Source organism: Pseudophryne corroboree, chromosome 6 (genome assembly GCF_028390025.1).
Source record: "Pseudophryne corroboree isolate aPseCor3 chromosome 6, aPseCor3.hap2, whole genome shotgun sequence".
Lineage (NCBI taxonomy): Eukaryota > Metazoa > Chordata > Amphibia > Anura > Myobatrachidae > Pseudophryne > Pseudophryne corroboree.
The window spans coordinates 806116919-806261097 of record NC_086449.1 but is presented as its reverse complement, the minus strand read 5'-3'; the positions used below and the strand labels follow the sequence as shown (position 1 = coordinate 806261097).

The following is a 144179-nucleotide window of genomic DNA, read 5'->3' as shown; positions in this document are numbered from 1 at the left end:
ATTGCGAATCTTTCGTTCGCAATTTTGATAAGCTAAGATTCACTCCCAGTAGGCGGCGGCTTAGTGTGTGCAAAGCTGCTAAAAGCAGCTTGCGAGCGAACAACTCGGAATGACCCCCAATGTGGAAAAAATTTAGAAAATTGTTCGGATTGACCGTCGACTTAGCATACGAATGATAGCAAAAAATGGCAAACACTGACAAAGAAACTGTTAGGCAAGTTTTGTGTCAAAATATTATCATGACAAAGGTTTGTGCTAAGATGGTTCCAAGGCTTCTCACTGCCGAGCAGATAGAAAATGGAAAGCGAGTCGTACAAACATTTTGGAACAAATTCAAGTGGAGTAACATTTTTTCGATAAAATTATTACCTGTGATGAAACACAGGTAGTCCAGTACAACTACAATCCTGAGACAAAACGCCAGTCCATGCACAGGAAAACACCAAAGCAAATCCAAATTCAAAGCCCTGTTAATTGTTTTCTTTGATGTCAAGGGTGTTATTTTGGGAGGTGGTTTCATCCTCCATCAGGATAACGCACCGGCCAACACAGCTCTCGCTGTGAAGCAGTTTTTAGCCGAGAAACAGATTGCAGTGCTAGAATACTCTCCATACTCACCAGACATAGCGCCGTGTGACCTCTTTCTTTTCCCTAAAGTCAAATCTATTCTCAAGGGAACTCATTTTCCATCAGTTACTGAGGTAAAGAAGAAAATGACGGAGCTGTGAGACAGCTGATAGATAATGAGCAACAGTGTGGCATTGACCAATGGAAAAGAAGAATGCAGCGGTGTGCAAATGCAGGATGGGAGCACATAGGGGTAAATTTACTAAGATGGGAGTTCTATTTAAGATGGGATGTTGCCAATAGCAACCAATCAGATTCTACTTCTCATTTATCTGGCACCTTCTAAAAGGTAATATCTTATTGGTTGCTATGGGCAACATCCCATCTTAAATAGAACTCCCATCTTAGTAAATTTACCCCACAGACGGGGAACAAAGTTAAAATGTTCTTAATATAATTAATTGTAAACTAGGTGCTTCATCGCGCCCTACGGGCGCTCTTCACACCGTCGCAAGGGGCTACGCCCCCTTAACCCTTGCATGCCTTTCTGGGGTTTAATATTTGTATTATATGGAGTATTACCTGCATTCCTTTGTTAGTGGTTAAATATTGCACAATGAAAGGGCGTGCGATGGTGAAGGAGGCGCAGCCCCTTGCGACGGCGTGAACAGCACCTGCAGGGCACGATGTACAGAATGTAGCGGGTGCGGGGGGGACTGCGGATGGTGTCTGTAGATGCTGCGGGTGGAGGGGAGGCAGAAGTGGGGGTGGGGCCCGGATGGGGAAGGTTCGGGAGGTGCTGCGCGTGGGGGAGGGGCAGAGGAGTGGGGGATGCAGATGGGGGAGGGGTCCGGAGGCACTGAAGGTGGGGGAGGGGCAGGGGTGCCACGGGTGGGAGAGGGGCAGGTGTGGGGATGTTGTGGATGGATGAAGGGTTCCGGAGGTGCTGTGGGATGGGAAGGGACGGGAGTGCCGGGGGTGGGGTAGGGGACCGCAGGCACCATGGGTAGGGTAGGGGCAGGTACGGGTGTTGCGGCGGATGGGAAAGGAGGCCCGGAGGTGCTGCAGGTGGTGGAGGGGCAGGTGCGGGGGTGCCATTGGTGGGGGAGGGGTGGGTGAGGGGGGGACCGCTGATGGAGGAGGGTGTCTGCAGATGCTGCGGGTGGAGGGGGGCAGGTGTGGGGGGAGACATATAAGGGGGGTGAATGGTGGAAGGGGCCTGGAGGTGCTGTGGGTGGTGAAGGGGTGGAGGAGTGGGAGCCACGGGTGGTGTAGGGGGTCTGGAGGCACAGCATGTGGGGGAGGGGTGGAGTGCCGCATGTGGTGGAGGGGAAGGTGCGGAGGTGTGGTGCATTGGGGAGAGGTCTGGAGGCGCTGCGGGTACTGTATATGCCATAAAAGGTAGTTGGAGGGTATGCAGTAACAGGGCCAGTACAGGGTTGACGGGACAGGACAGGGATGACAGGGTCAGAACAGGGGTGACGGTGCCAGGACAGGGGTGACGGGGCCAGGACAGAAATGATAGGGACAGGATAAGGGTGACAGGGCCAGGATAAGGGTGAAAGGGCCAGGATAAGGGTGGCAGGGCAAGGCCAGGGGTGACAGGGACATGACAGAACACAGGGCACGGGAGAGATTGGTATTAGGGACAAAACAGTGGTGACAGACAGATGTGTCTTACCGGAGTCACTGCTGCTGGCTGCTGCTGTTCCACTCCAACCTGTTGGGATCTGCTGCTGCTGGAGACTTGGCATGGCTGACTCTCTCAGGCTGGATTCCTGCTTCCTCTGCCCGTCCGCATCCCTCCCCCCCTCCTCAGTCACACACCGCAGACCTCGCGCAGCTGCCGGGCACTGTGGTAAGGTGAGACTGGAAATGACTGGTTAGCCCCCAGGAGATGCTGCGGCTGGAGGGAGGAGGGGGTCATAGCATGCACGTGGCGCGGACCTCACGGCTTCCGGGCACTGTGGTAAGGGGAGACTGGGAGTGACTGGTTAGCTCCCAGGAGACGCTGCGGCTGGAGGGAGGAGGGGGTCGGAGCCTGCAAGCAGCTCGGATTTCTGCAGCGCTACCCGCCGGCTAAAGTGTGTGAATGAGCTGGGCGCACCTCACTGCGGGTGGCAGCGCTGCAGCTAGCGGTGGGGTTGCTGGGGCTGGAGATAACAGAGGCAGTACGGAACCTGCACAGCGGCAGGTGCCCCACAAAACTGCAGCTAAGAAGCGTGGAGTGTGCCAGAAAGTGACGCTCCTCCGCGCCAGAGAGACCCTGCTGAGTATGCCGATGTGGGGGGTCAAGCACACAGTGAGCCGGTGCCCGTCTGTCTGTACGGCATACCCCCTCACACACCCCCATACCTCCCAACTGTCCCGATTTTCGCGGGACAGTCACATTTTTGGGGGTCTGTCCCGCTGTCCCACCCGCGGGTCGCAGTGTCCGGCGGTGGGGGGGGGGGGCAGTTGGAAAGCTCCTGTACTCGCTGTTCTGCTTAGCAGAGCAGCGGTGAATAGTGGAGACAGAGGGAGAGGGGGCATCAGGGGGTACGGATTAAGGGGGGGTTCCAGCAGCAGAGCCGGATTAAGGGGGGGCAGGGGGTACGTACCGTTGGCCCCACAGTTTTAGGGGGCCCCCCGGCTGGAGTAGCTCTGTTCCAGCTCAGAAGCTCCCCCCCCCCCCCCGTCCTGCCAGCAACAGCGGCAGCATTTGTGCTACAGTCAGCACACGCTGCTGCGTATTGGCAGGTCTGTGGTGTTGCAGGGAGGCAGCAGTCTCCGTGCTTTCTTCTCCCTGTGCGGGTGTGTAGGGGGGAGCGACCACCTCCTCTGGATTTAGCCCTAGCTGAGGGGCCAAAATCCCATCAAAAAAATAAAAATAAAAATCGAAATTTGCATAAGGGGGCATGGCCACGCGGCCGCGATTAGGCCACGCCCCAAACCCACAGCAGGCACAGCAATGAGATAGGGCTCCCCTGTCACAAGTGCCCTGGGCCCCCTGGACTCATAATCAGCCCCTGGGAGCATGCCAGCAGCTCACAGAGCGCTGGGCATGCTCCCTCACTGACGAAAACGGGGCCCTCCCGTGAAGCCACGCCCCCTTTTTGCCGAGTGTGTTTCCCTCCTTCTGTCTGGATAAAGCTCCTGCAGAAAGCTGGGAGGTCTGCACCCCTGCCTGTGCCATGCCCAATGCCCATGCTATCTGCTTCTGCTCCTAGTCTCCTGTAGATTTGGCCAGATCTCTGTGACTCATTTGACTAACTCCGCCCAGTGTTGTAACTCCGCCCAGCGTTAGCAAATGAATCACAAGGTCACAGAATAGGGCTATTATATAGGAGATTATAGCATCAGTCTCGTTATTTAATAGCCACGGCCCGCATTCTAAGTATGGTTATTGGGAAAAACAAATGCAATTGAATAACCCCCTAAGTGTCAATCATCCTACCTGGGTATGTATGAAGGTGTGGCAGCACGGGTGGCTGATGTCATGATTCACACTAAATCGCATCACTGTAGCCCCTCCCCCACTTTGCATTGCATAATGACGAGACCAGGCCTTCCTACCCCACCCCACCAATCTATACCATGCTCTCCACAGTGCAAACCGGGTGCCCCCTCCCATCGTGTTTAAATGTAGAATGCTGACACAGTTAAATTGCCTTAAATAACAATGCTACTTGTTCTGCATTTCCTGATTGACATCACACTGTTGACATTCTGACAGTCGACGGAACAAACTGCCTTCTGGAATGTTGACAGCGGCACAGATTATTCCAGCCTGCGGACGCAAGTTTGAAGTGGGATCACCAAGCCGACTTGTAGATATTCCGGGCATTCTAACATTAAGCACAGCACAGGGTACACTATTGACATGAGCCTCCTGTGATCCCTGGAAGACTGCGGTATGGAATGAGCCTCCAGCATCCAGATTAATTTTATTTTGCAAAAGGAAGAATCTACCAGATGCTCGATGTATCCTGCATAGAGGGCGGCTGCTGCAGATAAGGAGCTTACAGAGCTTACAAACTGGCAGATAACTCCTTATGGAAGATGACATTTATTTATTTATTTATTAACAGCTCCGTTATAGCGCCTGCATATTGGGGGTCATTCCGAGTTGTTCGCTCGTTGCCGATTTTCGCAACGGAGCGATTAAGGCAAAAATGCGCATGCGCATGGTTCGCAGTGCGCATGCGGTTAGTATTTTAACACAACATTTAGTAGATTTACTCACGGCTTAACGAAGATTTTTCATCGTTCTGGTGATCGGAGTGTGATTGACAGGAAGTGGGTGTTTCTGGGCGGAAACTGGCCGTTTTCTGGGAGTGTGCGGAAAAACGCAGGCGTGTCAGGGAAAAACGCGGGAGTGTCTGGAGAAACGGGGGAGTGGCTGGGCGTGTGTGTGACGTCAAACCAGGAACGAAACTGACTGAACTGATCGCTATTTGTGTTTAAGTCTCGAGCTACTCAGAAACTGCTAAGAAATTTCTATTTGCAATTCTGCTAATCTTTCGTTCGCTATTCTGCTAAACTAAGATACACTCCCAGAGGGCGGCGGCTTAGCGTGTGCAATGCTGCTAAAAGCAGCTAGCGAGCGAACAACTCAGAATCACCCCCATTGCCGGAAGAGCCGCGTTACCCCCGTTTTTTAATACATGTTTTGGGGATTATCATTGATACTTTTTGTATTTGGTTTTCATTTTCTGTACTAAAATGATCGAGGACTCCTGATATGGGTGGTCTTCAGTATGCCGGCTGTCGGGATCCCGGCGCACAGTATACCGGTGCCGGAATCCCGACAGCCGCCATACCGACACTTATTCTCCCTCGTGGGGGTCCACGACCCCCCTGGAGGGAGAATAAAATAGCGTGGAGCGCGTAGCGCGCCACCATGCCCGCAGCGTGGCGAGCGCAGCGAGCCCGCAAGGGACTAATTTGCGCTCACCACACTGTTGGTATGCCGGCGGTCGGGCTCCCGGCGCCGGTATGCTGGTCGCCGGGAGCCCGACCGCCGGCATACCATACTACACCCCGTGATATAGGTGACTGGCTGAGATAGTGATATACTTCTTAATGTTCTTTATACTTCCCTTATGGAAAAGCAGCACAGTATCCTGTACTCCAACCGCTGGCATTCCTTCATCTCTACAATTCTGAAATCAGGGCCGCACGGTGCCAATCATTAACGGTCACGCTGACCTTTCAGTCCCGATCTGGCCCACTGTTCCCATACAATTGTATGCGGACCAAAATTAATAAAGTTCCGAAAATACGACATTTTCGGAGCTTGACAGCAGGAACCTTCGCTATCTTCAGATGGCGCTATTACCCAGCTCCCCTCTCCTTCCTATAGGTACAGGTTGCACAAAAGTATCCGTCCGGATCCCTACCATTAGTCAGCTGCCTAAGGGCGCCGAGCACTAGTGGGCACCGCTGAGTACACCAACCCTCCCCCCCCCCGAAACAGGTTCACCTGTCAGTGAGACCTTATGTGGAGTCAGCAGTAGTGGGGGACACCCCTATGGCATCTAACCAGTGCAGGGAGGTGAGCCTTGGGGCAGCCCAGCTGCTCGGGGGGTGCTGGGCACGCCCCCAAAATGAGGAAAATAGGCGACATGCTGTGAGGCCATGCCCTCCTAGCAGAGGTCACACTCCATTCAGTGGAGGTCACACACCCTTTTTCGCGAGGGTCCCGGGTTACACTCATCAATTGTTGGGAGGTATGATTGGGGCACGGATGTGTGGTAAAATGTATTGGGGGCTCAGTTGTGCAGCAAATAAAGAATTTGGGGCTCATATGTATGTCATATGTTAAAAACACAGCAGTGTAAATTCCTGGCGCAAAAAGTTATCAGCCCAATCTAGATCTTCAGCGGATCCGTCCAAATAACAGATCAAAACAATAATCAATAGAAAAACAATGAGAGGATAGATCAAAGGCGATAACACAGTGAATACATTTTGATATACATCACATGTTATGGTGTCCTTTTGGATAATCACTCTTTCAGTTGTCTCATAATATCCAGATGTCAAACATGAAAAAAAGAGAGATGGTACATATACATAGGTGGTATTGCTTTAAACACTAATTGAACAGCCTATAAGTGTCCAGAAAAAGGAAGCCTAAAGTGCCGGACCCAATTTGATAGTAGATGAGGATAGTATCTCGCCACGGCTCCACCGATATTCGTGGACGCACCGAAACTCACATCAATATAGATAAGAACAGGTATATAAAGGTATCTTTTAATGCTGTATCCAACGTGATATAAGACAGAAAGAGAGCTACTCCAGATGACGTACCCCACTCACTTGGGAGGGTGATTGTTCCCACGTATAAAGGTATCTTTCAAACCAGGATCAGGAATGGCCTCCACAGTAATTCAAAAGGTTTTATTAAAAGTTCATAAAACAGCAATCTGATATTTTTCTATATGGTTTCCACTCTCTGGTTTGTACAAAACATGCAGGTCAGAAGTAATCGACAAAAAACTGTTGTAATCCGGTTTTACACCAGTACTGTCATGTTAGACATACTCCAAAAGTGGTGTCCCATAAAAAGAACAAAATAATTAAAATAATGATGAAAACTCACTACCTGGTTTCACCAACGACGTTTCGACCTCCTGGGTCTTTTTCAATCATTAACGGTCACGCTGACCTTTCAGTCCCGATCTGGCCCACTGTTCCCATACAATTGTATGCGGACCAAAATTAATCAAGTTCCGAAAATACGACATTTTCGGAGCTTGACAGCAGGAACCTTCGCTATCTTCAGATGGCGCTATTACCCAGCTCCCCGCTCCTTCCTATAGGTACAGGTTGCACAAAAGTATCCGTTCGGATCCCTACCATTAGGCAGCTGCCTAAGGGCGCCGAGCACTAGTGGGCACCGCTGAGTACACCAACCCTCCCCCCGAAACAGGTTCACCTGTCAGTGAGACCTTATGTGGAGTCAGCAGTAGTGGGAGTCACCCCTATGGCATCTAACCAGTGCAGGGAGGTGAGCCTTGGGGCAGCCCAGCTGCTCGGGGGGTGCTGGGCACGCCCCCAAAATGAGGAAAATAGGCGACATGTTGTGAGGCCATGCCCTCCTAGCAGAGGTCACACTCCATTCAGTGGAGGTCACACACCCTTTTTCGCGAGGGTCCCGGGTTACACTCATCAATTGTTGGGAGGTATGATTGGGGCACGGATGTGTGGTAAAATGTATTGGGGCCTCAGTTGTGCAGCAAATAAAGAATTTGGGGCTCATATGTATGTCATATGTATTGGGGCATTGTGTGGCATAATTATGTTTTAGAGGCACAGATGTGTGGCATATTATGAATTGGGGGCAGAGTTTTGAGGCACATATTGTAACTTGTGGACACTGATGGGTGGAATATTATGAATTGGAGGCACAGCTATATGGCATACAATACATTTGTGGTAGAGCTGTGTGTGGCATGTTATGTATTGGGGCACAGATGTGTGGCATATTATGTATTGGGGCACAGATGTGTGGCATATTATGTATTGGGGCACAGATGTGTGGCATATTATGTATTGGAGGCACAGATGTGTGGCATGTTATGTATTGGGGCACAGATGTGTGGCATATTATGTATTGGAGGCACAGATTTGTGGCATGTTATGTATTGGGGCACAGATGTGTGGCATATTATGTATTGAGGGCACAGATGTGTGGCATGTTATGTATTGGGGGCACAGATGTGTGGCATATTATGTATTGGGGGCACAGATGTGTGGCATATTATGTATTGGGGGCACAGATGTGTGGCATATTATGTATTGGGGGCACAGATGTGTGGCATATTATGTATTGGGGGCACAGATGCGTGGCATATTATGTATTGGGGGCACAGATGCGTGGCATATTATGTATTGGGGGCACAGATGCGTGGCATATTATGAATTGGAGGGAGCAGGGGTGGTAGAGGAAATGTTGCCTAGGGCGCCCAGAAACCTTGCGCCTCCCCTGAGCACCTGTGTCCCTATGTGCCTGTCTTCATGCTTCTGCACTAGTTCTGTGATGTCATGACGTCACATGGCGTGGTGGCAGGGTGCGCAGGAGGTACCGGCCCTGCTGTGGCACTATTACAATGCACATTGCACTCTTGCTCTGCATGAATAGCACTCATTGCCGTAGGTAGGATTCTGGGAAACGCAATCCCCTCATTACACATTACTGCTTCTCTGATGTACTGTATACTGTACCAGTGAGTGATTTACAAGAAGAGCATTTCCCAGACAGACAACTATTTCCCCCCTTTGCTTGGGGATTTGTACCATGTCTAACAAGCTCTGAGTTCCCAGTAAAACATCTCTGATATTGAGAGCAGCTATATTTCACCTGTGCTGAGTGTTCTATAGAGAAATGTTAGCGCTCCAAGCACAGAACTATTAAAGGATGATCTTATTTCTTCCTCCTCTACTGCATGTCTCTGTCACTGGGTGCTGCCACTATGCTCTGTCACTGTGTGCTGCACTGCTACTCTGCTCTGTCACTGTGTGCTGCACTGCTACTCTGCTCTGTCACTGTGTGCTGCTACTCTGCTCTGTCACTGTGTGCTGCTACTCTGCTCTGTCACTGTGTGCTGCTACTCTGCTCTGTCACTGTGTGCTACTCTGCTCTGTCACTGTGTACTGCTCTGCTCTGTCTCTGTGCTGCTAGTCTGCTCTGTCACTGTGTACTGCGCTGCCAGTCTGCTCTGTCACTGTGTGCTGCTAGTCTGCTCTGTCACTGTGTGCTGCTCTGCTCTGTTACTGTGTGCTACTATGCTCTGCTCTATCACTGTGTGCTGCTCTGCCCTGTCACTGTGTGCTGCTAGTCTGCTCTGTCAGTGTGTGCTGCTACTCTGTTCTGTCACTGTGTGCTGCTACTCTGCTCTGTCACAGTGTGCTACTCTGCTCTGTCACTGTGTGCTACTCTGCTCTGTCACTGTGTACTGCTCTGCTCTGTCTCTGTGTGCTGCTAGTCTGCTCTGTCACTGTGTACTGCGCTGCCAGTCTGCTCTGTCACTGTGTGCTGCTCTGCTCTGTTACTGTGTGCTACTATGCTCTGCTCTATCACTGTGTGCTGCTCTGCTCTGTCACTGTGTGCTGCTAGTCTGCTCTGTCAGTGTGTGTTGCTACTCTGCTGTCACTGTGTGTTGCTACTCTGCACATCTCTGTCACTGTGTGCTGCTCTGCTCTGTCACTGTGTGCTGCTACTCTGCTCTGTCACTGTTTGCTGCTCTGCTCTGTCACTGTGTGCTGCTCTGTTCTGTCACTGTGTGCTGCTAGTCTGCTCTGTCAGTGTGTGCTCCTCTGACACTCTGCTCTGTCACTGAGTAATGTCACTCTGCTCTGTCACTGTGTGCTGTGCTGCTAGTCTGTTCTGTCTCTGTGTGATGCTAGTTTGCTGTCATTCTGTGCTGCACTGCTACTCTTCTCTGTCACTGGGTGCTGCGCTGCTAATCTGCTCTGTCTCTGTGTGCTGCTAGTCTGCTCTGTCCGTATGTGCTGCACTGCTACTCGTTTCTGTCACTGTGTGCTGCGTGCTAATCTGCTCTGTCACTGTGTGCTGCGCTGTTAGTCTGCGCTGCTACAGAAGGGGAAGCAGGGACTGCACAGTAGCAAATATAAAAGAAAACAGAGTGGCCATCTAATGGGCCACCCACCACCAGGTCAAAACAGGAAGCTGAGCTTTTGGTGTGCTCCAAGGATGCGCAGGGCAGCTCTGCAGCAGATTTGCAGTCACCCTGCAAGCCAGCTACAGGTGCCAAGGGGCAGTGATGGTGCCACCCCTCTGCATTGCGCCCTAAGCGATAGGCGCAAAACAAATTTGCACAAAAATTTGGGGCGATTTCGCAGCTAAGATACCGCCCTTAATTGGGGACGTGCCATGAGGCCACACATTCTTTCCTTGAGGCCACACCCCTTTTTGCCGCGAGCAGGAGGTCACATGAAAAATGTTGGTAGTATGCAATAGCGTAATGATGTGCCACGTGCCTTAATGATGTAATATGAATATGAACAGATACATGGGAACACACAGAGTACATTAGCAACGTAGTGTTGTCGCTCCCAGTTATTTTATTTAGGTGAATAAGACGGACGTTTTGTACAACAAGAAGCTTGGCGCCGATGATGCACGGGACCTGGCACACCGAATAGCAGCTTTTAGGCGCGACTGAAGCCACTGTAAAAAAGGACTCTTCTGTATATAGTAGTTTAGTTTCAGTGGCATTCTAAGAGCACCTAAATCTTGCTTACAGACACTCCTGCTCCTCCTGTAGCCGGAACAGGGTGCACCGGACCATCGGATAATGGCCCATAGCAGAGACGGATCTGTGTGACAATGAAGCAGAACGTAAACAGCAGTAAGATGGTGCAAGAACAGCAACGCTCTGACACCTGTACAATATCTCACAATGGGCCAGATGTACTAAGCTTGAAAAGTGATAAATATCACTGTGATAAAGCACCAGCCAATCGGCTCCTAACTGTCATTTTTCAAACACAGCCTGTGACATGGCAGTTAGGAGCCGATTGGCTGGTGCTTTATCACAGTGATATTTATCACTTTTCAGGCTTAGTACATCTCCCCCAATCAATGCAGTATTGACCGGTTCTGCAAGATAAGAGTGTCCATCAATTAGAATCAAATAGCAGAATACTGCGTCGCTGTTTGCCCAGTGACAGAAAGACACAATGATATAACATACAGCGCCGGGTCTTACTATTGGCGTTATACAGTAAAAGCCTGTGGTGCTGAAGAGATAAAAGCGCAGTACTAGCCACTGGATAAAGAATAGGCTACGCTATCGTGGTATAAGTGCTATTGAGAAGTAGGAGCACTGCTGTATCTGCTTGGGGGGATTGCCTAAGTGTTGGGGGCCCGAAATGTCTCATGGCGTGGCACCCCCGTTTTGTAAGCGCATTCTAAGCAAGCTTAGACTTACTCAGATGGGGGGAAGACTTTGACCAAACACCCTTTTGCACCACTGGGGGGGGGTGAGGCCACTATGATGCGAAACACACCATTTTGTCTCCACCTCCTCTTCTTACAGCCGTGACTCGCATGATTATACCATGATGGGGGCGGGGTTTAACATACACTACAGCTGTACCTTTTTGGCCGGTACAGTACCGTTTTTTTATGGACTGTACCGGCCAAAAAGGGCTTTGTACCGATTTTTTACTCACTAAATCTCCATAGAAAGTATAGGAAAGGGGACATTACCTAATTTGTATCGGTTTTCGAGGGTACAATGTTAGAGGGTATGGTTTAATAGCAGAAAGCACCCAGCCCCGCGCCCTTAGTGGTCAGCTGCAGATCCTCTCCAGGCATCTCCTGGGCAAGTGTGCCAAACTCTCAGTCTGGGGGACAGAGCATCCCAAAATATCCTTAAAGTGCTGAGTGACTGGTGCCCTCCCCTTGGGTTTTTGCTCGCACATACAGCAAAACCCATGCAATTCGAGACCGGAGACATGTGCAAAGGGTGTTTTAGCAAATGAGGAGGCCCCTGTGCAAGTTCCTGCGTGATCCTCTCCACCTAGAAAAATGGCGGCACCATAATTCCAGTGACTTTGGCGGGTACAAATGAGAACAGTGGAGGTGTAATCGTATCCATACACTCCGCCAACCCCCCTGCACTGTTCCACAACCAAGGGCACCTGAGCAATTTACAGAGTGACGGAGAGTAGGCCTAGTTCTCCAGAGGCATTTCGGCCCAGTACCCGGGTCTGCCTTATGTCACGGTGGCCCTTCATAGTACTCCAGACACCAATTCCAATCACCACCGTGGTCATGCACCCAACCCCATGACCATGCACCTTGAGGGAAGGGAAGGAGAGTTAATCATCCCCCTATTGGCCCACGCAAGTCCTCACTGACAACTCCTTGAATTCACCCATGGCCGCCCCCACTCAAGACTGTCCACATGTCACTAGAAAGCCAGATATAATTACTTGTGTTTTCCTTTTTCCATGGCGGCTGCTGCAATTTACTGCTAAGCGATAGAACCATTTTTTTGGAGAGGGGAGTTGCCCAACTCGCCCTCTCCAGTGAAAGCCCCCCGCCTCCAACTTTAAATAACTGTCCTGCAAGGGAGTAGGGCCCATTTCTACCACCCCTCCTTTGTTGAGAATGGTACGATCTTCTGTCTTCTGAAAGTCTGAATGACAGAAACACGTTTCCTTGTAACTGGAATCCTGTCTGCAGCAGACGGAACGTGTTGCGCTGCTGCGTGTAATTTTTTTGCCACTTCTGGCAAGCGGTTGATTGCGATGCAACACATTGTGAGCCCATCTGGTGGTATAAGGGTCAGTGTGCACGGTATATGGGGATCTTTGCGTAATACACAGATTGGTGACTGGGAAACATATGTTGGTGTTATACCGACTCAGCAATAAAGGGCAAGAGAGGAAAAGATGGTTCTATTTTGAAGTGTAACATATTGTAGTGTGATGTGCGGCAGGCTGGATCCATCAGACAGGTGTAAAACTGGCATCAATGTGTATCGTAGGCAGTATTCCAATGTTTCATTGTCTCTCTCTTATCACTGGAATGATCAAGGAAACAAGTGAGGTAGATTAAAAAAAATGCTACATGTTGTTTCCTAACACAGGAAACGCAGGCGACATCATCGGCCCTAAAAATGGCGATGACATGCCTGCGTTTCCTGCGTTCCCTCCCCCCACCCCCCCAACGCTGCGTCGCTATCCCCGGGTGGCGGTCTGTGAAATTAGGAGTCGTGGAAGTACCTATTATTAAAGTATACATTGCGGGCATTTGTAAGGTGCACCCATTGACTACACAAACTGAAGGCGGACAATTTGTGGGCTGAAGCCATATTCATGAGTATCAAAACACAAGACATTAGGGAAGATAGGATGCATTCTCCTGAATACTGTCTTGCAACAGTTGCCATTTTGTCCCCAGGTGCCTTGGTGATGTCACTTGCTTCTAGTGAAATGATTGGTCGCATTCACAAGAGTAGTTTACAACATGGATGCTTCCACTATATGTAGAGGACTGGTATATTTTAGGCAGCCAGTCTTCACACCGCCCTGGTTGTGGTAAATGTGATGTGAAAAATCAGCCAGGAAATGCCTCCAGAATTCTTGGTATTTACTGACGTGGTGGTGACACTGTTTTGGGTTCATGAATCATATTGAAATGTATGCAGAGTCAAAAATAAATATAAATAATCCCATGTCTCCATGGAAACTAGGGTTACTATGGTAATTGCTTGAATTTTTTTTTCTTTACAGCATTTTCCATATTTGTCATATTTAGGAGAAGATGGGGAACAAGGTGAGCGCTCAACAGCAGGACAGGATGATTCTCAGAAGTGGCCAGTTCCGGTGATACAGACTACAAGTCTGATTTTATGTCAGGCCATCCTGTAGGGTGGGCCTGATTCGTAGGTGTGCGCAAATCTGATTTTATCACAATTGAGCGATTATCGGTGGTCTGTCGCTACTCATATGCTGCCATCGCCCTGCATCAGCGGACGCAGTAATCATATATTCGCAAAGTGATTGGCAGTAAGGGACTGTTTGTGGAAGGTAATAGGGGGAGTTGTGGCAAAAATGTAAGCGCGTTGTGAACTTGTGACCACTTTTTGTGGTGTGCTCCAGCTTGCGTCTGAGATCCTGTACACAGCTGCAATGGCTCCGATGTCTTACTTCCTGTGGCCGTGCTGCGTGACGTTATGGCTCCTCAGATGTTTGATAATTGACTGATCTGCGATCGGCGCTGCGTCCTTGTACACAAACACTGTAATTTACAAAGCTGCAGGTGGGCGTCTGAATACAAATCCCGGTGGTGCAAAAATTTTTCACACAGTTGCTTTGTACAAAAGAGGCAGCTGCGAATGAATTTGCGCACATCTTTGAGCCAGGCCCGGTATTTGTAAATTTGTACGGGTGTGGATCAATGGATTGACAATGTTATGGCCGACAGTCATTAGGTCAACACCAAATGGTCGACACTCGACAGGTACACAGGGTCGACAGGTGAAAAGTTAACAGTGCTAAAGTTTGAAAGGCAGAAAAGGTCGATACGTTAAAAAATTCAACATGATAATGGTCGACACATTTTTGGTTTTCTAGTTTCTTTGGACCAAAGCTTGTATATTTCATGTTATGCGACTACCATTAGAGTAAATAAGATTTTACTCACCGGTAAATCTATTTCTCGTAGTCCGTAGTGGATGCTGGGAACTCCGTAAGGACCATGGGGAATAGCGGCTCCGCAGGAGACTGGGCACAACTAAAGAAAGCTTTAGGACTACCTGGTGTGCACTGGCTCCTCCCACTATGACCCTCCTCCAGACCTCAGTTAGGATACTGTGCCCGGAAGAGCTGACACAATAAGGAAGGATTTTGAATCCCGGGTAATAGGCCCTACACACTGGCCGATTTTTTGAAAGATATGAACGATCTCGTTCATAAATGAACGAGAACTCGTTCATATCTTTCATGTGGAGACTCCAGCGATGAACGATGCGCGGCCCCGCGCTCGTTCATCGCTGGTCTCCCGTCGGCTGTGCATGCAGGCCAATATGGACGATCTCGTCCATATTTGCCTGCACTTCAATGCAGCCGCGTGACGGGGGGAGTGAAGAAACTTCACTCCCCCCGTCACTGCCCCCCCCCCGCCGCCGGGTCGCTCGTCGGCCGTATCGGCCGTCGGGCACCTCGGCGGCGCATCGTAAAATGTGTAGGGCCCTTAAGACTCATACCAGCCACACCAATCACACCGTATAACTCGTGATACTATACCCAGTTAACAGTATGAAACATAACTGAGCCTCTCAACAGATGGCTCATAACAATAACCCGTTAGTTAGGCAATAACTATATACAAGTATTGCAGACAATCCGCACTTGGGATGGGCGCCCAGCATCCACTACGGACTACGAGAAATAGATTTACCGGTGAGTAAAATCTTATTTTCTCTGACGTCTTAGTGGATGCTGGGAACTCCGTAAGGACCATGGGGATTATACCAAAGCTCCCAAACGGGCGGGAGAGTGCGGATGACTCTGCAGCACCGAATGAGAGAACTCAAGGTCCTCCTCAGCCAGGGTATCAAATTTGTAGAATTTAGCAAACGTATTTGCCCCTGACCAAGTAGCAGCTCGGCAAAGTTGTAAAGCCGAGACCCCTCGGGCAGCCGCCCAAGATGAGCCCACCTTCCTCGTGGAGTGGGCTTTTACTGGTTTAGGATGCGTCAGTCCAGCCGCAGAATGCGCCAGCTGAATTGTGCTACAAATCCAGCGAGCAATAGTCTGCTTAGAAGCAGGAGCACCCAGTTTGTTGGATGCATACAGGATAAATAGCGATTCAGTTTTCCTGACTCCAGCCGTCCTGGAAACATATATTTTCAGGGCCCGGACTACGTCCAGTAACTTGGAATCCTCCAAGTCCCTAGTAGCCGCAGGCACCACAATAGGTTGGTTCAAGTGAAAAGCTGATACCACCTTAGGGAGAAACTGAGGAAGAGTCCTCAATTCTGCCCTATCCATATGGAAAATCAGATAAGGGCTTTTATATGACAAAGCCGCCAATTCTGATACACGCCTGGCCAAAGCCAAGGCCAATAACATGACCACTTTCCACGTGAGATATTTCAGATCCACGGTTTTTAGTGGCTCAAACCAATGTGATTTTAGGAAACTCAACACCACGTTGAGATCCCAAGGTGCCACTGGAGGCACAAAAGGGGGCTGAATATGCAGCACTCCCTTTACAAATGTCTGAACTTCAGGTAGTGAAGCCAGTTCTTTCAGGAAGAAAATGGACAGAGACGAAATCTGGACCTTAATGGAACCCAATTTTAGGCCCATAGTCACTCCTGACTGTAGGAAGTGCAGAAATCGACCCAGCTGAAATTCTTCTGTTGGGGCCTTCCTGGCCTCACACCCCGCAACATATTTTCGCCAAATACGGTGATAATGGTTTGCGGTTACTTCTTTCCTGGCTTTTATCAGCGTAGGAACGACTTCCTCCGGAATGCCCTTTTCCTTTAGGATCCGGTATTCAACCGCCATGCCGTCAAACGCAGCCGCGGTAAGTCTTGGAACAGACAGGGCCCCTGCTGTAGCAGATCCTGTCTGAGCGGTAGAGGCCATGGGTCCTCTGATATCATTTCTTGCAGTTCTGGGTACCAAGCTCTTCTTGGCCAATCCGGAACCACGAGTATCGTTCTTACTCCTCGTTTTCTTATTATTCTCAGTACCTTTGGTATGAGAGGCAGAGGAGGGAACACATAAACCGATTGGTACACCCACGGTGTCACTAGAGCGTCCACAGCTATCGCCTGAGGGTCCCTTGACCTGGCGCAATATCTAGTTTTTTGTTTAGGCGGGACGCCATCATGTCCACCTGTGGCCTTTCCCAACGGTTTACCATCAGTTGGAAGACTTCTGGATGAAGTCCCCACTCTCCCGGGTGTAGGTCGTGTCTGCTGAGGAAGTCTGCTTCCCAGTTGTCCACTCCCGGAATGAACACTGCTGACAGTGCTAAGACGTGATTTTCCGCCCATCGGAGAATCCTTGTGGCTTCTGCCATCGCCATCCTGCTTCTCGTGCCGCCCTGTCGGTTTACATGGGCGACTGCCGTGATGTTGTCTGATTGGATCAGTACCGGCTGGTTTTGAAGCAGGGGCCTTGCCTGACTTAGGGCATTGTAAATGGCCCTCAGTTCCAGAATATTTATGTGTAGGGACGACTCCTGACTTGACCAAAGTCCTTGGAAGTTTCTTTCCTGTGTGACTGCTCCCCAGCCTCGAAGACTGGCATCCGTTGTCACCAGGACCCAGTCCTGTATGCCGAATCTGCGGCCCTCTTGAAGATGAGCACTCTGCAGCCACCACAGTAGAGATACCCTGGTCCTTGGAGACAGGGTTACCAGCCGATGCATCTGAAGATGCGATCCTGACCACTTGTCCAAGAGGTCCCACTGAAAAGTTCTTGCATGGAACCTGCCGAATGGAATTGTTTCGAAGGAAGCTACCATTTTTCCCAGGACTCGTGTGCAGTGATGCACCGATACCTGTTTTGGTTTCAGGAGGTCTCTGACTAGAGAGGACAGCTCCTTGGCTTTCTCCAGCGGGAGAAACACTTTTTTCTGTACTGTGTCCAAAACCATCCCCAGGAACAGTAGGCGTGTGGTAGGAACCAGCTGTGACTTTGGAATGTTTAGAATCCATCCGTGCTGTTGTAGCACTTCCCGAGATAGTGCTACCCCCACCAACAACTGCTCCCTGGACCTCGCCTTTATAAGGAGATCGTCCAATTACGGGATAATTAAAATTCCCTTTTTTCGAAGGAGTATCATCATTTCTGCCATTACCTTGGTAAACACCCTCGGTGCTGTGGACAGCCCAAACGGCAGTGTCTGGAATTGGTAATGGCAATCCTGTACCACAAATCTGAGGTGCTCCTGGTGAGGATGGTAAATGGGGACATGCAGGTAAGCATCCTTGATGTCCAGGGATACCATGTAATCCCCCTCGTCCAGGCTCGCAATAACCGCCCTGAGCGATTCCATCTTGAACTTGAATCTTTTGATATATGTGTTCAAGGATTTTAAATTTAAGATGGGTCTCACCGAACCGTCCGGTTTTGGTACCACAAACATTGTGGAATAGTAACCCTTTCCTTGTTGAAGGAGGGGTACCTTGACAATCACTTGCTGTGAATACAGTTTTTGGATAGCCACCAACACTGCCTCCCTGGCAGAGGGAGTTGCTGGTAAGGCAGATTTTAGGAAACGGCGGGGGGGGAGACGCCTCGAATTCCAGCCTGTACCCCTGAGATACTACTTGAAGGATCCAGGGATCCACCTGTGAGAGAGCCCACTGTGCGCTGAAATTTCTGAGACGGGCCCCCACCGTACCCGGGTCCACCTGTGAAGCCCCAGCGTCATGCTGTGGACTTACCGGACGCTGTGCCTTTTTGAATCGGCATCACCTGACCACTGCCGAGTCCATAACCCCCTTCTGGCGGCAATGGACATTGCGTTTATTTTTTATGCCAGCCGGCAAATATCCCTCTGTGCATCACGCATGTATAAGACAGCGTCTTTTATATGCTCTATTGTCAGCAAAATATTGTCCCTATCCAGAGTATCAATATTATCCGACAGGGAATCTGACCACGCAGCAGCAGCACTGCACATCCATGCCGATGCAATCGCTGGTCGCAATATAATGCCCGTGTGTGTATATATATAGCTTTTAGGGTAGCCTCCTGCTTTCTCTCAGCAGGTTCCTTTAGGGCGGCCGTATCCGGAGACGGTAGTGCCACCTTTTTTGATAAACGTGTAAGCGCTTTATCTACCCTAGGGGGTGTTTCCCAACGTGACGTATCCTCTGGCGGGAAAGGGTACGCTGCCAATAACCGTTTAGAAATTATAAATTTCTTATCGGGGGAAGTCCACGCTTCCTCACACACCTCATTTAATTCCTCAGATGCAGGAAAAACTACTGGTAGTTTTTTCTCACCAAACATAATACCCTTTTTCGTGGTACCTGGGGTACTATCAGAAATGTGTAATACATTTTTAATTGCCTCAATCATGTAACGGGTGGCCCTATTGGAAGGTACACTAGTCTCATCGTCGTCGACACTGGAGTCGGTATCCGTGTCAACATCTGTGTCTGCCATCTGAGGTAGCGGGCGTTTTAAAGCCCCTGATGACATTTGAGACGCTTGGACAGGCACAAGCTGAGTAGCCGGCTGTCCTATGTCGTCAAACCTTTTATGTAAGGAGCTGACACTGTCACGTAATTCCTTCCATAAGTCCATCCACACAGGTGTCGACCCCGCAGGGGGTGACATCACATTCACAGGCATTTGCTCTGCCTCCACATCATTATCCTCATCATACATGTCGACACAGCAGTACCGACACACAGCACACACACAGGGAATGCTCTGACAGAGGACAGGACCCCACAAAGCCCTTTGGGGAGACAGAGGGAGAGTATGCCAGCACACACCAGAGCGCTATATAACACAGGGATATCACTATACAGAGTGTTTTCCCCTATAGCTGCTTGTATTATATATACTGCGCCTAAATTTATTGCCCCTCCTCTCTTTTTTACCCTTTCTGTAGTGCAGGACTGCAGGGGAGAGCCAGGGAGCGATCCTTCCAGCGGAGCTGTGAGGGAAAATGGCGCCAGTGTGCTGAGGAAGATGGCTCCGCCCCTTTTTCGGTGGGCTTTCTCCCGCTGTTTGTGTAAATCTGGCAGGGGTAATTTACACCTATATAACCTCTAGGGCTATATATGGTGTCAGTTTTGCCAGCCAAGGTGTTAATATTGCTGCTCAGTGCGCCCCCCCCCCCCCAGTGCCCTGCACCCATCAGTGACCGGAGTGTGTGGTGTGCATGAGGACCAATGGCGCACAGCTGCAGTGCTGTGCGCTACCTTGGAGAAGACAGAAGTCTTCAGCCGCCGATTTTCCGGACACTTCTTGCTTCTGGCTCTGTAAGGGGGACGGCGGCGCGGCTCCGGGACCGGACGACGAGGTCAGGTCCTGTGTGCGATCCCTCTGGAGCTAATGGTGTCCAGTAGCCTAAGAAGCCCAAGCTACCACCAGTTAGGTAGGTTCGCTTCTTCTCCCCTTAGTCCCTCGTTGCAGTGAGCCTGTTGCCAGCAGGTCTCACTGTAAAATAAAAAACCTAAAATATACTTTCTTTCTAGGAGCTCAGGAGAGCCTCCTAGTGTGCATCCAGCTCGGCCGGGCACAGAAATCTAACTGAGGTCTGGAGGAGGGTCATAGTGGGAGGAGCCAGTGCACACCAGGTAGTCCTAAAGCTTTCTTTAGTTGTGCCCAGTCTCCTGCGGAGCCGCTATTCCCCATGGTCCTTACGGAGTTCCCAGCATCCACTAGGACGTCAGAGAAAACATGTGCGCTCACCACACGTTGGGCAAGATGCCCACGCGGATAGTAAATTGGCATCTGTGCAAAAAAATTCCCTCTTGTGTTGGAACTGCCGTCCTTTGCCATCATGCACTGCCAGTCTGTGGCCTGCAGGGCATCATGGGAGTTGGATTCTGGCAAACAGGTAAGCCACTGGTTGCACATCTCTGGTGTAAAAGGACACAATTACTAGGCAGGCGTGTTGTGTGCTCCCTCTAGTGTAAGAGATGAGAACTGCACTGAAGTATGATTTGATTAAACAAGATGGGTCATATTTATTATTACATGCAGCCCCCCCCCCCCCCCCCCATGAAAAATAAACATTCCTTATTGCCACAGTTCATGACAATACGGAATCAAAAAACACTGCTATGGGAAGCCCATAGATATTGGTAAATCCATCAGCTCAGTAGCCCCCATAGAAACCTACGGGAGCTCCGGTCAGGGCCATCTTAACGTAGAGGCACACAGGGCAGCTGCCCAGGGCTCCACAAGTGTAGAAGCCTTTGAGCATGGGCGGGTGGTGGTCACACAATCAGAGCGGCCATTCTCTACCTGCCTCCCAGCCCAAAGTCAGACAGTGAATGGCTGTCAGCACGTTGATTGGTGGGTGGCTGGAGCTACCCACCAATCAGGGTGCAGCATTCTCTACCTGGCTCCCAGCCCAAAGTCAGACAGTGAATGGTTGTCAGCATGTTGATTGGTGGATGGCTGGAGCTACCCATCAATCAGAGTGCAGCATTCTCTACCTGGCTCCCAGCTCAAAGTCAGACAGTGAATGGCTGTCAGCTTGTTGATTGGTGGATGGCTAGAGGTATCCACCAATCAGAGTGGACATGCATATGGACAGACAATGCAAGACCACAGGAGCAGTACTGTAAGTTTGTTTTTTTATAATTGGTTCCCGTGAATGGGTGTGTAGGGGCCCCAGTGCATTGCTTTGCCCAGGGCTTACTCTGCTGTTAAAACAGTTCTGGCTGCAGCTGCTGTTGGATTTGCAGTCCCTCCTTGTTATATCATGGGGATACTGAACAATTGTGTGCATTCCCCAAAACTGGGAGATATGATGTAAATATACTTTAATAAACAGACCCCTAAGGGGGAATGTATCAAGCCTTGGAGAGAGAAGTTGCGTAGAGCATAAAGTATTTTGGCACTCAAATACCTGACCCAACACGTTATTAATGCATTTATTTATTCTTTTATTTTTCACACTATTCATTATTCCCACAGGGCCGGAACCTGGAAGTAAAGTGACTGCGTTAGCTACAATATCACTTAATGGAATATTTCCAAATCATCAACGTAACATAACGTTCCTTATTGCCGTAACATGCAACCATACGGAACGTTACTTTTCATGGCTATCCTGCTTTTCTCCATAAATGTAATAAACATTATGCTTTATCTATTCCCACTATCTACTAAAAGCCGACAGAATTCCTACGTTTAACTATTCCAGAGAGAAAAACAAATGGTAATTCTCAGGTTTGCAACGCCCAATAATGCTGATTAAGAGACCCCTAACAGTAGATTAATTGAATCCCCTTAGAGGTTAGTGATCTTTATCTGATGTCATTAAGGGCCTAATTCACACCTGATCGCTAGCAGGCGATTTTTGCAGCGCTGCGATCAGATAGTTGCCGCCTACAGGGGGAGTGTATTTTTGCTGTGCAAGTGTGCGATTGCATGTGTAGCAGAGCTGTGCAAACAGATTTTATGCAGTCTCTGCGCAGCCCAGGACTTACTCAGCCGCTGCGATCACTTCAGCCTCTCAGGGACCGGAATTGACGTCAGGAACCCTCCCTGCAAACGCTTGGACACGCCTGCGTTTTTCCAGACACTCCCAGAAAACGGTCAGTTGACACCCACAAACGCCCTCTTCCTGTCGATCTCCTTGCGATCGCCCGTGCGAACGGATCCGCCGCAAAAACCCATCGCTGAGCGGCGATCCGCTTTGTACCCGTGCGTCGTGCCAGCGCATTGCGGTGCATACGCATACACAGTTTGGACCTGATCGCCCGCGGTGCAAAAATGTACAACAGCGATCAAGTCTGAATTACCCCCTAAGTCCGTTATTATGTCATTGTAAATCTCACACTTATAAGAAAACACACATACTGTATTCATTATTGATTAGTTTATTAAAGTTCACCATTGCCCTATTCGATTATACTTTAACCAAGGTGGGTGTAGGACCCATGTTTAATCATTATAACATCACAGTTCATTATTGTTACAAATTGTTCCACTGTTCCATTTAAATTAAGACTCTCGACGTAGGTAGCATCATCCAATGTAATATTTCTGCCTGTGTCATTTTGCTGATCGCAACATCAGATCGTTGCAAGTTCAAGGGAGAGAAGATAAGTTCCACAACCAAAACGGAAATTACAAGAACTCGATACATTTGCAGATTACTTGCATAGATACAGTATAACCATTGTTCTTGTATGCAACATAAATGCTACACACAGGTCAATACCAGCAACACTATATCAAGAGAGGGAACCCTTTTTATATTTGGGATGAGCCCCATAACACTAACCCCAGACCCAGGATAATGATGATATGTCCCTGCCTGGGGTGGCTGTGGTTTGGGAAGAGTTTACCCATGCTGGCTTCGGTGTTCCCATGATGCACTGGGATTTGCAGCCTTGAATATGCATGTAATTGATCAGATGGAGTTTTTTCAACTGTTCCACAAACTACTAAGGGCACGATGCAGAGATGGATGCAGCGGCCGCGTCCATCTGGTCTGCGCACGCAGGACGTTTTATTAATGGGTATGCCGCAACTCATGGGAACCTGTCCTTGCAGCACACACCCCTATCTCTGTGTGCTGGGAGGCAGAGCCTGTCTATGGTGGTCATTCCGAGTTGTTCGCTCGCTAGCAGTTTTAGCAGCCGTGCAAACGCTATGCCGCCGCCCACTGGGAGTGTATTTTAGCTTAGCAGAAGTGCGAGCGAAAGGATCGCAGAGCGGCGGCAAAGTTTGTGCAGTTTTAGAGTAGCTTCAGACCTACTCAGCGCTTGCAATCACTTCAGACTGTTCAGTTCCTGTTTTGACGTCACAAACACGCCCTGCGTTCGCCCAGCCATGCCTGCGTTTTTCCTGGCACGCCTGCATTTTTCCGAGCTTCGCTAGACCCTGTGTGAAACTACATCGTTCATTGTAATAGTACGTCGCGCGTGCGCATTGCGCCGCATACACATGCGCAGAAGTGCTGTTTTTTTGCCTCACCGCTGCACAGCGAACGAATGCAGCTAGCAATCAACTCAGAATGACCACCCATGTGACCTGTGCAGCCAAGCAGAGAGCTCAGCCAGCCTAGGTGTCTCTACGTGAATGGACCGGCCCAATATCAGGCCTTCAGATGGACAGTCCAGCCCTCACAGTTGCCGTTTTAAATTCATTGATCAAAGCCGCCCGGTGATGAGGGGAGGGGGCCTTTGAAAACCTGATGGTTAGTAGATCTTTGCCAGTGTGTTGGTATGAGGAGTAGAGGGCAGGATAGAGACTCACTAAGTGGTCTCTTTACTAAGCCTTGCATGGAGAAGATAGCGTGGGCACAGATAAAGTTCTGGCCAATCAGCTCCTAACTGCCATGTCACAGGCTGGGTTTGAAAAATGACAGTTAGGAGCTGATTGGCTGGTACTTTATCTCCGTTCTCTTTATCTTCCACCAAGGCTTAGTAAATAGACCCCTAAGGCAGTAAAAGCCAGCAATGATGTCAGGAGGGGTCGGAGGAGTAGGGAAATAGCAAACGAAGTGGGATTTTTGTGAGGGAGCAGTTTGTACTTGGTTGAAGGGGTCATACGGTATTTTGGATGGTCTCCAACATCCACGTGCTGCCGTTTACACCGCAGGCTGTGAGCCCCAGATCATCATGAGGCAGAAGGAGGTGTTGGAAGTTTTTGCCTAAAACCATGAGGTCCTCAATGTGTGACCCCCCCCCCCCAATAATTCTCACTGGTTAGATGGGTTAACAAAAATTCATGTTTCTTCTTCAAGTGATTTCATTCCTTTAAAAACAAGCGACATACTGTATATGTATAGACATCAGCATCACAGTTGGCGGTGCGGGGGCCTGAGGCGGTGTTTGTAATGGCGGTGGGTGGGTGGGGGGCTACATCTGAACCTGTCCCCCCTTCCCCCAGTGCGAGTGCAGCAATCCCCTTGCGGGCTCGGCGGTGACCTGCGGTCGCCACAGGTTCTATTTCCACTCTATGAGTGTCGTGGAGACCCACGAGTGGAAATAGTCCCTGTTGGTCGGCATGCCAACCTTTGGGATAGTGAGGGGGCGGGATGTTGGTGGAGGTCACATGAATACCATCCCATTGGGGTCTATGTACTAATTCTTGGAGAGAGAGAGAGTGTGGGAGGAGATAAAGTGCCAGCCAATCAGCTCCTAACTGCCATGTTACGGGCTGTGTTTGAAAAATGGCAGGAGCTGATTGGCTGGTGCTTTATCTCTGTCCTCTTTATCTCTCTCTCTGAGGCTTAGTACATAGACTCCACTGTGGCTAATTCAGTGATGTACCCACAGTGTTGGACTGGGGCATGAAGGGCCCTTCGGGGTGATGCTGTTGTAGGGGCCCATGTTTAAGGGTGTGGCCAGGCTCCACTGGGGCTAACCATTACAGAGTGCATGTTCTGTGCCCCATGGTAAATATATAACAATCCATATTCTTGTGAAGTATAATGTAACATATGTATAATGCATAATTCAATTGCACTAGGATAGAGTCTGGAACCTGATCCCTAGAGGAGGAGGAGGGCCCACAGGCAGTGGGGCCCACCGGTGGTTTCCCCTGTGGGCCAGTCCGACCCTGTGTACCCAAACCGATGGTTTACCTACATCTCAGATGTTTTCTAAACTGTGCAATGAGCAGATCGTGTCCTTTGTTGTCCCTGATAGACAGGCTGCGGCCATTTGGAGTCGCAGTGGGGGTGGCGATAGAGAATGTTCCAAAATAACAGGGGTATCTGCTCTATTTTCAAGACATTTCTAGGCCAGTGTCTACGTCCTCGAATGCAGCTTCAGCTGACCCTGCTGCACGGCCATCCTTCAGATGACAGATGTTCACCAGATACCTCCTGTGGTATGTAGCGATCTGAATCCATCGCTGAATCAAGCCCATTATATCTAGTTACAGCTTTAATTTATCGAGGATAAAAGTCAAGGCTGAATTTGTTTCCTGGATGGTTTCATTGTTTTACTATTGCCTCTTGTTTGGACAAAGGACACATATCAGTGTTTTCCTAATTCGGTCCTCATCCTCCCCCAAACTGTAAAGGTTTTAAGGTTATCCATGCTTGAGCACAGGTATCTACCTAAGCTGTGTTCAAGCATGCATATCCTTAAAACCTGGACCTTTGTAAGGGCATGGGGACCGAGTTTGGGAAACATTGTGTTCCAACGTTGCCATTCATCCCTAGCTCCGTAGCACCATAATAAGCTTTCCATTGGGTGAGATTGGTGTGGCGTGACCAAGCATTTCTCCCACAGCTCCAGAGGCTCTAAGCACACTCCATCTGTCCTCGCACGTCTCTATAATATGATTTTGTCAGGAATCCAGGACTCCTAGGGGGTTGGAGCTTTTCAGAGCATGGGCAGGGCCTCAGGCAAGTTAGACGGTGCTGGATTGGTGCTGGGTAATCTGGGGGAGGGATTTGTGCTGCTCATGGGAGGGTTACAATTTTGCACATTTAGCTGTTAGCTGGTATGCTTATTTAGGGCTCATTCACTTATAATGCCTATACCAACACCCCAGTCCCTGGGAAGTAGTATCAAGCCAAAATATGAATATAGTCAAATTATTCTCAACTATATGAAGCATTATTAATATTATTCTTCCATTAAATGTGCATCTCCTAATGCACACGCCAACTGTATTACTGGTATTTGTCTGATGCTGCTAAGAAACTCTTGGTTTCGTCTGTTTTCTAATTAGTTTTGTTAAATAATGACCTTGGGTGATATGGCATTAACACTCTAGTCTTTAGCAGAGGTAGACATCCATTCTTAAGTTGCTGCAGAACTACAAGTACTAGCATGCCCTGTCCACCAAAGCTTGACAGGGCACGCAGAGACTTGTAGTTCCACTACGGCCGGAGATCCACAGCTTGCCTGCCCGCTCTATAGTATGAGCACAATAAAAGGTATAATAAAAACACCCCAACACTCTTGTTACGCCCCGTTAAACCCCAGTGATATGACTAAAGGTATGCTAAGGGTCCTCAGTTCTGTTATTTACAGGTCTAGCAACAGGAACAGTAAATACCTTGTTCTTTAATGCACCTAACACAGTGTTATGGTTTAAAATATATCTTCCCCCCTCCACCAAATAAAACACTACAGTGTACAAAGTATGCCCCCCCCCCCCCTTTTCCCTTCCACTACTATAGGTAGAAATGTAGACAATTTTCTATGCCACGCTGCGCTGGCACAGGTGCCCCCCGGGTCTTATTCTCTTGTCCGCTGTCACTCAGTCCACCATCTTGTCCTGCTTCTTCCCCTCTTTTTTCTTCTTTTTCGACTCTGCAACAAAGAAAGTTGTAAGAAATAGAGGTTACATATTTACATACAGACAATCCAGGCACATTCCTAGTGCAGCGCAATTTAAAGGTCATCAGAAAATAGCTTTATATGATTGTTCTCCTTTGCTGCTTGCAGAAAACCTGTATTCCCATTAACAAGAGAGAAATATTAGTTGGGCAGAGAAGATAGGTACGGGTCTACGGGAAGTGCACAACCTCACATTGAGGGTCATTCCGAGTTGATCGCTCGCTAGCTGTCTTTTGCAGCCGTGCGAACGCATAGTCGCCGCCCACGAGGGAGTGTATATTTGCTTTGCAAGTGTACGATCGCATGTGCAGCCGAGCTCTGCAAAAACATTTTGTGCAGTTTCTGAGTAGCTTTGAACTTACTCAGCCCATGTGATCACATCAGCTTGGCCGGGCCCAGAATTGACGTCAGACACCCGCCCTGCAAACGCCTGTGTTTTTCCAACCACTCCCAGAAAACGGTCATAAACGCCGTCTTCCTGTTAATCTCCTTGCGATCGGATGTGCGAATGGATTCTTCGTTAAATCCATCGCCCATCAACGATCCGCTTTGTACCCGTACGACGTGCATGAGCATTGCGGTGCATGCGCATTGCGATGCATATGCATGCGCAGCAGTGACCTGATCGCTGCGCTGCGAAAAACTGCAGCGTGCGATCAGGTCGGAATGACCCTCATTGAGTTTATCTGCTCAGAATGCACAGCGGCGATGCTTTTGTACTTGACAAGTAGCTCCCTAGCAGCGCAGCTCCTGCGCGCTAGCAGGAAGCTACCCATCGCCGCTCGGGTCGCAGTGGCTGCGTGAGACATCACGCAGCCACCGCGGCACGCCCCCTGCACGTCCAGGCATGCCTGCGTTGCCCGAACCGCGCTCTCGAAATGGCAGCCCAACACCGCCGGCCCGCCCCCTCCTGCCCAGCGTCCGCCTCTGCGATCAGCCCCGGCGATCGCTGGGCTGAGATGGCCATCGGCTGTCTGGCATGCGCCGGCGCAGAGTGGCATCGGCGCATGCGCAGTTCAGACCTGATCGGCTGCTGTGCGAAAACGCTCAGCAGTGATCAGCTCTGAATTAGGTCCAAAATGTATTTGCATCTCCTGCATTGCAACTTGGGGCTCGATTCAGACCTGATCGTTGCGGTGCGTTTTCGCACCACTGGCGATTATTGATAGACTGCGCACACGCATGTACAGCAATGCGCACGCGCGTCGTCAAATAACAGGCACTGCCGAACAGCGACAGGCTGGTGCAAAAATGTCACAGCCATTCGCATGCTGATTGACAGGAAGAGGGCGTTGGTGGGAGGTAACTGACCGTTTTCTGGGAGTGTCAGGAGAAACGCAGGCGTGCCCAAGCATTTTCAGGGAGGGTGTGTGACGTCAGCTCCGGCCCCGATCAGCCTGTTCTCATTGCACTGTAGGAGTAAGTCCTGGGCTGCGCACACACTGCACACACTAGTAAAAACATTCGATGGTGAGTGACGTGCGAACGGATTTGCAGCTGTCCGCTGACTGAGGAACATTGAGGTAATGTATCCTGTTTGGAATTGCAGGCTTACCCAGTGTGTTACTAATGGCGACGTAAGATCCGTATCCCAAATGCTTGCAGCCAAGAAGCAGAGAGACAGCAACGGTCATTCCATTAGTAGCAACTGTGCACCATATACCCCTGCTGCAGCTGCATGACGCAACGTCTTATGGGAGTGTTGCAGGCATTTCGCTAAAAGTGGTTGCGTACAGAGATGCTGGACCGCTTACACGGGAGGCCAAACTCAGATGGAGCAATACCTCCAATGCACAGAATAAGAGACGCACTACAGAGCCGCTACCTATATGTGTGTTGGCTTGGAATGCATTTGGCATCCCGGCGGTTGGATGCTGGTGGTCATGTGACAGACGGCATAATCCCAACACCATATAGGAGACCGGCGTCAGAGCACCTACAGCTGTCATCTCAAAGGTAAGTATCAGGGCACGGGTTAGGGCCTGAGGAGGGGGGGGGGGGTTAGGAATAGGCACTAGGGAGGGGGTTAAGGTTAGGCACCGGGGAGGGGGGGTGGTTAGCCATAGCTGACATCCCAGAGGATTAGCCATAACCATAGCCGACACCCCCAAAGGTAAGCCCCAACCGCCATCCCCTGGAGGGTTAGGGGAGGGTTAAAATACTTACCCCTTTCCGGTGTCAGCACTCTTCAGTGTCGGCATGCCGCTGTGACCCCCAGCCTCCCGGCCGCCGGTATTACATACCGATCCCGTTGGCATTTACATTAATGATGTCCGTTGATAATGAAAGGTTTCTAGTTGGATAGCTTTGCGGCGGCCGACACGTGCATTGTACCACTAAAGCAGCGCAATACTGATTAGAATGTTCTTTACCAGTGTCAACTACTGGAAGTAGAAAAAATAAGTCTGTATCTCCCGCCCTGCTGTGCTGCCGCCAACGTGTGAGGTGACAGGTAAGCACTGGAGAGGACGCTATTAGTGCGGCCTGTTCTCAGTGACTCACAGACTGTGACTGAGGAAAGTGTATGAGAGTCCGGGGAGAGCGGGGGAGTTAGACCACAAGGAATAATTCAAGGCCTTTCACAGGCTGGATCCACTTTGAATTCAGGATGTTGTGTCACTCATCATCGCTATGCTATGCAAGACCAGAAACAGCAGGCAGCCGCAGCTAGGGCGCAGGAGGACAGAGCTTGGCTTTTGTGCTGGCTATTCGTGTTTTGTTTTACCCTTCTTTCTGTTTTCCCTTGCTCCCCTTTTCATTCTGCCACTTCATCTATCTGGGGGGAGGGGAAGGGGGCAGAGGGGGGGCTCAGGTATTCCTCAACCAATCATTTCTTTTTTTGTGGCATAACATTGCAGTGAAGATTAACCCCTTTGATGTATTGTGTCCTGTCAGTCTCCCTGGCTGCCCGGCATCAATGACTGGATAAGATTTGTGGCGGCCATTTTGTCTTACACACTGAGTGACCATGGTTACTAACTCCTAACAAAAATAACAACCGCAAATGAGTGACACAGACCAACACATTTCAGACAATGGATGTGGTCCGCTTGTTGCAGGAGTCGCACATCAGCCTGCTGTGGCCCTATGAAGTGGCCCTGAGCTTTATATGGTGATATTCCTCAGGGACTAGTCGTAGTCTCATGATGTACATTACGCCCTATACGATGTACAGTAGCAGAATTACTCATCAGCATTTTCATTTTAAAAAGAAAGTAAATCACAGTAAACGTTATTTGTTCACTTCTGCACGTTATTTGATGTCTTAATAGGGGTTCAGCATGACTGACCACCGGATGGGATGCGAAATCCTGATAAGGGCGAGGTAAGGATGTTACCCCCTCTCCCCAACCCGCTACTTCCTCACCCTAACTTCCCGCTGCCTAGCCCTAACCTCCCCCCTTAGTGTCTAACCCTAACCTCCCCCCTTAGTGTCTAACCCTAACCTCCCCCCTTAGTGCCTAAACCTAACCTCCCTCACCACGGTAGTGCCTAACCATAGGGATTCCGGCGGCGGGATTCCTGCATCAGTCATTGACCCTGTTGGGATTCTGCTGTCGGCAATTTGCCGCGTGATGTCGGGATCCCGACAGCCGGCATCTTAACCGCATTCCCTTAATAGTGTCATATTGTTAAAAAGCTGAAATTTGAATAGAAAATATATGAAAGTATTGCAACGTCCGTATTTAATTGGTATCTCTTGCTGATTTCATCATGCCCTGAGTTCCGCCTTCCCTCCAGCGTCTATACATAGCTATTTCCGGGTATACCCGGCCACGGTTTGGTGTAAAAGGGTCCTTAAAAATAATCTGGGTCGAGTTATGTGAGAATCCAGCCCCGGTAGCCTGCGGTGTAAACGGGTGACCCTCGCGCTAAAAGTCTATGGTGAGCTGGATCACTGCCACTTGGAGATGATGTTGGCAGAGGGAAGACCCGCCACTAACCTGGGTACTGTGAGGTAGCAATGCTAACCACTGTGCCACTCCACTTGCTTGCAGGTACAGAAAGCTACTGCCATGTGGTGAAGTGTAGCAATACCTGAAGGACTGTACCTTAAATAATCTCCCACCGCTGTGAAGTGCAGGAGCCCCTGAGATTTCTCACAGAGCCATTCCAGCGCGCAGGCCAGCAAGGAGCAGCTGCCAACTTCCATTCAGCCTCCCGTCGTCTCTCCAATATACCGCACAACGGGCCATTGTTTTATCCCCAGAGATATTACAGGACATCCACACAAACCTTATTTTGTCTCCCCCTTGCAGTACCAGGGAGCGAATAATGCAGATAATTTCTCCCTCACGTCAGAAGTGCCCCAGCAGCGGCAGATAAGTTCCTTACAATCTCTCGCTGTAAGAAACCAGAGTGGTTCTGGGTCACTGAGACTATAGAACAGGTGGACTGGGAGGGCGCCAAGTGCTCCGAAGCACAATGCCATGCACATTTCACATCTCTGTGCCGCAAAATGCAGCGTTTGTCTGAGGTTTGGGAGCAAGCCAGACGGTAAAATGTCATTATAGAAAAAAATGAAATGCACACATTAGCAATAAGGGCAGATTTTCTATAGGAGTGATTATATACACACACACAATAAGGGGTTTCTAAGGAAATGCCAATAACCCACTCGGATTAACCTCTCCAGTACATGCATTTCTTTGTCAGTGTAGTTTATCTGTGTCCTTTGCAGGCAGCGATACGTAACACTACATAATACAGGTGTGGGAATAGGAGACGTTATTTTATTACTATCCTTATATTGAATATGCAGCCAGCATTTGCCGTTATGCTGCACAGTAAGGAAATCACAGGGAAAATGGCCGCTGTGCCATTTTCTGGAAGACTTGCTTGTGCGCAGTAGACTCTGGCACAATGACAGAGACTGCACACGGGCCCCCGCCTCTCTTGATACGCCTCCGGCCAGTAGTATCTTGCCACTGTAGCTGCCGGTGCTGATCATTTGTCACCTTTATTTCTAACACCCGTTACACTTGGGGTCAATCACCATGTTAACAGAACCATCAAGGTAACACACTGGTATCTTCACCAGAGTGTTCACTCAGCCCCCGATCCATGATGTGACAGTGGGCCATGCAGGTGGGTGCCTGCGGGGGCTGCATTTGTGGTCGGAAATGGAGGGGTGGCGGCAGATATTGGAGATATCTTCTGCAATCCTTTCATGGTACATCTGGAGGATCCTTTAAAGACCGGCAGAAACAGCAGATTCTCATTGGGCCTAATTCAGACCTGATTGCTGAGGTCTGCGATCAGACAGTCGCTGCCCAGGAAGAATGAAACCCCCCCCCCCCCCCCCGTGCAAGTGTGCGAATGCATGTGTACACCGTGCAAAAACTTTGCCAGACAGCGGACATCTGCAAGTCCGTTCGCAAGTCACTCACCATCGAATTATTTTTCCAGTCTGTGCATAGCCCAGGACCTACTCCTACAGTGCGATACAAACAGGCTGATCAGGGCCGGAGCTGACGACACACACCCTCCTAGAAAACGATTGGGAACGCCTGCGTTTTTCCTGACACTCCCAGAAAACGTCCAGTTACCACCCACAAACGTCCGCTTGTTGTCAATCACCTTGCGTACGCTGTGCGATCGAAATTTTCTCACCATCCCGTCGCTGTTTGGCGACGCTCATGCGCATTACGGTGCATACATATGCGCAGTCATTCGATAATCGCCCGCTGTGCGATTTCGCACATCAGCCATCAGGTCTGAATTGGGCCCATTGTGTCAATATTTTTTTTTTAAACTAGAAAGGCAAATAAATTGGCTAGTAAGATGCGACTGCCTCTCTCTTGCCATGTTCCCGCCCCATGTACAGGCCATTCCGCCTGACTGAGCTTGTCTAGGGATTAATAGTAACTATCGCGGCCGGCCTGTGATGAACACATGAAAATGCTCTGCGTGCCGCTCCCTCGGGCCTACGGTGCTGCAGCTGCCCTGGAGATCCTATCTGCCCATTAACGGCTCAGAGATAGAGCCGCCTCAATAAGGAGCGTTCCGTGTTATCTCCTCTTCCAGTCTTTATTTGCTTTCTAAGCGCATAGAGGAGAAGCTGTGCGAGGACAGATGCACACACCGCTGCTCGCTCCGGAACCAGGGAAATCATTTGCTTTGCTGAAACCTAAGTTTAGTCGTTTTATCTAAAAGAGGTATTAGGGACCTCACGTCGGACTGCATAACGTCACGCTGTGCGCAGATAATTAACGCGCAGAAGTAGATGTTGCTATTGGGGAGGGGGGATGTTAAACACTCTTTAACCCTTTATAGTCTCTCCACATACGGGAGTGTCGCAGGGTGTGCCCCCTGTGTGCAAATGCCGTCGCAGCTGGGATTCTGGACGCAGCGGCTGTGCGAAAATATGCAAATGTCGCAGCCGCCAGGATTTTTTATTGAGACACCCGCTGGAGGTGATTGTTGGGAGTGAACCTACGGTCGCGCAGGCTGGCAGACGGAACGGAGACGTCGGAGTCATTACGGCTACATAAGGGATCGCAGTCGCAGGTAGTGCCACGCCCCCAAATTGGTTGTGCAGGGTTTGCGTGTTAATAGCCACCACTCCATTACTGCCTGTCAATCACTATGCAAATAAATTACTGCGACGCACTGCATCACCGGTTCCGCCACCAAATTTGAATACGGGGGCAGGTGATCTGCCCCAGCCATTACTTCCTTTTCATTATGCTTTGATCTCTCCCGTATTGTCCACCGCCCCACTGGATCACACAAGAAGAGACAGCAGCTAGCCTGGCATTTTTTTCTCTGCTAGGTCAGTGTCGTCCCAATATTCAGGGCCGTAGATAGAAGTGGGCGAGTGGTGCCAATGCCCAGGGTACAGGGCCATGGAAGCTATATATGGCTTGTACGGTGCCTGGAGAGGCAATGCAATGCTGAAAAGCACAGACAGTACCTGGCTCGTTGATTTTTAATTGCAGAATATTGAGGCTTTCTGCACAATTATTATCATTATTATTTCATCTCAGTTCTGAAGTGTTTGTGCGAAAATAAAAATATTGCGCAGCCTTAACACCATACATATGGAGTGTAGTTTATTGCAGTGTATTGCGGATCCTGGCACAAAATACGTTTTGCAATCGAATGTAATATCCTCAGGCACCTGTGACGAGACAGAACCTACTATCTGCCTACGACTGAGCCAGGCTGCACTGAAAGCTCCATCTCTGCTATGGGTACATGGGGCTTTGGGAGGCTGGAAGATCCTGGTCAGAGCAGGGACTGGTGCCAGATCTCTGCATATCTGCAGGACTGACATAATCCCCTGCAGATATCCATGAGGCTGTTGTCAGAATAAACTGCTTCCCTGGAGCCAAAGTGATTACTATTCACAGCGCGCAGAGTGATGAACGCAGAGGGAAAACTGACATTGCAGGACAACCCATGTCTGACATATTTAACAGAAGTCAATTCAGATGCGTGGAGGAGCCATAGAGGCCTAATAACAGTAGGATTTAGCAAAATCAGCGTTGCAGCAGAGGTACTGGGAAATTAGGGGCTCATTCTGAATCACACGCAGGTCCGTATGCATCTAGCAAACCTCAGAAAATTGCGCATGTGCTGCAGCAACGTTCTTTGCATATTTGTGCAATGATACTGAAGGGTGTATTTATTTACTAAGCCTTGGAGAGAGGTAAAGTGGACAAAGATAAAGTACCAGCCAATCAGCTCCTTACTGGCATTTTTCAAACACAGCCTGTATGGTGGAGCTGATTGGTCTGTTGTGGTGCCTAGGGGAGGGGAATGTGAGAGTAAGACTATTCATACTCATTGGATAAATGTCAGCTGAAATGTCCAGCTCATAAGTGGATATGTTAGAAGCAGCGTTAACAATACATGCTTATTTTCCACCGTAAGGCTGCCAAAATCTTATTGCCAAAAATTTGCGGCTCATCTTTATTAGTTGCAGTAAATAAATGTTTATTTATTTCATGGTGAGAGGCCTGCTGTGTAGCCCTCACCTGCTAGGCCCAGACAGTAACAGGCAAATGCTCCCAGTGCTAAGTGTTGTTGAAATGGGTGGAGACTATTAGTCAGTGGGTGGGGCTATGTCAAGTTTGGGATTGAGGGGCGTGGCCTGAGCAGATGTTCTTACTCAGTGACAAGATGGCTCTGTGCATGTGCAAAGACTATCGGCGGCCGTCTTGTTTAGGGAATGAAGTTTCCCTAGACGCCATTTTGTTGGAGACTGCGTAGTAGCATACTCCACTTCTGACAAGAGCATGCCTGCATCCTTCATGACCATCAGTTCCCAACTTGCAGCCGGGTGTTAGCTCCTGACAGTCAGCTCCCTCTAGGCAGGCAGTATATGCAACCATTTTGGCTGACATTTGCGATTATGGGCCTAAGTAATGGTCCTGATTAAGTAATCGCAAATACCTTCTCAGTTGCAAAAGTCGCACCACTGGGATTTGTATATAGACTCCCACTGGAAGTGGCTCAGATCTGCCATTTGTGTACAAAGGCATGAGCATCGGACATGAATGCTGCGCAGACTGACCAATAGAGCTGGGACGCCGGAGCCATTTTGATTGCTTATTGGATCGTAGTAGCAAGCACTTACACAACACGACACATCTGCCTTTTACTAGTAGAGTTGTGCGGCAGGCACTTTTCGTGTTTTGTGTTTTGGTCTTAATTCCCCGCTCGTGTTTTGGTTTTGGATCTGGATGTTTTTTGAAAAAAATATAAAAACAGCTAAAATCACAGAATTTGGGAGTAATTTTGATCCTACAGTATTATTAACCTCAATAATATTCATTTCCAGTCTATTCTGAACACCTCACAATATTGTTTTTAGGCCAAAAGGTTGTACCAAGGTCGCTGGATGGCTAAGCTAAGCGACACAAGTGTGCGGCGCAAACACCTGGCACAACTAGGAGTGGCACTGCAGTGGCAGACAGGATGGCACTTAAAAAAACTAGGCCCCAAACAGCACGTGATGCAAAGAATTAAAAGAGGTACAATGAGGTAGCTGTGTGACTAAGCTAAGCGACACAAGCGTGCGGCCCCTGTCATTTTTCTAAAAATTCTGCACCACCAAATTAATTGTATGTGCAAAACATGGGACGTGCTGGAATTTGCCCAGATATAATGCACGCTGAATATTGGCGGCGTTGTCCAATATCACAAATCCCCAGAAGAGTCTAATTGGGGTAAGCCATTGTGCAATGATGTCCCTCAGTTTCCGTAAGAGGTAGTCAGCGGTGTGCCTCTTACGGAAAGCAGTGATACATAGCGTAGCCTGCCTAGGAATGAGTTTGCGTTAGCGAGATGCTGCTACTGGTGCCGCTGCTGTTGTTGCTGCGGGAGGACATACATCTACCCAGTGGGCTGTCACAGTCATATAGTCCTTAGTCTGCCCTGCTCCACTTGTCCACATGTCCGTGGTTAAGTGGACATTGGGTACAACTGCATTTTGTAGGACACTGAGGACACTTTTTCTGACGTCTCTGTACATTCTCAGTATCGTCTGCCTAGTGAAGTGGAACCTAGATGGGATTTGATACCGTGGACACAGTACCTCAAATAATTCTCTTAGTCCCACTGAACTAATGGCGGATACCGGACGCACGTCTAACACCAACATAAGTGTCAAGGCCTCAGTTATCCGCTTTGCAAAAGGATGACTGCTGTGATATTTCATCTTCCTCACAAAGGACTGTTGGACAGTCAATTGCTTACTGTAACAGTACAAGTGGTCTTCCGACTTCCCCTCTGGGATGACGATCGACTCCCAGCAGCAACAGCAGCAGCGGCGGCAGCAGCAGCAGCAGGCGTTACACTCAAGGATACTCCGGAGGAATCCCGGTTAGGAGAGGACTCCTCAGTCTTGACAGTGACATGGCCTGCAGGACTACTGACATTCCTGACTGAGGAGGAGGTTGACGTTGAGGAAGTTGGTGGTGTGGCTTGCAGGAGCTTGGGTATAAGAGGAAGAAGGAATTTAGGTGTCAGTGGAGTGCTTACGCTCTTACCCAAAGTTTCACAACTTGACACTGACTTCTGATGAATGCGCTGCAGGTGACGTATAAGGGAGGATGTTCCTAGGTGGTTAACATCCTTACCCCTACTTATTACAGATTGACAAAGGCAACACACGGCTTGACACCTGTTGTCTGGATTTGTGGAGAAATAATTCCACTCGGAGAGGTGGCTTTTTTGGTATTTTACCCAGGCATCACAATGGGCTTCTTCATCTCACAGACAACAGGTGTCTCCCCCGGTGCCTCATTTAAACAAACCACATCACCATCAGAATCCTCATCGTCAACTTCCTCCTCAGCGCCAGCAACACCCATATCCTCATCCTGGTGTACTTCAACAGTGACATCTTCAATTTAAATATCAGGAACTGGACTGCGGGTGCTCCTTCCAGCACTTGCAGGGGGCGTGCAAATGGTGGAAGGAGCCATCTCTTCCTGTCCAGTGTTGGGAAGGTCAGGCATCACAACCGCCGACACACTTGGACTCTCCTTGGGGATTTGTGATACCATCTTAGAATGCACAGTTCTTTTCTGTGCTTTTTCTACCTTAACTGTTATAATTTTCCTAGCGGAAGGATGAGGGCTTCCATCGTTATGTCACATTGAACCACTTGTCATGAACATAGGCCAGGGCCTTAGCAGTTACTTGCCACGCCGTGTCGTAAATGGCATATTGGCAGGTTTACGTTTCTCCTCATTTAAATTTTTTACTGAACTTTGGCTTTTGGGATTTTACATGTCCTCTACTATAATATTGGGCATCGGCCTTGGCAGACGACGTTGATGGCATTTCATCGTCTATGTCATGGCTAGTGGCAGCAGCTTCAGCGCATGAAGTGGTTCTTGATCTTTCCCTATTTTATCCTCCTTATATAACAATGGGGGTCATTCTGACCCGTTCACTCGCTGCGTTTTAATGCAGCAGAGCGAACGGTCCCTGCTGTGCATGCGCCGGCGCCGTAGTGCACCAGCACATGCCAGACAGCCGAAGGCCATAGCAGGGATGCAACTGCCTCTGCCTGATTGACAGGCAGAGGTGATCGCTGGGCGGGAGGGGGCGGAACGGCAGCGCTTGGACGTCGTTTCGTGGGTTTGGTCCGGCCAACGCAGGTGTGGCCGGACCAAACGGTGGGCGGGCCGCAGCAGCTGTGTGACGTCGCACACAGCCGCTGCGGGCCGGGGAGCGATGATTAGCTCCCAGCCAGCACGCTAAAGCTGCGCTGGCCGGGAGCTACTCCTGAAGTGCAAAGGCATCACCGCTGTGCAATGCTTTTGTATTTGTGCGGGGGGGGGGGGGGGGGGGGAGGCCGGACTGACATGCTGGGCATCCCCCGCATGTCAGGGGAGAAGATCGTAGCTGTGCTAAATTTAGCCCAGCTACGATCAACTCGGAATGACCCCCATATGCGGTACAGGAGAGCGAACCTCTACACCACATAGGACAAACCATGTGAAAATTATTTGGATTAAATATTAATAACCCCTTTATTTGGAGTAAATAATATACAGCACAGGACAGCACCACTGAATTTATATGGCAGCACCACTGAACTGGATTTATACGGAACTAAATGGATTTATATGGAATTATATGGCAGGATCACTGGATTTATACGCCAGTAGCACTGGAATTATACAGCAATATCACGGAAACTATACGCCAGTATCACAGGAATTATACGCCAGTATCACAGGAATTATACGCCAGTATCATAGGAATTATACAGCAATATCACTGGAATTATACGGCAGTATCATAGGAATTATACGGCAATATCACTGGAATTATACGGCAGTATCATAGGAATTATACGGCAATATGACTGGAATTATACGCCAGTATCATAGGAATTATACGGCAATATCACTGGAATTATACGGCAGTATCACAGGAATTATACGCCAGTATCACAGGAATTATACACCAGTATCACAGGAATTATACACCAGTATCACAGGAATTATACAGCAATATCACTGGAATTATACGTCAGCATCACAGGAATTATAGGCCAGTATCACAGGAATTATACACCAGTACCACGGGAATTATACGGCAGTAACACTGGAATTATACACCAGTATCACTGGAATTATACACCAGTATCACGGGAATTATACGCCAGTATCACTGGAATTATACACCAGTATCACGGGAATTATACGCCAGTATCACGGGAATTATACACCAGTATCACGGGACTTACATGCCAGTATCAAGGTAATTATACGGCAATATCACTGGAATTTTACGCCAGTATCACGGGAATTATACGCCAGTATCACGGGAATTATACGCCAGTATCACGGGAATTATACGCCAGTATCACGGGAATTATACGCCAGTATCACAGGAATTATACAGCAGTATCACGGGAATTGTACAGCAGTATCACGGGAATTATACAGCAGTAACACTATAATTATACGGCAGTATCACAGGAATTATACGCCAGTATCACAGGAATTATACAGCAGTATCACGGGAATTATACAGCAGTAACACTGGAATTATACGGCAGTATCACGGGAATTATACGCCAGTAACACTGGATATATGGCAGCAGAGGACACCACCACTGTGACTGGTCACTGGACTGATTCTGTACAAGACACTACCCCTGGTCTGATGCAAGACAACACAGCAAAAATGCAAGGGACTTATACAGCAGCACTGGGGACATATAGCAGCAGAGGACACCAACACTGTGACTGGCTGGACTGATGCAGCACAATACACTGACTACACTGGACTGGACTGAGCAGCACAACACAGCACAAGACTCGCCACCCCACTTTCCCGCCCACACAGACACTGAGGACGGAGACACGTCCTCTCACTACACTCTCCGAGACTGGAGTGAAAATGGCGGCAACGTGCGGGTCCTTATATGGAATCCAAACCCCGCGAGAATCTGGCAGCGGGATGATGAAGTTTTGCCGCGTTCGGGTTTCTAAGTCAGGCGGGAAAACCCAAGCCTGACTCGGATCCGCGCTCGTGACCTGAAGTCCGGTAGGGTTCGGTTCCCTGAGAACCGAACTCGCTCATCTCTACCTTTTAGTAGTCCCCCCACCGTTACTGCCCACAAAACGGTGCCTCACTGTCAGTCACTTTGCAAATAAATCCTCCCTGCGACCATTGTCGTAAGATCATCGTGTCACATGCACTGTGGTAAAAAAAATGGCTCCTCGGCATCCATCATTGGCATTGTGTCCATCACTAAATCCACATGTGTCTACTACCACACCCTTACTGTATTTTGTGCACTTTGGCTTCTACTACATGCCCACTCCAGACGGGGGGGGTGATATGCGTGACCGACGGTCAGCATACCGACGCAGGTATCCCGGCAGCAAAATGCCGACAGGGGAGAGCGCAACAAGCCCCCTGCGGGCTCGGTGTTCTATTCCCACTCTATGGCTGTTGCGGACACCCACGAGTGGGATTAGCCCCTGTTGGTCGGCATGCCGACAGCCAGGATTGTGAGGGGGCTGGATGTAAGGGGAAGTATTGTGACCGGCGGTCTTCTGACTGCCGGTCACATAACTACGTCCCCTCCAGACCCATGTCCTGGCTCCCCAGCCACACACAGCCTCAAGTCAGCCTTGCACCTGAGACAATACGTTGTAAAAAAACCTCAACTCAAATTTACTCTGAATTAGGCCCGAAATCATCGACTGAACAAAAGCTGAAAATCTTGGGTGAGGTATTGAAAGGTATAAGTGTGAATGGCGGTCACTGCTGGAAACCCTTACCACGATGGGGGTCTCAGAGGAAATCAGCGCAGGGAGCGTAATGTCCTACGGCCACCCACCTCTTGCCCTGTCACTCTGCTGCTTCAGCCCACCAGGTAATTACAGCACATAGGCCCAGGGCCATGTGTTACTGTGCTGGGAGTATGAAATACAATTACACCGCTAACGAAGTTTACTCTCCGTGGGAACCCATATCATACACTATATATAGAAAGTATGTGGTGAATTAGTCGCACCATGGAATTATTCTTTTATATGAATGACCCTTAGGGTGTAAGGTGGTTTTCATTATATGAAATATTAGTAAGGGAAGCCCAGATAATAAGATTAGTGTGGTGCATTTGTGGAGATTTCTCTGTCCAACAAAGTAACAAATGTGATATCTGTATTGCAGCATAATACTGCTGCGGTGATATATAATACTGCTGCGGTGATATATAATACTGCTGTGGTGATACATACAGATGGGTCCACTTTTATCTGGACTTGTTTGCTGCGCCTAGGCACACCATGGTTTATTAACATAAACCCTTCATCTATTGTTCTCACCTGCAATACAATACAGAGAACAATACATCAAGGGATTAAGTCTGACTAACCTGGCTCATTTAATCCCATAATAGGCCAAGATAAACGTGGACCCATCTGTAATACTGCTGCGGTGATGCATAATACTGCTGCAGTGATGCATAAAACTGCTGCGGTGATGCATAACACTGCTGCGGTGATGCATAACACTGCTGCGGTGATGCGTAACACTGCTGCGGTGATACGTAACACCGCTGCAGTGATACTTAATACCGCTGCGGTGATACCTAACACTGCTGCGGTGATACCTAACACATAATACCGCTGCGGTGATACGCAATACCGCTGCGGTGATACATAACACTGCTGCGGTGATACATACCACTGCTGCGGTGATATTTCATACTGCTGCGGTGATACATAACACTGCTGCGGTGATACATAACACTGCTGCGGTGATACATAATACTGCTGCGGTGATACATAATACTGCTGCGGTGATACATAATACTGCTGCGGTGATACGGTGTGTCCGTATTTCCAGGCTCCCATTCCGTGGCGAGATATTGTGTATTCCAGATGCTACAATGTAATGGTGCAAGAGGATATACAGTATGTATGAATTCTGACACAGGGTGTAGAGCAGAGTTTCCCAAACTCAGTCCTCAAGGCACCCTAGCAGAACAGGGTTTAAGTATATCCATGTTTAGCCACAGGTGACTTATAGTATCTCAGTCAATTTGATTTAACCCTTTAACTTAAATCCTGGACCGTTAGTTTGCCTTGAGTACCGCGCTTGGGAACCTCCGGTGGGAGAAAGAATTGACTGCATAGGAGAGGAATGGGTTAAACATCCTGTGAGGGGTGGAACTAGCTGTGAGGTAGTACAGCCTTAGGAAAAGGGGGAGGGTTAGGGTATATATAGGCTGCAGTGGCCATTTTGGGCCTCTTTGCTGTTTGAATTTCCTTCCCGCCCTCCCGCCCTATGGGATAGAGGTTGTTTTGTTTGATGCGGAGTGCATTGGCGTTTTTAATTGCTGGCTGGTTTTCATTCGTTGGCTATTTATAGGCGGAAAAGAACGGCAGTTTGTAGTTGTATCGCTTATATAGGTAGTAAGTTTCAGTTTATTTGGTTTAGGTGCACTCACCTCCATCGACTTAATGGCCGCTTGACCACCCATCCGGGAGGCAGCGGCAGGCACCCAGGAGCGGTGGGAAGTCACTGTGGGGGTTGTGTTGACACCTATTACCGGTTTTGATAAGGTGTTGGACGGTTTCGGTCAGTTTACCAATTTAAGTTTACCAATAGTTTAATAGAGCCGTTCTTTTTTCTGCCACCATTTTGCCGGGTGATTCGGCAGCTTAACAAATTTTTCCATTTACAGGTTTGCTATGGTTAGGGTCAAATAAATAGCTAGCAATTTTTCTGCCAAAATCATGTCTCCGTGTCTTTATTTACTGGTATTAGAAGGTAACTAAGGTTTACTTTAATAAAGGGGGTCCACCAAATATCACTAGGATGTTTATAGAGGAAGCTTTCCACTGACGCAGAGCCAGGACACATCATACTGTCTGTGCATCTAGAAGTGAGCAGAAGAGGCTGGTGTAATATCAGGGTCAGGCCTTCCTGCAGCTCTCTCCTTATAGAACCCAATAACACTATCTGCTACAGCGAAAAGACACCGGCAACAGTATGCACAACTATGGGTTTCCATGCTGGAGCCACCCTGCCCAGAGGACAGCTATCAGGGGGAGACTGGTGTTGATGGCAGCCTTGAGTATGGACATCTAAACCACCTACAGAGCTGTCCCAGGTCTTGTTGAGCTGTAACTAGGGGTGCATGGTTGCAGGGGGCAGAGCCGGCCATAGGCATAGGCAAACTAGGCAATTGCCTAGGGCATTTGATATGCCTAGGGGCATCAGCAGCTTCTGCTGATTAAAATGATATGCGGCATGCCTATATTCTGTGTGTAGCATTTCATATGCAGATACAGCCACAGTCTCACACAATATATAGGCATGCTGCATATCAGTTTAATCAGCAGAAGCTGCTTGTGCATCCTAGCCACATAGCAATGCAAATAAGATGCATTTTCATTAAAAAAAAAGGTGCCCAACGTTAGCATTGATGCAATATTTGTGAGGACACATCTGTATCCAAGCAGAGGCAGAGGTCACAGTGTTAGTGGAAGTGTGAGTGCTGTGTGCATGTGAGTGGGTTGGTTGTGCAGTAGTGTTCGGAATATGTGTAAGGAGCATTATGTGTGTCATGTAAAAATGCATTAATAATGTGCAACATAAGTATAAGGGGCACTATGTGTGTCATTATGTGTATAAGGGCATTAATAATGTGCGGCATATGTGTAACAGGGTACTACTGTATGTATGTAATTATGTGTATAGGGGCACTAATAATGTGCAGCAAATGTGTAGGGGGCACTATGTGTGTCATTATGTGTATAAGGGCATTAATAATGTGAGGCATATGTGTAACAGGGTACTACTGTATGTATGTCATTATGTGTATAGGGGCACTAATAATGTGCAGCAAATGTGTAGGGGGCACTATGTGTGTCACTATGCGTATAAGGGCATTAATAATGTGCGGCATATGTGTAAGTGACATTATGTGTAAAAGGGCATTAATAAAGGTTGTCATAATGTGTAAGGCGCATTATGTTTATAAGGACATTAATGTGTCTCATATGTGTAAGGGGCATTACTGTGTGGAATTGTGTATAAATGCATTACTAATGTGTGGCATTATGTGTATAAGGTGCTCTGCTATGTGGCGTTGCATATAGAAAGGGCACTACTGTGTCGTCTAATATGTATAAAGAGCAATAGGGTGTGGTGCAATGTGAATAAGGAGCAATTCAGTGTGATGTAATGTGAATAAGGGGCTCTATTATACTACTGTTGGATGTAATATGAATTATGGACACTATCGCAAGATAAAATGTGAATAAAGTTGCAGTACTGTGTGGCGTAATTGGGGTTACTATTGTGTGGCCATGACCCTTCCCAGCAAGAAGATGCCCCTTTTTGGGCTGTGAGTCAAATGTGCGAACTGTTCTATTTAAAATATAGGTGGTACAAGGACTGCTATGTGTGAGGGGTGATGGTGCTGGGAAAGAGGCGCAAGGTCAGAGGCTGAACCAGCGGTGGTGCTAGGGGGCACCAGCCAAAATCTTGCCTAGGGCATCATAGTGGTTAGGGCCGGCTCTGGCAGGGGGAGTATCGTTGATGGACTCTTGGTGCCTGCAATTGGCTTGTACAGTGTCTAGAACAGTACCCTGCAACCTGTAGAGCTGCCCAGCACAACCATAAGACATGCCCACTTCCGAGATTCCAGGTCCTAAACCCATCTCCTGAAATGCCAGGAAGTCACATGTGCTTGTGGGAAGAGGCAGCTCAGGGTGCAGAAGAGCCAGGCTATAGAAACACTGTACTGGGAGGTGATGTAAAGTTGTGGGTATGGCTCATTAGGTCGGCAAGACTTAGTTTGACAGTCATTAGGTCGACCACTATTGGTCGACGTACATTAATGACCGTATCCCCATGTGCGCTGCTTAAATTTACATCTCACATAAAATATGTCGCACGCGCATTCTGCACAAGCTGCAATACCGCCTTAAGATGACAATTGCGGCACCGCACACTTAGAGAGCCGGAACTGGGGCATTCACATCCACGCGCATCGCCATCGGGACCTCCAGACACGCTAATCACACCCTGTGAGCTGAATCGTAATTCAGGCTGCACGCAACTTTGAATTCTGGGCCGGATGCAGAGAGAGACGCAAATGCAGCTGCAAGTGTGACTGTCTCTGCAACGCAAACGCAGATATTAGCAAGTGACGCTGCCGCACAGAAATGGAAAGAGGCGCCCACCGGAGTTAACGCAACTCATTCGCAATTACATGCAAGGGTGGCTCTATGGTTACGCAGACTGGACCCGGCAGTAGTCATGCAGTCGCCATGTTTTTATATGTTAGGGCTCGCAGCCAACGTCAGATACATGTCCCAAAAACATCCATGACACGCCCGCGTCTTTACAACCACTCCCCGCTAACCCCATGTTACCACCCCCAAAAGGTCACTTCCTGGCAATCGCTATGTGATGGAATCCTCATTGCGTGCGGGTTCTCAGCGGCACCTTGACGCATGCACAATGCGAACGCAGCACATGCGCAGTCTGACGATAATGGCTCAGTTCCGTGGAACATCAGCTTTGCGTGCTTCTCTGAATCAGGCCCTCTGTTCATTAGTAAATCAGAAAATTTTTGCGCCTACACAAGACGGATGAGGTTTTCAAATTGATGGTGACAAAGATTGATTAATATTGGCTCCGGGCACCCGGAATCTGCAAATCGATATAAAGGAGGTATAAGATTGTAATACCTTTAGTGTAATACAAAATACAGACGTGCAGAGAGAGAGAGAGAGACATCGTATATAGGGGGTAATTCCAAGTTGTCGCAGCAGGACATTTTTTAGCAGTTGGGCAAAACCATGTGCACTGCAGGTGTGGCAGATATAACATGTGCAGAGAGAGTTAGATTTGGGTGGGTTATTTTGTTTCTGTGCAGGGTAAATACTGGCTGCTTTATTTTTACACTGCAAATTAGATTGCAGATTGAACACACCACACCCAAATCTAACTCTCTCTGCACATGTTATACCTGCCTCCCCTGCAGTGCACATGGGCCCTCATTCCGAGTTGTTCGCTCGGTAAATTTCATCGCATCGCAGCGATTTTCCGCTTAGTGCGCATGCGCAATGTCCGCACTGCGACTGCGCCAAGTAAATTTGCTATGAAGATAGTATTTTTACTCACGGCTTTTTCTTCGCTCCGGCGATCGTAGTGTGATTGACAGGAAATGGGTGTTACTGGGCGGAAACACGGCGTTTTATGGGCGTGTGGATAAAAACGCTACAGTTTCCGGAAAAAACGCGGGAGTGGCTGGAGAAACGGAGGAGTGTCTGGGCGAACGCTGGGTGTGTTTGTGACGTCAAACCAGGAACGACAAGCACTGAACTGATCGCAGATGCCGAGTAAGTCTGAAGCTACTCTGAAACTGCTAAGTAGTTTGTAATCGCAATATTGTGAATACATCGTTCGCAATTTTAAGAAGCTAAGATTCACTCCCAGTAGGCGGCGGCTTAGCGTGTGTAACTCTGCTAAAATCGCCTTGCGAGCGAACAACTCGGAATGACCTCCATGGTTTTGCCCAATTGCTAACAGAATTCCTGCTGCGATCAACTTGGAATTACCCCCTATATTGGAAATATTTTGTGTGCAACTCTAAATCACCCGTTTATGTCTGACACACGTTGGTCACCCACAGCCACAGGTTTGTGCACAATGCATGTGAGCATATGGAATGAATCAACAGCTGGAGTTTTAATTTAATCCTTTGTGACAATGGAGGTCATTCCGACCTGATCGCACGCTAGCTGTTTTTTGCAGCGCTGCAATCAGGTCAAAACTTGGCAAAACTGCGCATGCGTATGCACCGCAATGTGCAGGCGCGTCGTGCGGGTACAAAGTGGATCGTTGCTGATTTAACGAAGATTCCATTCACACAGCCAATCGCAAGAAGCTTGACAGGAAGAAGGCATTTGTGGGTGTCAACTGACCGTTTTCAGGGAGTGGTTGGAAAATTGCAGGCGTGTCCAAGCGTTTGCAGGGTGGGTGTCTGACATCAATTCCGGGACCGGACAGGCTGAAGTGATCGCAGCGGCTGAGTAAGTTCAGACCTACTCAGAAACTGCAGAAAACATTTTTATACCGCTCGGCTGCACATGCGTTCGCACACTTGCAAAGCGAAAATACACTCCCCTATAGGTTGCGACTATATGATCTCCGCGCTGCAAAAAATAGCTAGCGTGCGATCAGGTCGGAATGACCCCCTCTGTGCAGCCATACAATGTGATGTTGTTACATATCAAATGTAGTTGCAATAAAAACAGTCCCGCTGTTACATTCCAAATTCGGGGGGGGGTTCCAGTTGACCGGAAACACCTCTTCCCCACAACCTGGCCAGTGGCCACTACATGCAGTATAAAGGGTGGAATGAGCTGCTTCACAGATATTCCTACCAAGTGTGCTGTGTGTGTGTCTGTGGATCTGAGTGCTCAATCAACACACCAGAGAGAAAATCTGGTTAGTGACTTACCATGATCATTCGGAGTACTAAAGAGGCACGAGGTTGGTCTATGTTTTCACTTTTTTACTATGTGGAGACTGTTTTTGAGTGCAGATAGCACCTTTAAACACGCTGGATAAGATGCACCACTGCAAAATTAAAGCTATAGACAGTGCGCTTTAGAACCTAGCCACCACAACGGTTGGCTCAATCAGAAAAGCTCTCGCTCGCCTCATAAGATGGCAACAGGTAAAGATAGAGGGCATGATTCAGCGGTGGACGCAGTTGTGGCATCGGGCTCAAGCAGACGATCGTTTCAGTCTGCGCATGCTCCTGAGCCGCACTGCGCCTGAGTCCAGACGGAATACACAGAATTCATTTTGTCGCACAGATAAGCAATTTTGGTGGGAGTTCCTGGGAGGTAACATGTTCCGATTGGACATTCTGCACCTCCGTAGGGCCGGTGCAGTGTCCAATGGTTCGACTGATGATGTGATCTTTAATCTACAGCCTCAGACATAGAGAAATATCAACTAGCAGCTTCACATACAGTCATACTCTGAGAAGAAGACTTGAAAAATGTATTTCTAGTTGTGTGAGCTTGAAATGGGTTAATGCATTGCTCCCCCACCCCCATATGTCATAGATAAGCCCTGCCAAGCTTCTGGGACACACACAGGAGAAGCTCGGAGGAGTTCATTACACACTGAAGTCAGATCGATAGGAAAGAAAATGAGTTTGTCTGTTGGGTGCAGCAGGAGCTGAAGTGGATGAGGCGCCAGGGGTCAGAGGACCACAGTCAGGCCTGTCTGCTGCTCTGCCAAGCATGCCTGAGCCAAGCACCTCCACCGGCTGAGGACTACAGAGATGTACATGCATGACTAAATAACACGCAGACATGTATATGCATACGGCATCGAATGTCTAACACGCTGCTAAGCTTTGGAGGAGATGTCTCCACATTGTGAACTGAACGTCTTCTAGTTGACAATGGATTCATTTGCAAACATTCTTTATTCCTCTTTATGCTCCACCATGGTTACGAGTTAACCGGTTAGCTTCTCCGCAGCACATACGGTTCATTTTGTCGCACAGATCTGTAGCATTGTCCCTTCCCGCCAAGTCCTTTTGTACTAAGGCCTCACTGAGGTTAAAACACATGGGTATGCCAGCGTGCTAAAGCTAAAAGGAGGCAGGTAAATGAGTCTGACAAAGGGACATGGCGTCCGATGGCAGCATACCCACATCGCTCTTCAGAACACTTCCTGCTCCATTTTCACGTGTTTTAATGCAAGCTAAAATGTTTTGACCTCCAAATCCATGGGGACCTATGCGTCAGAGTTTAACATGCGCTTTCACCCACAGTCCGTGCTAGCGGTGATCAAATGCAAGTGGGTATAAGTATGGTTGTCTATTGGCGGCTCTCTCTTCAATGGTCAATGTCAATGGTTTTAGAGCCATCGATGGTTGAGCCAGAAGACACCTATGAATGCACAGACCGCAGGCGGCTCTAATCGTCGGTGGCCTCCCATAAACAGATAAAGCAGTCACCATCTCCTTCAGACCATCGATGGTTGCTAACCATTGAGAGTTGATGACCAACATTAGGTACGTATATGATTTACCCAGAGGAGGGAGGGAGGCTTTGTGACTGCTCAGTCAACATACATGTCAGCTAAAGACTTCAGCTTGCGAGTAGACAGTTTTGCTGTACAGGTAGGGGGACTGCACAGGTGCAGAATGGCTCCTGCGTCACTGCATGCAGTGCCCCCCAAACCGGCCATAGCCTGATTGACAGGCGCGCCCATTTGTAGGTGGGGTGGGGGTGGCGCCCGGTTGCACATCACCCTTGTTCTCTGGGAATACTGAGGTCAGAGTCTGTACCTTCCAATATACATTAACTGGCCTCGCCTATGCATATGAGATGGCCATGTGAGTAATATAAGGGTTACTCAGGTGGCCATTGTTCTCGCAAGTGATACGATGGCTGCGCCTTCAGACGCAGCAGCTGATAACTGAATTTACATAAGACGCCTCCTGTGGCATTAGTGTAAGTTAGTAGTAGCGGCTGCGACAACCATCGTATCTGCTACAATGCTTTGCGTCCATCTCAAAAGGTGGCCACACATTAAACGATTTGCAAACGATGCTATGTCGTTAACGATTTCCCCTGAAGTCCCCGGCAGCTCTGGACAAACAATATCGTGCATTAAGGTGACAAATTTGACAAACAGCCTAACGATATATCAAACGATCGACATCTCCAGTGCGCATGTGCAGCGGCCATTTTCCGAGTGATTTCTGTCCGCAGTGCAGGGCCACTGTCGCGGGATTCTGGAGGAGTAAGTATAATATATGGGTACACTGCACCCATTTATAGAAACGCCTACGCTCCTAATGTAGCCCAGACCCCCAACCTATCACCTGGCCACTTGTTGGCATCAGGAGCAATGACCTACTGACCAAACGCATTTTTAAAGGTAGCAGAGAAGTTGTAGTGATTAGCCCAGCTCTGTCCATTCTCTGCCGCCACTCACATACTGTATTACAGCAACATGCTACGATGCAGTGTTCAAGCTCCAGATACAGTAAGTCCCAATAAAGAAGGCACTCAGAGACTGCAAATGTTCAATCCAAACCAAATGTTCAAGCCAAACAAACAATCTGGACCAATACACGTGGTTTGGATTGAACATTTTCTGCTGTCTATGAGTGCCTTTTTTTTTTTGGGACAACATTATATATATATATATATATATATATATATATAGTAACAGGAGTCTTGCTAGAATATGCTCTGCTACAAAAATTCCACCAGTGACCAACTCCAGGCTTGTGCAAAAACAACAAATACCTTTTAGTCAGGTTGTTCAAATCCAAAGATACACATAAAACAAAGATGACTGTCTTTAGTATAAACAACCAGAGAGGTTAGGCCCTGCCTCACTCCCTCTTACTTAATAAGGAACCCTTTATGTCCCGTTATCCTGACACTAGTGGCCCAGCCCTCCGGATGCCACTGTCCCTAGCAGGGCTATCACCTGGACACTAACTGCCTTCAGGAGCCCTGACTCATGGGAGAGACTCTGCTTTAAACCCAGCACCCAGGTGCTGGCTAATGAAGCAGCTTCTTGGGCTAAATGGATGGGAACCCGGTCCATCCACACTTCCCATCCACCCCTAGGACCCTGTGTGTAGCTTACAGGTGGCAAAGTACCTCTCCTGCCACAATATGTATATATATATATATATATATTATACAAAGGCTGCGGCACTCAGGGTCTTACATTCAGAAAGCTTGTATTGAAGTTCAGTTACATAGCGCACCCGCGCCCCACCAACGTTTCGGGGAATTCTTTGTCAAGGTGTAGGTACACCTTGACAAAGGGGTTGAATTCCCCGAAACGTTGGTGGGGCGCGGGTGCGCTATGTAACTGAACTTCAATACAAGCTTTCTGAATTCAAGACCCTGAGTGCCGCAGCCTTTGTATAATCTATTCAGCATTTATTCTGAGGGCACTGGGGCATATAACCAGCGGAGGGAGTGCCGGGCTTTAGGACATTGTATATATATATATATATATATATATATATATATATATATATATACACACGCAGAAAAAGATACCTATAGATATAGATAGACAGACAGATAGATGGACAGACTTGGATCTGGGTATTAGACAAGTATTGCACCAGATTGTAACAAAGAACTAATTCCACCTATTTCCTGTACAGTGACATGCTGATTAATCAATATCGGAGTTGGAGAAATATGACTAAATGAATAATTATCTCCGTCAACATAATTGCTGCTCGGTTGATGCATCATTTAGCAGGAGCCACTTTGTGTTATTACAAGTACTATAAATTGTCACTAAATTCCGCATGAGGTGATGACAATACTGTAAGAAATGTACATTGTACTAAATGGCTGACTAACTTACTAGTTGCTTCATTTTTTTGTTTTCTTTGTGCATCCAAGTGCAGTAAAATGGCTGCTCTGTGTCTGCTGACTATACGCTCTGTAGGTTACAGAGACGTCCATTCTAGTGGTTACGTTACGGTCAGACCATGGTTTGCAGCTTATACTGGTTTAGCGCAGGTTGGCGGCAATGAGCCTGATTCATATGTGGTGGAGCTGCTGTCACTTCTTTGGAAGCGGCAGGGATAGCGCTGTATGGTGACGCAGCAGGAGGCGTCTATTACACGCAGACGCCTCCTGCTGCAGTAATGATTCGACCTGTGTCCTAGAGGCCAGGAAATCTCTGTCATACGATGGACATCCCTGGCCTCTTCCCATATGGCATACCACACCCGCTGTCTCAACAGCCCTTATCCAGGATGGTAGTCAGGGAAGTACACTGTAAGTGGCGCCTTTATCCTCAGCCGGAGGGAGTAACTATGCAGAGGACGTATGAGGGAGTTTTAGGCCCTACACACTGGCCGATTTATTTGAAAGATATGAACGATCTCGTTCATAAATGAACGAGAACTCGTTCATATCTTTCAGTGTGGAGGCTCCAGCGATGAACGATGCGCGGTCCCGCGCTCGTTCATCGCTGGTTCCCCGTCGGCTGTGCATGCAGGCCAATATGGACGATCTCGTCCATATTTGCCTGCACTTCAATGGAGCCGTGTGATGGGGGGAGTGAAGAAACTTCACTCCCCCCGTCACCGGGTCGCCCGTCGGCCGTATCGCCCGTCGGGCACCTCGGTGGCGGATCGTCATGTCTGTAGGGCCCATTTGCACGGAATGGGAGCAAATTCTCTCTGTGTAAATGTTTTCATTAAAGCGACAGATTTTCTTGTGTCGAGAACTCGGAGTGACTGACTGGGCAGCCGACCAATCAGAGCGTGTGACACAAGAGTTGTCAGACTTCTCCTGGAAGAAGAAAAACGGTTTACAGGCCCTTTCTTCAAGTCAGGGTTTCCCAAACTTGGTCATCAAGGCCCCCTAACAGTCCAGGTTATAAGGATATCCCTGCTTGTGCACAGATGGTATAATCAAATTGACTGAGGAACTAATTACACCACCACCTGTGCTTAAACATGGATATCCTTAAAACCTGGACTGTCAGGGAGCCTTGAAGATGGATTTAAGGTGATTTCTCACTAACTTTTGCAAAATGACTCTCAGTACTAACCGCTTAATTATGTGATATCAGTGTTTACAGTTAACAGCAAAATAACCAAAAATAAATTATATAGCCACAGCTAGGCTGAGCATGCAGGCGGTCAGCTGCCATTTTTCTCATTGAAGCAACTGCTTGTGATGTCACGCAGCCACCCCGAAAATGCTGTCGACCCAGACTCCATTTTCCCCGAGCAGCCACCGAAATGCTCCTTCGCCATCCCCCGTCTGTCCCTGATTGACAGGCAGAGGCGTCCGCATTCATTGCGCACCAATCGCATTTGGCTGCCGTGCACTCGCGGGACGGTGACTGTGCGTGTGCAGTGGCGCTGACTCACTGGGTTATTGCCGTGATGCGATCTGAATAACTCTCTAAGGGTTACATTTACTAAGCAGTGATAAGAGCAGAGAAGTGAGTCAGTGGAGAAGTTGCCCATGGCAACCAATCAGCACTGAAGTAACATCTATAATTTGCATGATACAGAGCTGCTGATTGGTTGATGGGGAAATTTCTCCAGTTGCTCACTTCTCCGCTCTTATATCACTGCTTAGTAAATGTACCCCTAAATCTCCAGCAAATGTGTCATTATGTAAGTGCTGCATTTATTCTATTGTTTATTGTTTGTTTGTTTTTTTACAATTTAATTTTTAAAAGTGGCGTAAAATGACCCAGATATCTGCTATTGCCCATTTTATGTACCCCTAATTTAACTAGAGCATTTCTTTTGCACAAAAAATAATGTTTTCAATGTTTTAGAATAATGCATATAGCAACAATCTGACACATTCTTTTTTTTTTATGGCCAATAATAGACTTATATTGTTATCCTATATTACTGTAGTTTGTCTTCTTTTGGGGGGTACAGGCAGATTCCCCCATTCTCACCAACACTTATCTCCTGTAACACATGCAAGAATGATTGTGCAAATGACGATTTTGCTATTTTCTAAATGAATTGCACGATAAACGGGAGCGCGCAAACTGGTGATAAGCACAATTATCACGCAAAAAAAGGTGCGTTAAAAAGTGTTATCGCTGCTAATTGAGTTCCCCCTTAGTGTATTGAGTGGCTGCAATTGCATTCATGAGGCCCAAACACACAAATGTGCTACTACAATATACTCTAGTTTACAAGATCCAGTGACACCTAGTAATATTGCTTAGCTCGGCCAGAGACAGACGTACAATACTCCAGTGGAGTAATATTGGGGGTAATTCCAAGTTGATCGCAGCAGGAATTTTGTTAGCAGTTGGGCAAAACCATATGCACTGCAGGGGAGGCAGATGTAACATGTGCAGAGAGAGTTAGATTTTGTTTCTGTGCAGGGTAAATACTGGCTGCTTTATTTTTACACTGCAATTTAGATTTCAGTTTGAACACCCCCCACCCAAATCTAACTCTCTCTGCACATGTTACATCTGCCCCACCTGCAGTGCACATGGTTTTGCCCAACTGCTAACAATGTTCCTGCTGCGATCAACTCAGAATTACCCCCATGGTTTCATGGACTAGCAGCCCTGTAGCTTTGCACTGTCTGGCCTTTCCCGCTTCACATTCTATTTTGTGTTACTTTCTCTGCAGGTGTTACAGTATTCTCTCTGCAGGTGTTACAGTATTCTCTCTGCAGGTGTTACAGCAGGTGTTGCCGTTTTCAGATAGCAGCTGCCTTCACATTCTGCTACCATGCGTTTAAATGTGCCCTGAGAATCTGTGCTTATTTTTGGAGCCTTTTATTCTCCAGTCTCAGGGGCCTGTCCGTCACTTGTTCCTGCGCTGCCAGCACGTACTCAGTATTATCCCACTTGCCTGTAGCCTGGGATGCCGCCGACGTACTACAAGACTTAACAAAACAAGACATATGATGTCGTGGGATCTCTCTGCTGTTGAAGAGACAAAGTTGACCCAGAGATTTCAAATGAATAAAACAGGATAAAAAAGCATCATCTAGATTCTAGAAATTCTGTTGCTGGAAGAGTGAAAAACCCTATGGCTGCTCAGAGAGTCTGCGGAAACGGAGACGCCAGGGTCAGCGAAACTGCATCAAAAGACGCAGCGGCCGGCTATGACACGACCCCAAAACTGGTTGCGACACGCCTGTGTCTTAACCGCCACCCCCCTTCAAATGTTCGCTGGCTGTACACAAAACATTGTGCAGTTGTGAATGAATTGAAACTGTTTGCAACTCCGAATCGGGCCCCAAAAGCAAAAAACCTTTAAAAAACAAATCTAAATAATGTCCGTGTTAATATCCTTATTAATCATATTTCTCTAATTCTAGATTCTCAAACACACTGTACTCAGATTGCGCTGTCACCTTAATGCCGCAATCTCACCTTGAGGTTTTGGTTTGGTAATCTTGCCGCAGGGCTTGGACAGGGTGACCGTTTTCTGACACTCCGCATTGTGCAGGGCCCTCTTCAAGCTGCCGTTCCGTGTCTTCACGCCTGTCTCTGGGTCACACTCTCCCCACTCCTGAAACTGGTACTTGCATTCGGCTGGTGGCAAGGAGAAGGGAAGAGCAGGTGAGGTTTGTAGGATGGTAGCGGGAACCACTACATGCGCGGTGATCTCAGGCTGTCTTGCTGCTGAGTATGCGCTATGTAATAATAGCTTATTATTGTGTCAGTGCTGGTGCAGAGGAACAAAGCTAGCGTTACCCATAGCAACTACTTCCCAGAGATCTGTTTTCATTTTGTAAACTGCACTAAAGGGTTAAAGCCCCTTTCCGCTCTGCCCAGTTCTCATAAATGTCACCCAATAGCATACCTCCCAATTGTCCCGAAATTAGCAACACAGTCCTGATTTGAAGGCTCTGTCCCATCTTCCTCCACTAAGCTTTCCATAGCTGGGTAGCGGTGAACGGGTGCCATGCACACCTTCCATGGTGTAAAGGGCATCCAAAGGGAACAGGACAGGGGGCAGTGCAAGATTAAGGGGGAGGGGGGACAAAAGACACTGTACCCCGGGCCCCCTCTGTCTGGGGGACCCCCTCGGCCAGAGCACACTGACATCACCGGCTCTTGTGGAGAGTGTGCAGTGTAGAGACACAGGAGTATCAGGTTTCATGACCTGCCAACAGAGATTCCCGACCAGAGGAGAGATAGGAGAGTGGAGACAGCTGTAGGTGACCCAGGTATCCCAGCTTCTCCCCCCGCCCCCTCAGGTTAGATTGATGTGTACAGGTCCTGTGTAACCTGCTATTTGATGAGAGCATTCAGGACTAAAGACAGACACACAGAGAGTCCTCCTGGGTCCTGTCCCAGAGTGTAAGTAGTACAGAGGCTGCTGCTATTCTTGCATGTGACAAGACAGATTATAGATTTTATTTTTCTATGTGTATTTTGTGGTTAAGTTGTCTTTGTTCCACTGCAAGAGGAAACTTAAAATAGTTCTCTGTCAGTTATGTGGAGTAGTACCAGGCATTATTAAACTAGTTTAAATCTAATATACACGGTGGTTTAAATGTAATATATACAATCTAATATCCACCCACCAGCACACTGCTGCACTTGCACTGTGAAGTCCCATAGTGGGAGCAGCAGGATGAAAATTGAGGGTGGTGCTGACAAGATGTGGAGGGCTGGAGGAGTGGTACGGGCTCCCTTGTGTGGAATTCCACCCGGGCCCTCCCAATATTTAATCCGGCCCACGACTACTCACTCTTCTCATGCCCTTGTCCTGGTCCTACAGCTGTTAGGAGCAGGGCAGCTCCAGAGGCGGGGCTACAGCTCAGTTCAAAATTCAAATATGGGAGCCGCACCAACTGCCAGTGAGTCCGTTTGAAATGGCAGTTGGTAACAGTTGGTGCGCCTCCCCTATTTGAAATTTGAACTGACCAGCAGCCCCTTCTCTGGAGCTGCCACTGGTTAGGGGGTATGCAATGGATTCGGTAACTTCTTGGATGGCATTGGTTTGTGAAGGGCTGGTCATGTGACCACATCACCATCTACTTACAGTATAAATTACCTTGAGCAGGGCTGGATTAAGGGCCACATGGGCCTGGGGCTGAAAATTATCAAGGGCCTGTTGTGAGTCAGTGGCTTTTACAAAACAACAATTTTACATAGTTTCAATCTGGCTCTTTATGGCCAGAAAGAGCATCATTGTTATAGACCACAGGTTCTCAAACTCGGTCCTCAGGACCCCACACGGTTCACGTTTTCCAAGTCACCCGGCAGCTGCACTGTGTATCACCAACTGTCACATTTTAAAAATCTACAGGTGACCTGCAAAACATGAACCATGTGGGGTCCTGAGGACCGAGTTTGAGAACCTGTGTGATAGCCTATAGGAGTTGTAGTTTATGGTAGAGGCATGGGTGTATTTTTTTCTGGGGTAGTGCTATGAGTAGGGATGGCACATTCATATCGATGTTTCGTAAACATCAGTGCTTAAAGGTCGACTGCCTGATGTGTTCACAATTGGTGGTTTTGGACCATCAATGGTCATGTGTCGATGGTAACTTTCATAACTGGATACATCATGAGTTGCCGCCAGTTCTGCAAGCTGCGCAAAATGCGTCAACTCTTATCAGCCCCAAAATGACTGCATAAATATCATCCAAAATCTACAGCATAGCTCCCGCTTACTGATCTGCCCTTGGGATGGGGCAGTCGGGTCGGCAAGACAGGAGGCATGGCAGAAGTGGGCGTAGAAATGTGTGATGGCCCGATTGCATCATCGTGGCCCCGTCCTATACTATGATGCGATTACTGGCATTGCGAAGCAGGGAGCAGGGCCAAGATGGCGTAATTTGCTCAAATAATGTCATTGGACGCCCAGACCTCCCACTTCACTTGCCGTGGGCAGCCTCTGGGAGACCTGCCTACTTTTCTGGGCGTCCGGAAGCGGCACCCAGGATTCCTACAATCCTGGCATACTATTTTCTGATGCTCTAGGAAACGTCAGTTTGCCGTCACGTGCAACGGAAAATGGGTTTTAGATTCAGGTAGTTTAAGGTTTCGGCGTCAGTGTCGTCTCACCTCCAAACTGTTTCTTCCAGTTGCAGGGGATCTTACATTTCTGGGTCTTCATAGTTTGTTTACATTCCTTTCCTGTGCGGGTGCCTTCCCGGGTCCCAATTCCACAGTCCCCACTGGTGGGAACGCAAACACTCCACTGCCACTCCCCACAGTCTGACTTCTTAGCCTTCTTATCTGCAAAGCAAAAATGGTGAATAATAAAAATAATACAACAATAATAAAGAGCACTTAGCTGGAATCCTAGTCAGCAAGTTATAATACGCTATTCACTGCCAAAAGAAAGACTTATCACACCTGATCGCTAGCAAGCGATTTTTTCACTACTGCGATCATAGTTGCCGCCTACAGGGGGAGTGTATTTTAGCTGTGCAAGTGTGCGATCGCATGTGTAGCAGTTGTACAAACAGATTTTGTGCAGTCTCTGCGCAGCCCAGGACTTCCTCAGCCGCTGCCATCACTTCAGCCTGTCCGGGACCGGAATTGACGTCAGACACCCGCCCTGCAAACGCCTGGACACGCCTGCGTTTTTCCAACCACTCTTAGAAAACGGTCAGTTGCCACCCACAAACGCCTTCTTCCTGTCAATCTGCTTGCGATCGCCCGTGTGAATGGATTCTTCGCACAAACCCATCGCTGAGCGGCGATCCACTTTGTACCCGTGCAACGCGCCTGCGCATTGTGTTGCATACGCAAGCGCAGTTTAGACCTGATCGCAGGCTGTACGAAAACGCAGCCTAGCGGTCAGGTCTGAATTACCCCTTTGGTACAATCATATTAACCCTGAAAACAACTGGGAGTGTCTAGTACAGAGGTTCTCAAACTCGGTCCTCCGGGGCACACACAGTGCATGTTTTGCAGGTAACCCAGCAGGTGCACAGGTGTATTAATTACTCACTGACACATTTTAAAAGGTCCACAGGTGGAGCTAATTATTTCACTTGCAATTCTGTGAGGAGATCTGCAAAACATGCACTGTGTGGGCCCCCGAGGACCGAGTTTGAGAACCTCTGGTCTAGTATAAGGAGCTGATTGGCTGGTGCATTATCTCCATCCAAGGCTTAGTAATAGACCCCTTTATCTCTATTTACTTTATCTCAGCCTGGAGGGGGAATATAATAGTATAGCAAAGCGAGCCTATGTCGACATTGACACATAAAATCACAGAAAAACTCACGTCGGTATTCTATGTCGGCATAATGAATTAGGTGTTTTGGCCGTTTCGCTATTTTGACTGTTTGTCAATGGCCATTGGTATTGTGTCCATCGGTAAATCATACTGAACCCGTTTTATCATTCGCAAGGAGTTTTATCACTGGTTGATAAATGGGCCCCATAGACCACATAATGCTGGCGTTCTTTTATTTGACATTAAAGTTAGTGAAGAAGGATAACATAAGCTGGGTTATGGGTTGCTATGTGTTTGCGGTGGGTTATGTATGTAATTTTATTAGCCAATGATGTTATTGGCAGCAATGTAGTTATTATTATATGGGTGTTATGGCTCAGATGATTCCTGCATCCCTCCTTCCCAGCCATTCACATCAGCAGGAAATCTCAATGAGCTTTGGGGGACCCTTTAGTCCTCAGTCGCACGCGCTGCCGATATCAGACACAGTGGATCGATGTTTTTCTACTGCACATGCATTAGACTGACCATATTAGCCCTTTAAACTGGGACGCTCATGAATTACACAGAACCTGTGTAATTCATGAGGTTTAAAGGGCTAGTATGGTCAGCCTACATGCATCTAAGTTGTAAAACGCATGCGTTCCGGTTGTCTGGGGACAGAGCCGCAGGGCCTGAAGCAGAGGTGCGTCTATGTTAGATGCTGTGGAGCGATTGTTTGCCACTGCACATGCATATAAGTCACACTGCGCAAGTGCTGCAATGGGATTGCGGTGGGGACCGCAGTGAGGATTTGGTTGCAAAGTGAATGACAGGCAGGGAGCGTCTGTGGGAAGTTACAGGGGAACGGTGACTGAAACCATTGCAGCCGTGTTTGAGGCATGTCACAGCTTCAGTCAGTTACAATGGTTCCGGCAACTTACCTCCGACGCCTGTGTTGTGGAACCGATGGTCTGTGTCTTTGTAGACGAGCAGCGGCTCTGAGATGCCTCCGGTGGGCTTAATACAAATCCCGGTAGCTGCAACATTTGCATATTTTTGCACAGCAGCTGCATGCTTAATTGCAGCTGAGACGGCATTTGCGCCCGTTTCTGAATCAGGCCCCCCCCCCCCCCGTATTAGAAATGTAACTGTCAGAATGCTGACGCAAGAACAGACGGATCCCCGGTTAGTGGTGAGGTTAGGGTTAGGCTGCGGGAAGGGGAGGGTTAGTGTTAGGCTGAGGGAGGGGAGCGTTAGGTTTAGGCTGTGGGGAGAATGGTTAGGTTTAGGCTGGGGGGAAGGGTTAGGTTGCAGTGAGGGAGGGTTAGGTTTAGGCTGCAGAGGGTTAGGGTGAACGTTTGTACTGCTCATAGGGGAAACTAGACAATTGGTCATTTGTGGTCCATCTACATGAGTCTATGACTTGTGGTACCCTGACAGATTTGAACAGTAATAGTTCTATATGTTTTGTTTTGTTTTTTACTTGTTTGGGCAGAATTCAAATGTAATTTGTACCGGCAGCCAGCAGATGGCGCCCAATTGAGCTATTCAATTGTAGCTCCATTCGGACACTGGTCCTCATTCAGAGTTGCTCGCTCGCTGCCGTTTTCCGCAGCACAGCGATCAGGTTACTACTGCACATGCGTATGCACCGCAATTCGCACGCGCGTCGTACGGGTACAAACAGCATCGTTACTGTGCAATGTTTCTAGCGTCGAATCCATTCGCACAGCCGATCGCAAGGAGATTGACAGGAAGAAGGCGTTTGTGGGTGTCAACTGACCGTTTTCAGGGAGTGGTTGGGAAAACGCAGGCGTGTCCAGGCGTTTGCAGGGCGGGTATCTGACGTCAATTCCGGGACCGGTCAGGCTGAAGTGATCGCAGCGGCTGAGTAAGTTCTGAACTACTCTGAAACTGCAAAAAACTTTTTTGTACCGCTCGGCTGCACATGCGATCGCACACTTGCAAAGCTAAAATACACTCCCCCGTGGGCGGCGACTATGCGTTTGCATGGCTGCAAAAAGTAGCAAGCGAGCGATCAACTAGGAATGAGGGCCACAATCGGCTGGCTGCGCTGACATTTCAGATCTCCACCTCCCTGGGGGGTGGCGAGCTGAAATGTGTGAAGAATTACCCATTTTGGCACCCAAACTGCACTTTTCGGGGATCAATATCGCCCCTGCAATCTCCCGTCACTTTAAATGGGAGATAGGGAAGTGAGAACAATTGAATTCCCCCATTGTCCGCACAATTTACATCTTGCCTAAAAGTCGTGCCCACAGTTCATATAATGGGGATGGGATTAATCATGCTTTTCACAATCGCAATGCCAACAGTCAATAGGTTGACAACATAATGTTGAATGTCATAATGTCAACATAATTAAAATGTCGACACCCGTCATTCCGCCACCTGAAAAATGTCAATATATGAAATGTCGACACAGTCAAAATGTTGACAATATATATTTTAGGGTTAGGGTTTGGGTTATCTACATTTCGGTGTCAACATTATGTACCGGTCAGTGTCAGCATTTTCCAAATCGACATTATATTTGTCGACACTCTGAACATGTTGACATTTAGTCTGTTAACATAGTATACATTTCAATATTATGGTGCCTATATAATGACTTGACATTATTATTGCCAAAAAGTATGGCGAGATTTAGTTGCAAAGTGAGTGACGGGAAGTCAGCGTTTGGGTGGGGGTAGTGGTTGTGTGAACGCAGGCGCATCACGGCAGATTATACCAAAATGATGTTCAGGACCACGGAACTGATGTAATTCTATTAAATACCAAACTGGTTGGAAATGTTTGTATATCAGTAAATAATATTTATACCCTCAGCTGGGTGTGTCCTAACAGAATGGGGGGGGAGAGACTAACTGTAACTGAATCACTGGTTATTGAATTGGAGGAGCAGCATGGGACAATCGGGGCATGACTTAGGTGACTTGTCTAATCCAGTTTTTTATTTTTAATTATTATTTTCCAATGTTCGTACAGTGGGTAGGATATTAGACACCTGTAGTTCATGGGCGAAAACCATAGCAGTATGTAACTTGTTACATTGAATTGATGACTATTCTCCCATAAAGTATCTGTACAGTACCTTGGCCACACAGACCAGATTCAAATGTCAAAAAAAAAAAAAAAGACGAAATAAATAACAACTCATGGAATTGTTGTCATCATCATCATCAGCATTGTACACAATAGGGAACACTTGTTGTACCAGTCCTTCCAGAATTACCTTGTTTGTCTTTCTTCCCTGTATCCGTTCCAAGTACCGTAAGCACTAGCAGTAACGCCAGCAGAGCCAGTGTCAATACTCCATGGTGATGGTGCATCCTGCCGGGAAGACAGAGAGAAGAGAAGTGTTGAGTACTGTGCAACATTTCCACCAAATGCCCCTTCCACTATAATATACAGTACTATCATAATACAAATCTATTACACCCTATTTTTTTTACACCCTGTTGTTTTGTAAACAAACTTTTTTTTAGTTTAAACCATTAATGTTATAATAAATAAATAAAAAAATAAAAATCATGCTTATTATATTAATATAGGTTGAGTATCCCATATCCAAATATTTCAAAATACGGAATATTCGAAATACAGAATTTTTTGAGTGAGAGTGAGACAGTGAAACTTTGTTTTCTGATGGCTCAGTGTACACAAACTTTGTTTAATACACAAGGTTATTAAAAATATTGTATTAAATTACCTTCAGGCTGTGTGTATAAGGTGTATATGAGACATGTATTCTGTGCTTAGACTTGGGTCCCATGGCCATGATATCTCATTATGGTATGCAGTTATTCCAAAATACGGAAAAATCTGATATCCAAAATAATTCTGGTCCCAAGCATTTTGGATATGGGATACTCAACCTGTACTATAAAACTTTGCTATGAATTAGAAACATTGATCAGCCATGTTTTAATGTTTTCTAACATTAACAATCCAAAGTTAATAGGCTTTGATGTGATTTATTTCCATCCTTCAATAAAACCAATTTTTGCTGCATATTATTCATATTACATCTGAATATACGTAGATAGACTAAACATATTAAAACATACAAAGTACACTCAGACATAGATGAAATTAAAAATACGTATGTTGCAGTTTTCTCCTGTCCTGTAGGATTGTTAGGGGAGAACAGGAGTTTGTGGAGTATTAGCTGATGCTAGGCAGATTTAGTACCTCTCTGATCTGGTTCACCCTCTCATCCTCCCTATTTCTCTGTTGTGTGTGTGTGAATTTACTGCACTGGATCAGCTCACTCTAATGAAGACCACAAGCCATAAGAATGTGGAATAATATTAGGAGGATTTCCTTATACTCGGCTTTAGTCAAAAAGTCATGGCACTGTGACCCTCATTCCGAGTTGATCGCTAGCTGCTTTCGGTCGCAGCGCAGCGATTAGGTAAAAAGGCAGCATTTCTGAGCATGCGTACGGGCCGCAGTGCGCACGCGCAAAGTTATTTCACACAAAGCTATGCAGTTTTACACAAGGTCTAGCGGCGCTTTTCAGTCGCACGGCTGATCCGGGAGTGATTGACAGGAAGTGGGTGTTTCTGGGTGGTAACTGAGCGTTTTCTGCGAGTGTGCAAAAAAACGCAGGCATGTCAGGTAAAAACGCAGGTGTGCCTGGGGAAACGGGGGAGTGGCTGGCCGAACGCAGGGCGTGTTTGTGACGTCAAAGCAGGAACTAAACAGACTGAAATGATCGCAAGGTAGGAGTAGATTTCGAGCTACTCAGAAACGGCATGAAAACTTTCCGAGCAGTTCTGCTAACCTTTCGGTCGCACTTCTGCTAAGCTAAGATACACTCCCAGAGGGCGGCAGCTTAGCATTTGCACTGCTGCTAAAAGCAGCTAGCGAGCGAACAACTCGGAATGAGGGCCTGTGCCTGTAGTCACAGCATAATAGAAAAAAAAAAACTTGAGTGGGCATGGACACTGCCCCTTGGGTTACGAATTCCCTAAGCAGTTCTCATGTATGTAAAACATTTTAGTGTACTCACACTACAGTAGGGATGACCATTGAAGATGTATGGCAATTTGCTTTGCGATGCTATGTAGTCATCATATAGAAACTAGAGATGAGCGGGTTCGGTTTCTCTGAATCCGAACCCGCCAGAACTTCATGGTTTTTTTCACGGGTCCGAGCAGACTCGGATCTTCCCGCCTTGCTCGGTTAACCCGAGCGCGCCCGAACGTCATCATGACGCTGTCGGATTCTCGCGAGGCTCGGATTCTATCGCGAGACTCGGATTCTATATAAGGAGCCGCGCGTCGCCGCCATTTTCACACGTGCATTGAGATTGATAGGGAGAGGACGTGGCTGGCGTCCTCTCCATTTAGATTATAAGAGACAGAGAGATTTACTGGAGCTGACTAGGAGGAGTACTGTTACTGTAGAAGTGTAGAGACTGAGTGGAGAGAGTTTACTAGTGAGGACAGTGCAGTTTACTTTATAATCCGTTCTCTGCCTGAAAAAAGCGATACACAGCACACAGTGACTCAGTCACATACCATATCTGTGTGCACTGCTCAGGCTCAGGCCAGTGTGCTGCATCATCTATTATCTATATATAATATTATATATATCTGTCTGACTGCTCAGCTCACACAGCTTATAATTGTGGGGGAGACTGGGGAGCACTACTGCAGTGCCAGTTATAGGTTATAGCAGGAGCCAGGAGTACATAATATATTATATAGTGAGTGACCACCAGACACACAGTGCAGTTTATTTAATATATCCGTTCTCTGCCTGAAAAAAGCGATACACACAGTGACTCAGTCAGTCACATACCATATCTGTGTGCACTGCTCAGGCTCAGGCCAGTGTGCTGCATCATCTATTATCTATATATAATATTATATATATCTGTCTGACTGCTCAGCTCACACAGCTTATAATTGTGGGGGAGACTGGGGAGCACTACTGCAGTACCAGTTATAGGTTATAGCAGGAGCCAGGAGTACATAATATATTATATAGTGAGTGACCACCAGACTAGAGATGAGCGGGTTCGGTTTCTCTGAATCCGAACCCGCCAGAACTTCATGTTTTTTTTCACGGGTCCGAGCGACTCGGATCTTCCCGCCTTGCTCGGTTAACCCGAGCGCGCCCGAACGTCATCATGACGCTGTCGGATTCTCGCGAGGCTCGGATTCTATCGCGAGACTCGGATTCTATATAAGGAGCCGCGCGTCGCCGCCATTTTCACACGTGCATTGAGATTGATAGGGAGAGGACGTGGCTGGCGTCCTCTCCGTTTAGAATAGATTAGAGAGACACTTGATTTACTAATTTTGGGGAGCATTAGGAGTACTCAGTACAGTGCAGAGTTTTGCTGATAGTGACCAGTGACCACCAGTTTTATTTATAATCCGTTCTCTGCCTGAAAAAAGCGATACACAGCACACAGTGACTCAGTCACATACCATATCTGTGTGCACTGCTCAGGCTCAGGCCAGTGTGCTGCATCATCTATTATCTATATATAATATTATATATATCTGTCTGACTGCTCAGCTCACACAGCTTATAATTGTGGGGGAGACTGGGGAGCACTACTGCAGTGCCAGTTATAGGTTATAGCAGGAGCCAGGAGTACATAATATATTATATAGTGAGTGACCACCAGACACACAGTGCAGTTTATTTAATATATCCGTTCTCTGCCTGAAAAAAGCGATACACACAGTGACTCAGTCAGTCACATACCATATCTGTGTGCACTGCTCAGGCTCAGGCCAGTGTGCTGCATCATCTATATATATTATATATCTGTCTGACTGCTCAGCTCACACAGCTTATAATTGTGGGGGAGACTGGGGAGCACTACTGCAGTGCCAGTTATAGGTTATAGCAGGAGCCAGGAGTACATAATATTATATTAAAATTAAACAGTGCACACTTTTGCTGCAGGAGTGCCACTGCCAGTGTGACTAGTGACCAGTGACCTGACCACCAGTATATATAATATTAGTAGTATACTATCTCTTTATCAACCAGTCTATATTAGCAGCAGACACAGTACAGTGCGGTAGTTCACGGCTGTGGCTACCTCTGTGTCGGCACTCGGCAGCCCGTCCATAATTGTATATACCACCTAACCGTGGTTTTTTTTTCTTTCTTTATACATACATACTAGTTACGAGTATACTATCTCTTTATCAACCAGTCTATATATTAGCAGCAGACACAGTACAGTGCGGTAGTTCACGGCTGTGGCTACCTCTGTGTCGGCACTCGGCAGCCCGTCCATAATTGTATATACCACCTAACCGTGGTTTTTTTTTCTTTCTTTATACATACATACTAGTTACGAGTATACTATCTCTTTATCAACCAGTCTATATATTAGCAGCAGACACAGTACAGTGCGGTAGTTCACGGCTGTGGCTACCTCTGTGTCGGCACTCGGCAGCCCGTCCATAATTGTATATACCACCTAACCGTGGTTTTTTTTTCTTTCTTTATACATACATACTAGTTACGAGTATACTATCTCTTTATCAACCAGTCTATATATTAGCAGCAGACACAGTACAGTGCGGTAGTTCACGGCTGTGGCTACCTCTGTGTCGGCACTCGGCAGCCCGTCCATAATTGTATATACCACCTAACCGTGGTTTTTTTTTCTTTCTTTATACATACATACTAGTTACGAGTATACTATCTCTTTATCAACCAGTCTATATTAGCAGCAGACACAGTACAGTGCGGTAGTTCACGGCTGTGGCTACCTCTGTGTCGGCACTCGGCAGCCCGTCCATAATTGTATATACCACCTAACCGTGGTTTTTTTTTCTTTCTTTATACATACATACTAGTTACGAGTATACTATCTCTTTATCAACCAGTCTATATATTAGCAGCAGACACAGTACAGTGCGGTAGTTCACGGCTGTGGCTACCTCTGTGTCGGCACTCGGCAGCCCGTCCATAATTGTATATACCACCTAACCGTGGTTTTTTTTTCTTTCTTTATACATACATACATACTAGTTACGAGTATACTATCTCTTTATCAACCAGTCTATATTAGCAGCAGACACAGTACAGTGCGGTAGTTCACGGCTGTGGCTACCTCTGTGTCGGCACTCGGCAGCCCGTCCATAATTGTATATACCACCTAACCGTGGTTTTTTTTTCTTTCTTTATACATACATACTAGTTACGAGTATACTATCTCTTTATCAACCAGTCTATATATTAGCAGCAGACACAGTACAGTGCGGTAGTTCACGGCTGTGGCTACCTCTGTGTCGGCACTCGGCAGCCCGTCCATAATTGTATATACCACCTAACCGTGGTTTTTTTTTCTTTCTTTATACATACATACTAGTTACGAGTATACTATCTCTTTATCAACCAGTCTATATATTAGCAGCAGACACAGTACAGTGCGGTAGTTCACGGCTGTGGCTACCTCTGTGTCGGCACTCGGCAGCCCGTCCATAATTGTATATACCACCTAACCGTGGTTTTTTTTTCTTTCTTTATACATACATACTAGTTACGAGTATACTATCTCTTTATCAACCAGTCTATATATTAGCAGCAGACACAGTACAGTGCGGTAGTTCACGGCTGTGGCTACCTCTGTGTCGGCACTCGGCAGCCCGTCCATAATTGTATATACCACCTAACCGTGGTTTTTTTTTCTTTCTTTATACATACATACTAGTTACGAGTATACTATCTCTTTATCAACCAGTCTATATATTAGCAGCAGACACAGTACAGTGCGGTAGTTCACGGCTGTGGCTACCTCTGTGTCGGCACTCGGCAGCCCGTCCATAATTGTATACTAGTATCCAATCCATCCATCTCCATTGTTTACCTGAGGTGCCTTTTAGTTGTGCCTATTAAAATATGGAGAACAAAAATGTTGAGGTTCCAAAATTAGGGAAAGATCAAGATCCACTTCCACCTCGTGCTGAAGCTGCTGCCACTAGTCATGGCCGAGACGATGAAATGCCAGCAACGTCGTCTGCCAAGGCCGATGCCCAATGGCATAGTACAGAGCATGTCAAAACCAAAACACCAAATATCAGTAAAAAAAGGACTCCAAAACCTAAAATAAAATTGTCGGAGGAGAAGCGTAAACTTGCCAATATGCCATTTACCACACGGAGTGGCAAGGAACGGCTGAGGCCCTGGCCTATGCTCATGGCTAGTGGTTCAGCTTCACATGAGGATGGAAGCACTCAGCCTCTCGCTAGAAAACTGAAAAGACTCAAGCTGGCAAAAGCACCGCAAAGAACTGTGCGTTCTTTGAAATCCCAAATCCACAAGGAGAGTCCAATTGTGTCGGTTGCGATGCCTGACCTTCCCAACACTGGACGTGAAGAGCATGCGCCTTCCACCATTTGCACGCCCCCTGCAAGTGCTGGAAGGAGCACCCGCAGTCCAGTTCCTGATAGTCAGATTGAAGATGTCAGTGTTGAAGTACACCAGGATGAGGAGGATATGGGTGTTGCTGGCGCTGGGGAGGAAATTGACCAGGAGGATTCTGATGGTGAGGTGGTTTGTTTAAGTCAGGCACCCGGGGAGACACCTGTTGTCCGTGGGAGGAATATGGCCGTTGACATGCCAGGTGAAAATACCAAAAAAATCAGCTCTTCGGTGTGGAGGTATTTCACCAGAAATGCGGACAACAGGTGTCAAGCCGTGTGTTCCCTTTGTCAAGCTGTAATAAGTAGGGGTAAGGACGTTAACCACCTCGGAACATCCTCCCTTATACGTCACCTGCAGCGCATTCATAATAAGTCAGTGACAAGTTCAAAAACTTTGGGTGACAGCGGAAGCAGTCCACTGAACAGTAAATCCCTTCCTCTTGTAACCAAGCTCACGCAAACCACCCCACCAACTCCCTCAGTGTCAATTTCCTCCTTCCCCAGGAATGCCAATAGTCCTGCAGGCCATGTCACTGGCAATTCTGACGAGTCCTCTCCTGCCTGGGATTCCTCCGATGCATCCTTGCGTGTAACACCTACTGCTGCTGGCGCTGCTGTTGTTGCCGCTGGGAGTCGATGGTCATCCCAGAGGGGAAGTCGTAAGCCCACTTGTACTACTTCCAGTAAGCAATTGACTGTTCAACAGTCCTTTGCGAGGAAGATGAAATATCACAGCAGTCATCCTACTGCAAAGCGGATAACTGAGTCCTTGACAACTATGTTGGTGTTAGACGTGCGTCCGGTATCCGCCGTTAGTTCACGGGGAACTAGACAATTTATTGAGGCAGTGTGCCCCCGTTACCAAATACCATCTAGGTTCCACTTCTCTAGGCAGGCGATACCGAGAATGTACACGGACGTCAGAAAAAGACTCACCAGTGTCCTAAAAAATGCAGTTGTACCCAATGTCCACTTAACCACGGACATGTGGACAAGTGGAGCAGGGCAGGGTCAGGACTATATGACTGTGACAGCCCACTGGGTAGATGTATGGACTCCCGCCGCAAGAACAGCAGCGGCGGCACCAGTAGCAGCATCTCGCAAACGCCAACTCTTTCCTAGGCAGGCTACGCTTTGTATCACCGCTTTCCAGAATACGCACACAGCTGAAAACCTCTTACGGCAACTGAGGAAGATCATCGCGGAATGGCTTACCCCAATTGGACTCTCCTGTGGATTTGTGGCATCGGACAACGCCAGCAATATTGTGTGTGCATTAAATATGGGCAAATTCCAGCACGTCCCATGTTTTGCACATACCTTGAATTTGGTGGTGCAGAATTTTTTAAAAAACGACAGGGGCGTGCAAGAGATGCTGTCGGTGGCCAGAAAAATTGCGGGACACTTTCGGCGTACAGGCACCACGTACAGAAGACTGGAGCACCACCAAAAACTACTGAACCTGCCCTGCCATCATCTGAAGCAAGAAGTGGTAACGAGGTGGAATTCAACCCTCTATATGCTTCAGAGGTTGGAGGAGCAGCAAAAGGCCATTCAAGCCTATACAATTGAGCACGATATAGTAGGTGGAATGCACCTGTCTCAAGTGCAGTGGAGAATGATTTCAACGTTGTGCAAGGTTCTGATGCCCTTTGAACTTGCCACACGTGAAGTCAGTTCAGACACTGCCAGCCTGAGTCAGGTCATTCCCCTCATCAGGCTTTTGCAGAAGAAGCTGGAGGCATTGAAGAAGGAGCTAAAAGGGAGCGATTCCGCTAGGCATGTGGGACTTGTGGATGCAGCCCTTAATTCGCTTAACAAGGATTCACGGGTGGTCAATCTGTTGAAATCAGAGCACTACATTTTGGCCACCGTGCTCGATCCTAGATTTAAAGCCTACCTTGGATCTCTCTTTCCGGCAGACACAGGTCTGCTGGGGTTGAAAGACCTGCTGGTGACAAAATTGTCAAGTCAAGCGGAACGCGACCTGTCAACATCTCCTCCTTCACATTCTCCTGCAACTGGGGGTGCGAGGAAAAGGCTCAGAATTCCGAGCCCACCCGCTGGCGGTGATGCAGGGCAGTCTGGAGCGACTGCTGATGCTGACATCTGGTCCGGACTGAAGGACCTGACAACGATTACGGACATGTCGTCTACTGTCACTGCATATGATTCTCTCAACATTGATAGAATGGTGGAGGATTATATGAGTGACCGCATCCAAGTAGGCACGTCACACAGTCCGTACTTATACTGGCAGGAAAAAGAGGCAATTTGGAGGCCCTTGCACAAACTGGCTTTATTCTACCTAAGTTGCCCTCCCACAAGTGTGTACTCCGAAAGAGTGTTTAGTGCCGCCGCTCACCTTGTCAGCAATCGGCGTACGAGGTTACATCCAGAAAATGTGGAGAAGATGATGTTCATTAAAATGAATTATAATCAATTCCTCCGCGGAGACATTGACCAGCAGCAATTGCCTCCACAAAGTACACAGGGAGCTGAGATGGTGGATTCCAGTGGGGACGAATTGATAATCTGTGAGGAGGGGGATGTACACGGTGATATATCGGAGGGTGAAGATGAGGTGGACATCTTGCCTCTGTAGAGCCAGTTTGTGCAAGGAGAGATTAATTGCTTCTTTTTGGGGGGGGGTCCAAACCAACCCGTCATATCAGTCACAGTCGTGTGGCAGACCCTGTCACTGAAATGATGGGTTGGTTAAAGTGTGCATGTCCTGTTTTGTTTATACAACATAAGGGTGGGTGGGAGGGCCCAAGGACAATTCCATCTTGCACCTCTTTTTTCTTTTCTTTTTCTTTGCATCATGTGCTGATTGGGGAGGGTTTTTTGGAAGGGACATCCTGCGTGACACTGCAGTGCCACTCCTAGATGGGCCCGGTGTTTGTGTCGGCCACTAGGGTCGCTAATCTTACTCACACAGTCAGCTACCTCATTGCGCCTCTTTTTTTCTTTGCGTCATGTGCTGTTTGGGGAGGGTTTTTTGGAAGGGACATCCTGCGTGACACTGCAGTGCCACTCCTAGATGGGCCCGGTGTTTGTGTCGGCCACTAGGGTCGCTAATCTTACTCACACAGTCAGCTACCTCATTGCGCCTCTTTTTTTCTTTGCGTCATGTGCTGTTTGGGGAGGGTTTTTTGGAAGGGACATCCTGCGTGACACTGCAGTGCCACTCCTAGATGGGCCCGGTGTTTGTGTCGGCCACTAGGGTCGCTAATCTTACTCACACAGCTACCTCATTGCGCCTCTTTTTTTCTTTGCGTCATGTGCTGTTTTGGGAGGGTTTTTTGGAAGGGACATCCTGCGTGACACTGCAGTGCCACTCCTAGATGGGCCCGGTGTTTGTGTCGGCCACTAGGGTCGCTAATCTTACTCACACAGCTACCTCATTGCGCCTCTTTTTTTCTTTGCGTCATGTGCTGTTTGGGGAGGGTTTTTTGGAAGGGCCATCCTGCGTGACACTGCAGTGCCACTCCTAGATGGGCCCGGTGTTTGTGTCGGCCACTAGGGTCGCTAATCTTACTCACACAGCTACCTCATTGCGCCTCTTTTTTTCTTTGCGTCATGTGCTGTTTGGGGAGGGTTTTTTGGAAGGGCCATCCTGCGTGACACTGCAGTGCCACTCCTAGATGGGCCCGGTGTTTGTGTCGGCCACTAGGGTCGCTAATCTTACTCACACAGCTACCTCATTGCGCCTCTTTTTTTCTTTGCGTCATGTGCTGTTTGGGGAGGGTTTTTTGGAAGGGACATCCTGCGTGACACTGCAGTGCCACTCCTAGATGGGCCCGGTGTTTGTGTCGGCCACTAGGGTCGCTTATCTTACTCACACAGCGACCTCGGTGCAAATTTTAGGACTAAAAATAATATTGTGAGGTGTGAGGTATTCAGAATAGACTGAAAATGAGTGTAAATTATGGTTTTTGAGGTTAATAATACTTTGGGATCAAAATGACCCCCAAATTCTATGATTTAAGCTGTTTTTTAGTGTTTTTTGAAAAAAACACCCGAATCCAAAACACACCCGAATCCGACAAAAAAAATTCGGTGAGGTTTTGCCAAAACGCGTTCGAACCCAAAACACGGCCGCGGAACCGAACCCAAAACCAAAACACAAAACCCGAAAAATTTCAGGCGCTCATCTCTACACCAGACACACAGTGCAGTTTATTTAATATATCCGTTCTCTGCCTGAAAAAAGCGATACACACAGTGACTCAGTCAGTCACATACCATATCTGTGTGCACTGCTCAGGCTCAGGCCAGTTTCTATTAGAAACCATTCAATAATTTAACCATCAATGGTTAACGGGAGCACATGTGCAGTAAATACCGGCAGGTTCCACGTGAGCAGAGGATCTCAGCTGCGGACAATCCTTCATGGTTCTGGCACATAATCGATGTCAGCTGCCATCGGTTTAGCATCAGAAAAAGGCATGCGATGATTGACAACCACCCGAGCATCGGAAAAAGCATTTCCATTGGATGAGGAGCATTGATTATTTATCCCCCTCAGCAGCTGGCCTAGGCCTCCACTTGGCCTCTCCAACTACCCTACTCTGGGGACAGTAGATCACCTTCCCGGTTCTAGCCCACTTCCCCAATAAAAATCATGTCACCACTGCCTTAACCACCAGTTTAAGATGGCATTAATCGTGGCATTGCATCTTAGGGAGCGGGGTCATGAAATGGGATGTGATTGGCAATTCGGCACTTGGGATGCCAACAGTCAAAATATTGGCGCCAAAATCCAGACACTGGTGAGAAAACCCGTTCCAGAATCCCAACACCGCTCACAACGCCGATGACGGAGTCCTGACTATTGACTTCAAGAACGCAAGTATGCCGAGGATGGTTAGGGTTAGGCTGCAGGGGGAGGGTTAGGGTTAGGCTGCAGGGGGAGGGTTAGGGTTAGGCTGCAGGAAGGGAGGGTTAGGGTTAGATACTAAGAAGGGAGGGTTAGGCACTGAAAGGGTACGGTTAGGGTTAGGCTGTGGAGGGGAAGATTAGGGTTAGGCTGCAAGTAGGGAGGGTTAGGGAGGTAGGGGGAGAGGATTAGTGTACTTATCCACCAGGTGTCGGGCTCCTGACCATCGGCCTGGCGCTGCTGGTCTTCTGATCGCTGGTAAGCGCTGGGATCCCATACCCAACCCCAAGAAACTGCATACCTCCCAACATTTTCAAATTAAAATTTGACTGTGCCTAATTAATGGGCATGGCCACGTAAGGAAGGGTTATGGCCTCGAGGCCATGGACCTCCCATGCAGTATGCAAAGTACAGTATGCACTAAATCAGGCCTGGCCAACCTGTGGCTCTCCAGTTGTTGTGAAACTACACATCCCAGCATGCCCTGCTGCAAATTTAGCATTACCTAAAAGTAGTGATGAGCGGGTTTGGTTTTACTCGGTTCTCAAAACGGCATCTTATTGGCTATCCAAAACACGTGACATCCGTGAGCCAATAAGATGCCGTTTTGAGAACCGAGTAGAACCGAGTAACACCGAACCCGCTCATCACTACCTAAAAGTAATACTGTGGCAGGGCATGCTGGGATTTGTAGATTCTCAACAGCTGGAGAGCCGCACAATGGGGGTCATTCCGAGTTGTTCGCTCGCAAGCCGTTTTTAGCAGCTTTGCACACGCTAAGCCTACGCCTACTGGGAGTGAATCTTAGCATAGTAAAATTGCGAACGAAAGATTCGCAATATTGCGAAAAGACATCTCTGTGCAGTTTCTGAGTAGCTCCAGACTTACTCGGCATCTGCGATCAGTTCAGAGCTTGTCGTTCCTGGTTTGACGTCACAAACACACCCAGCGTTCGCCCAGCCACTCCTCCGTTTCTCCAGCCACTCCCGCGTTTTTCCCAGAAACGGTAGCGTTTTTTCCCACACGCCCATAAAACGGCCTGTTTCCGCCCAGAAACACCCACTTCCTGTCAATCACATTACGATCGCCTGAACGAAGAAAAAGCCGTGAGTAAAATACCTAACTTCATAGCAAATTTACTTGGCGCAGTCGCAGTGCGAACATTGCGCATGCGCACTAAGCGGAAAATCGCTGCGATGCGATTAAATTTACAGAGCGAACAACTCGGAATGACCCCCATTGGCCAGGCCTGCTCTAAATGCCTAAAAATAAATGCCTCTGGATGTTGTAAATGATGAGCTCATTAACAGGTATGGCTGGGACTCTATACCAGAGGTTCCCAAACGCGCTCCTCAAGGCCCCCCAACAGTCCAGGATTTAGGTATATCCATGGCTCAGCACAGGTGGTTAAATCAAATTGACTGAGGCGCTAATTAAGTCACCTGTGACCAAGCATGGATACATTTAAAACCAGGGCCGTTGGGGTGCCTTGAGGAGCGCATTTGGGGACCTCTGCTCTATGCCAAAGCTTCTGAGGACTAAACAATATAAGAGGTCAGTATGTAGTGTGATCGTTGCCACTCTCCCAAATTTGAAGGAATTCTCCTGGGTATGGGACTCAGGGTCGACAGTGTCTAGGTCGACACACATTAGGTCGACACCTATTGATCAACAGTGACTATGTCGACACAGGAAATTGGTCGACACGGCCATTCGATCGACAAGAACAAGGTCGACATGGAAAAAAGGTTGACATGAGATTTTTATGTTTTTTCTCTGACATCCTAGTGGATGCTGGGTACTCCGTAAGGACCATGGGGAATAGACGGGCTCCGCAGGAGACTGGGAGACTGGGCACTTCTTTAAAGAAAAGATTAGGTACTACATCTGGTGTGCACTGGCTCCTCCCTCTATGCCCCTCCAGACCTCAGTTAGAATCTGTGCCCGGCCTGAGCTGGATGCACTTAGTGGGCTCTCCTGAGTTCACTATAAAGAAAAGTATTTGTTAGGTTTTTTATTTTCAGTGAGATCTGTGGCAACCTACCTGCTTGCAGCTAGCTTGTGCTTCTAAGGCTACTGGACACCATTAGCTCCAGAGGGATCGAACACAGGGCCCGACCTCGATCGTCCGTTCCCAGATCCGCGCCGCCGTCCCCCTTGCAGAGCCAGAAGACGGAAGAAATCGGATAAAATCGGCGGCTGAAGACTCCGATCTTCAATAAGGTAGCGCACAGCACTGCAGCTGTGCGCCATTGCTCCCACAGCACACCACACGCTCCGGTCACTGGTGGGTGCAGGGCGCTGGGGGGGGGCACCCTGGGCTGCAATTAATATACCTTTTAGCACAAAAAAGCACATAATACAGTGTACAACACTGTATATGTGCAGAAACCCCCGCCATTAACGTTATAAAAAGCGCGAGAAGCCCACCGCTGAAGGGGCGAGGCTATCTTCCTCAGCACGGTCAGCGCCATTTTCTCTTCACAGCTCCGCTGGAAGGACGCTCCCCAGGCTCTCCCCTGCAGTATACACTACAGAAAGGATAAAAAAGAGAGGGGGGGGCACATAAATTTAGGCGCAAATTGTGATATAAGCAGCTATAGGGGGAAAATTCACTTTGTGTATAGTGTATATCCTTCTGTTATATAGCGCTCTGGTGTGTGCTGGCATACTCTCTCTCTGTCTCCCCAAAGGATTTTCTGGGGTCCTGTCCTCAGTCAGAGCATTCCCTGTGTGTGTGCGGTGTGTCGGTACGGCTGTGTCGACATGTTTGATGAGGACGCTTACGTGGAGGCGGAGCAGGTGCCGATAAGTGTGATGTCGCCCCCTGCGGGGCCGACACCTGAGTGGATGGATATGTGGAAGGCATTAACCGAAAGTGTCAACTCCTTGCATAAAAGGTTCGATGACGCAGCTTTGGGACAGCCGGCATCTCAGCCAGCGCTTGCCCAGGCATCTCAGAGGCCGTCAGGGGCTCAAAAACGCCCGCTACCTCAGATGGCAGACACAGATGTCGACACGGAGTCTGACTCCAGTGTCGACGAGGATGAGACAAATGTACAATCCACTAGGGCCATCCGATGCATGATTATGGCAATGAAAAATATGTTGCACATTTCTGACATTAACCCGGTTACCACAAAAAAGGGTATTATGTTTGGGGAGAAAAAGCAGCCAGTGACTTTTCCCCCATCTGATAAGTTAAATGAATTGTGTTAAGAAGCGTGGGGTTCCCCAGATAAGAAACTAGTAATTTCTAAGCGGTTACTTATGGTGTACCCTTTCCCGCCAACGGATAGGTTACGCTGGGAGACATCCCCTAAGGTGGACAAGGTGCTCACACGCTTATCAAAAAAGGTGGCACTGCCTTCTCAGGACACGGCCGCCTTAAAGGAGCCTGCAGATAGAAAGCAAGAGGCTATCCTGAAGTCTGTGTATACACACTCAGGTACTATACTGAGACCTGCTATTGCTTCAGCATGGATGTGTAGTGCTGCAGCAGCGTGGTCTGATTTCCTGTCTGATAACATTGATTCCCTTGACAGGGACACTATATTGCTAACCATAGAGCATATTAAAGACGTAGTCTTATATATGAGAGATGCACAGAGGGACATTTGCCGGCTGGCATCTAGAATTAATGCAATGTCCATTTCTGCCCGGAGAGTATTATGGACTCGGCAGTGGACAGGTGATGCCGATTCTAAAAGGCACATGGAAATTTTGCCTTATAAGGGTGAGGAATTGTTTGGGGACGGTCTTTCGGACCTCGTATCCACAGCAACAGCTGGGAAGTCGACTTTTTTACCTCAGGTTCCCTCACAGCCTAAGAAAGCACTGTATTATCAAGTACAGTCCTTTCGGCCTCAGAAAGGCAAGCGGGTTAGAGGCGCGTCATTTCTGCCCAGAGGCAGGGGTAGAGGGAAAAAGCTGCACCAGACAGCCAGTTCCCAAGAACAAAAATCCTCCCCTGCTTCCACTAAGTCCACCGCATGACGCTGGGGCTCCACATGTGGAGCCAGGTGCGGTGGGGGCTCGTCTCCGGAACTTCAGCGACCAGTGGGTTCGCTCACAAGTGGATCTCTGGGTTCTACAAGTGGTATCTCAGGGATACAAGCTGGAGTTCGAGACGTCTCCCCCTCGCCGTTACCTCAAATCAGCCTTGCCAGCTACTCCCCAGGACAGGGAGGTAGTACTGGCGGCAATTCACAAGCTGTACCTCCAGCAGGTGATAATCAAAGTTCCCCTCCTTCAACAGGGACAGGGTTACTATTCCACAATGTTTGTGGTACCGAAACCAGACGGTTCGGTGAGACCCATTCTAAATTTGAAATCCTTGAACACTTATATAAGGAAGTTCAAGTTCAAAATGGAATCGCTCAGGGCGGTTATTGCAAGCCTGGAAGAGGGGGATTACATGGTATCACTGGACATCAAGGATGCTTACCTACATGTCCCCATTTACCCACCTCACCAGGTGTACCTCCGTTTTGTGGTACAGGACTGCCATTACCAATTCCAGACGTTGCCGTTTGGTCTGTCCACGGCACCGAGGGTATTTACCAAAGTAATGGCCGAAATGATGATACTCCTTCGAAAGAAGGGAGTTATAATTATCCCGTACTTGGACGATCTCCTTATAAAGGCGAGGTCCACGGAGCAGTTGTTGGTCGGAGTAGCACTATCTCAGGAAGTGCTCAACAGCACGGCTGGATTCTGAATATCCCAAAGTCGCAGCTGGTTCCTACGACGCGTCTGCTGTTCCTGGGTATGATTCTGGACACAGAACAGAAGAAGGTGTTTCTCCCGGAGGAGAAGGCCAAGGAGTTGTCATCTCTGGTCAGAGACCTCCTGAAATCAAAACAGGTGTCGGTGCATCACTGTACGCAAGTCCTGGGAAAGATGGTAGCTTCTTACGAGGCAATTCCATTCGGCAGGTTCCATGCAAGGATCTTTCAGTGGGATCTGTTAGACAAGTGGTCCAGATCGCATCTTCAGATGCATCGGTTGATCACCCTGTCCCCGTGGGCCAGGGTGTCTCTGCTGTGGTGGCTGCAGAGTGCTCATCTTCTCGAGGGCCGCAGATTCGGCATACAGGACTGGGTCCTGGTGACCACGGACAATGGTCGAGTCAGGAGGCTTCCCTACACATAAATATTCTGGAACTAAGGGCCATTTACAATGCCCTAAGTCAGGCAAAACCCCTGCTTCAAAACCAGCCGGTGCTGATTCAGTCAGACAACATCACGGCGGTCGCCCATGTAAACCGACAGGGCGGCACAAGAAGCAGGATGGCGATGGCAGAAGCCACAAGGATTCTCCGATGGGCGGAAAATCACGTGATAGCACTGTCAGCAGTGTTCATTCCGGGAGTGGACAACGGGGAAGCAGACTTCCTCAGCAGGCACGACCTCCACCCGGGAGAGTGGGGACTTCATCCAGAAGTCTTCCAGCCGATTGTAAATCGTTGGGGAAGGCCACAGGTGGACATGATGGCGTCCCGCCTCAACAAAAAGCTAAAAAGATATTGCGCCAGGTCAAGGGACCCTCAGGCGATAGCTGGGGACGCTCTAGTGACACCGTGGGTGTACCAGTCGGTTTATGTGTTCCCTCCTCTTCCTCTCATACCAAAGGTACTGAGGATAATAAGAAAGAGAGGAGTAAGAACTATACTCATCGTTCCGGATTGGCCAAGAAGAACTTGGTAGCCGGAACTACAAGAAATTATCTCAGTGGACCCTTGGCCTCTGCCGCTCCGACAGGACCTGCTACAGCAGGGGCCCTGTCTGTTCCAAGACTTACCGCGGCTGCGTTTGACGGCATGGCGGTTGAACGCCGGATCCTGATGGAAAAGGGCATTCCGGTTGAAGTCATTCCTACGCTGATAAAAGCTAGGAAGGATGTGACAGCAAAACATTATCACCGCAAATGGCGAAAATATGTTGCTTGGTGTGAGGCTATGAAGGCCCCAACAGAAGAATTTCAGCTGGGTCGATTTCTGCACTTCCTACAGTCAGGAGTGACTATGGGCCTAAAATTGGGATCCATTAAAGTCCAGATTTCGGCCCTGTCTATTTTCTTTCAAAAAGAACTGGCTTCACTGCCTGAAGTTCAGACGTTTGTTAAGGGAGTGCTGCATATTCAGCCCCCTTTTGTGCCTCCAGTGGCACCTTGGGATCTCAACGTTGTGTTGGATTTCCTAAAATCACATTGGTTTGAGCCACTTCAGACCGTGGAGTTGAAATATCTCACGTGGAAAATGGTCATGCTTTTGGCCTTGGCTTCGGCTAGGCGTGTGTCAGAATTGGCGGCTTTGTCATGTAAAAGCCCCTATCTGATCTTCCATATGGACAGGGCAGAATTGAGGACTCGTCCCCAATTTCTCCCTAAGGTGGTGTCAGCGTTTCATTTGAACCAACCTATTGTGATGCCTGCGGCTACTCAGGACTTGGAGGCTTCCAAGTTGCTGGATGTAGTCCGGGCCCTGAAAATCTATGTTTCCAGGACGGCTAGAGTCAGAAAAACTGACTCGCTGTTTATCCTGCATGCACCCAACAAGCTGGGTGCTCCTGCTTCTAAGCAGACTATTGCTCGCTGGATCTGTAGCACGATTCAACTTGCACATTCTGCGGCTGGACTGCCGCATCCTAAATCAGTCAAAGCCCATTCCACGAGGAAGGTGGGCTCTTCTTGGGCGGCTGCCCGAGGGGTCTCGGCTTTACAACTTTGCCGAGCTGCTACCTGGTCGGGATCAAACACGTTTGCAAAATTCTACAAGTTTGATACCCTGGCTGGGGAGGACCTTGAGTTTGCTCATTCGGTGCTGCAGAGTCATCCGCACTCTCCCGCCCTTTTGGGAGCTTTGGTATAATCCCCATGGTCCTTACGGAGTACCCAGCATCCACTAGGACGTCAGAGAAAATAAGATTTTACTCACCGGTAAATCTATTTCTCGTAGTCCGTAGTTGATGCTGGGAGCCCGTCCCAAGTGCGGAATTCTTTAGTTATTGCTTAACTAGAGGGTTTTTTGTTCTGAGCCATCAGTTTAATGAGGCTCAGTTGTTGTTCATACTGTTAACTGGGTATAGTTATCACGAGTTGTACCGTGTGATTGGTGTGGCTGGTATGAGTCTTACCCTGGATTCCAAATCCTTTCCTTGTAATGTCAGCTCTTCCGGGCACAGTTTCCCTAACTGAGGTCTGGAGGAGGGGCATAGAGGGAGGAGCCAGTGCACACCAGATAGTACCTAATCTTTCTTTAAAGAAGTGCCCAGTCTCCTGCGGAGCCCGTCTATTCCCCATGGTCCTTACGGAGTACCCAGCATCCACTACGGACTACGAGAAATAGATTTACCGGTGAGTAAAATCTTATTTTTCGTGTCGTTTTCTCCGTAAAGTGCCCGGGAAGCCCAATTAGTGCACCGTGTCCCCTCGCATGGCTCGCGAGCTTCGGGCAAGGTGCCTCGCTCCGCTACCGCTGCGCTCGGCACAGGTTACCGTTCGGTCTACGTGGATCGTAAAGTATGAAAAAGTTCAAAAAATGGAGAGAATAAAAACGAATGTGAAAAGTTCACGTCGACCTAATGGTTGTGTTGACATATTTCCTGTGTCTACATAATGTGTGTCGACCAGTAGGTGTCAACCTAATGTGTGTCGACCTAGACAGTGTTGACCTACAGTCCGGATACCGTTCTCCCAGCTGCCACTATATAGGTAGCTCTCCCGCATGCTACCAACTTCTCCCATGAAGTAGAGGGCGTGACAACGCAATTTGCGGTGAATCTCTACATCTTACAACTCCTATAAGCCATTATCCTTTAAAATGCATCTACTGTAGTCCGTATTCGGCACTAAGCCCCAGATCTGGGCAGTACCAAAAAGTTCAACATCCAAAAAATTCAATTGCACTTTGCCGCCACCTTGTTGTGCTATTACAAGTACTTGCACTTCCCATATAAATAGTGCAATTTAGGGGGTCATTCCGAGATGATCGTAGCTGTGCTAAATTTAGCACAGCTACGATTATTCACACTGACATGCGGGGGGACGCCCAGCACAGGGCTATCCCGCCCCGCATGTCAGTGACGGCCCCCCGCAGAAGTGCAAAGGCATCGCACAGCGGCGATGCCTTCGCACTTTAAGAGTAGCTCCTGACCAGCGCAGCTTTAGCGTGCTGGCCGAGAGCTACTCATTGTTCCCCGGCCCGCAGTGGCTGCGTGTAACGTCACGCAGCCGCTGCGGCCCGCCCCCCCCCCCCCCCATTCGGTCCGGCCACGCCTGCATTGGCTGGACCGCACCGACGAAACGGTGGCCAAACGCCGCTGTTCCGACCCCGCCCAGCGACTGCCTCTGCCTGTCAATCAGGCAGAAGCGATCGTAGCGGCCCGACGGCATGCGCAGTTCTGACCCGATCGCACCGCTGCGATAAACTGCAGCGTGCGATCGGGTCAGAATGACCCCCTTAGTACTAACGATGTAACATAGCAAAGTGCTCTAGTTGTGTCCATGCAGCGTGATACCTCCCAGCATTTCCAATAGGGTAACATTAGGCTGCTGTGACATCACAGCGCTATGTGCAGGCAGGGACCTACATCCATTGTGACGCATTTCATGTTTGACCGCGGCTCTAAGCAGTATCTGTCTCTCCCTATGACATCATCACACCGCCAGCAGCTGCGTTGCACCAGCCATTGTTCTTTAAATAATGCGCAAAAGCTACTGCATGTGCAGAGAGAATTCACTAGCCCTTTATTCTGTACAGTTATAACTTATTAACCACAGAAGTTAAATAGCGCACCAGATAAGCCAAATATACAATTACAGCATGTGCAGGATAACAGTCAGTCATACTTAATGACGCTTTAATGTTATCAGTACAACTACAGCAAACACAGAAAAATATAAAATAGGACTTATCAGGATGCAGTAATATAATCTCCATAATGGTTTCTTGGTTTACCTTTGGCCATTTTGTTTTGCATAAGATAAAATGGCCGACCTCGCACCACAGCAGTGACAGAGTGGTTACTGCTTGATGGAAGAGAGGACAGGATTTAAGGGGAAAATGGCTGAAGGGTGTTTAATTGTTCCAAGGTTAAGCACCAGTCTGTAAAGCCCCTATGTAGATTTACGTAAGCTTCTAAATCAGACCTGGTTGCCCGTAGCAACCGATCAGATTGTAGCTCCCATTTCTCTATTGCATTCTAAAAAATGAGAGACAGACTATGATTGGTTGCTATGAGCAATAGGAGCACTTGTCTGTTTTAGAAGCTTTAGTAAATCCGCCCCTAACAGTCTATCCAGTGTGAATATAAACGTTTCTATAGCACTGCATCACTCGTTCCTTCCACTTCTCGGCCCATTTCCTCTGAGAATCGTTTGCATCTCAACAACTTGACATCATTAGGTGGAAAACTTGGCTCTCGCTGAGAGATTAATTGGGCTCCCGGCCCTGTTCACATCAGAGCGCTCGCTAGGAAATAAGGAGAGCAACTTTGGCTGGGCTCTGACGAATGCCCGGTCACTTCTAAGGCGAGATGTGGAATGAGAAAACGGGAGAGGGGAGACCAGACGGAGATGGAGTGATTTCTGTCTGCGGCTGACGGTTCCATTAAAGCGACGGAGTGTTTTTTTTTTCCATTACTGGTCGAGCGTATGGGAGAAGAAAGCGTTTAGGAGCGAGAGCGTCAATTGTATGTGTCAATGGAGCGTGACGGTGTGAGGGTCTCGCGGGTTCCTCTCGCAAAATCCACCAAAATCGCTCTCCACTTTATCACTTTTTAAGGCTTAATACATTTTGGCCTCAGTTTGGGGAAGATTTATCAAGCCTTCTAGGCAGGACAAGTAGAGGTGTTGTGCACGACAGCCAATCAGATTTAAGCTAGCGTTTACCTAGTTCATTCTATAAAATGAAGGCTAGAATCTGATCTCTGTAGATAGTTTGATATTTCATATATTTACCTTTTCACTTCCCTGCACACAGTATAGCATGACACAGAGCACACCTCCCACCTGTCTCAGTATAGGGGGTCTATTCCGCACCTCCCACCTGTCTCAGTATAGGGGGTCTATTCCGCACCTCCCACCTGTCTCAGTATAGGGGTCTATTCAGCACCTCCCACCTGTCTCAGTATAGGGGGTCTATTCCGCACCTCCCACCTGTCTCAGTATAGGGGTCTATTCAGCACCTCCCGCATGTCTCAGTATAGAGGGCTATTCCGCACCTCCCACCTGTCTCAGTGTAGGGAGTAATTCCGCACCTCTTAGTATAGAGGGCTATTCCGCACCTCCCACCTGTCTCAGTATAGGGGGTCTATTCCGCACCTCCCACCTGTCTCAGTATAGGGGCTATTCCGCACCTCCCACCTGTCTCAGTATAGGGGGTCTATTCCGCACCTCCCACCTGTCTCAGTATAGGGGGTCTATTCAGCACCTCCCACCTGTCTCAGTATAGGGGGCTATTCCGCACCTCCCACCTGTCTCAGTGTAGGGAGTAATTCCGCACCTCCCACCTGTCTCAGTATAGGGGGTCTATTCCGCACCTCCCACCTGTCTCAGTATAGGGGGTCTATTCCGCACCTCCCACCTGTCTCAGTATAGGGGGTCTATTCCGCATCTCCCACCTGTCTCAGTATAGGGGGCTATTCCGCACCTCCCACCTGTCTCAGTGTAGGGGGTCTATTCCGCACCTCCCACCTGTCTCAGTATAGGGGGTCTTTTCCGCACCTCCCACCTGTCTCAGTATAGGGGGCTATTCCGCACCTCCCACCTGTCTCAGTGTAGGGAGTGTAGGGAGTAATTCCGCACCTCTCAGTATAGAGGGCTATTCCGCACCTCCCACCTGTCTCAGTATAGGGGTTTATTCAGCACCTCCCGCATGTCTCAGTTTAGGGGGCTATTCCGCACCTCCCACCTGTCTCAGTATAGGGGGTCTATTCCGCACCTCCCACCTGTCTCAGTATAGGGGATCTATTCCGCACCTCCCACCTGTCTCAGTATAGGGGGCTATTCCGCATCTCCCACCTGTCTCAGTGTAGGGAGTAATTCCGCACCTCTCAGTATAGAGGGCTATTCCGCACCTCCCACCTGTCTCAGTATAGGGGTCTATTCAGCACCTCCCGCATGTCTCAGTATAGGGGACTATTCCGCATCTCCCACCTGTCTCAGTATAGGGGGCTATTCCGCACCTCCCACCTGTCTCAGTGTAGGGAGTAATTCCGCACCTCTCAGTATAGGGGGCTATTCCGCACCTCCCACCTGTCTAAGTATTGGGGGCTATTTCGCACACTCCCACATGTCACAGTATAAGGGGCTATTCAGCACCTCCCACCTGTCTCAGTAAAGGGGGCTATTCAGCACCTCCCACCTGTCTCAGTAAAGGGGACTATTCCACACCTCCCACCTGTCTCAGTATAGGGGCTATTTCGCACCTCCCACATGTCTCAGTATAAGGGGCTATTCAGCACCTCCCACCTGTCTCAGTATAGGGGGCTATTTCGCACCTCCCACATGTCTCAGTATAAGGGGCTATTCAGCATCTCCCACCTGTCTCAGTAAAGGGGGCTATTCAGCACCTCCCACCTGTCTCAGTAAAGGGGACTATTCCACACCTCCCACCTGTCTCAGTATAGGGGCTATTTCGCACCTCCCACCTGTCTCAGTATAGGGGGCTATTCAGCACCTCCTAACTGTCTCAGTATAGGGTGTTATTCCGACCCTCCCAACTGTCTCATTATAGGGGGCTATTTTGCACCTCCCACCTGTCTCAGTATAGGGTCTATTCCGCACCTCCCACCTGTCTCAGTATAGGGGGTTATTCCGCACCTCCCAACTGTCTCATTATAGGGGGTTATTCTGCACCTCCCAACTGTCTCATTATAGGGGGCTATTTTGCACCTCCCACCTGTCTCTGTATAGGGGGCTATTTTGCACCTCCCACTTGTCTCTGTATAGGGGGCTATTTTGCACCTCCCACCTGTCTCTGTATAGGGGGCTATTTTGCACCTCGCAACTGTCTCTGTATAGGGGGCTATTTTGCACTTCGCAACTGTCTCATTATAGGGGGCTATTTTGCACCTCCCACCTGTCTCAGTATAAGGGGCTATTCTGCACCTCCCAACTGTCTCAGTGTAGGGGGCTATTCTGAATCGAGGGCTCTGTTCTTCTATTTCAACTTTGTCCCGATCTAGCCAGAATGAAGTAAGTTATGTCCCATCCGTTGCTGGTCTACACGAGGATATGAAATTTAGGGAAGGGGATGAGATGCGTGGTGGTCAGCGCATGAACGTACAATTACTGTTACGTCATCTCAGGCTTGTTAGATATTCAAAAAGTTATGATGCTTTGTGATACCATATACTTCCATATTGTATCATACACTGCACTGTGATACCATATACTTCCATATTGTATCATACACTGAACTGTGATACCATATACTTCCATATTGTATCATACACTGCACTGTGATACCATATACTACCATATTGTATCATACACTGCACTGTGATACCATATACTACCATATTGTATCATACACTGCACTGTGATACCATATACTACCATATTGTATCATTACTGCACTGTGATACCATATGCTTCCATATTGTATCATACACTGCACTGTGATACCATATACTTCCATATTGTATCATACACTGCACTGTGATTCCATATGCTTCCATATTGTATCATATACTGCACTGTGATACCATATACTACCATATTGTATCATTACTGCACTGTGATACCATATGCTTCCATATTGTATCATTCACCGCACTGTGATACTATATACTTCCATATTGTATCATTACTGCACTGTGATACCATATGCTTCCATATTGTATCATACACTGCACTGTGATACCATATACTTCCATATTGTATCATACACTGCACTGTGATTCCATATGCTTCCATATTGTATCATATACTGCACTGTGATACCATATACTACCATATTGTATCATTACTGCACTGTGATACCATATGCTTCCATATTGTATCATTCACCGCACTGTGATACTATATACTTCCATATTGTATCATTACTGCACTGTGATACCATATACTTCCATAGGGAGGCATTTGATATGCCAGCTGTCGGGCTCACCATATCGACGCCGGCATACCGACAACTAGTCTCCCTCTTGGGGTGTCCACGACACCCCTGGAGGGAGAATAAATAGCGTTGCTACCGTGCCCGCAGCATGCCGAGCGCAGCGAGCCTGCAAGGGGCTCTTTTGCGCTCACCCCGCTGCCTGCATGCATCCCAAGTGTCGGCAAAACGTACTAGACCCACCTCCATATTGTATCATTACTGCACTGTGATACCATATGCTTCCATATTGTATCATACACTGCACTGTGATACCATACGTCCATATTGTATCATACACTGCACTATGATACCATATACGTCCATATTGTATCATACACTGCACTGTGATACCATATACTACCATATTGTATCATTACTGCACTGTGATACCATATACTTCCATATTGTATCATTACTGCACTGTGATACCATATGCTTCCATATTGTATCATACACTGCACTGTGATACCATATACATCCATTTTGTATCATACACTGCACTGTGATACCATATACTTCCATATTGCATCATACACTGCACTGTGATACCATATACTACCATATTGTATCATTACTGCACTGTGATACCATATACTTCCATATTGTATCATACACTGCACTGTGATACCATATACTTCCATATTGTATCATACACTGCACTGTGATACCATATACTTCCATATTGTATCATACACTGCACTGTGATACCATATACTTCCATATTGTATCATACACTGCACTGTGATACCATATACTTCCATATTGTATCATACACTGCACTGTGATACCATATACTACCATATTGTATCATTACTGCACTGTGATACCATATACTTCCATATTGTATCATACACTGCACTGTGATACCATATACTACCATATTGTATCATTACTGCACTGTGATACCATATACTTCCATTCCATATTGTATCATTACTGCACTGTGATGCCATATGCTTCCATATTGTATCATACACTGCACTGTGATACCATATACTTCCATATTGTATCATACACTGCACTGTGATACCATATACTTCCATATTGTATCATACACTGCACTGTGATACCATATACTTCCATATTGTATCATACACTGCACTGTGATACCATATACTTCCATATTGTATCATTCACTACACTGTGATACCGTATACTTCCATATTGTATCATACACTGCACTGTGATACCATATACATCCATATTGTATCATACTCTGCACCGTGATACCGTATACTTCCATATTGTATCATTCACTAAACTGTGATACCATATACTTCCATATTGTATCATACTCTGCACCGTGATACCGTATACTTCCATATTGTATCATTCACTAAACTGTGATACCATATACTTCCATATTGTATCATTTTTGCACTGTGATACCATATACTTCCATATTGTATCATTTTTGCACTGTGATACCATATACTTCCATAGGGAGGCATTTGATATGCCAGCTGTCGGGCTCACCATATCGACGCTGGCATACCGACAACTATTCTCCCTCTTGGGGTGTCCACGACACCCCTGGAGGGAGAATAAATAGCGTTGCTACCGTGCCTGCAGCATGCAGAGCGCAGCCAGCCTGCAAGGGGCTCTTTTGCGCTCACCCCGCTGCCTGCATGCCGGTGGTCGGGATCCCGGGGCTGCTATGCAGGGCGCCGGGATCCCAAGCGCCAGCAAAACGTACTAGACCCACCTCCATATTGTATCATTACTGCACTGTGATACCATATGCTTCCATATTGTATCATACACTGCACTGTATATACGTCCATATTGTATCATACACTGCACTGTGATACCATATACTACCATATTGTATCATTACTGCACTGTGATACCATATACTTCCATATTGTATCATTACTGCACTGTGATACCATATGCTTCCATATTGTATCATACACTGCACTGTGATACCATATTCTTCCATATTGTATCATTCATTACTGCACTGTGATACCATATACACAGAGAATTTTGTTTCTCATGGTCTGAGAGTCCTTCAGGTGCATTTTGGCAAACTCCAAGCGGGCTGCCATGTGCTTTTTACTAAGCAGTGGCTTCCGTCTGGCCACTCTACCATACAGGCCTGATTGGTGGATTGCTGCAGAGATGGCTGTCCTTCTGGAAGGTTCTCCTCTCTCTACAGAGGAATGCTGTAACTCTGCCAGAGTGACCATCGGGTTCTTGGCCACCTCCCTGACTAGGGCCCTTGTCCCCTGATCGCTCAGTTTGGACGGTCGTCCAGCTCTAGGAAGAGTCCTGGTGTTTCCGAACTTCTTCCATTTACAGATGATAGAGTCCACTGTGCTCATTGGGACCTTCAAAGCAGCAGATGATGGGGCAGATGTATTAACCTGGAGAAGGCATAAGGAAGTGATAAACCAGTGATATGTGCAAGGTGATATAAGCACCAGCCAATCAGCTCCAATATGTAAATTAACAGTTAGGATCTGATTGGCTGGTGTGTTTATCACCATGCACATATCACTGGTTTATCACTTCCTTACGCCTTCTCCAGGTTAATACATCTGCCCCATTATTATTCTGTACCCTTACCCAGATTTGTACCACAGGTGGACTCCAATTAAGCTGTAGGAACGTCTCAAGGATGATCAGTGGAAACAGGAGGCACCTGAACTCAATTTTGAGCTTCATGGCAAAGGCTGTGAATACTTATATACATGTGATTTCTTCGTTTTTTATTTTTAATACATTTGCAAAAATCTCCCAAAAACTTTTTACATTGTCATTATGGGGTATTGTGTGTAGAATTTTGAGGCAAAAAATGAATTTATTCCATTTTGAAATAAGGCTGTAACAAAATGTGTTAAAAGTGATGCGCTGTGAATACTTTCTGGATGCACATTTACGGCAATGTGATACCATATGCTTCCATATTGTGTCATACACTGCACTGTGATACCATATGCTTCCACACTGTATCAAACACTGCACAATGATACCATAAGATTCATATTCATTCATATACTGTGTTATGATACTGTATGCTTCTATATTACATCATTGCGTTGTGATACCATATTCTTCCATTTTCCATCTTATACTGCGCCATACCTCCCAACATGACCCTCTCCAGGAGGGACACAATGCTCTGCTCCTGGACTTCCCTCTTAATGTATGATTGCCATCACCTGTGCTCAAACACCTTTCTTGTCCATTAACCTGTTCAAAACAGGTGCCGGTGATCATAAATTAGGAGAAAAGTCCAGCAGCAGAGCATTGTGTCCCTCCTGGAGAGGGTCATGTTGGGAGGTATGCTGCTATGCTTCCACATTCCATCCTACACTGTGCTGTGATACCATATGCTTCCATTATTTTCCCACCAGCCAAGAGTACTTACCAACCTGATATCTATATACTTGCCTACCTGACCCTCTCCATGAGGGAGAAAATGCTCTGTTCCTGGACTTTCCTGGTAATGTATGATTGCCATCACCTGTGGTGAGCTAGTTAATTGATAAGAAAGGTGTTTCACCACAGGTGATGGCAATCATACATTACCAGGAAAGTCCAGGAACAGAGCATTTTCTCCCTCATGGAGAGGGACAGGTAGGCAAGTATGCTCTGATCTGTCCTTTGTTCCCCACATTCAATCTGTCTCTAAATCATGTTACATGCACCAAAAAAACATATCCAAATACGATCATACCTCACACAAGACACAGCAAAAACTCTAATTCATGCTCTCATTATCTCCCGCATTGATTATTGCAATAGTCACCTTACTGGTCTTCCCAAAAAGACAGTCTCACCACTACAATCCATTCTGAATGCATCTGCAAGGCTGATTTTTCTCGCTTAGACGTTCATCGTCTGCAGATCCACTCTGTCAGTCCCTCCACTGGTTACCGGTATTTTACTGTGTTAAATATAAAATACTTTTACTTATATACAAGGCTATTAACCAAACTGCACCAACATACATCTCTTCACTCATCTCAATATATCTCCCTACCAGACCTCTCCGCTCTGCACAAGATCTGCGTCTCTCATCCACACGCATTACTTGTTCCCTCTCAAAATTAAAGGACTTTGGGAGTCATTCCGACCTAATCGCACGCTAGGATTTTTTGCTGCGCTGCAATCAGGTCAGAACTGCGCATGCGTATGCACCGCAATGCACAAGCGTGTCGTACAGGTACAAAGCGGATCGTTGCTGAGCTGGATTTTACGAAGAATCCATTCGCACAGCCGATCGCAAAGAGATTTACAGGAAGAAGGCGTTTGTGGAAGTCAACTGACCGTTTTCTGGGAGTGGTTGGAAAAACGCAGACGTGTCCAAGCGTTTGCAGGGCGGGTGTCTGACGTCAATACCGGGACCAGACAGGCTGAAGTGATCGCAGCGGCTGAGTAAGTTCTGAGCTACTCAGATACTGCACAAAACTTTTTTGTACCGCTCGGCTGCACATGCGATCGCACACTTGCAAAGCGAAAATACACTCCCCCATAGGCGGCGACTATCTGTTCGCAGCGCTGCAAAAAATAGCTAGCAAGCGAACAACGGTCAGTTCACCCATAAACGCCTTCTTCCTGTCAATCTACTTGCGATCGGCTGTGCGAATGGATTCTTTGTTAAATCCATCGCCCAGCAATGAACCGCTTTGTACCCGTATGATGCTCCTGCGCATTGCCGTGCATGCGCAGTTTTGCAGAGTTTTGACCTGATCGCAGCGCTGCAAAAAATAGCTAGTGTGCGATCAGGTCGGAATGACCCCCCTAGTCTCCAGACCTTAAACGTTCCCTGAAAACTCACCTCTTCAGAGAAGCCTATCAAATTCCAGACCCAAACACATAACCTTCAGAGCTTCCCTATCCATACCTCCCAACTGTCCCGATTTTCGCGGGACAGTCCCGTTTTTTGGGGTCTGTCCCGCTGTCCCACCCGCGGGCCGTAGTGTCCCGCGGTGGGGGGGCAGTTGGGAGGCTCTGTCTCTCGCTGCTCTGCTTAGCAGAGCAGCGGTGAATAGACGCTGTGCACATGCGCACAGCGTCTATTCATTGTAGACAGAGGGAGAGGGGGCATGCCTGCGGCTCACGGAGCGCTGGGCATGCCCCCTCAGTGACAAAATCGGGGGCGTGGCTCGCGATCGCGGGTCTTCCCGTGAAGCCACGCCCCCTTTTCATAGGTCACGCCCCTTTTTCGGGAGCGCATGCGGCTTCGCCGCGCATGTGTCCCTCTTTCGAGGCAGCCAAAGTTGGGAGGTATGCCTATCTAATAACATCCTCTCTGTGTACAGTCCACATAACCTCACATATTCTGTCTTCCAACATTGCTGGGTGATTATATCATACAACCCATTAAGAACCTAGCAATCTGGGGAACCATTATGTAACAACAGGTAGCATCTATCCTTGTGTATCAATACCTATTTCCCTATAGATTGTAAGCTTGCGAGCAGGGCCTTCCTACCTCTATGTCTGTCTGTTTTTGCCCAGTTTTGTTCTATTACTGTTGTTCTAATTGTAAAGCGCAACAGAATATGCTGCGCTGTATAAGAAACTGCTAATAATAATAATAATAATAATCTTACACTGCACTGTGATACCATATACTTTCACATTCCATCCTACACTGGGTATGATACCATATTCTTCCAAATTCCATCATACACTGCCTTGTGATACCATATGCTTCCAAATTATTTCATATACTGCATTATGATACCATATGCTTTCATATTCCATTCTATGCTGCACTGTGATACCATAGGCTTCCAAATTGAATCATACACTGCACTGTGATACCATATGCTTCTTCCATGGTATATCATACACTTTGGGTCATCTCTAGAGAGGAGGGGACCTATGTGCAGACTCCGTGTGTGGGCCCCCCCCCCTCTCCTGTAGCTGTCGCGCCGCTGCTAGCGCTCTGAACGCTGTAGACTCTGGCACAGTGCCAGAGTCTACAGCGCATGCGCAGGACTCCGAAAAATGGCCGCCGTGCCATTTTTTCGGAATCCTGCGCATGCGCTGTAGACTCTGGCACTGTGCCAGAGTCTCTAGTGGTCAGTGCGCTAGCAGCGGCGGTGACGGCTACAGGAGAGGAGGGGGCCCACACACGGTCACCGGTGGACTCCGGAAAGGTAAGTATAGGAGAAATGGGGGCAGTGTGTGTGGTGTGGCCCCCCCTGGACTCAGGTGCCCATGTGCCGCGCACACACTGCACCCATTATAGAAACGCCAATGCATACACTGCATGATGATACCATATGCTTCCATATTCCATCATACACTGCGCTGCAATACGATATATTTTCATATTTAATAATACACTATGCTTTGTTACCCTATGCTTCAATATTACACCATACACTGGGCGTGATACCATATACTTCCAGAGTCCATCATACGATGTGCTGTGATACCATGCGCTTCCAGATTACATCATACACTGTGCTGTGATGCCATATGCTTCCATATTCCATTATGTACTGCTCTGTGATACCTTATGCCAGGGTTTCTCAGTACTCTAGGCACCCTAACAGTCCAGGTTTTAAGGATATCCATGAGTGTTCACATGTTAATCACACTGACTGAGGTTCTAATTAAATAACTTGTGCTTAAGTATGGATATCCTTAAAACCTGGACAGTAAGCGTGCCATGAGGGCAAATGCCATATGCTTCCATATTCAATTATAAACTGCAATGTGATACCATATGCTTCTATATTCATCATACATTGCACCGTGATACCATATACTTCCATATTCCATCCTGTACTATGCTGTGATACCATATGCTTCCATATTCGATCATGCACTGTGCTGTTATACCATATGCTTCCATAATTATCATGTAATGTACTGTGATACCATATGTTTCCATCATTCATCATGTACTATATTGTGATACCATATAGAAGCATAGAAACATAGAATTTTACGGCAGATAAGAACCACTTGGCCCATCTAGTCTGCCCTTTTTCTTACCATATTTTTATCTCAACCCTTATTTGATCCTTATTTCTTTGTAAGAATATCCTTATGTCTATCCCATGCATGTCTAAATTGTTCTACTGTAGTTAGCCTCTAGCACCTCTGATGGGAGGCTATTCCACCTGTCCACTACCCTTTCTGTGAAGTCATTTTTCCTCAAATTACCCCTGAACCTCCCCCCCCCCCCCCCCTCCTCATGTCCTCGTGTCCTATTGCTTATCTTCATTTGGAGAATGTTTCCCTCCTGGACTTTGTTAAAACCCTTTATATATGTGATAGTTTCTATCACGTCTCCCCTTTCCCTTCTCTGCTCCAAACTATAGATATTGAGATTTCTTAGTCTTTCTGGGTATGTTTTGTGATGTAGGCCATGCACCATTTTAGTTGCCCTTCTTTGTACACTCTCTAATGTATTAATATCCTTCTGAAGATATGGCCTCCTGAACTGGACACAGTATTCTAGATGAGGCCGTACCAATGACCTATACAGTAGCATTATTACTTCTTTCTTTCTGCTGCTGATTACTCTCCCAATGCACCAAGCATCTAACTAGCCTTCCTCATTGCTGTGTTACATTGCTTACCTGCCTTTATGTCACCTGAAATAGTGACTCCTAGATCCCTTTCCTCCTCAGTAGTTTCCAGTATAGTGCCATTAATACTATATTTAGCCTTTGGATTTTTGAGATCCAAGTGCAAGATTTTGCATTTTTTGTCATTAAACTGTAATTGCCACACTCTTGACCATCCCTCTAGTCTACCTAGATCCTCAATCATTTGTTTTACCCCTCCTGGTGTGTCTACCCTGTTGCATACCTTTGTGTCATCTGCAAAAAGGCATACTTTCCCTTTAATGCCATTTGCAATGTCACCAATAAAGATATTAATAAGCACTGGTCCAAGTACAGATCCCTGGGGTACTCCACTGGTAACATTTTCCTCCTGTGAATGCACTCCATTTATTACAACTCTCTGTTTTCTATCCTGCAACCAAGATCTTATCCATTCAATAATCCTAGTATCCAATCCCAAGCTTCCAAGTTTATTTAGCAGTCTGCGATGTGGAACAGTGTCAAAAGCCTTACTAAAGTCTAGATAAGCTATATCCATGGCTCCACTTTTATCCATCACTTTAGTCACACAGTCAAAAAAGTAAATAAGATTTGTTTGACATGATCTCCCCCCAGTGAATCCATGCTGTTTGGGATCCTGTAAATTGCTGGATTTGAGATAATCTACAACTCTTTCTTTTAAGAGTGTTTCCATCAGTTTTCTTACTACTGATGTAAGACTCGTTGGTCTGTAGTTGTTTGCCTCTTCCTTGCTTCCACTTTTGTGCAGTGGGACTACGTTTGCTCTTTGCCAGTCCTAAGGAATTACTCCTGTAGCTAATGACTGGTTGAATAATTCTGTCAATGGTGCTACCAGCACCTCTTTAAGTTCTTTTAGTATCCTTGGATGTATCTCATCTGGCCCCATAGATTTGTCCACTTTCAGCTTTGAGAGTTCTGTTAGGACCTTCTCCTCTGTAAATGTACTTGTTTCATTTTCCTGAATATCCCTGCAACTTAACTGTGGCCTCTTCCCCTCTCTTTCAGTAGTGAATACTGAGCAAAAATAATTATTAAGATGATCTGCTATTACACTGTCTCCCTCAACAAGACTCCCAGTCTCTGTCTTTAGTTTCATAATTCCGCCTTTTGTTTTTCTCCTTTCACTTATATACCTAAAAAAATGTTTTGCGTCCTTTACCCACTGACTGGGCCATTTTCTCCTCAGCTTGTGCCTTTGCACATCTGATTACCTTCGTCAGCTGGGCATACACTATACAATTATCTGCAAGATAATTTGTGGTTGGAATGAAAACCTGGCAATGGATGAGAGAAATTGACAATCGAACATTTGCTACCAAACACTGGAAAATGGACAAAAACTGTAGTTTATACAAATTGGTTAAATCACGGACAGGTTTTGTCCATTTTCCAGTGTTTGGTAGTAAATGGTCGATTATCAGTTGTTCTCATCCATTACCAGATTTTCATTCCAACCACAGATTATCTGACAGATAATTGTATAGTGTATGCCTAGTTTTAGTCTTCTTCTGTCTAACAAAATATATCTCTTTGTCTTCATTATTTTGTGTCTGCTTGTATTTCCTAAAAGCCATCTTTTTTTCTTTCACAATACTTGCTACTTCTTTCGCAAACCACACTGGCTTCCTTTTCCTTGTGTTTTTCCTAACACGTTTGATACAAAGGTCTGTTGCCTTTAATATTGCACTTTTTAACGTTTCCCACCTCTCCTGCACTGCTTCCAAGTTCCTCCGCTCTGTCATAGAATCGCTTACACATTTTCCCATCCCTACAAAATCAGCCTTCCTAAAATCCAACACCTTTGATTTTGTATGGGACGAGTCAGTCTCTGTCTTTATGCTGAACCATACTGCTTGATGATCACTGGATCCCAGGTTTTCACCTACTTTTACGTCCGATTTTCTGTCTCCATTTGTAAGTATTAAGCATACTTGCCTATCTGACCCTCTCCATGAGGGAGAAAATGCTCTGTTCCTGGACTTTCCTGGTAATGTATGATTGCCATCACCTGTGGTGAAACACCTTTCTTATCAATTAACTAGCTCACCACAGGTGATGCCAATCATACATTACCAGGAAAGTCCAGGAACAGAGCATTTTCTCCCTCATGGAGAGGGTCAGGTAGGCAAGTATGGTATTAAGTCTAATATTGTATCTTTCCGAGTGGGCTCCCTCACCAATTGGTGGAGGGATGCTCCCTGAAGGGAATTTAAAATGTCTCTACTGCTAGTGGAACTAGCAACAGATACCTCCCAGTTTACCTCAGGAAGATTAAAGTCTCCCATGATTATTACCTCTCCATTTAATGTCATTTTAGTTATGTCCTGCAATAGGTTCTTGTCCAGTTCTTCTTCCTGTCCTGGTGGCCTGTATATCACGCCAATACGAATAATTGACTTCTCCCCTGTTTCTATGGTCACCCAAAGGGCCTCAGTTTTTTCTTCAATACTTTGTATTAAGGTAGTATTTATGCTTTTTTTTTTTACATACATTGATACCCCTCCTCCGATTTTTCCCATTCTGTACTTCCTAAATAAAGTATATCCCGGTATAGCTATGTCCCAGTCATGATTTTCATTGCACCATGACTCTGTAATTGCCACAATATCTAGATCATCCCTTGTCATTATTGCAATTAGTTCTGGGATTTTATTTCCTAAGCTCCTAGCATTTGCACACATAGCTTTTAGAGTTTTGTTTGTGCTTTTCCTGTTCCTAGCTATGTTCTTCTCTCTGGCTATGTTTATTTGGTTTTGATCTGAATTATCTTCTGTTTCTGTTGCTATGCTTCCTATTCCATTTGCCTGCAGAAACAAACCCTCTGTGTTGGGGGAGCAGATTGCTTTATTCCTATTTGGTTCACTGCCCCCCTCTGTTAGTTTAAATAGTTCTAGATGAAGCATCCAAACTGTTCAGTTAGTATTCTCGTTCCCCTTGAAGGTGGGTGCAGGCCAGGGCCGGACTGGCCATCTGGCACTTCTGGCAAATGCCAGAAGGGCCGATGGCCACGTGGGCCGGTACAGCAGACCCCCTCTTGTGGCCTCAGTCCGGCGGCAGCGTGTCTCAGCTGTCAGAAGCTCAGAGCGCGCCAGCGCGGCTATGTCTGGCGGTGTGTAGCGGACTTCAAACCAGCCGCGGTTCGTGAGCCAATCAGAGCTCGCGGACCGGCAGCCAATCAGGAGCCGCCGCTGCCGGTCCGCGAGCTCTGATTATATTTGTAAGAGCATAGACTAATAAGTGGGAGGAGTCAGGAATAGTAAGGGGAGGAGTCACAGAGGTGGGCCTGTGTGCTTCAAAAATGCCAGGGCCTATTTTTAGTCCCAGTCCGGCCCTGGTGCAGGCCATCACTTTTGTATAAGCTCCTATCTTGCCAGATGGTGTGACTATGGCATATAAATCCAAATCTCTCCTCATTGCACCAAGTCCTTAAACAAACATTGAAGTTTCTGATGCAATGAGTTCTGTCTTCCCATCTGTGTACTGGCAATACTTCTGAAAAGGTTACAGTGGTTGCCACCTGCTTCAGAGCAGTTCCTAACTTTCTAAATTAATCTTTTATGGCCATGAGTTCAGCATTTGCCAGGTCATTTGTCCCTAGGTGGACAATGACATCCACCTCCTCATCTTTTCTTGCTGCCTTCACAATTCTTAGCATGCGCTCTTAGGGGATCATTCCGAGCTGATCGCTCGCTAGCTACTTTTTGCAGCGCTGCGATCAGATAGTCGCCGCCCATGGGGGAGTGTATTTTCGCTATGCAAGTGTGCGATCGCATGTGCAGCTGAGCGGTACAAAAAAAATTTTGTGCAGTTTCTGAGTAGCTCAGAACTCACTCAGCCGCTGCGATCACTTCAGCCTGTCCAGGACCAGAATTGACGTCAGACACCCTCCCTGCAAACGATTGGACACGCCTGCGTTTTTCCAAACACTCACAGAAAACGGTCAGTTGACTTCCACAAACGCCCTCTTCCTGTCAATCTCCTTGCGATTGGCTGTGCGAATGGATTCTTCATAAAATCCATCGCTCAGCAACGTTCTGCTTTGTACCCATATGAAACTCCTGCGCATTGCGGTGCATACACATGCGCAGTAGTGACCTGATCACAGCGCAGCGAAAAATCCTAGCGTGCGATTAGGTCGGAATGACCCCCTTTATCCCTTGGAGCTGTGGCTCCAGGTAAGCACCTTACTTGTTTCTCTACTTCATTTGCATTTCCCGGATGTATTACTCTAATATTGGAATCTCCCAAGAGAAGTGCAGTCCTTTTTGGAAATGCAATTTTCTTGTTCCTATAGTCCAGTGGTTCTCAAACTCGGTCCTCAGGACCCCACACAGTGCATGTTTTGCAGGTCACCCAGCAGGTGCACAGGTGTATTAATTACTCACTGACACATTTTAAAAGGTCCACAGGAGGAGTTAATTATTTCACTTGTGATTCTGTGAGGAGACCTGCAAAACATGCACTGTGTGGGGTCCTGAGGACCGAGTTTGAGAACCTGTGCTATAGTCATACCTCCCAACATGACCCTCTCCAGGAGGGACAGAATGCTCTGCTCCTGGACTTCCCTCTTATGCTATGATTGCCATCACCTGTGCTGAAACACCTTTCTTATTCATTAACCTGTTCAACACAGGTGCCGGCAATCATAAATTAAGAGAAAAGTCCAGAAGCAGAGCATTGTGTCCCTCCTGGAGCGGGACATGTTGGGAGGTATGCTATAGTTCACAGGTTCTCAAACTCAGTCCTCAGGACCCCACACAGTGCATGTTTTGCAGGTCTCCTCACAGAATCACAAGTGAAATAATTAGTTCCACCTGTGGACCTTTTAAAATGTGTCAGTGGGTAATTAATGCACCTGTGCACCTGCTGGGTTACCTGAAAAACATGCACTGTGTGGGGTCCTGAGGACCGAGTTTGAGAACCTGTGCTATAGTTAGTAGATGTCCCCATATCCTCCCGTTCTGTAGAGCCTCTATTAGTTGTATCTTCCAGCCCTGCAAGAGCAGCCTATGAGTTTTGCAGTGTCACAGCTTGCGGGAGGTGTCTGTGTCCCTCTGGAAATCTCTGCCCTTGAGAGGACACAGTAGTCCAGGCAGAATGTCTTCTGGTGGATCTCTGAGGCAGTGGTGGACTCAAGGACACAGACATCCTACAAATCTCAGCATGCAGTTTACTTATCTCCTCCTTCAGCAGAGAAAATTGATCACAGATTGGACAGCAGCTGAGTCTCCACACTGCCTCTTTCCAAACAAATACATTACATCCATTGTACTGCACTAGCCCAAATGCTTCCATAATTCATCATATACTGTATTGTGATACCATATGCTTCCATAATTCATAATGTACTGTACTGTGATACCATAAACTGCCATAATTCATCATGTACTGTATTGTGATACCATATGCTTCCATAATTCATAAAGTACTGTACTGTGATACCATATGCTTCCATAAGTCATCATGTACTGTACTGTGATACCATATGCTTCCATAAGTCATCATGTACTGTATTGTGATACCATATGCTTCCATAATTCATAATGTACTGTGATACCATAAACTGCCATAATTCATCATGTACTGTATTGTGATACCATATGCTTCCATAATTCATAATGTACTGTACTGTGATACCATAAACTGCCATAATTCATCATGTACTGTATTGTGATACCATATGCTTCCATAATTCATAAAGTACTGTACTGTGATACCATATGCTTCCATAAGTCATCATGTACTGTACTGTGATACCTTATGCTTCCAGAATTAATCATGTACTGTATTGTGATACCATATGCTTCCATAATTCATCATGTACTGTATTGTGATACCATATGCTTCCATAATTCATCATGTATTGTACTGTGATACCATATGCTTCCATAAATCATCATGTACTGTACTGTGATACCATATGCTTCCATAATTCATCATGCACTGTGCTGTGATACAATTTCTTCCATAATTCGACATGCACTGTGCTGTGATACCATATGCTTTAATATTCAATCATGCACTGTGCTGTGATACCATATGCTTCCATTTCCCACCCTACACTGTGCTGTGATACCATATGCTTCCGTATTCTGTCATGCACTGTGCTGTGATACCGTATGCTTCCATAATTCATCATGTACTGTGCTGTGATACCATATACTTCCATTTCCCATCCTACACTGTGCTGTGATACCATATGCTTCCATATTCTATCATGCACTGTGCTGTGATACCATATGCTTCCTTAATTTATCATGCACTGTATTGTGATACCATATGCTTCCATAATTCATCATGCACTGTACTGTGATACCATATGCTTCCATAATTCATCATGCACTGTGCTGTGATACCATATGCTTTTAAATTCCATCATACACTGTGCTGTGATACCATATGCTTCCATAATTTATCATGTACTGTACTGTGATACCATATACTTCCATTTCCCATCCTACACTGTGCTGTAATACCATATGCTTCCATATTCTACCATGCACTGTGCTGTGATACCATATGCTTCAATAATTCATCATGCACTGTACTATGATACCATATGTTTCCGTAGTTTATCATGCACTGTACTGTGATACCATATACTTTCATTTCCCATCCTACACTGTGCTGTGATACCATATACTTCCATATTCCATCATGCACTGTACTGTGATACCATATACTTTCATTTCCCATCCAACACTGTGCTTTGATACCATATACTTCCATATTCCATTATGCACTGTGCTGTGATACCATATGCTTCCATAATTCATCATGCACTGTGCTGTGATACCATATGCTTTTATATTCCATCATGCACTGTGCTGTGATATCATATGCTTCCATAATTTATCATGTACTGTACTGTACTGTGATACCATATACTTCCATTTCCCATCCTACACTGTGCTGTAATACCATATGCTTCCATATTCGACCATGCACTGTGCTGTGATACCATATGCTTCCATAATTCATCATGCACTGTGCTGTGATACCATATGCTTTTATATTCCATCATGCACTGTGCTGTGATATCATATGCTTCCATAATTTATCATGTACTGTACTGTACTGTGATACCATATACTTCCATTTCCCATCCTACACTGTGCTGTAATACCATATGCTTCCATATTCGACCATGCACTGTGCTGTGATACCATATGCTTCCATAATTCATCATGCACTGTGCTGTGATACCATATGCTTCCATAGTTTATCATGCACTGTACTGTGATACCATATACTTTCATTTCCCATCCTACACTGTGCTGTAATACCATATGCTTCCATATTCGACCATGCACTGTGCTGTGATACCATATGCTTCCTTAATTCATCATGCACTGTATTGTGATACCATATGCTTCCATAGTTTATCATGCACTGTACTGTGATACCATATACTTCCATTTCCCATCCTACACTGTGCTGTAATACCATATGCTTCCATATTCTACCATGCACTGTGCTGTGATACCATATGCTTCCATAATTCATCATGCACTGTACTATAATACCATATGCTTCCATAGTTTATCATGCACTGTGCTGTGATACCATATACTTTCATTTCCCATCCTACACTGTGCTGTGATACCATATACTTCCATATTCCATCATGCACTGTGCTGTGATACCATATGCTTCCATAATTCATCATGTACTGTACTGTGATACCATATGCTGTTATCATTTCTTGCTCATCTCCCTAGTGAGCTAGCTGAGCGTACCTGCCAATAGCCCGGTTCTTGGAGGGACAATTCTGATTTTTGTACCCTAGAGATAGGCTTACACTATCCCTTTAAACCAGGACACTCAAGGATTACGCAGGTTCTGTGGCTGGTATAAGCCTGGTGACATGCAGGGTTGAGATCCACACCCTGTGCCCCCTCTGTCCACCAAACCAAATCCCCATCCATTCCCAAGGGTATCTTATGCCATCATTGCTATGTGAGAGTTCCCAGCTGAAGGGGTTATTTCCCAAACTGATACCTTGACAAGGAAGGTTCCTCGTTTGGTCCGGGATAAAGCCGCGTCTGTATCAGTCTATCACACATGCAGTGGTTAATTATTGTACTCTCAGGGCACATTTTATGTTGGTGGAATATCAGAGAGTGTCAGCCAGTATTAAAATGCCAGATATCCGACGTGAAGCATTAATTGAAGGCATGATGAGAAAATTTGGCACAAACCTATTAGCGCAGATGAGCGCCACATGAGGCTGCTGCATTTAGATTCAATTTAACACCATTACACTCATTTCTGCACAATTATAATTGCTCGTTATGTGTAGTTAAAGTCTGAAACTAAAAATGGCTCTGAGCTTTTGTTTGCAGAAATGGTGTGTATAAGGGGCGCAGGAATGTTTTGTGGTTGGGGGGGGCATAGTAAAATATACATTTTGGCGCTCCCCCCAATTCCCCATTTAATTTGGATTATTTAAAAAAAAAAAGCCCCCATACGCACATTTTATATCGCTGTTGCCAGTGTCGGACTGGGGCATGTAGGGCCCACCGGGGGAATGCAGTGGTAGGGGCCCATGTTTAGAAGTTTAGCTAAGCATTGGCGAGTGCATAATATATAGTAAATACTGCTAGTGCATGCATGATAATGTACCAGGCTATTAACAGCAATGCACTGTAGGAATTACACTATAATCCTGTCACAATGTAACATACAGTATGTATAATATATAATTCAAGTGCACAATCTGGAACCTGATCCCTTGAGGAGCGGGTGGGGCCCACAGGCAGTGGGGCCCACCGGTGGTTTCCCCTGTTCCCCGGTGGGCCAGTCTGACCCTGGCTGTTGCACTGTCACAACACCACTCCCACTTTTTCATAGGCCCCACCTCTTCCAGGGGGTCAGCTCATCAGAACAGCCTCGTCATAGGGGGTCATTCTGACCCGTTCGCTCGCTGCGTTTTAACGTGGCAGAGCGAACGGGTCCCTGCTGCGCATGCGCCGGCGCCGTAGTACGCCGGAGCATGCTAGACGGCCGAATGCCATAGCAGGGATGCGATCGCCTCTGCCTGATTGACAGGCAGAGGCGATCGCTGGGCGGGAAGGCGGCGTTTGGCCACCATTTCGTGGGTTTGGTCCGGCCAATGCAGGCGTGGCCGGACCGAACGGGGGTGGGCCGCATCGGCTGCGTGACGTCACACACAGCCGCTGCGGGCCGGGGAGCGATGAGTAGCTCCCAGCTAGCACACTAAAGCTGCGCTGGCCGGAAGCTACTCTTGAAGTGCAGAGGCATCGCCGCTGTGCGATGCCTTTGCACTTCTGCGAGGGAGGGCCGGACTGACATGCGGGGTGGGCTAGCCCTGTGCTGGGCGTCCCCACGCATGTCAGTGTGAATGTTCGTAGCTGTGCTAAATTTAGCACAGCAACGATCAACTCGGAATAACCCCCATAATCAGGAGTTATGCTACAATCTCCAAAAAAGCTCCATACAGGATGGTATCCGGTCTCTAGGTCGACAGTAACTAGGTTGACAGGGTCCCTAGGTCGACATGTTCTAGGTCGACATGAGTTTTTCTCATTTTTTTTATACTTTTTAATACTTTATGATCCACGTGGACTACGATTGGGAACGGTAACCTGTGCCGAGTACAGCGAGTCACCTTGCCCGAAGCATGGCGAGGGGATATGGTGCACTAATTGGGGTTCCCAGTCACTGTATGGTGAAAACGACACCAAAAAACATTTAAAAAAAACTCATGTCGACCTTTTGACCTGTCACCCCTAGACCATGTCGACCTAGAGCATACTTGCCTACCTGACCCCCTCCATGAGGGAGAAAATGCTCTGTTCCTGGACTTTCCTTGTAATGTATGATTGCCATCACCTGTGGTGAGCTAGTTAATTGATAAGAAAGGTGTTTCACCACAGGTGATGGCAATCATACATTACCAGGAAAGTCCAGGAACAGAGTATTTTCTCCCTCATGGAGAGGGTCAGGTAGGCAAGTATGACCTAGAGACCCTGTCGACCTAGAATCCCTGTCAACCTAGTTGCTGTCGAGCAATAGTGGTCAACCTAGACACTGTCAACCTAAGTGTGGTTACCTTCCATACCACACCCAGACAGGATATCTGGTATGCACAGGAAAATAATCCCCCCACCCCCACCAAACACATCAAGCATTTCATATACCTTCAGCATACCTCCCAACATGACCCTCTCCAGGAGGGACAGAATGCTCTGCTCCTGGACTTCCCTCTTAATTTATGATTGCCATCACCTGTGCTAAAATTCCTTTCTTATCCATTAACCTGTTCAACACAGGTGCCAGCAATCATAAATTAAGAGAAAAGTCCAGAAACAGAACATTTTGTCCCTCCTGAAGAGGGTCATGTTGGGAGGTATGCTTCAGTACTATATTCTTGCTATTTTACTAGTAATTATTTTATGTGAGGTGATAAGTTTTAGTGTTTTTGCTTATCATATTGCTAATATTTTATATTTTCCCCATATTTTTAACCGGTAAACTCAGAAATCCTGAAATAGCTTCTTAGTATTAGTGTGCGAGTGCCTGTGATACTGTAGCTGCTAATTTACTGTAACTGTAACATCCTGCAGCTTCTCCTAACCATTACCAACGTAACATCTTCATTAGCATCTTCATAACGAGTACAGTCATTTAGGTGTCCCCGGGCAGACCCTAGTGCAGCATGCAGGAGGGTGGGGGGATGCGTTTCCCTGGCCTGCTTCCTACACTCTCCCTGGAGCCCGCTCTCTGTGCCAGCCTTGCGTGGTACTTCCTCTCTCCCTAAGGACACACATCTCTGTGCTCCATACAAGCACGCGTACCTATTTATAGACAAGTTGCCTTAACGAGCCCGCCAGCACCTCCTCTCCGCCTGGGGTCACAGCTGATTTTTAATGAGTTCCAAACAAATTAATGATTCAACAACAAACCCTATATTAAGGCGAGCAGGGCACCCAGAGGAGCCCAGAATCCAGGGCAGCTGGCGCACCCAGAGACTTGTCGCGTTTAATATGGATCTTTCTTTCTTTCTCAGGCTTAAACCGTCCTTTTCTTCCCTCCGCTCTCATTTTCTGAGCGATGATATTCATTTATAAAGTCATAGGGGCTTCATTATAGATCAGAAACCCATTCGATTTGGGAGAACAAAGTGTCACTTGCATGGACGGCTCTGCTAATGTGCTGGCAGGGTGATAATCATTAGAACAGTGTATAGAAACACTTTACTAATGGCCACTTACTGTATATTCCTCCTGAGTATTGAACACAGGTGCGCTCAGGTTACCGCTATACCGTGGGAGCATAATCATCACTTGTTGTCATTGTTTCTGCTACAAAGGTATTACAGGGAAACCAGGACCAGATCTTGACCTTGCGGCGCGCCGGGCGGAAAAAATAGGAGTGTGGCTTCATGGAGAAGGGGCGTGGTCAGTTATGCTCCCTGTAGCTATGCCCACAGTAGTGTTGCCCCCAGTACTGTGCCCCGTACTGTGTCCCCTGTAGAGTTGTGCCCCCAGTACTGTGCCCCCTAGTTGCGCCGTTTTCAAAAAAAATAATTATGCTTACAATCCCCGCTCCTGCTTCCCGACCACTGCTGCCCTTCGTCTTCGGCCGCCGACGCCGCTCCTCGGATCTATGGGAGAGACGTCATGATGACGTCTCTCCCATAGCACCGCAAAGACACTAGAGGTCAATTATGACCTCTAGCGTCTATGTGCCGCTCCCACAATGCAGTGCGGTGTGCGATGACTTCAGCACCGGGCATCTAAACAGCACCGGGCGGCACCAGTAGCGGATCTTGCCACAGTGGGGGCGCCCTCCGGAAGGCGGCGGCCCGGGCAAAAATCCTGCTTGGCCGTAGCAAGATCCGCTACTGAGGGAAACCTATACTGGCACCTGGATAGATTTGTTGTTACATTTGTATTATCATTTTGTCATTTATATTGTGATTGTCCCGTCTCTTATCTTATACACAGTGGGATCCACAGGTAGGAAATAGTTACAACCCGATTTACTGAAAATAAATTGTAAAATATAATGAACACTTGTTATAATGGGTGCAGTGTGTGCGGCCCAGGACGGCCAACATCACACACACTGCACTTACTGTATATACAATAGTATACTCACTTCTCCGGAGTTCTGCATCGGAACTGCTCAAATTACTGGGAAAATGGTGGCTATTTTCCAGGAGATTTGCACTGGGTACATCTACTGGCCGCTGTGCCACGTAGAGAGGAAGGGCCCTGCACGGAGACTCCACACGGGCCCCCTCCTCTCTTGCAATGCTCTATTGGGAGGATTTCAGCATAAATTAATTAAACGTCCACCAAATGCATCTGCTGCGGTGATTCTAAATTTGAATGCAGTGGACTGTGATCCAGGGTCATCTTAACGTGTTGGCACACTGGACCTCACGATTCTAGGGGCCCCCTGAGCAGCCTTCCCCCCCCCCCCCTCCCTCAGGGTTGGTGCCTCCAGAGCTTCTTGGGAGGCAGGTAGACAATGCTACTCAGCTGCTAGAGTGTGTGTAATCCACAATCAGTGCGGCCAGGAGTAGCTTTCTCCGCCTGCCTCTTAGCTGGCAGTCAAACAGTGAATGGCTGTCCGTCCGCATTCTGATTGGTGGATTGCTGGAGCTATCCACCAATTAGAGTGTGGACAGCCATTCTCTATATGGAAGCATGTGGAGACACTGTGCAGGAGAGCAGGTGGGGCCTGTTATGATCTTTTTATCATACCTCCCAACTCTCCCGATTTTCGCGGGACAGTCCCGTTTTTTTGGGACTGTCCCGCTGTCCCACCCGCGGGCCACAGTGTCCCGCGGTGGGGGGGGTCAGTTGGGAGGCTCTGTCAATCGCTGCTCTGCTTAGCAGAGCAGCGGTGAATAGACGCTGTGCGCCGGGGTGCAGGATTTGAGGGGGCGGCAAGGTGTTACAGAAAAACGTTTTTTTGGGGGGTTTTATTTTTACTGGTAGTGCTGTGCTACTCTAGTGAGACAGCAGACAGCTCCCAGGGCAATGTAACTGACCCACCTGTCCGCCCACGGCTCCAACGCTGTGCGGGTGAACTCCAGTACCTGGGATCTCTTCTATGTCGGCTTCTGTCTTAAACTCTCTTCTTTGCCATGAAATGCTGCGACTAGCGTGTGGTGCACCCTACAAGCTATAGAAGCGCACTGCGCTCCCAGTTAGCAATATTTTTTGAGGGGAAGGGGAGGGGGCGTAAAATTACTGCCTTGCCCCGGTTGACGAAAATCCTAGTTTCGGCACTGGCTAACCTAACTGTCAGACTACCACACTGGACGGGAAGAACTAAGCAATGCATCTGCGATACATCCCGACACTTATTGGGTACATACTGGCGTTAATAACGCCGGTATACACCGAGATGCAATTAAAATTGCAAAACACAGCTCTCTCGCTGTCCTGTGATCACAAGACTTCCGGGTTAGGACCCGAGAGTCCTTCTGCCCATGTGCAGAACGACGCGGGCACCGCAGGGGGTGCTGGAAGGATCCGAACAGGTCCATCTCAGTGAAAAGAGGCTCATAGGCTTCTCTTGGGTAATGCCACGCTGGAATGTATCACTTTTCGGAGCGTGGTGCATTTTGTGAGTTTTGGTCGGATTTTCAAACAGAGATGTGAGATGTGCAGCAGTGTACATACTTACCCTAAGCAGCTGCTATACAGTCTCAGCTACTCCTAGGCTGCATACTGTACAGGGTGCTATATATAAGCCAGCTACACACAAACACAGCAGCACAGCTGTCAAATCAGAGGAAGCGGCTGTAATGATAAATACAAATAACTGATGTTGATGCTTTTAAAATATTGAATATTTATTTTGCCTTTTGTTTAAAGGGAATTATGGGTAACGGTAAATGCACCTCTGGCTGTGAGAGCAGCAGCACTCTGCACTGTCTCCTTCTTCTAGCAAGAAGCCGACACTAGCATCCGCCGCGGCGCACTCCGGAGGTCTGGTCTCTGACACGCTAGTGCGCATGCATGGGTAGACTGAACACTGTTCTCGGGCTTCCGGAGTGCATGGACTTACCCCACATTCACTGCACCCTGCTACAGTCACAAGGGCTGCCTGTCTACACTATGCCACCCCGCTGCCTGCACAGTGTGAGTTTGCAGTCTGATGGTACATCATACATCAGGCGCACTACAACACACAGCACACCCTGCTTGCTCCAGGCTGCCACACTGCAATACCACCACTGTCTATGTACTACTGCATTAACCCTTCCATTACTTGTACCCAGTTGCCTGGTTAAGGTTTCTCTCTGTGGCCGAACAGTCACTTTCACATCCACTGTGCACTTATTCTGGTATATTCGCCCCGTTGCATGAGATGTCGGCTCGCGCGTACTTTTTGTTCAATTGCAGTTGTTTAATCATGTTGTTACAGTTCAGTACGTTATGGTGTTGTGCGTTTGTTTGTCTTCCCGTTTTTTATCCTACTCAGGGATTAGCTACTCGCCGTTGCGGGCATGAGCCGGCAGCGGGGGTCTGGAGTTATTTTGCGATTTTTTGCCTGACTTGACGGACTGAATTCTAATCCACAATTCGGCTAATCTGTTCTAATCAGAGTCCCTCAGCAGGTCTTTACGCTTTCACCTCCAGCTGAGTTCTTACATGTTTTACCCCTTTTTTACCCCCCCCCCCTTTTTATTATTCTTAATATCTCTGACGTCCTAGTGGATGCTGGGACTCCGTAAGGACCATGGGGATATAGCGGCTCCGCAGGAGACAGGGCACAAAATAAAAGCTTAAGGATCAGGTGGTGTGCACTGGCTCCTCCCCCTATGACCCTCCTCCAAGCCTCAGTTAGATTTTTGTGCCCGGCCGAGAAGGGTGCAATCTAGGTGGCTCTCCTGAGCTGCTTAGAATAAAAGTTTAGTTAGGTTTTTTTATTTTCAGTGAGTCCTGCTGGCAACAGGCTCACTGCATCGTGGGAGAAGAAACGGACTCACCTGAGTGCAGAGTGGATCGGGTTTCTTAGGCTACTGGACACTAGCTCCAGAGGGACGATCACAGGTTCAGCCTGGATGGGTCACCGGAGCCGCGCCGCCGTCCCCCTTACAGAGCCAGAAGAGACGAAGAGGTCCGGTGAAATCGGCGGCAGAAGACATCCTGTCTTCAGACTAAGGTAGCGCACAGCACCGCAGCTGTGCGCCATTGCTCTCAGCACACTTCACACTCCGGTCACTGAGGGTGCAGGGCGCTGGGGGGGGAGCGCCCTGAGACGCAATATAACAGAATACCTTAGGTGGCAAAACAGAATACATCACATATAGCTCCTGGGCTATATGGATGTATTTTAATCCCCTGCCATTTTACACAAAAAAGCGGGAGATAAGGACGTCGTGAAGGGGCGGAGCCTATCTCCTCAGCACACAAGCGCCATTTTCCCTCACAGCTCCGCTGGAAGGACGGCTCCCTGACTCTCCCCTGCAGTCCTGCTTCAGAATCAGGGTAAAAAAGAGAAGGGGGGGCATTGTTGGCAGCAAATAACAATAATTAACAGCAGCTATAAGGGAATAACACTTATATAAGGTTATCCCTGTATATATATATAGCGCTGGGTGTGTGCTGGCAGACTCTCCCTCTGTCTCTCCAAAGGGCTAAGTGGGGTCCTGTCCTCTATCAGAGCATTCCCGGTGTGTGTGTGCTGTGTGTCGGTACGCGTGTGTCGACATGTATGAGGAGGAAAATTATGTGGAGGCGGAGCAGTTGCCTGCGTTGGTGATGTCACCCCCTAGGGAGTCGACACCTGACTGGATGATTGTATTTAAACAATTAAGTGATAATGTCAGCAATTTGCAAAAAACTGTTGACGACATGAGACAGCCGGCAAATCAGTTAGTGCCTGTCCAGGCGTCTCAGACACCGTCAGGGGCGCTAAAACGCCCGTTACCTCAGTGGGTCGACACAGACCCTGACACAGATACTGAGTCTAGTGTCGACGGTGACGAGACAAACGTAATGTCCAGTAGGGCCACACGTTACATGATCACGGCAATGAAAGAGGCATTGAACCTTTCTGACACTACAAGTACCACAAAGAAGGGTATTATGTGGGGTGAGAAAAAACTACCAATATTTTTTCCTGAGTCAGAGGAAATAAATGAGGTGTGTGAAAAAGCGTGGGTTTCTCCCGATAAAAAACAGCTAATTTCTAAAAAAATTATTAGCATTATATCCTTTCCCGCCAGAGGTTAGGGCGCGTTGGGAAACACCCCCTAGGGTAGATAAGGCGCTCACACATTTATCTAAACAAGTAGCGTTACCGTCTCCTGATACGGCTACCCTCAAAGAACCAGCTGATAGAAGGCTGAAAAATATCCTAAAAAGTATATACACACATACTGGTGTTATACTGCGACCAGCAATCGCCTCAGCCTGGATGTGCAGTGCTGGAGTCGCATGGTCGGATTCCCTGACTGAGAATATTGATACCCTGGATAGGGACAATATTTTGTTAACTATAGAACATTTAAAGGATGCATTATTATATATGCGTGATGCACAGAGGGATATTTGCACCCTGGCATCAAGAGTAAGTGCTATGTCCATCTCTGCCAGAAGAGCGTTGTGGACGCGACAGTGGTCAGGGGATGCGGATTCCAAACGGCACATGGAAGTATTGCCGTATAAAGGGGAGGAGTTATTTGGGGCTGGTCTATCGGACCTGGTGGCCACGGCAACGGCTGGAAAATCCACCTTTTTACCCCAGGTCACTCCACATCAGCAGAAAAAGACACCGTCTTTTCAATCTCAGTCCTTTCGTTCCCATAAGTACAAGCGAGCAAAAGGCCACTCCTTTCTGCCCCGGGGCAGAGGAAGAGGAAAAAGACTGCACCATGCAGCCGCTTCCCAAGAGCAGAAGCCCTCCCCTGCTTCTGCCAAGTCTTCAGCATGACGCTGGGGCTTTACAAGCAGACTCAGATATGGTGGGGGCCCGTCTCAAAAATTTCAACGCGCAGTGGGCTCACTCGCAAGTGGATCCCTGGATTCTACAGGTAGTATCGCAGGGGTACAAACTGGAATTCGAGGCGTTTCCCCCTCATCGTTTCCTGAAGTCTGCTTTACCAAAGTCTCCCTCCGACAGGGAGGCAGTTCTAGAAGCCATTCACAAGCTGTATTCCCAGCAGGTGATAATCAAGGTACCCCTCCTGCAACAAGGAAAGGGGTATTATTCCACGCTGTTTGTGGTACCGAAGCCGGACGGCTCGGTGAGACCAATTTTAAATCTGAAATCCTTGAACACTTACATAAAAAGGTTCAAATTCAAGATGGAGTCACTCAGAGCAGTGATAGCGAACCTGGAAGAAGGGGACTATATGGTGTCTCTGGACATCAAAGATGCTTATCTCCACGTCCCGATATACCCTTCTCACCAAGGGTACCTCAGGTTTGTAGTACAAAACTGTCATTATCAGTTTCAGACGCTGCCGTTTGGATTGTCCACGGCACCTCGGGTCTTTACCAAGGTAATGGCCGAAATGATGATTCTTCTACGAAGAAAAGGCATTTCAATTATCCCTTACTTGGACGATCTCCTGATAAGGGCAAGATCCAGGGAACAGTTAGAAGTCGGAGTAGCACTATCTCAGGTAGTGTTACGTCAGCACGGGTGGATTCTAAATATTCCAAAATCGCAGCTGATTCCAACGACACGTCTACTGTTCCTAGGAATGATTCTGGACACAGTCCAGAAGAAGGTGTTTCTCCCGGAGGAGAAGGCCAGGGAGTTATCCGAGCTAGTCAGGAACCTCCTAAAACCAGGACAGGTCTCAGTGCATCAGTGCACGAGGGTCCTGGGGAAAATGGTGGCTTCTTACGAAGCGATTCCATTCGGAAGATTCCATGCAAGAACATTTCAGTGGGATCTACTGGACAAATGGTCCGGATCGCATCTGCAGATGCATCAGCGGATAACCCTGTCGCCAAGGACAAGGGTGTCTCTCCTGTGGTGGCTGCAGAGTGCTCATCTACTAGAGGGCCGCAGATTTGGCATTCAGGATTGGATCCTGGTAACCACGGATGCCAGCCTGAGAGGCTGGGGAGCAGTCACACAGGGAAGGAATTTCCAGGGCCTGTGGTCAAGCTTGGAAACGTCTCTTCATATAAACATTCTGGAACTAAGGGCCATTTACAATGCCCTAAGTCAAGCAAAACCTCTGCTTCAGGGTCAGGCGGTGTTGATCCAATCGGACAACATCACGTCAGTCGCCCACGTAAACAGACAGGGCGGCACGAGAAGCAGGAGGGCAATGGCAGAAGCTGCAAGGATTCTTCGCTGGGCGGAAAATCATGTGATAGCACTGTCAGCAGTATTCATTCCGGGAGTGGACAACTGGGAAGCAGACTTCCTCAGCAGACACGACCTTCACCCGGGAGAGTGGGGACTTCACCCAGAAGTCTTCCACCTGATTGTAAACCGTTGGGAAAAACCAAAGGTGGACATGATGGCGTCACGTCTAAACAAAAAACTGGACAGATATTGCGCCAGGTCAAGGGACCCTCAGGCAATAGCAGTGGACGCTCTGGTAACGCCGTGGGTGTACCAGTCAGTGTATGTGTTCCCTCCTCTGCCTCTCATACCAAAAGTACTGAGAATCATAAGAAGGAGAGGAGTAAGAACTATACTCATGGTTCCGGATTGGCCAAGACGGACTTGGTACCCGGAACTTCAAGAGATGCTCACGGACGAACCGTGGCCTCTACCTCTAAGAAAGGACCTGCTACTGCAGGGGCCTTGTCTGTTCCAAGACTTACCGCGGCTGCGTTTGACGGCATGGCGGTTGAACGCCGGATCCTGAGGGAAAAAGGCATTCCAGAAGAAGTCATCCCTACTCTAGTCAAAGCCAGGAAGGACGTAACCGCAAAACATTATCACCGCATTTGGCGTAAATATGTTGCGTGGTGTGAGGCCAAGAAGGCCCCTACAGAGGAATTTCAACTGGGTCGTTTCCTTCATTTCCTGCAAACAGGACTGTCTATGGGCCTAAAATTAGGGTCCATTAAGGTTCAAATTTCGGCCCTGTCGATTTTCTTCCAGAAAGAACTGGCTTCAGTACCTGAAGTTCAGGCATTTGTAAAAGGGGTGCTGCACATACAGCCTCCTTTTGTGCCTCCAGTGGCACCTTGGGATCTCAATGTGGTGTTGAGTTTTCTAAAGTCACATTGGTTTGAACCACTTTCCACTGTGGACTTAAAATATCTCACATGGAAGGTGTCGATGCTGTTAGCCTTGGCTTCAGCCAGGCGTGTGTCAGAATTGGCGGCTTTATCATATAAAAGCCCTTACTTGATATTTCATTCTGACAGGGCGGAATTGAGGACTCGTCCTCAATTTCTACCTAAGGTGGTTTCTGCATTTCACATGAACCAACCTATTGTGGTACCTGCGGCTACCAGGGACTTAGAGGACTCTAAGTTGCTTGACGTTGTCAGGGCCTTGAAAATATATGTTTCCAGGACGGCTGGAGTCAGAAAATCTGACTCGCGGTTTATCCTGTATGCACCCAACAAGCTGGGTGCTCCTGCTTCTAAGCAGACGATTGCTCGTTGGATTTGTAGTACAATTCAGCTTGCACATTCTGTGGCAGGATTGCCACAGCCAAAATCAGTAAAAGCCCATTCCACAAGGAAGGTGGGCTCATCTTGGGCGGCTGCCCGAGGGGTCTCGGCTTTACAACTTTGCCGAGCAGCTACTTGGTCAGGGGCAAACACGTTTGCTAAATTCTACAAATTTGATACCCTGGCTGAGGAGGACCTGGAGTTCTCTCATTCGGTGCTGCAGAGTCATCCGCACTCTCCCGCCCGTTTGGGAGCTTTGGTATAATCCCCATGGTCCTTACGGAGTCCCAGCATCCACTAGGACGTCAGAGAAAATAAGATTTTACTTACCGATAAATCTATTTCTCGTAGTCCGTAGTGGATGCTGGGCTCCCATCCCTAGTGCGGATTGTCTGCAATACTTGTATATAGTTATTGTTACAAAAATTCGGGTTATTATTGTTGTGAGCCATCTTTTCAGAGGCTCCTTTGCGTTTATCATACTGTTAACTGGGTTCAGATCACAAGTTGTACGGTGTGATTGGTGTGGCTGGTATGAGTCTTACCCGGGATTCAATATCCTTCCTTATTATGTACGCTCGTCCGGGCACAGTATCCTAACTGAGGCTTGGAGGAGGGTCATAGGGGGAGGAGCCAGTGCACACCACCTGATCCTTAAGCTTTTATTTTGTGCCCTGTCTCCTGCGGAGCCGCTATATCCCCATGGTCCTTACGGAGTCCCAGCATCCACTACGGACTACGAGAAATAGATTTATCGGTAAGTAAAATCTTATTTTTGCTTTCATCTTTCCCATTTGTGTGTTCATGTTCTGCTTCAAATTGGCTGGAAGCTCGTGCAGATCGGCTAGGCCGAGATTTCTGCAATATTCGGAAACAAAATTTTTCTTTTTGGCAGATCCTTCAGGTTAACGCACTTACTGAATTATGGTATAGATATTTAGTAACCAATTTTACCCCCTTTCCTCCTCTTCAGGTTGGTTTGCTGATGACTTGACCGTTTGGGTGGTGGGCCACTCGTATGTGTTTTGGGCCGCAAAGTTTTTAGCCTCGGCGGGGGCTCAGCGGTTTCCTAGGGCTCAGGGAGTTAGATGGCTTGGTTGGCGAGGAATGATGTGGAAAGATCTGAGGAATAGACTAGTTAGTCAAGCCAGCAAGCATGGAGTTCCTAGAGTACTGGTTGTCCATCTAGGTGGCAACGACCTAGGGAAGACGACATCTTTGGAGCTGCGGTGTGCCATGATACAGGATCTGGCAAGTGTGGCCGCAGCATGGACCAATTGTGCAATGGTTTTCTCCCTGATAGTGCCAAGGTTGAGCTGGCGAGGGGTGGCGGATGGTCGCCTGATGGATGAGGCCAGAAAGAAGGTGAATGGGGCGGTGGCGAAGTGGGTGCTGTCCCACGGAGGCAAGGTAGTTCGCCACCCTAGGATTCGGTTCCGAGACAGTCACCTTTTTCGGCCTGATGGTGTGCATCTATCCAATGAGGGGATGATGTTTTTCCTGGAGGATCTGTTCCTAGTGTTGCAGGAGTTAGGGTGAGGTTATGGTGGCGGTGCGAAGACTCTGGGGGAGGAGTCTTTCGCTGTTGGCGGAAAAGAACGGCAGTTTGTAATTGTATGGTAAGCTGTAGTGATTTACAGTTTGATTTGGTTTAGGTGCACTCACCTCCATCGACTTATTGGCCGCTCGACCACTCGACCGGGAGGCAGCGGAATGGGCACCCATCAGGGTGGGAAGTCACTGTGGGGGTTGAGCTAGCACCTATTACCGTTTTGATAGTTTGTAGTTAAATTAGGATGGTTTTGATTTTAGCATTTTAAGGTTAGCGTCAGTTTAATAGAGCCGTTCTTTTTTCTGCCACCATATGCCGGCTGAATCGGCATCTTAACAAAGTTTTCATTTACAGGTTTGCTATGGTTAGGGTCAAATAAATAGCTAGCAATTTTTCTGCCAAATTCAACAAGTCTCCGTGTCTTTATTTCTTGGTATTAGAGGTAACGAATGCTTTACTTAGAATGAAGGGGTCCACCAAATGTCACTAGGATGTTTATCTCCTATATAATTGCCCAGATCTGTGACTCTGTGACTGTGTGGATAACACTGGGCATGGCTAGGAGCTCTCATTGGGTTAGCAGCAGGTCTATCACACCCAGTCCACAGCTGATTGGGCGAGAAACGCCCTCCCACACAGGTTACATCCAATGGGAGGCTCTGCCCTTTGGCTGCTGTGTATTCCCAGTGCAGGATTAGCAATGGGACTGATGGAGCTGCAGCTCCAGCCCCACACCCCAAAATAGGCCCACTGCATCTGCAGCAACATACCCTCTGAGTTGATCGCTCGCTAGCAACTTTTTGCAGCGCTGCGATCAGGTTAAATCTCGGCAAAACTGCGCATGCGTATGCACCGCAATGCGCAGGCGCGTTGTACGGGTACAAAGAGGATCGGGGCTGGGCAGTGGATTTTACAAAGAATCCATTCGCACAGCCGATCGCAAGGTGATTGACAGGAAGAGGGCGTTTGTGGGTGTCAACTGACCGTTTTCTGGGAGTGTTTGGAAAAACGCAGGTGTGTCCAAGCGTTTGCAGGGCGGGTGTCTGATGTCAATTTCGGCCCCGGACAGGCTGAAGTGATCGCAGCGGCTGAGTAAGTCCAGAGCTACACAGAAACTACAAAAAACTTTTTGTGCCGTCGGTTGCAAAAGCGTTCGCACACTTGCAAAGCAAAAATACACTCCCCCATAGGCGGCGACTATCTAATCGCAGCACAGCAAAAAGTTGCTAGCGAGCGATCAACTTGGAATGACCCACAATGTACACAGAAAAAAATCGGTACAGACCATAAAAAAAAAGGAACTGTACCTGCCAAAAAGGTGCAGCTGGAGGGTATGCCACTGCATCTGCAGCAAGTCTCTGCGCCTGTAGATAGGGGGGGAATCCTTCTACTGCAGCATCCTATGTCCTGCTGCCAGTCCACCTGCCCCCTCCGGCATCAACAATCCCCACTCCCTAGCCGCGGCGCAGGTATAGATGTGTATGAAAGCGGCGCAGCGGAAGGCTTTCATAGCCCTCCCTGCGCCTCATACTCTCTGAGCCCCAGAACCTCCTCTACGTGCGATGTCACAGAAGTGCCTCCCCGCCACAGCCACGCCCAGATCCCCAGAGGCCCTGACTCCGCAACACAGCACCTGGGCTGCCAGCCTGGAAGCCCCGAGATGGCTAATGTAATGGATAGAGTGGGTGATATCGCGGAGGGTAATGTCTGGACGCTGAATCAATGTAAAAGGTGACAGTGCTGTGCAGTGCAGTGGGTGTGCAGTGTCACTGACACTGCACAGCACTCTCTCCTTTTACATTGATTCAGCGAGTCAGTCAGTTCTGCCAGCCAGTCATTATTGTTAGCGCCGGTGTCCCAACACGCCGCATTACAGGGAAGTAGACACACTAAATAAACTACAGCTCCCAGCAGCCCTTAGCGCCGAAGCATTCCAGCGCTAAGAGCTGCTGGGAGCTGTAGTTTATTGAGTGCATCTTTTTCCCTGTAATGCGGCGCGTTGGAACACCGTCGCTAATAATAGTGACTGTCTGCTGTGCGAGTCTCCGGGAGAGCCACTGCCAAAGGGAGGACAGCAGCTTAGCTGCTGATAGGAGAAGCATTACCCACCCCTCCCCCACTCGCAGTACCTCTGGGCCCCATCCGCGGCACCCCCACACCCTCCCTCCAACACCCGTGGAGGCTCTGGACCCTCTCCCCCACCCGCAGCACCCCCGCACCCGCCCCTCCCCCACCCGCGGCACTACTACACCCGCCCCTCCCCCACCCATGGCGCCCTCACAACCGCTCCTTCCCCACCCACGGTGGCTCAGGACGCCCACCCGCGGCACCCACACACCCTCCCCCACCTGCGGCACCACCAAACCAGCCCCTCCCCCAACTGCGGCACCCCCACAACCACTCCTCCCACACCCGCGACACCCCGGACCTCATCCACGTCTCCCCCGCACCAGCCACTCCCCCAACCACAGCACCTACTAGGTCATTCATCAGGCCCTGCGTGCGCTGTTCACACCGTTGCAAGGGGCTTCGACCCCTTAACCATCGCACGCCCTTTGTCCGTGCAGTATTTAACCACTCACATAATTATGATTGGATGTAATACTCCAAATAATAAAAATATTGCATGCCACAAGGGCGTGCAAGGGTTAAGGGGGTGTAGCCCCTTATGACGGTGTGAAGAGCCCCCGTAAGGCGCGATGAATCACCTAGTAGACTATATGTACCAACAGCACTCTCTAGTTTTGCATCGAACCCCATGTCAGGGGTACCATAACTGGTTGGTATGTGAGCAGCCGAACATCACCAATCATTGAATTGCTCCCACTGAGTCTAAATAATGCTAATGATGTCACTCTAACCACTTAAAGTTGTCTCTTTACACTTCATGCCTTCTGTGCTTTGCAGCCATGTATTTATATAATCAGCATGATTTGTTTATTTTTGCTGTTGCCTCTGTATAATCATTGGACACCCCAACATCTGGAGACAAGCTTTGTTTTTGTGTCCAAGGACAACAAAAGGAATCTCTTGTGCCTGATTATGTAAAGTTTGGGCTGAAATGCACAGAACATAGCCAGAACGCTAAAGAAACATGATTATTAAAAAATTGCAGATGGATGTGTACAAGTAAATAAATGAACGTCATCAAAAAGGTGGGAAAACTTCTAAGCCACGACTACTGGTCCAAAAAGTTGAAGGGGCTATTTATTAACATCATTTTTACTAAAATAATGTGAAAAAGGGTGTTTTTTTTCCACACCCTTTTTACATTATTTTAGTATCTCCTGCATGTATTAAAGGGCAGTTGGAGCAGTTTTCATGAAAAACTTACTAAATACAAATTTACTAAAACAAAAATGTGAAAAAATACCGCAGTGTGCCCTGTGATAATCTCGTCAGCTCAGGCCCCTAGCAGAGAAAGCTGAGCGGGCACCCGGCAGAGTGATCAGCTATGTGTGTCCGATGGACACACAAGCTGATCACAGTGTAAAAAAAATAAATAAAAAAAACAGTAAAAAAACCCCAAAACAACCATACTCGCCTGTCCAGGGAGCCGGTGTCCACTGCTCCGGTGAGCGCTGCCGGGCGCCGGGTCCCCCACATGCTGCGCTGTGACCCCGGTGCAGTAAAGTGATGCTGCAAAACGGCAGCGCACTTTACAGCACCGGGGGTCACAGAGCAGGAGAAGGACCCAGCGCCCAGCAGCCTCCTGAAGCAGCGCGGACCGGCTCCCTGGACAGGTGAGTATATTATCCTGCCGGGGTGGTGTCCGCGGCACGCGGGGGTAGTCGCGGCGGGGGAAGGGGGGTTGACCAGGTGGCGGCGGTAGCGACGATTTCGGCGGGGGCGGTGCATGCGCAGTAGGACATCGGGGTATTTTTTATGAAAAATACCCCGATGATGCTGCAAAGAGGCATCGCAGGGATATCCCTGCGATGTAATCAATTATCGCAGTGCGAGTTTGGGCGATTTTATCACCTGTCATCCGCATCCTGGATGCGGATGGTGATAAACAGGCCTCTTAATACATTAGAAGCCTGGAAGCTGTAAAACTACTGTATATGGCATTAATCTCCGGGTGTTTGGCCTCTGTATACTCCGAGTAAGGGGGTCATTCAGACCTGACCGCTGCTGTGCGTTTTCGTGCAGCGGGCGATCAGACACAAACTGCACATGCGTATGCACCGCAATGCGCAGGCGCGTCGCACAGGTACAAAGCGGATCGTCGCTCAGCGATGGGTTTGTGCGACAGATCTGTTCGCACGGGTGATCGCAAGGAGATTGACAGGAAGAAGGCGTTTGTGGGTGGCAACTGACCGTTTTCAGGGAGTGTCTGGAAAAGCGCAGGCGTGTCCATGCGTTTGAAGGGAGGGTTCCTGGCGTCAATTCCAGTCCTGAACAGGCTAAAGTGATCGCAGCGGCTGAGTAAGTCCTGGGCTGCGCAGAGACTGCACAAGATCTGTTTGTACAACTGCTACACATGCGATCGCACACTTACACAGCTAAAATACACTCCCCCTGTAGGCGGCGACCATCTGATCGCATCAGTACAAAAACCGCTGCCCAGCGATCAGGTCTGAATTACCCCCCAAGAGCGAGTACATTTGTCGTTGTCTCTCTCCGTATGTCCCCTTCTACTTTTCTTTGATTGCTGCAATCTTGAATAAAACATTTGCATTAACAGAACAGTAACATCACTGACATCAGCTATTTCCCGGTTATAAACCAGTCACAGAGACTCGGCTCCGGCCAACAGACGGGGTAATAGCTGCGCCATACAGCCGCCTCTCAGCGATTAAACCCAGTGAAATCCGCCATAACTCACACCATGGGCCTCTTTGGACCGAGCCGCTGTAGCACTTACAGCAGTAATTAAGGCGTAATCGTATAAAGAGAGGACACGTTATATAATCCTTGCATTCACCATGATGCAACCAGAAGCCAGAAGCAGTGTAAGACATAGGGGCACATTGTGTCGCTCCCAGACAGGCAGTGAATAGCTGCTGCAGTGTTTGCAGAGGGGCCCTGGAGGTCCTGTTAAACAATAATCTTCTGGTTCATTATCTGGGATCTGTGTCACCTATTATCAGTCTCTGTTACAGGCACAGATTGAAACGCGTCGTTTCCAGAGCCTGCCATCTGTTGCAGCAGACCATCCTGGCTCTCCGTCATCTTTATACCTCTATCAACCTGCTCCGTCTGTTGTGACAACCATCTGCCAGGTTGCACTCGCACAGTGTGTATGGCACAGAGGCCCTGTCATATAAGGTGTCAAACCCACAGGGGATGGGGGGATATATACGCAGCCAGGAGCAATCCACTCTTCTGCTGTCCCAGGCCTGGCACTGATTTGGGGCCCCTTAACCCTATGTCATAAACAAACACATAATAAACAAGTAATATGGGACAATGGGCCCTAGGTAGTTGACTAGGGGGAGATATAGCAAGCCTTGGATAGAGATAAAGTACCAACCAATCAGCATGTAAGTGTCATGCAGTGGCGTACCAATAGCCCCCGCAGACCCCGAGGTGGATTCTGGGCACGGGGGGTCTATAGATGCTATTGTTACGCAACTGCCTGGACCTAGAGAAACTTCTCTGCAGTCCCATCCCGCCTGCCTCTATTGAAAATGTCCCTGACAAAATGGCCGCCGCCTCAGAGGAGACAGTTATTAAGGATGCTAGAGGAGGCAGCGGTCAATTTGGGAGGGACATTTTAATGGGGGCAGGCGCGACAGGACGGCAGACCTGTGTTGTTGGCGGCGGCGGCCGGAGCGGGGTGAATCCCCTAACAACGAGCAGAACCTCTGACAACGAGCAGGACAGGCGTGACGAGACTGCTTTGGCCAGGGAATCCCTTGACAGCGAGAAGGTACCATGGGATGGGGGGCACCTGAAACTTTTTGGGTGGGCGCCTAATTTATAGTTACGCCACTGCAGTCATGTATTTAGCACAATCTGTAAAATGACAGAAGCTAATTGGTTGGTACTGTGGGTGAGATGTAGCACAGCTTGGAGAGAGATAAAGTAGCAGCCAGTCAGCTCCTAACTGCCAAGTTACAGGCTGTGTTTAAAAAATGGCAGTTAGGAGCTGATTGGTTGGTAGTTTATTTCTCTCCAATTTATCATTCTTCAAGGCTTAGTACATCTCCCCCACACTCTTGTAATAAAATAGAGCATCCAATCTGGACCAGCCCCGGGTGAGGAAGTCCAGAGGACAAGTGTGGGGTCCCTGGTGACTACTTTTTGGGTCTCCTCTCTGGGAGAAGCTGCTGGTCACATCACTAGGCCCTGCCCCCATCCTGGCCAAATGCTGCGATTCATGGATCCGCAAGAAAGGGACGGGGCTACAATTATGCAATGTAGCCCCGCCCCCTTCATACAGAGCCCGAATTCGCTAGGAAGTGGGAAGGATAGGGAGATGATACCAGACTTGCCTACTCTCCCGGAATGGCCGGGAGGCTCCCGAAAATCGGGTGACCCTCCCGGCCTCCCGGAAGAGCAGGCAAGTCTCCCGATTACAGGGGTCCCCCCCTGCCCGGCCGCCCACTTAGCGAGTAAAGTGGGCGGTCCGGGCAGGCGATGACGCGATTCTTGTTGAATCGCATCATCATAGCCACGCCCCCTGCTGTATAATGCCGGTAATAGCGGCATTACACAGCGGGGGGCGGGGCTTACACAGGACGATCCCGTAGTCACGCCCCTGGCCCGCATCTGACACGCCCCCGGCCCGCCTACGCCACGCCTCCGGTCCGCCCCCTCTGCACTCACATCGCAGCCCGCCCCCCTGCCGAACCGACCTGGCTGCTCTCTCCCGGAGACAGCAGCCAAAAAGTCGGTAAGTATGGATAATACCAGGAATTGCCATAATACCTGGAGTTGCCAGGAGACTGTTGCCATGGATTCTGTAAGCTGTGGGCTTATCTGTACATGTAGAGGCCTTGGTCAGGCAACAGGTTCTAGTGAATGAATAGGCTGCATGGTCTCAGTAATGGGTACAGAGTAATGCAGGCATTCCCAACCATGGGCCCCATTTATCAACAAGTTTCCTTGCTGGAAACAAGTTTTAAGTGGTAAATGGGACCAATTTCTATTTAACAAGGCTAATAGCGCTGCTAACTAGCAGCGCTATTAGCCTTTAATTTTCCCTATACTGCTGCACAGTAAAGTCTATTTAACAACGAGCGCTATTTCTGAAATTAGCGCTTGCTTACCTAAAATTGCTTCGTCTGCTCCGGGCAGACGTTATGGACACCGCTGCAGCGGTGTCCGTCCTGCGCTCCGGCTCCCCCCTCCCACAGCAATCCCGGCATGCATCATGCCTGCCGGGTTGCTATAGTAACAGGAAAACAAAAATGGCCGCCGCGTCCGGAAATCACTACTGCGCATGTGCCGGGAGTATGTATACAACGGCGCATGCACAGTAGTTAGGGCCCCTGGAGAAAAAGAGCATTTGTCAGCGCTGTTTGGCCTTGACAAACAGCGCTGACGGGTGTTTTAACGTTACCGCTCGCCAGCGACAGCTTCAATACTGAATACAAGTAAAAAAGCGCGGCGAGCGGTAACGTTAACTAGCATAAGAATTTTTTTTTCGTTCATAAATAGGGGCCCATATCCTCAAGTCACACTAATGTTGGATACACACCTGACCTAATGGTAAGTGCATACACACTTTCTAATCGTCCACCCGATATGTTGTGCCTGACGTCACAACTGGGCGCACATTTAAAGATATCGGCGTGTATGTGTACCCAGTTTTACAGTCCAGGTTGTAAGCATAGCCATAGTTGAGTTGAGGTAACTTAATTTGTGCCTCAGTTATTTTGATTTAACCATCTGTGCTCAAGCCTGGATATCACTAAAACCTGGACCGTTAGGGGGTGATTCAATTGTTTTCCCCTGCTGCTACCACTAGAGGGCGCAAAATGGTGCAATTCAATTGTTGCTCGGTTTAGAGGGTCTGTTAGCCGTGGAGGAGGTGTTTCTTCTCGCAGCCTCCTGAGGTTTGAGAGGAAATGTGTGGAAAGTCTGATGTTTGGGTCCTAACCACTTCTTTAGATGGGTTTAGCACCGGTACTTGTAGGTGCTTAAATACTAATAGATACCCAAATGGAGGAGCAATTGAATTACTCTGTCCGACACCTATTCATATAGATTCCCTGCAGGGGGCACACAATTGAATCGCCCCCTAAGTGTGATTTGAGGACTGAGGTTTGGAATCACTGCCGTAATGCATACTTAGTTGCCTTATAATCTCCAGTAACATGATTTAAGTCCCCCAAACCACCGGAAGAGTAAGCAGCCCACCTGCATCCCACCCACTAAGAGAGGTGGAAAGAATGGGGTCATAATGACGCGAGACATGGGTCTATGGGGAGAGAGGGCGGGCTCAATATGACGCAATTCTTTCTAATAGAATGATTTGAGGTCCCCCAACGCCAGTCATCTGCATCTCTTTTCCGGGTTTCTCCCAGAGCAGAAAAATGAAAAGCAAGTAAGTATGCAGTAATGTCGGCACTACTACAAAATGGCTGCTTCTGTGTCCGTAAAATCGCGTCATCGATTGGCATTGAGAGGCAGGGGGCGGGGCCACGATAACGCGATTCTCCGCGTCTCACGTCATAGGCCCCACTGTCTGCGGGAGGTTGTGTGCGGCTGCAGATGGGTGGGGGGAGTGGTTAGGTGGCGGCTGGCTGGGAGAATTGCCCTCTCTTCCGGGGGCCCCGGGAGCGCCAACCGATTGTCGGAAGCCTCCCAGCCATTCAAGGAGAGTACGCAAGTATGTTTTTTACTACTTTTAGTAAATCTATCCCAAAGTCTCATTTTTTAAATCAATACGGAGGATACTAAGCTAATGGGCCTAATTCAGCATGTATCGCAAAAGCAAAATCTTTCTCTAACTAGGTGCTTCATCGCGCCCTACGGGCGCTCTTCACACCGTCGCAAGGGGCTACGCCCCCTTAACCCTTGCATGCCTTTCTGGGGTTCAATATTTGTATTATATGGAGTATTACCTGCATTCCTTTGTTAGTGGTTAAATATTGCACAATGAAAGGGTGTGCGATGGTGAAGGAGGCGCAGCCCCTTGCGACGGCGTGAACAGCACCTGCAGGGCACGATGTACAGAATGTAGCGGGTGCGGGGGGGACTGCGGATGGTGTCTGTAGATGCAGCAGGTGGAGGGGGGGGGGGCAGAAGTGGGGGTGGGGCCCGTATGGGGAAGAGTCGGGAGGTGCTGCGGGTGGGGGAGGGGCAGAGGAGTGGGGGATGCAGATTGGGGAGGGGTCCGGAGGCACTGCAGGTGGGGGAGGGGCAGGGGTGCCATGGGTGGGAGAGGGGCAGGTGTGGGGATGTTGTGGATGGGTGAAGGGTTCCGGAGGTGCTGTGGGATGGGAAGGGGCGGGAGTGCCGGGGGTGGGGTAGGGGTCCGCAGGCGCCATGGGTAGGGGAGGGGCAGGTACGGGTGGTGCGGCGCATAGGGAAGGAGATCCGGAGGTGCTGCTGGTGGTGGAGGGGCAGGTGCGGTGGTGCCATTGGTGGGGGAGGGGTGGGTGAGGGGGGGGACCGCGGATGGAGGAGGGTGTCTGCAGATGCTGCGGGTGGAGGGGGGCAGGTGTGGGGGGAGACATATAAAGGGGGTGGATGGTGGAGGGGGCCTGGAGGTGCTGTGGGTGGTGAAGGGGCGGAGGAGTGGGAGCCGCGGGTGGTGTAGGGGGTCTGGAGGCACAGCGTGTGGGGGAGGGGTGGAGCGGAAGGTGCGGAGGTGTGATGCATTGGGGAGAGGTCTGGAGGCGCTGCAGGTATTGTACCTGCCAAAAAGGTAGTTGGAGGGTATGCAGTAACAGGGCCAGGACAGGGGTGACAGGGTCAGAACAGGGTTGACGGGGCCAGGACAGGGGTGACAGGGTCAGAAAAGGGGTGACGGGGCCAGGACAGGGGCGACGGGGCCAGGACAGAAATGACAGGGACAGGATAGGGGTGACAGGCCAGGGTAGGGGTGGCAGGAACAGGACAGGGGTGACAGGCCCAGTATAGGGTTGACAGGGCAAGCACAGGGGTAACAGGGCCAGGATAGGGGTAACAGGGCCAGCATAAGGGTAACATGGCCAGCATAAGGGTGACAGGGCCAGCATAAGGGTGAAAGGGCCAGGATAAGGGTGACAGGGCCAGGATAAGGGTGAAACGGCCAGGATAAGGGTGGCAGGGCAAGGCCAGGGGTGACAGGGACATGACAGAACACAGGGCACGGGAGAGATTGGTATTAGGGACAAAACAGTGGTGACAGACAGATGTGTCTTACCGGAGTCACTGCTGCTGGCTGCTGCTGTTCCACTCCAACCTGTTGGGATCTGCTGCTGGTGGAGACTTGGCATGGCTGACTCTCTTAGGCTGGAGTCCTGCTTCCTCTGCCCGTCCGCATCCCTCCCCCCCTCCTCAGTCACACACCGCAGACCTTGCGCAGCTGCCGGGCACTGTGGTAAGGGGAGACTGGGAGTGACTGGTTAGCCCCCAGGAGATGCTGCGGCTGGAGGGAGGAGGGGTTCGGAGCCTGCAAGCAGCTCGGACTTCTGCAGTGTTACCCGCCGGCTAAAGTGTGTGAAGGAGCTGGGCGCACCTCACTGTGGGTGGCAGCGCTGCAGCTAGCGGTGGGGTTGCCGGGGCTGGAGATAACAGAGGCAGTACGGAACCTGCACAGCGGCAGGTGCCCCACAAAACTGCAGCTAAGAAGCGTGGAGTGTGCCAAAAAGTGACGCTCCTCTGCGCCAGAGAGGGGGGGGGGGGTCAAGCACACAGTGAGCCGGTGCCAGTCTGTCTGTACGGCATACCCCCTCACACACCCCCATACCTCCCAAATGTCCCGATTTTCGCGGGACAATCCCATTTTTTTGGGTCTGTCCCGCTGTCCCACCCGCGGGTCGCAGTGTCCCGCGGTAACGGGGGGGTCAGTTGGAAAGCTCCTGTACTCGCTGTTCTACTTAGCAGAGCAGCGGTGAATAGTGGAGACAGAGGGAGAGGGGGCATCAGGGGGTATGGATTAAGGGGGGGTTCCAGCAGCAGAGCCGGATTAAGGGGGGGGGGGCAGGGGGTACGTACCGTTGGCCCCACAGTTTTAGGGGGCCCCCCGGCTGGAGTAGCTCTCTCCCAGCTCAGAAGCCCCCCCCGTCCTGCCAGCAACAACGGCAGCATTGTGCTACAGTCAGCACATGCTGCTGCGTATTGGCAGGTCTGTGGTGTTACAGGGAGGCAGCAGTCTCCCTGCTTTCTTCTGCCTGTGCGGGTGTGTAGGTGGGAGCGATCACCCCCTCTGGATTTACCCCTAGCTGAGGGGCCAAAATTCCATTTAAAAAAAAACAACAACGGAATTTGCGTAAGGGGGCGTGGCCTCGCGTCCGCGATTAGGCCACGCCCCCAACCCACAGCAGGCACAGCAATCATAGGTGTGCGCAGGGGGGGTGCCTGGTGCGCACAGGCACCCCCTAATGTCTGGCACCCCGATCTCACATGCCTGATGCAGCGATCGCCGAGCAGGCTGATTACTGTCCCCTCTGCGCTGCACCCTGTCAGGACTGCATTACTGACCGGACGCATGGGTTAATCAAGGGTGCCACTGCCACCGGCTTTCAAACTGCCGGCTCCACCTCCATGTACAAAAACAGCGTGATGTGACGTGATGACGTCATGCTGCTCGCACGCCCACCTGCCACATGCCCACCTCTCTCCTTCTATGCTATGCCACCGCCAGCCACTGATGAGGATCAGCATGCAGCCAGCATTCTTCTTAGGAAGACACATTCAATACTGGCAGGCAGTCAGCAGCAACAATGACACGTCACTCATTTTTCCAGCAGCAGTACTAGTCTGCGACTGTCAGTGTCAGTGAGTGGCTGACTTGTAAGTAAGCTGCTGCAGCTTGCAGGGGAAAGAGAGGGGGAGCCAGACCAAGCTGAGGAGGAGCAGTGTAATTGCAGTGAGTGCCATCAGGGGTGTTTGTTTGGTGCACACCACAACATCTGACAATGTATCTGCTTTATTAGGATTGATACAAGGGTGGATATTTTATATAGCGTTGACCGACAATAGATGGTGCTAGACACGCCCAAAAGGCGGTGCTAGACACACCCCTCCGATGGTGCACCCCCTAATAAAATGTGCTGCGCACGCCTATGACAGCAATGAGATAGGGCTCCCCTGTCTCAAGTGCCCTGGCCCCCCCGGACTCATAATCAGCCCCTGGGGGCATGCCAGCAGCTCACAGAGCGCTGGGCATGCCCCCTCATTGATGAAAACGGGGCCCTCCCGTGAAGCCACGCCCCCTTTTCGCCGAGTGTGTGTCCCTCCTTCTGTCTGAAGAAAGCTCCTGCAGAAAGCTGGGAGGTATGCACCCCTGCCTGTGCCATGCCCATACCATCTGCTTCTGCTCCTAGTCTCCTGTAGATTTGGCCAGATCTGTGACTCATTTGACTAACTCCGCCCACTGTTGTGACTCCGCCCAGCGTTAGCAAATGAATAACAAAGTCACAGATCTGGGCTATTATATAGGAGATGGGCAATACCATGTGCACCGCAGGTGGGGCAGATGTAACATGTGCAGAGAGAGTTAGATTTGGGTGGGGTGTGTTCAAACTGAAATCTAAATTGCAGTGTAAAAATAAAGCAGTCAGTATTTATCCTGCACAGAAACAATATAACCCACCCAAATCTAACTCTCTCTGCACGTGTTACATCTGCCCCCCCCCTGCAGTGCACATGGTTTTGCCCATTAGAGAAAGATTTTGCTTTTGCGATTCATGCTGAATTAGGCCCTATATCCCCTGTTTTGTAGAGAGTGACCTTAGATTTTGTTGACATACAAGCCGCTAGGGGAAGTTGAGGATTATACAGATTTCCATGTTTGCTGCAGAGTTATATAGATCTGGCTCTTTACCCGCATAATCAGAGACTGTTTTTTTTTTTAATGTTCCCTCCAGATTTGTCAGTTTCTAAGCTACAAATCAATAGAAAGTATTTTATATTTTAATTAAAATTAATTTTCCCTTTCTCCTCTCTCGTCTCCAAGGACACACATAGCAGAGCCTCAAAAATGGGAGCAGGTTCAGTGAGACCTTCTACCCGGCCCCCAGCGGAGGAGCTGAATGAGCCTCATTCATCACTGAGCGAGCGAAGGCGTTAGCAGAGAGGCAACGGGAATAAGCTCACACAAACCGAATGCTCTGGCCTACAGCACATAGAACTATTAACATGTACAGGATCTATGCATTTCATGAGGTGAGAGGGCGTCCTGACAGTTAAGGCGGCAAACGGGTCAGGGTTACTGAGCGACCGCCTTGAAAGATTTAAATAAAACCATCTTTCATTAGTATGGTCACGCTGTAAATCCGACGCATGACAAAGGCACGAAAATGTCTGGGATTATAATTCAATAATTAAACTATTCAAATTGATTTTTTTTTTTACTTTTTTTTTTTTTATTTCATTCATGACATGAATTAGAACACAGCAGGTGCAGATGCAGCTCTGTTAAATAAAGTTTTCCCTTCTCACTATGAGGCCTAGTTATTAAACAGTGCGATCAACCACCCTGTGCTGGCCACGCCCTGTGAGCACATGACCTCATACAGAGTGGCGGGGGAGTGGCCACCAGCCACCGGGAAGTACAGCACTGCTTGGAGCATCCTCAGGATACTCTGGGGGGGGGGGGCTGTACAGGCTGCAGTGTGCATGTATGAGGCGTCCGGGTGGCGTAACAGCACGTTCCGGGGCACCCTGCTAGCCAGGTGTAGGAGCCATGGGGCAACGATGGTGTCACCCCTAGAGCTCTGTGCAATGGTATCCCTCGCACACCCGTATTTATGGCCCTGGCAAGCGGTATTTACCAGAGACAGATACAAAGGACCCCTCTTCAAAAAACTGTGGCCCACAGGCTACTACTACTAACAGCATCTGAATATGGCTGAGCTAACTGGGATGTATGCCGCGGCACTGCGTCTGCTCTGTTACAGAAACAGGTCTCATCAAATATGGCCGCCTCCTGCGGAATACTGGGGGTCATTCCGAGTTGTTCGCTCGCTAGCAGTTTTTAGCAGCCGTGCAAACGCTATGCTGCCTCCCACTGGGAGTGTATATTAGCTTAGCAGAAGTGCGAAGGAATGTATCGCACAGTGGCGGCAAAGTTTTTATGTGCAGTTTTAGAGTAGCTCAAAACCTACTCAGCGCTTGCGATGACTTCAGACTGTTCAGTTCATGTTTTGACGTCACAAACACGCCCTGCGTTCGCCCAGCCATGCCTGCGTTTTCCCTGACACGCCTGCGTTTTTTCAAACACTCCCTGAAAACGGTCAGTTGACACCCAGAAACGCCCACTTCCTGTCAATCACTGTGCGGCCAGCAGTGCGACTGAAAAGCTTCGCTAGACCGTGTGAAACTACATCGTTCGTTGTAATAGTATGTCGCGCGTGCGCATTGTGCCGCATGCGCAGAAGTGCCGTTTTTTAGCCTCATCGCTGCACAGCGAATGAATGCAGCTAGCGATCAACTCGGAATGACCACCAGTGAACGGGAGCTTGAGGAATATATTTAGCCAAGTATAAACGCTGCAGTTACCGTATTTCCCATGTATTATTCAGCACAGCATTTGCTGTAGATTTATCTTGTTATACAAGCAGATTAAGTTCTACTACAGTTCAGTGCAACGGAACTAAACACAATCAATAAATACCAAAGTCACCAGATTTACCCAGACCTTAGTCCAGGCAAGGCCATAATTGCAGATTTTGCCGTAGTGGACAATCGCGGGTAGTCTCACAGACAGCCCGTCGCACGGCTGCCGTAATCTTATACCCAAAGCAATAACGAGGGCACAGGATGCAACAGAGACAGAAGCTCCGGAAAGTACTGTATATGTAACAACCGTGCAAAATATTAAATAAAGCACTGACAAACATCACGGGTTAATCACTCTGAGACCGATACACCTCAGATGAGGACAAGGATACAACCAAATGCACATGTTACCCAACCACGTGTTTTGAGATATAGTTATGTCTTCTGCCGGCTGTACAGGATACGAATATATACTAATATTCACTTTACGTAGTGCTCCTTCAGCATATAGAATATTGTGCTGCAGGGAGTCCCTGAGACCACACTATAGTGTTCATTACAGCACCATGCACCTGTCATATCCTGTGCAGTTCCTCTATCCTGCCTGGGGTGTTGCTTTCTGCTCTGGTGCTTCTAGCACACTCTGTATCTCAGCACTGTATGTATTCAAAATTCCTCCCTTCCAAAAATTATGGTAATTGGCAGGAATCAATTCAATGCCTTAACATCATAATTGCAATTAAAATTGGGGAAACTTGCGGAAGTGGTTGGGGTCAAACAGGCTCAGTAACCAGTTCAATGTTACTGAAATGATGAACTAAAAATTCTGGGGACTATATGGTTTTTGGAAAGCCCACCTAAGTATTACAGGACTGGCCCATAGGTGTGCAGCAGGGGGAGGGGGGGGGGGGGGGGCAAGAAAAGAGAAGTTCCCTCAACTTCCCTGGTGGGCCCCAGTGCACGATCCCTCCACCCCCTCCTAGGGGTCAGTATAATGGCTGAACTTGAGTGCTTGGCTTGTTTCTATGGAAACTACACCAAGACTATCCGTCCTGCCAATCAAAATGGGTGGTCCTGACTCCTGACATCCCTCCACACATGTCCTCTGTAATGGTTGGCCAAGAGTCCCATCTGTGTGTCCACTCCCTCGTGTGGCTGGCCACAACCCTTGAGCTTGGGGCCCTATCGCTGCATTCCATGGTGGGCCCCAGGCCAACACTGCATGTAGACCACAAATGCTGGCCAGCTTTATTCTTACACTGCAATTTATATCTGAGCTCTCTCTGTACGTGTTTCATCTGCCCCACCTGCAGCGTAGATTGGTGTTGCCAAGGTGCTCAGCTAATGGCTGTGTTTTGCTTTACACCCACCCAGCACAGAGTGATATGAGGATACACAGCAGAAGGCAGGATCTGTGCTGCGCAGTTCACGTCAGTCAGCATTAAATCCTAGGACTGGCCTTAGAAACGAAGGCCAGTTGAGAGTTATGCCAAAAGGGTAATCAGGGTGATTGTGCCAGGCGGAAGCCTCAGTTTTCAGGGGTCTGTGTGTGACCGGATGCATGAAATGGAAAGTGGCTGGTGACATCTAGCCCGGAGCTTCTGCCAAATGGCTACACCGGCGGTGGGGGCCACAGGCTCTAAGCTTATATATCCTTCTGGGGAGGAGAAGACAGGTACACGCCGTCTATTAATATCCCCACAATCCTATTAAAGCGTGCACAGACTTCCCACTGCGTTCTGTCTCAGGCTTTCTATCACCACACAATGCTGAAATCCTCTGTTAACCGTTTGGCCTCCCTTCCACTCCACAGAGACCGAACGGCGGCAGACAGTGAAAAGCCAGATTCACTGCTGGATGAAAATAAACATGGACGCTCTCTGAGAATGATTCTTGGTACCAGACACAGGCAGCCCTTGTCTTACACATCTACAATTTTGCAGCTTTATAAATAAAGTTATTGAACCTTGCAGGCAGTGCCGCCCTTGCTGCATCATTTGTGTAGTGCTTCGTGTTCACAGACTATTAATTGCATCACGTCTCAGGCACATTTTCTTGCAGAGTAATCAGAGTTTTTCTAACCTCTCTGAACCCTTTTACCGTTCTCCGTTGCCGGTGACATGGGGTGTGGTATACTTGCCTACCCTCCGGGAACACCCGGGAGTCTCCTATGTCTCGGGTGGCACCCCGGTCTCCTGGAAGAGTATTCAAGTCTCCCGGAGCCTGCCCGCGTCTACCTGGCACCGCCCACTTCCGGAGTAAAGCGGTCAGTCAGGTCGACTGATGGCTTAATTTTCCACTGAAAAGTGTCATCGTATCCACACCACCCGCTTTACAATGCCAGTGGTGATCTCGCCATTGTATAGCGGAAGGCGGAGCCATGATGACATGATTGAGCTGTCACGCCCCCTGCGTCACCCACGTATGCCAGTTATACTCTTAGCCAGAAAGTCGGTAAGTATGGGTTGTAGACAGTTCACTATTGTCTATAGGAGGGGACCACTGACATGGAGCCTGGGTCCAAATTCAAACTAAGCCTTGTATTTAAACCTCATTCGGCACTAGAACAGTGCCAGGGTATCAGGGTGTTCCGGTCTGAGCTGTTATTGACTACGCTCCTTTCTTGCTCCCTGGGTACCTTTGCTGTGGATTCTGGTATTTGACCAGAATTGTTTGAGGAATTATGCTGTACGACCCCCCCGCCTTCCTTCTCAGTATATTAATCCTACTCTGGGAAGGGGATCCATCCTCTGCGCCTGGCGCCATTTTCCCAGTGACATCTTTGGGAAGATGGCATCGCATGATGAAAGTAAAGAGTCTGGCATTGTTCCATCTTCCCGAATATGACTGGGAAGATGGCATTGGCTGAAGAGGAGGTAAGATCCTGATGTGCGCCCTCTCCTCCCCGGATCTGCACGTTGTTCCCCTGAGAACTACTTTACGGCCACGCAATTACTTTTTTAGTGCTATAATTTTTTATCGGGGGTGTGGCCATGCCCCCTAAGTAGAACACGCCCCCTACAGTGCTAATCCCCCGTGACGCTCTCTACGGCCCTAGTCGTGCGAACTGCAGGTGATTCAAGTGGATCCCTCCGCCGCCTCAGCAGTGAGTGTCCTACGGCTGCGTGGATGCTCACAAAGCCAGTACCCCCATTAAGTATTCACTGCCACAACGCGCGGTGAGTAATTATCACCCCCGATGAGGAATAGGCCTTTCAGTCTTACTGCTTACCCTTCATCAGGATGTACTGTTATCAGAGCCATTGCCCCACCTACAAACATTTGATAAATGCCCCCAAATACCAAATATTTCTGCCATGCCACCACATTGTACCGGGAGCCTTAATATATGCATTATTTTGCAGAGTATTTACAGTTTTAATGTTGTGAATTATGCTGTTACCACTTTCACTTTAATACAATCATACTGGTTTACCTTGACCATCACTGAGGTAACTTTTTCACCACATGCCAGCCAAAAGTGCTATATGGTAGTAGTTATGTCCGTCATTGGGGCAGTACGGATGGTGTAGTGGTTAGCATTACTGCCTCACAGCACTGAGGTCATGGGTTCAATTCCCACCATGGCCCTAACTGTGTGGAGTTTGTATATTCTCCCCGTACTGGGTTTCCTCCGGGTACTCCGGTTTCCTCCCATAATCCCAAAAATATACTGGTAGGTTAATTGACTCCCAACAAAAATGAACCCTAGTGTGAATGTGTCTGTGTGTACATGTGATAGGGAATATAGATTGTAAGCTCCACTGGGGCAGGGACTGATGTGAATGGGCAAATATTCTCTGTACAGCGCTGCGGAATATGTGTGCACTATGGTCCTCATTCCGAGTTGTTCGCTCGCAAGCTGCTTTTAGCAGCTTTGCACACGCTAAGCCGCCGCCTACTGGGAGTGAATCTTAGCTTCTTTAAATTGCGAACAAAAGATTCGCAATATTGCGAAAAGACTTCTCTGTGCAGTTTCTGAGTAGCTCGAGACTTACTCTGCCAGTGCGATCAGTTCAGTGCTTGTCATTCCTGGTTTGACGTCACAAACACACCCAGCGTTCGCCCAGACACTCCTCCGTTTCTCCAGCCACTCCCGCGTTTTTCCCAGAAACGGTAGCGTTTTTCCCCACACGCCCATAAAACGGCCAGTTTCCGCCCAGAAACACCCACTTCCTGTCAATCACATTACGATCACCAGAACGAAGAAAATACCGTGAGTAAAATACCTAACTGCACAGCAAATTCACTTGGCGCAGTCGCAGTGCGGACATTGCGCATGCACACTAAGCGGAAAATCGCTGCGATGCGAAGAAATTACCGAGCGAACAACTCGGAATGACCACCTATATGAATAAACAAATAAATAATAATACTAGGGAGAATAGCACCCATACCATGCTAGGGTTGACCATCAAACATCATTGATTAGCAACAATTGATGGTCTGATTTGATGGCGTTTTTTGCACTAGGTGCTTAACGCACCGCCCGGCAGCGGCTTTGACTGATGGGTTTCAAGCGACAACATAAACAAATGCTAAACCGTCCATCCGCCGATAATCGACAGCTTCGGAAAAACCAGGTGTAGGATTGAAGCAACTAAACCGCGCAGGCCACTAGCACGCAAGTGATATGTGACTGTCAAAGGATCATGGGAATTGATATAAAAGGTGAATATAATTTACAATACAAGATATATATTACAAGTTTTATGTAGTGGATTTTTATAATTGTGAAATGACATTTATAATACAGTATATTTATACTTTATAATATCATATATTTAGCTGTGCAAATAGCCATATTAACTATCTAAATATGATTATGGTCACATTTTATAATCTGTCTCTCTCTCTCTCTCTCTCTCTCTCTCTCTCTCTCTCTCTCCGCCTGGTGTGTGTAACTGTGGCAGTCCTCTGTAAATACTTTAAAAGAGACACACTTATAAGTAACTCTAGTAGTTTAAAAAGAAAGAAAACTGCTGCGACTATAGGGCCTAATTCAGATCTGATTGCAGCAGCAAATTTATTAGCTAATGGACAAAAGCATGGGGGGGGGGGGGTGATTCAGAGTTGATCACAGCAGCAACTTTGGCCCTCATTCCAAGTTGTTCGCTCGCTAGCAGATTTTAGCAGATTTTAGCAGCATTGCACATGCTAGGCCGCCGCCCTCTGGGAGTGTATCTTAGCTTAGCAGAATTGCGAATGAAAGATTAGCAGAATTGCGAATAAATAATTCTTAGCGGTTTCTGAGTAGCTCAAGACTTACTCCTATACTGCGATCAGCTCAGGCCGTTTCGTTCCTGGTTTGACGTCACAAACACGCCCTGCGTTCGGCCTGTCACTCCCCCGTTTCTCCAGACACTCCCGCGTTTTATCCTGGCACACCTGCGTTTTTCCGCACACTCCCTGAAAACGGTCAGTTTCCGCCCAGAAACACCCACTTCCTGTCAATCACACTCCGATCACTTCAACGATGAAAATTCTTTGTTCGGACGTGAGTAAATCTACTAAGTTTTGTGCTAAAATACTTAGCGCATGCGCACTGCGAACCATGCGCATGCGCATTTTTGCATTAATCGCTCCGTTGCGAAAACCGGCAACGAGCGAACAACTCGGAATGACCCCCTTTGTTAGCAGTTTCGCAAAACCATGTGCACTGAAGGGGTTGGGCAGATATAAAACACGTGCAGAGAGAGTTAGATTTGGGTGGGTTATTTTGTTTCTGTGCAGGATAAATACTGGCTGCTTTATTCTACACTGCAATTTAGATTTCAGTTTGAACACACCCCACCCAAATCTAACTCTCTCTGCACATGTTACATCTGTCCCCCCGCAATGCATATGGGGGATCATTCCGAGTTGATCGCTAGCTGCCGTTGTTCGCAGCGCAGTGATCAGGCTAAAAATCTGCATTTCTGCGCATACGTATGCCCCGCAATGCGCACGCGCGACGTACGGGTACAAAGCCCGTTGTGGTTGTGCACAGGTTCTAGCGAAGTTTTCAGTCGCACTGACGGCCGCGAGAAGATTGAGAGGAAGGGGGAGTTTCTGGGTGTCAACTGACCGTTTTCATGGAGTGTTTGCAAAAACGCAGGCTTGGCTGAAAAAACGCAGGCGTGGCTGGGCGTTCACTGGGCGGGTGTATGACGTCAAATCTGGACACAATTAGGCTGAAGTGATCGCAAGCGCTGAGTAGGTACAAACTTTTTGCAGAGCTCGGCTGCACAGGCGTTCGCACTTCTGCTAAGCTAAAACACACTCCACAGTGGGTGGCGCCATAGCGTTTGCACGGCTGCTAAAGCTAGCTAGCGAGCGATCCACTCGGAATGACCCCCATGGGCCCTCATTCCAAGTTGATCGCTCGCTAGCTACTTTTAGCAGCCGTGCAATCGCGTAGTTGCCGCCCACAGGGAGTGTATTTTCGCTTTGCAGAAGTGCGAACGCCTGTGCAGCAGAGCGCCTGCAAACACATTTTGTGCCGAACAAGACCGGCCCTGTAGTTACTTATCCTGTGCGATGATTGCTGCGACGAATGACACGGTAATGACGTCAGATACCCGCCCAGAAAACGGTCAGTTGACACCCAGAAACTCCCACTTCCTGTCAATCTCCTTGCGTTCGGCTGTGCGATTGGAATCGTCGCTAGAACCTGTGCAAAACCACAAAGGACTTCGTACACATATGCATTGCGGTGCATACGCATGCGCAGATTAGCCATTTTTTTTCACTGATCGCTACACAGCGAACAACTCGGAATGACCCCCATGCTGTTGCCCATTAGCTAACAAATTTGCTGCTGAGATCAGGGGGGTCACTCCGAGTTGATCGCTCGCTAGCTACTTTTTGCAGCCGTGCAGACGCATAGTCGCCGCCCACCGGGGAGTGTATTTTTGCTTTGAAAGTGTGCGAACGCCTGTGCAGCCGAGTGGGTACGAAAACAGTTTGTGCAGTTTCTGAGTAGCTCTGAACTTACTCAGCCGCTGCAATCACTTCAGCCTGTCCGGTCCCGGAATTGACGTCAGACACCCGCCCAGCAAACGCTTGGACACGCCTGCGTTTTTCCAACCACTCCCAGAAAACGGACACCCACAAACGCCTTCTTCCTTTCAATCTCCTTGCGATCGGATGTGCGAATGGATTCTTAATTAAATCCATCACCCAGCAACGATCCGCTTTGTAGTACCTGTATAACGCGCCTGCGCATTGCGGTGCATATGCATGCGCAGTAGTGACCTGATCACTGCGATGCGAAAAATGTCAGCGAGCGATCAACTTGGAATGACCCCCCAGATCTGAATTAGGCCCGTAGCTTGAAAGGCAGCTGTACTCTAGATGCCATACTGGTGCACTAAAAGGCATCAGTACCTGCAGGTGTCTGTTACGGAGGGGCAGATTTACTAAGCCTTGGAGAGAGATAAAAGTGGAGTGAGATAAAGTGCCAACCAATCAGCTCCTGTCATTTTCAAACACAGCCTGTAGCATGGCAGTTAGGAGCTGATTGGCTGATACTTTATCATTCTCCACATTATCACTCTCCCCCTGAGAACTGTACATCTCTAGACTTGCATTTATTCTATAGATTTGTTGAGTCCGTGCTGGTTAGTAATACAATAACAAGCATATTATACACACCATCATGACCATATGGGATTTGATTGGCTGCCGTCTCACCAACATTAGTTCAGCCCACAAAATGGCTGCTTCCACTGCATATAGGCGACTGCTCGGTGTACGTTGTAAGAGCATAATCTTTGTTATCACTTTCTGTTATTATTCAAAGCTATGAATTAGCAAAGAGGTCAAATAAACCGAAGGGGACAAACGAGGCAGGATACGTTTCCTTTAAAGAAGCCTCAATAAACAAATGCAGCAGAGTAAGCCCAGTCCAAATGCATTAACGTCAAGCCACATAACTGTCCTTTGATCTAATCTGCTGTCAGCGAGAGAAGAGGAGCGTTAACGACAAGCTGGGGCGGGTCGGAGCACCCGTCAGTCACACAAGGAAATTCTGTGTCCTTTGGGAACGTAACGCGTCAGCCTGAAATTTGCAGAAACTCTGATTCCCCCTTTTATTTATCAGAATGATTTGCAATTTATTTCGTTTACTGACCCCTCTCTCTGGGACGTATTTATCACAATCTGCATCTCCGTCTCCACGTGAAGTAAAATATTGTGTTGCATCATAGCAAACGACTCTTCAAACTTATTATTTTACCTCTATTCACCTCTATTACATTCAGCATAAAATGTCAGCACCAGTAAATAATTTCATACAGATACCTCTGCCCTTTTCCCACACTGCTTGTCCTACTGCCTGCTGGAATAACTGTTGAAGAATAGTCATAAAAGGTACTCAGCCGGGAGGAGGTATTTCTGCAGTGAGTCTGTGGATCACACCTGTACTGTCTGTGGATCACACCTGTACTGTCTGTACTGTCAGTGGATCACACCTGTACTGTCTGTGGATCACACCTGTACTGTCTGTACTCTCTGTGGATCACACCTGTACTGTCTACTGTCAGTGGATCACACATGTACTGTCTGTACTGTCAGTGGATCACACCTGTACTGTCTGTACTGTCAGTGGATCACACCTGTACTGTCTGTACTGTCAGTGGATCACACCTGCACTATCTGTACTGTCTGTGGGTCACACCTGTACTGTCTGTACTGTCTGTGGCTCACACCTGTACTGTCAGTGGATCACACCTGTACTGTCTGTGGATCACACCTGTACTGTCTGTACTGTCAGTGGATCACACCTGTACTGTCTGTACTGTCAGTGGATCACACCTGCACTATCTGTACTGTCTGTGGATCACACCTGTACTGTCTGTACTGTCTGTGGCTCACACCTGTACTGTCAGTGGATCACACCTGTACTGTCTGTGGATCACACCTGTACTGTCAGTGGATCACACCTGTACTGTCTGTGGATCACACCTGTACTGTCTGTGGCTCACACCTGTACTGTCTGTGGATCACACCTGTACTGTCTGTGGCTCACATCTGTACTGTCTGTGGCTCACACCTGTACTGTCTGTGGCTCACACCTGTACTGTCTGTGGCTCACACCTGTACTGTCTGTGGCTCACATCTGTACTGTCTGTGGCTCACACCTGTACTGTCGGTGGATCACACCTGTACTGTCGGTGGATCACATCTGTACTGTCGGTGGATCACACCTGTACTGTCCGTGGATCACACCTTTGCTGTCCGTAGATCACACCTGTACTGCCTGAGGATCACACGTGTACTGTCCGTGGCTCACACCTGTAATGTCAGTGGGTCATACCCTACACCTGTACTGTCTGTGGCTCACACCTGTACTGTCTGTGGCTCACACCTGTACTGTCTGTGGCTCACACCTGTACTGTCTGTGGCTCACGCCTGTACTATCTGTGGCTCACACCTGTACTGTCTGTGGATCACACCTGTACTGTCTGTGGCTCACATCTGTACTGTCTGTGGCTCACACCTGTACTGTCTGTGGCTCACACCTGTACGGTCTGTGGCTCACACCTGTACGGTCTGTGGCTCACACCTGTACGGTCTGTGGCTCACACCTGTACGGTCTGTGGGTCATACCTGTACTGTCTGTGGCTCACACCTGTACTGTCTGTGGATCACACCTGTACTGTCTGTGGCTCACACCTGTACTGTCTGTGGATCACACCTGTACTGTCTGTGGATCACACCTGTACTGTCTGTGGGTCACACCTGTACTGTCTGTGGCTCACACCTGTACTGTCTGTGGGTCACACCTGTACTGTCAGGGGGTCACACCTGTACTGTCTGTGGGTCACACCTGTACTGTCGGTAGATCACACCTGTACTGTCTGTGGATCACACCTGTACTGTCTGTGGATCACACCTGTACTGTCTGTGGGTCACACCTGTACTGTCTGTGGCTCACACCTGTACTGTCTGTGGGTCACACCTGTACTGTCAGGGGGTCACACCTGTACTGTCTGTGGGTCACACCTGTACTGTCGGTAGATCACGCCTGTACTGTCGGTGGATCACATCTGTACTGTCGGTGGATCACACCTGTACTGTCCGTGGATCACACCTTTGCTGTCCGTAGATCACACCTGTACTGCCTGAGGATCACACGTGTACTGTCCGTGGCTCACACCTGTAATGTCAGTGGGTCATACCCTACACCTGTACTGTCTGTGGCTCACACCTGTACTGTCGGTAGATCACACCTGTACTGTCTGTGGATCACACCTGTACTGTCTGTGGATCACACCTGTACTGTCTGTGGGTCACACCTGTACTGTCTGTGGCTCACACCTGTACTGTCTGTGGGTCACACCTGTACTGTCAGGGGGTCACACCTGTACTGTCTGTGGGTCACACCTGTACTGTCGGTAGATCACGCCTGTACTGTCGGTGGATCACATCTGTACTGTCGGTGGATCACACCTGTACTGTCCGTGGATCACACCTTTGCTGTCCGTAGATCACACCTGTACTGCCTGAGGATCACACGTGTACTGTCCGTGGCTCACACCTGTAATGTCAGTGGGTCATACCCTACACCTGTACTGTCTGTGGCTCACACCTGTACTGTCTGTGGCTCACACCTGTACTGTCTGTGGCTCACACCTGTACTGTCAGGGGGTCACACCTGTACTGTCTGTGGGTCACACCTGTACTGTCGGTAGATCACGCCTGTACTGTCGGTGGGTCACACATGTAGTGACTGTGGTGCTGAAGGAGTTAATGATGAGAAAGGATCACTTACTTTAACGCCTCCGTTACCCCAGCTCCTATCCTCCTGCCTCTCCTCTCTCCGGGCTTCTTGTTAATCCCCTGTTGGGGGTGAATCCTCTGCACAGTCCCAGCTCCTTCCTGGCAATCTCTTCTTTAATATCTCTGTAATCTGCTCTCTCCTGCAGATTGGGGTAGCTCAGGGTTTCCCGGGGCTTTGTGCTCGTCCCTGGGATGCAAACTTCTTGTGCGATGGAGTTCCTCTGACTGCCTGATGGTGAGTGTGCGTGATGTGCGAGAGTGATCTCAGCTCTCTCTGGGTAGAGGAGACGCCGCCAGGCAGACTGTGTGTGTGTGTGTGTGTGTGTGTGTGTCTGTGTAAATTACACAGACTATGGGTTTCTGCGTTGAAATGACAATATCTGAACAGGCTGCAACCAGGCTTTGTCAGTTCTATTTGTGTCCCTGGTCTGTGCTGTAACGTCACTTCAAATCTTTAAAAAAAAAGTATATGTATATATATATATATATATATATACATATATATATATATATATATATATATATATATATAGAAGAAATGTTTATATTTAACAGCATAAGTGTACACAGTCATTGCTGGGCACAAAGCATTATTTATTTATTTTCAGAGCAAAAGTTTTTCAAATGTGGAAGTTGAGAACCCGGACACAGGAAAAAGCCATCGTGAGAAAGATGCAGTGAGAGACACAGATGTGGGAGGAAGATGCAGTGAGACACAGATGTGGGAGAAAGATGCAGTGAGAGACAGATGTAGGAGAAAGATGCAGTGAGAGACACAGGTGTTGGAGGAAGATGCAGTAAGAAACAGATGTGGGAGGAAGACGCAGTAAGAGACACAGATGTGAGAGGAAGACGCAGTGAGAGACACAGATGTGGGAGGAAGACGCAGTGAGAGACACAGATGTGGGAGGAAGACGCAGTGAGACCCAGATGTGGGAGGAAGACGCAGTAAGAGACACAGATGTGAGAGGAAGATGCAGTGAGACACAGATGTGGGAGGAAGATGCAGTGAGAGACACAGATGTGGGAGGAAGATGCAGTGAGAGACACAGATGTGGGAGAAAGACGCAGTGAGAGACACAGATGTGGGAGGAAGACGCAGTGAGACCCAGATGTGGGAGGAAGACGCAGTAAGAGACACAGATGTGAGAGGAAGATGCAGTGAGACACAGATGTGGGAGGAAGATGCAGTGAGAGACATAGATGTGGGAGGAAGACGCAGTGAGACACAGATGTGGGAGGAAGATGCAGTAAGACACAGATGTGGGAGGAAGACGCAGTGAGAGACACAGATGTGGGAGGAAGACGCAGTGAGAGACACAGATGTGGGAGGAAGACGCAGTGAGAGACACAGATGTGGGAGGAAGATGCAGTAAGACACAGATGTGGGAGGAAGACGCAGTGAGAGACACAGATGTGGGAGGAAGATGCAGTAAGACACAGATGTGGGAGGAAGACGCAGTGAGAGACACAGATGTGGGAGGAAGATGCAGTGAGAGACACAGATGTGGGAGGAAGACGCAGTGAGAGACACAGATGTGGGAGGAAGATGCAATAAGACACAGATGTGGGAGGAAGACGCAGTGAGAGACACAGATGTGGGAGAAAGACGCAGTGAGAGACACAGATGTGGGAGGAAGATGCAGTGAGACACAGATGTGGGAGGAAGATGCACTGAGAGACACAGATGTGGGAGGAAGACGCAGTGAGAGACACAGATGTGGGAGGAAGACGTATTAAGAGACACAGATGTGGGAGGAAGATACAGTGAGAGACACAGATGTGGGAGGAAGATACAGTGAGAGACAGATGTGGAAGGAAGACGCAGTGAGAGACACAAATGTGGGAGGAAGACGCAGTGAGAGACACAAATGTGGGAGAAAGATGCAGTGAGACACAGATGTGGGAGAAAGACGCAGTGAGAGATGCAGATGTGGGAGAAAGATGCAGTGAGAGACACAGATGTGGGAGGAAGACGCAGTGAGAGACACAGATGTGTGAGGAAGACGCAGTAAGAGACACAGATGTGAGAGTAAGATGTAGTGAGAGACACAGATGTGGGAGGAAGACGCAGTGAGAGACACAGATGTGGGAGGAAGATGCAGTGAGAGACACAGATGTGGGAGAAAGACGCAGTAAGAGACACAGATGTGAGAGTAAGACGCAGTGAGAGACACAGATGTGGGAGGAAGACGCAGTGAGAGACACAGATGTGGGAGGAAGACGCAGTGAGAGACACAGATGTGGGAGAAAGACGCAGTGAGAGACACAGATGTGGGAGGAAGACGCAGTGAGACACAGATGTGGGAGGAAGATGCACTGAGAGACACAGATGTGGGAGGAAGATGCAGTAAGACACAGATGTGGGAGGAAGACGCAGTGAGAGACACAGATGTGGGAGGAAGACGTATTAGGAGACACAGATGTGGGAGGAAGATACAGTGAGAGACACAGATGTGGGAGGAAGATACAGTGAGAGACAGATGTGGAAGGAAGATGCAGTGAGAGACACAAATGTGGGAGGAAGACGCAGTGAGAGACACAAATGTGGGAGAAAGATGCAGTGAGACACAGATGTGGGAGAAAGACGCAGTGAGAGATGCAGATGTGGGAGAAAGATGCAGTGAGAGACACAGATGTGGGAGGAAGACGCAGTGAGAGACACAGATGTGGGAGGAAGACGTATTAAGAGACACAGATGTGGGAGGAAGATACAGTGAGAGACACAGATGTGGGAGGTAGATACAGTGAGAGACACAGATGTGGGAGGTAGATACAGTGAGAGACAGATGTGGAAGGAAGACGCAGTGAGAGACACAAATGTGGGAGGAAGACGCAGTGAGAGACACAAATGTGGGAGAAAGATGCAGTGAGACACAGATGTGGGAGAAAGACGCAGTGAGAGACACAAATGTGGGAGGAAGACGCAGTGAGAGACACAGATGTGGGAGGAAGACGCAGTGAGAGACACAGATGTGGGAGGAAGACGCAGTGAGAGACACAGATGTGGGAGGAAGACGCAGTGAGAGACACAGATGTGGGAGGAAGACGCAGTGAGAGACACAGATGTGGGAGGAGGATGCAGTGAGAGACACAGATGTGGGAGGAAGACGTATTAAGAGACACAGATGTGGGAGGAAGATACAGTGAGAGACAGATGTGGAAGGAAGACACAGTGAGAGACACAAATGTGGGAGGAAGACGCAGTGAGAGACACAAATGTGGGAGAAAGATGCAGTGAGACACAGATGTGGGAGAAAGACGCAGTGAGAGACACAAATGTGGGAGGAAGACGCAGTGAGAGACACAAATGTGGGAGGAAGATGCAGTGAGAGACACAAATGTGGGAGGAAGATGCAGTGAGAGACACAAATGCGGGAGGAAGACGCAGTGAGAGACACAGATGTGGGAGGAAAACGCAGTGAGAGACACAGATGTGGGAGGAAGACGCAGTGAGAGACACAGATGTGGGAGGAGGATGCAGTGAGAAAAACACATATGTGGGAGGAAGACGCAGTGAGAGACACAGATGTGGGAGGAAGATGCAGTAAGACACAGATGTGGGAGGAAGATGCAGTAAGACACAGATGTGGGAGTAAGACGCAGTGAGAGATGCAGATGTGGGAGAAAGATGCAGTGAGAGACACAGATGTGGGAGGAAGACGTATTAAGAGACACAGATGTGGGAGGAAGATACAGTGAGAGACACAGATGTGGGAGGAAGATACAGTAAGAGACAGATGTGGAAGGAAGACGCAGTGAGAGACACAAATGTGGGAGGAAGACGCAGTGAGAGACACAAATGTGGGAGAAAGATGCAGTGAGACACAGATGTGGGAGAAAGACGCAGTGAGAGACACAAATGTGGGAGGAAGACGCAGTGAGAGACACAAAAGTGGGAGGAAGATGCAGTGAGAGACACAAATGTGGGAGGAAGACGCAGTGAGAGACACAGA

General features: G+C 48.3%; 1 protein-coding gene and 1 long non-coding RNA gene across 3 annotated transcripts; one reads left to right on the top strand and one right to left on the bottom strand.

Moving 5' to 3' along the window:
• Window positions 1-22618: 22618 nt before the first annotated feature.
• Window positions 22619-140522, bottom strand: PTN (pleiotrophin). Of its 2 annotated transcripts, none has more exons than XM_063928999.1 (5): window positions 140216-140522; window positions 61991-62088; window positions 57627-57800; window positions 54978-55139; window positions 22619-27038 (listed from the first exon to the last, which is right to left on the bottom strand). In XM_063928999.1, exons 2-5 carry the CDS (start codon window positions 62085-62087, stop codon window positions 26986-26988), a joined length of 486 nt encoding a protein of 161 aa, XP_063785069.1. In that variant the 5' UTR covers window position 62088; window positions 140216-140522; the 3' UTR covers window positions 22619-26985. The 2 variants fall into 2 exon arrangements, with proteins under 2 accessions (XP_063785069.1, XP_063785068.1); XM_063928998.1 differs by lacking the exon at window positions 140216-140522 and adding an exon at window positions 89907-89992.
• Window positions 120591-131364, top strand: LOC134935759 (uncharacterized). The gene is made up of 3 exons (XR_010180390.1): window positions 120591-120730; window positions 127916-128124; window positions 131273-131364. It is a non-coding gene; the product is annotated as an uncharacterized LOC134935759 (long non-coding RNA).
• Window positions 140523-144179: the final 3657 nt, after the last annotated feature.

What these genes read in the sequence shown, in the direction of transcription:
- PTN (XM_063928998.1), bottom strand. Translation starts at nt 89,950, where the DNA reads ATGGATTGTAGTGGTGAGACTGTCTTTTTGGGAAGACCAGTAAG. An exon ending in CTGGAAGAAACAGTTTGGAG is followed by an intron (nt 55,140 to 57,626) that starts GTGAGACGACAC and finishes CCTTGCCACCAG; the next exon opens with CCGAATGCAAGTACCAGTTT. An exon ending in TACCAAACCAAAACCTCAAG is followed by an intron (nt 27,039 to 54,977) that starts GTGAGATTGCGG and finishes TCTTTGTTGCAG; the next exon opens with AGTCGAAAAAGAAGAAAAAA.